Source organism: Leiobunum rupestre, chromosome 1, assembly GCF_980474605.1.
Source record: "Leiobunum rupestre chromosome 1, qqLeiRupe1.1.hap1, whole genome shotgun sequence".
NCBI classification, from domain to species: Eukaryota; Metazoa; Arthropoda; class Arachnida; order Opiliones; family Sclerosomatidae; genus Leiobunum; species Leiobunum rupestre.
The window spans coordinates 57,338,443-57,439,861 of NC_143384.1; the positions used below are offsets into that span (position 1 = coordinate 57,338,443).

Here is a 101,419-nt window from a genome sequence, read left to right on the forward strand (position 1 = left end):
TGTGGCTCTTTAAGATATGTTAAAGGTGTAATTTTTCTTAAATTAACTCCCAAATCTAGTAGGGGGTATAAAATATGTATTTGGGGGTAGGAAAACTATGCCCTCAAATAGATAAAAAATTATTATAATATTTCAGAGGCATGTTATGTCCCCTAATGAAATATTTTGAAAACTTATACTATGTGAAATTTAGAAACTACAATGGAATATAGGATTATATAATATTTATAGGACTATTACAAATTTACATAACAAATTGTGCTCCCCACCAAAGCTGTTGCAATTACTTCTAGTTAACTGGTCAAAAAGCCTTCACACTGACAATGAAACACTATTTATATATATATTTATATTTTATGCAGCTTTAATCCTTATAATTTTTTTCAGCTTGAAACAGAGTTAAACCTAATTTTGGACTGTGAGAATTCAAGAGATTTGTTTATAATAAATTTTGACAAAATTTACCACATTCTCGAAGAACAAATTTATGAAGTAAGCTACATTATTTGGTTATATCCTTTTCGGTAAAGATATTGGTAACACAAATGGTCATTTATTTTCTAGGATGAAGAGGAAGAAGTTGACGATTTTCGTCAAATTTTACACTTCATAAAATTTTTGAAAACTCAACTGAAAAAAGGTGGAAAACCAACAAACGTGGTAATCACTTTAAGAATAGCAAGACAAATTTTTCAATAATAAACATTGTAGAGGTAAGATTTTATGAACTTGAAAAATTTACGTGTCTATTTACTGGTTCAGTAAGAACGTATTTTGATGAAACCAGTAGCGTAGCTGATGGTCCGCAGGGCCCGCGGTGCGGGGGGGGCCTCGAGCTTCGGGTGGGGCCCCCACTAACCATAAAAAATTTAAAAGGGGGCCTCATAGAGATTTTTGCTGGGGGGCCTCTGAGTTCTCAGCTACGCCACTGGATGAAACCATTGTTTTTAGGAAGAGCCACCAGTATCAATAATCAAAGTGGAAAACATTTCAAAGGTTTACATTGTGTATAAAGACTTCGAAATGGAATGTAAATTACATTGAAAAATTGTGTATTCAACTTGCACATTTGATTTGAGTTACCCAGGTGTCTTTGGCCAAGTATTAGGATTTTTACAGGAATATTGCTTACGAGATTTGTCACCAAAAGCATCATTTTTAAAATCATTTAGTTATTTGAAATTTGTTGATGAAAATTCAATTGAGTATAAGATTAATAATGTTTAGACAAAAACTATTCAAAATGATAATAAATTGAACAATAAAATTTTCAGTCAAATAATTTTATTTTATTATTTTCAGTGTAAAAATGCAAATATCAAATATTGAAAACGTCATTGGTTCTTGCTAAACGGTTGAATTTCAAATGTTGAGAAGCTAAACATTTTAAATTTCAAATGTTGAAAAGCTAAACGTATTAATCTAAGCATTTTAAATTTCAAATGTTGAGAAGCTAAACGTATTAATCTAAGCATTTTAAATTTCAAATGTTGAATAGCTAAACGTATAAATCTAAGCATTTTAAATTTCAAATGTTGAAAAGCTAAATGTTTCATGCTAAACGTTTCTTTTTAAACATGTTAAACCTCTAAACATTTGGCAAACAACACATTTAAGGCCTAAACAGATAAACAACTAAACATGTTCGCTACTTAAACGTTTAAGGGCTAAACATGTTCAGGTTCTCTACGTGTTCAAAACTCCGTTGCATTTTCGTGTTTAGGAAAATGTTTACATTCTAAACATAGTTTTTTCTGTGTAACACTTTATCATTAAACTTTAAAACGGCTCCTAATTCTTCGAGTAGATCACAACCAATAATACAGTCGTTGACTAATCCATCCGCAATATTAACAGCCCAACGTTGCTTAACTGATCCGAATTCCTTTTCTACTTCCGTTACACCAAAAGCACGAATGACTAATTGAATACATTAAAGGTTGGTTGCCTTATAATTTCCCTTGTCAAAGGCAACAAGATCACGAGCCAAAGACGATCGAATGATACTAATAGACGATCCGCTGTCGACGAGGGCATTCAATTGAACTCCATTTATTTTTAAAGCAAAATAATAGGTCACAACATCTTGTTCTTTTATTTGACTTGTTTTGTTTCTACAATTAGTTTGGACAATTCCATTTTGGCCCAAATATTTATTTGTCCGGCGTTGAAATTGACGGTTGTCTTTACAGTGTCGATTCTCGTCGGCTTGACGTTTATAAAAATCTCGTTGAAGATGATCTTTTCCCCCACAATATTAGCAAGTTCGCTTCGAGTCAGTATACTGATACTGAGGTATTGAAAATCGTTTACCGGCTCTGTAGTTTGTATCGTTATAAAATGTAGCTTTCTTATACTTAAAATGTTTCAATAAAATTAAAGGTGAAAAAACTCTTGACGCCCTAGTATTATATATATCATAGCTTTTTGAATTTATGAAAACCAAATATAAAACTTGCCTTACTAAAAGACTTTTTAAACGCAAATATAACCATCATTCATGATTTTCTTTGGCATATTTTCCGTCATAGTCCATGAGCCAGACCAACTTTCAATTACCACATCGAGTGGCTAAATTCCAATATTATTTTCATAAACAGGGGTACTTGAGATTTAGGAAAATAGGTGGTGTGGGGTTCTATCGTCCAGCTAGCCAAGATGGCGCGCGTTCAAAATGGCGGCCTTAGAGATTCTGAAAGAGGTCATATCTCCGTTTCTATTTGTCGGACTTCGATGTGCAATACATCGAACGAAAACTATTTAGAAGTTCTACAATTCGTGTTCTATGAAAGATTGTGATATATGGTGCCATCTAACGCCTAAAATTAAAAATGTGATTTTCGTTTTTTTAAAAATCGTTTATTTAACGATCAGGCTTTGGTTCAGCATTTCGACTTCTTGTTCGCTTCCCTTTCGACAAACCGTACAAAATCCTCTCCACGCTACCCTCATGAGGGCTTCGAACGTAAGTTTGTGTAAATGAACAGCTAAATCACGAAATCCGGCGTCGCCAAACATTTTGCCGATGCTTGACATAAAGTTGCACATGATATGAAAGTTTCCCATCTTTAAATAAATTAAAGAAAGCATTTCTTTATTAGCCCATGCTATTTCGGTGGTTTTCGCGTATAAAGCCTGGTCAAACACAACAGCAATGCTACTTAAATTTAATAAAGTTTTAATATAGAAGGAATTGCGCAATATTTCCTGAACAGTGGCCATTTCGGTTGCTGGAGCCATAGACAATAAACAGAAGGACTAGATGGTGTAGCTTACGTAGTGCATTTCTCTACGCCGCGCTTTTGCGGGGGGGGGGGGCCGCACACCAAACTTCTGCAGCTCACTTCCGTTTTTGGATAACGTTTTGCTGCTCATCGTCTGCTTGCTTATCGCGCCATAATCATAGCGAGGCTTAATCATTTGATTGATTATTGTCTATAACTTAATGGTTAAGTCGAAGAAAATTAGATTTCATAAAGTATGTAACAAATATTTGTAAATATTAAACAGTATTTCAGTGATATGTACAATTGATCGTACTTTTTATTTCTTGAGTTATTAATTACCATTGCATACTGATACTAAAGGATAAACTATAGCTGGGTTCGAGACCTGGGCCTCCTTTTGTTTCTTGTAAGTTATAATGAAAAATGTATTTTATCATACTGGTTTAGTTAAGGTTTTAATTATCATCTTATTTGATCTTAGGCAATGGTTTATTCGCCTATAAATTGTGTATATGGGTCGTGTTCATCGAGGAAAAATGTCAGAACTAAAGCTGTTCCTGGAGCTCCTGGAGTATTTTTTATAAAATTTCCGTCACCAATCACTCAAAGTGAAAAGTGTTCACGCTGGGTGAGTGCTTGTGGTCGCACTGATTTTTCCAAAAATGATGTGAAAAGATCGACGTACATTTGTTCAAGACATTTTGAAGAATTTTCTGGACCAACACAATTAAATCCTGACCCGATTCAAAATAACTCGCCTCCAAATATAAGAGTAAGTTGATTTAAAAGAGATGATTCTTGCGTTTTTAACCTAATGGGGCTTAATTCATTTTCATTTGTATTATTTTTTCTCTTAGGAGTTGTTGCGGTCTTTTCCAAGCTTTTACTTTTGGGTTCAGTTGTTTCCAGAGCTTTATTTTCTTTTAGTTTTATGCGAAGAGCCTTTTTGGCCCGTATGCTTGACTTGGTTATATGCTGGAACAGCTCAGTTATGTCTTTTGTTAGACATTTCCCTCTCGTATTTAGGAAAGTGTCTAGCATATGCTTAAGCCATTTGTCAGATTCTTCTCCCATATGAAGATTTCCCCATTCTTTTGATTTACCAGCATCTTCTAAAGCTTCTTGAGTGGCATTCTCTTTTATTTTTTGATTTCTAATCAATTCATAATTGATACAATAGTGTTTATCTGGAAGTTGTTTAATTTTAATTAACAACTAATAAAATTCATCTGAGATGTTAATTAAACCACCGCGGGATAACTTCTTGATCCACGATTCGGTCTCATCTGGTGTTAGGTTGCCTTCTTTTGTTAGTTTTGCAATGGTCGATTAGGGACATTTCTTTCTTATTAGGCTCCGAACTACAAACCCACCAACGTATCTTAATACGTCATTGTTAACTACTGGTTTTCTTGGGAATTCTGGAACCTCATTTTCATTGCAATCAGAATTGGCTTTTTTGGTCACATCCTTTAGTTTCTTCAGTACTTGATTAATTCCAATTTGGAACATTGCCATTAGACGTCCGAAAAATATTTGGAGAATACTTTGAACTACTGTCTTTCGAACAGGAGTTGCCAGAACCATAAATTTTACCGAAGATTCAAAGAGCGCTGATATTTCATCTTGTCTCCTTTCTGCCAAGAGTATTTTATTGACGGTATTAGAGTATTCCGCTTGGCTTGGGTACTTTTCCAGGTTTGAGGATATGACAAGTTTAAAAAGGTGTTCCATAGCAGTCTTGCGTAGAGCCCCATTGTGAGGTGAATTTAAATCAATAATTAATTCTTTGACTGTCACTCGATGGATTATGAAGTCGTTACTACCGTCTCCCATTTTAGTCAGTGTAAACATCAAAGTATTTTCAACGATTTCTTTAAAAAAAGGATCATTGATATTGACTAGTTGTTAAGTCTAAAACATGTGGCATAGGCTTAGGAGTGAAACTACGTATTTGGTAATTACCTTTTATTTCTATTTCTTTAAACTTGGCCAGGCCATCTTCGTCGTTGGAAAATACATGGTTCGAATGTGTGTTTACAATAAAACTTCCCAATTGGCTGCAGTTGGTTAAATTTAAACATGTTTTTGTTCTATCTATAAGAGCCATGGGGCTATTTTGCGGTTGCGGCATGCACGAATATCAAAGAGCAGACCGTTTATTGTCAAATATTGGCTTCGAAACTTAAACAATTTTTAAGCCAATCATCGCAAGTATTCAAGCGGAAGTCGGCTGCAGAAGTTTGCCCCCCCCCCCGCGAAATCGCGGCATAGGGAACTCCCACCTTCTAGTCCTTCTGTTTATTGTCTATGCTGGAGCGCTAAAAATACGAAGATATCCAATTGTGTTAGTGGTGACTACAATGCTATTTCTTATCAAGATATTGAAACCTGTCCAAGAGCTAATTTGTTGACCAATTGCCTCAATATTTCGCACCATAACCCACATCAGATCTTTAACTAGAGCTTGTAGAGCAACTTCCTTCGTGGTAAAACTGATATCTAGGGGTTGAATTGGTGATGGGCCTGTTCTCTTAACCACAAAGTACGAATCAAGTGGAGAACTAGTATTTTCGATAGTTATCTTTTTGTCTTTTCTATTAAGTTGAGACAAAGACCTTTGTGGAGTACATGAATCTGATACTGGTTGGACAAAAATTCCGTTTACGTGATGCGACGTTCCGGAACCGCTAAGAAACTCCTCTTGTCTATCTAAGTTGTCAAACGCCAAAACAGTAGGAACGTTAGGGTAAACCCCATTTGGGAGAGGAACACTTTCGGACATTTCAAGCTTTTCAATACATAGTGCAGTAACAATTTCTTCTAACTTGGTATAAGAACAGCAATGCCCTAGTGAGTTTAACGATTTGATAAGTTCAACCTTGCCGGTCAGTGTTTTGACAACCCACGATAGCAAAATGTGCTTCGGAGTAAACACTTTACCCATTGCTACGGCGTAAACATTATCTTGCGCAATCGACCAGGATAGTCTGTTTACTCGATCAGTTGATTTTACGTTACTCCCACAAAGCAAATCTTTTAAAAATTTCGTTAGAGTTTGGGGCAATTCTAAGTAGTCAGAGTTCATTTTTTCGGGCTGGGGTGGCCAGTATAGGTTCGGAATGGATGATTTGATTTCATTACGCAAAGATAAAGCTGTCTTTTCAAAATGCGTCTCTGACATTTCGGATTGTATTCTCCTCACGTACTTTGGTTTACAAAATGCACCAAAAGGGTTTCTTAAGATAAAATATCCTGCCTTACAAAGACTTTACGATTAACCGTAAAAAATGCAAAGAGTAACCAAACTCGGCTTCGATTTTTCTTAGTAAATGAGTTTTCGTAGAATTTAACACTTGTTTTTTGGAACTTCATTTGTTTCCATAAAAAATACCGTTTTCGCGGTAATGTCTATAAAAGAACTCACCAGTTCATGTGCAAATAGTTCAGGACGAAGGCTGTAATACAGTTGGGTTAGAGATATTTGTTCAGCATCTTGATAATCATCTAACTGCTTTAATTCCTCCGTCTTTTCCAAAACTTTAGTCTTCTTCGTGTATTGTCTGTAGCAGGTTTTATGATAATGCGCTTCTGCAGCGACAATATCTCTGGAAGTAGTTGCTAATATTCTTTCATCGCATCTTCCGATGGCAATTTACCGTACAATTTTATCTGATCTTAGCTACACAGATTGCACTAATGCTTGTCGAGTATTTTCGCCTTTTAAATACTTGTTTATTTTTTAACAAAATATGTAATTTTTTCCAAGAACCGTAGTACCTGAGGAATCTTGCCGCAAAGAACGTCTTGGATTTATGTTCGATGAAGTACAGTCTGTTACAAAAGTCTTCGACAAATCGAGTTTTTGCATTTATCTTAAATTTTCTCGAAACGTGTAAACGATAGAAAAATGAAACCATAAGCAATTTTTAATACTTTTTTATTTCCTTTCACGTGAAGTTGTCGTATTTTGCGAAGGCGATAATTGTTACGGCGGAAACGCCAGTTGTCGTTTTTGACAACTTGTAAAATAATGGAGTTACGCCCCTTAAACCGGCATTTTCGGATTCAGGGTAGTAAATTCATATTTAGAAAGTGTCACTGTCATTGCTCTACCACCAACGGTTGAGGAGATATAGCCGGTTGCAATTTTCGATTATATTTATATATAAAGCAGTTGTTAAAAATACTTTAAAATGTATCTTGATGAATGTTTCAGGAAAAAGACTCAAGTGATAATTTTAAGTAGAAGGAAAGTGAGGGCGAGACTCCGATCCCAGGATCGAGGATCGAGGATCCAGGATTTAAGGGGTGAAATGGGGGTAAAATCGTCGAAAAGTCAATGTATTTAGGGTATTTCTCGCGACGATTTGTTTTCCCGTATATCAACATATTGTGTCCAGGCCAACTTGTTCATTTATCTACGCTTATCTCGAAAGATACTTGAACGTATATCTTATCAAGTTTTATCGTACGGAATAAGTTGAAATGATGTAAAAATTGATAACCTAGAAGACGCGTGCGCAGATTACCCCGGGGGACGCGGTTAATTTGAATTTAAGAGTGTTTTGACGTCATGGAATATTCGTTGTTAAAGTAGAATGGAAATATTTTTAAACTTCATTTTAATATCATTGTAGTATGCTTGACACTTGAACCAATCTCACGAGTATTTCTTAAAACGTATATCTCGATCGCGTTTTATCGTACGAAATAAGTAGAAATTATGTAAGTTGTATGATACTTGATAACCTAGGCAGGAAGATAGCGCGCGCGTGCGTGGATTACCTGGGAGGCGTGGATTACCTGGGAGGCGCGGATTGCCCGGGCGCGCGGTTAATTTGAATTTAAAACATGGATTCCCTCTCCGAAATAATTCATGTACCCAAAATTGGACCGCAAGTTTTTTTCTTTTAGGGGAATCTCTATGGGAGTTTAACATTACAATAAAGCTAATAGGTCCAGTTTGGGGTACTTTTGGTCCGAAATGGGGTACATAGGGCCGAAAATGGTGACTTTGGTCGTTTTAAGGGTACTTTTGTTCTATTTTGGTCCATTTTTTTAAACTCTAAAGGAATTTAACTTTAAAGGGTATCTTAGATTATTGTTTTTAATTTTATTCAAGTTGAAAACGTATTAAGAGTCCTTCAAAGTACTATAAAAGGATTTTATTTACGAACTTAATTCATATTTTCTTCAAACTTTCAATTCGCTTTTATTACTATTTAAATACGGTAAAATATAATTCTTATACACAAATATAGTCAGAAAGATACTATAAAACACTAAAATTAAAATTAAATTAAATTTGTGTGGATAAGATTTGTAAATATCATTTTGAAACTAATAACTTTCACGCTTTATTTAAGTCAAGCCAATAAAAACAATTACCTATATTTTAAATACGGTAAAATATAAATACATTTCCGATATGTAAATAGGTAGAATAACACTATTAAAAGTTCCTTTTTCTTCTTTTAATACGACAACACACAACTCTGATACGCAAATATATAAAGAAAAAAAAATTACTCTACGTTCGATACGTTAAAATACATTTCCGATACACAAATATAGATAAAGAAATACTATAAAATGTAAAAAGGTAGAAAAATACTACACATTAACCATTATGAATTTAAGCTTACAACATCCTTCACGTATAGAGCATAACATATATGTTCAGAGTTAACTTGTTTCCTCGTTGTCTTTATCGCATGTGTTTTAAATAGCGTATGGAATAAGTTAAGAATGTACTGAAATGGTGTATGTTTAAACCTCGTAGAATAAAGAGTAAAACATATGTTCAGAGTCGGCTTGATTACTAAAGCGAATAACACAGAGACGTTTCCGGTGTAGTCACGTAGGAAGAAAAATACTACAACACTCTCTATACTCTACATTCAACACGTTAAAATATACTTCCGAAATGCCAATATAGGTAGTAAAATACTACAAAATCTCTATACTTTACCTTCAATACGTTAAATTACATTCCAATATGTAAATATAGGAGGAAAAATACTACAAAAGCCTCTTTTCTTGGCGTTCAATATGTTAAAATAGATTTCTGAAATGCAAATGTAGGTAGTAAATACTACAAAATCTCTATACTCTACCTTCAATACGTTAAATTACATACCAATATGTAAATATAGGTAGTAAATACTACAAAAGCCTCTTTTCTTGGCGTTCAATATGTTAAAATAGATTTCTGAAATGCAAATATAGGTAGTAAATACTACAAAAGCCTCTTTTCTTGGCGTTCAATATGTTAAAATAGATTTCTGAAATGCAAATATAGGTAGTAATTACTACAATTTAAAAAACGTTGGTAAAAAGAATATCATTTTAACTTATTTAATTATGTTTTTTACCCAACCAAGCATTTATTTGAATAAAAGTGGTATTTATTTAAATAACCAATAGTTAAATAAAAATTGTTAAATGTTTAAATAATCGAAAGTGAACAAGCCTATTTTTTAAATAAAACAAACAGACTTTAGAGTTGATAAGATTTGTAAATATCATTTGAAACTAATAATTTTCACGCTTTATTTAAGTCAAGCAATTACATTTGTAAATATTGTAAATATTTTTAGGTAATAAAGAAATTAAGAAATGTTTTAATTAAAATATCTTTCATTTTCTACTACATTTTTAAAAATGAAAGAAGTTTAACAATATAATTATTCTAATATAATTTCAAAATCAGGTATTATTTAAAGTACAAATGCATAATTTAGTGAAGCAATTCTTATTTAAATACTTTTATTTAATTAATTTGTGTATCTGAAATGTATTTATTGAAAAATAAGTGGGTTTTACTATTTATCACGGTTTTATATATATATATATATATATATATATATATATATATATTGGAATTGTTACAAAAGGTTCTTTTAAACGTAACTTAGTACTTTAATTTATTTTGGAAGTTCAAAACGTATTAAGAGCCCTTCAGAGTACTATAAAAGGATTTCATTTACAAACTAAATTAATATTTTCTTCAAACTTTCAATTCGTTATAATTCGAATTTAAATGAAAACATCATGGATTATAGGTGCGTAATCTACTATTAGACCGAACGGATTAAAAAATACTTAAAGTAAGTGGTTTTACTGATAAACTAAAGGAATTTAACTTTAAAGGTATCTTAGATTATTGTTTTTAATATTATTCAAATTCAAAACGTATAAAGAGTCCTTCAAAGTAATTTAAAAGAATTTTATTTACGAACTAAATCCATATTTTAGAAGTTAGTTTGTATGAAATACTTACTAATACCTGAAAAATGGACTTTAGAGTTGATAAGATTTGTAAATATCATTTGAAACTAATAATTTTCACGCTTTATTTAAGTCAAGCAATTACATTTTTAAAAATGAAAGAAGTTAAACAATATAAAAATTTGTAAATATTGTAAATATTTTTAGGTAATAAAGAAATTAAGAAATGTTTTAATTTAAATATCTTTCATTTTCTACTACATTTTTAAAAATGAAAGAAGTTTAACAATATAATTATTCTTATATAATTTCAAAATCAGGTATTATTTAAAGTACAAATGCATAATTTAGTGAAGCAATTCTTATTTAAATACTTTTATTTAATTAATTTGTGTATCTGAAATGTATTAATTGAAAAATAAGTGGGTTTTACTATTTATCACGGTTTTTTATATATATACATATATATTGGAATTGTTACAAAAGGTTCTTTTAAACGTAACTTAGTACATTAATTTATTTTGGAAGTTCAAAACGTATTAAGAGCCCTTCAGAGTACTATAAAAGGATTTCATTTACAAACTAAATTAATATTTTCTTCAAACTTTCAATTCGTTATAATTTGAATTTAAATGAAAACATCATGGATTATAGGTGCGTAATCTACTATTAGACCGAACTAATTAAAAAAAATTCTTAAAGTAAGTGGTTTTACTGATAAACTCTAAAGGAATTTTGGAATTTTCTAGAATAGCAAAGTAAAACTAAAACGTAAACCAAGTTTAAAACGAAACTAAAAACTGGGAGAAAGGTTGAAGTAAGTAATTTTTTTTGATTTTTCGTTTTTTAATTTTTGAGTTCCCTATATTATTATAAACTAAATTAAATATAATTTATGAAAATTTGTGATAAAAGATCTGCTCCTTCGTGTTTTACATATATTTAAAAACTCGAGATTTTAATGAATTGTTTTCAAAGCATGAAAAATATAGCAGATCCTTTGATTTTAATTGTAGTTAGTAGTTACTTAAAAAAAGTCGCTAGCTGACTTGGAGCTGGTGTAGTTAAATTTTAAAAATGTGTATTTTAAATTTTGTTTGTAAAAGTTTTTTTTTGAAAAAGTTTAGTATTATAGTTTAAATTTATTAAATAAAATAAAATATAAATTATACATTTGGTTTAGTATTTTACTATTGCAAGTAAAATTAATAGTAATTTCAATTACTTTTTTAGTTTTTTTTGACAAATATGCAAACTATTTAGTTATTTCAAAAACAAATACGTCGAATTATTTGGTATTCGAAATACTATTGGTTAGTTTTTATATCTTTAATTTTATTTTTCAGAACAATTTCTCTTTGTCTAGCTTCTTCTAACTTTAATTTAGATGGCCTCAAAGCCAAGTATTTAACAAATTTTGTAACCAAGTAGATGGAGCTTTAAACAATTTTTCTGTCATGTAGTCAAGGAAATGTTCAAATATACGTGTATTTGGTGCCCCGAGCCTCCGTCGACGTCTGAAATGTGAAATGGGGCACCGACGGGGCTGGCGCGGACGCTGGGGCACGGGCGCCACCCGCGTCTCAATGTCTGACTATCATCTCGCAGTTCCATACTGGGCTATTTGACCATCAAAATGACCAAATACACGTATATTTGAACATTTCCTTGACTACATGACAGAAAAATTGTTTAAAGCTCCATCTACTTGGTTACAAAATTTGTTAAATACTTGGCTTTAAGGCCATCTAAATTAAAGTTAGAAGAAGCTAGACAAAGAGAAATTGTTCTGAAAAATAAAATTAAAGATATAAAAACTAACCAATAGTATTTCGAATACCAAATAATTCGACGTATTTGTTTTTGAAATAACTAAATAGTTTGCATATTTGTCAAAAAAAACTAAAAAAGTAATTGAAATTACTATTAATTTTACTTGCAATAGTAAAATACTAAACCAAATGTATAATTTATATTTTATTTTATTTAATAAATTTAAACTATAATACTAAACTTTTTCAAAAAAACCTTTTACAAACAAAATTTAAAATACACATTTTTAAAATTTAACTACACCAGCTCCAAGTCAGCTAGCGACTTTTTTTAAGTAACTACTAACTACAATTAAAATCAAAGGATCTGCTATTTTTTTCATGCTTTGAAAACAATTCATTAAAATCTCGAGTTTTTAAATATATGTAAAACACGAAGGAGCAGATCTTTTATCACAAATTTTCATAAATTATATTTAATTTAGTTTATAATAATATAGGGAACTCAAAAATTAAAAAACGAAAAATCAAAAAAAATTACTTACTTCAACCTTTCTCCCAGTTATTAGTTTCGTTTTAAACTTGGTTTACGTTTTAGTTTTACTTTGCTATTCTAGAAAATTCCAAAATTCCTTTAGAGTTTATCAGTAAAACCACTTACTTTAAGTATTTTTTTAATTAGTTCGATCTAATAGTAGATTACGCACCTATAATCCATGATGTTTTCATTTAAATTCAAATTATAACGAATTGAAAGTTTGAAGAAAATATTAATTTAGTTTGTAAATGAAATCCTTTTATAGTACTCTGAAGGGCTCTTAATACGTTTTGAACTTCCAAAATAAATTAATGTACTAAGTTACGTTTAAAAGAACCTTTTGTAACAATTCCAATATATATGTATATATATAAAAAACCGTGATAAATAGTAAAACCCACTTATTTTTCAATTAATACATTTCAGATACACAAATTAATTAAATAAAAGTATTTAAATAAGAATTGCTTCACTAAATTATGCATTTGTACTTTAAATAATACCTGATTTTGAAATTATATTAGAATAATTATATTGTTAAACTTCTTTCATTTTTAAAAATGTAGTAGAAAATGAAAGATATTTAAATTAAAACATTTCTTAATTTCTTTATTACCTAAAAATATTTACAATATTTACAAATTTTTATATTGTTTAACTTCTTTCATTTTTAAAAATGTAATTGCTTGACTTAAATAAAGCGTGAAAATTATTAGTTTCAAATGATATTTACAAATCTTATCAACTCTAAAGTCCATTTTTCAGGTATTAGTAAGTATTTCATACAAACTAACTTCTAAAATATGGATTTAGTTCGTAAATAAAATTCTTTTAAATTACTTTGAAGGACTCTTTATACGTTTTGAATTTGAATAATATTAAAAACAATAATCTAAGATACCTTTAAAGTTAAATTCCTTTAGTTTATCAGTAAAACCACTTACTTTAAGTATTTTTTAATCCGTTCGGTCTAATAGTAGATTACGCACCTATAATCCATGATGTTTTCATTTAAATTCGAATTATAACGAATTGAAAGTTTGAAGAAAATATTAATTTAGTTTGTAAATGAAATCCTTTTATAGTACTCTGAAGGGCTCTTAATACGTTTTGAACTTCCAAAATAAATTAATGTACTAAGTTACGTTTAAAAGAACCTTTTGTAACAATTCCAATATATATATATATATATATATATATATATATATATAAAACCGTGATAAATAGTAAAACCCACTTATTTTTCAATAAATACATTTCAGATACACAAATTAATTAAATAAAAGTATTTAAATAAGAATTGCTTCACTAAATTATGCATTTGTACTTTAAATAATACCTGATTTTGAAATTATATTCGAATAATTATATTGTTAAACTTCTTTCATTTTTAAAAATGTAGTAGAAAATGAAAGATATTTTAATTAAAACATTTCTTAATTTCTTTATTACCTAAAAATATTTACAATATTTACAAATGTAATTGCTTGACTTAAATAAAGCGTGAAAATTATTAGTTTCAAATGATATTTACAAATCTTATCAACTCTAAAGTCTGTTTGTTTTATTTAAAAAATAGGCTTGTTCACTTTCGATTATTTAAACATTTAACAATTTTTATTTAACTATTGGTTATTTAAATAAATACCACTTTTATTCAAATAAATGCTTGGTTGGGTAAAAAACACAATTAAATAAGTTAAAATGATATTCTTTTTACCAACGTTTTTTAAATTGTAGTAATTACTACCTATATTTGCATTTCAGAAATCTATTTTAACATATTGAACGCCAAGAAAAGAGGCTTTTGTAGTATTTACTACCTATATTTGCATTTCAGAAATCTATTTTAACATATTGAACGCCAAGAAAAGAGGCTTTTGTAGTATTTACTACCTATATTTACATATTGGTATGTAATTTAACGTATTGAAGGTAGAGTATAGAGATTTTGTAGTATTTACTACCTACATTTGCATTTCAGAAATCTATTTTAACATATTGAACGCCAAGAAAAGAGGCTTTTGTAGTATTTTTCCTCCTATATTTACATATTGGAATGTAATTTAATGTATTGAAGGTAAAGTATAGAGATTTTGTAGTATTTTACTACCTATATTGGCATTTCGGAAGTATATTTTAACGTGTTGAATGTAGAGTATAGAGAGTGTTGTAGTATTTTTCTTCCTACGTGACTACACCGGAAACGTCTCTGTGTTATTCGCTTTAGTAATCAAGCCGACTCTGAACATATGTTTTACTCTTTATTCTACAAGGTTTAAACATACACCATTTCAGTACATTCTTAACTTATTCCATACGCTATTTAAAACACATGCGATAAAGATAACGAGGAAACAAGTTAACTCTGAACATATATGTTATGCTCTATACGTGAAGGATGTTGTAAGCTTAAATTCATAATGGTTAATGTGTAGTATTTTTCTACCTTTTTACATTTTATAGTATTTCTTTATCTATATTTGTGTATCGGAAATGTATTTTAACGTATCGAACGTAGAGTAATTTTTTTTTCTTTATATATTTGCGTATCAGAGTTGTGTGTTGTCGTATTAAAAGAAGAAAAAGGAACTTTTAATAGTGTTATTCTACCTATTTACATATCGGAAATGTATTTATATTTTACCGTATTTAAAATATAGGTAATTGTTTTTATTGGCTTGACTTAAATAAAGCGTGAAAGTTATTAGTTTCAAAATGATATTTACAAATCTTATCCACACAAATTTAATTTAATTTTAATTTTAGTGTTTTATAGTATCTTTCTGACTATATTTGTGTATAAGAATTATATTTTACCGTATTTAAATAGTAATAAAAGCGAATTGAAAGTTTGAAGAAAATATGAATTAAGTTCGTAAATAAAATCCTTTTATAGTACTTTGAAGGACTCTTAATACGTTTTCAACTTGAATAAAATTAAAAACAATAATCTAAGATACCCTTTAAAGTTAAATTCCTTTAGAGTTTAACAGTAAAACCACTTTAAGTATTTTTTCAATCCTTATACCTATATTTACATATTGGAATTGTTACAAAAGGTTCTTTTAAACGTAACTTAGTACACTAATTAAGTATTTTTAATTTACCGTAATTAAAATATAGGTAAGTGGTTTTTATCTTATTTTATACCTACGGAAGCGATAAATAAATTAAAGCAATAAATTTTTGGAGTTTGGAGATGGGTGGGAAAAAAAAAAATAAGGCTCTTCGTTTTTCCAACTGCTTTTCTGATGTACCCAAAAATGGACCAAAATAGAACAAAAGTACCCTTAAAACGACCAAAGTCACCATTTTCGGCCCTATGTACCCCATTTCGGACCAAAAGTACCCCAAACTGGACCTATTAGCTTTATTGTAATGTTAAACTCCCATAGAGATTCCCCTAAAAGAAAAAAACTTGCGGTCCAATTTTGGGTACATGAATTATTTCGGAGAGGGAATCCATGTTTTAAATTCAAATTAACCGCGCGCCCGGGCAATCCGCGCCTCCCAGGTAATCCACGCCTCCCAGGTAATCCACGCACGCGCGCGCTATCTTCCTGCCTAGGTTATCAAGTATCATACAACTTACATAATTTCTACTTATTTCGTACGATAAAACGCGATCGAGATATACGTTTTAAGAAATACTCGTGAGATTGGTTCAAGTGTCAAGCATACTACAATGATATTAAAATGAAGTTTAAAAATATTCCCATTCTACTTTAACAACGAATATTCCATGACGTCAAAACACTCTTAAATTCAAATTAACCGCGTCCCCCGGGGTAATCTGCGCACGCGTCGCCTAGGTTATCAATTTTTACATCATTTCAACTTATTCCGTACGATAAAACTTGATAAGATATACGTTCAAGTATCTTTCGAGATAAGCGTAGATAAATGAACAAGTTGGCCTGGACACAATATGTTGATATACGGGAAAACAAATCGTCGCGAGAAATACCCTAAATACATTGACTTTTCGACGATTTTACCCCCATTTCACCCCTTAAATCCTGGATCCTCGAATCGGAGTCTCGCCCTCACTTTCCTTCTACTATTTTAATTGATTCATATGAGGACACATACATTATAGAGATTTCTTTAATTCGTTTTAATAAGAAAAAAAGCTAAATCTAAAACCCCCAATTATTAACCATTTGATTATGGCTATTGATACTGAAGAGAGTTTTGACCGAATGAAACAGATTTATAGATTTTCTATTTAGTTCTTGCTTTGCAGATCCGCATGTTTAGCTAGTTCAGAAAACCACGACTTTTTATCTCTTTTAAGATCATGAGGAGCGCCAAATTCTACGATTTTCCCTTGAGACAGAACCAACACCCTGAAAATAAATTTATATTTTATTCAAAGTTTAAAATTTAAATGGAGTACATTATATGTTCTTAAAGTCGGTTTGGCTGCTTTAAACCTCCGGTCTTTTCTTACTCCTTTTAAAATATAGAATGTAGGGGTTTTGTTTTTTGAAAAGAAATATTTTGTCACAACTCTAGCCCCAACAGAGTAAAAAACGAATATTTTTAAATATAAAAACTGCCGTTATTTCAAATATATATAATTTTTTTTTCAAGATAGCAAGATTAAACTGGAAAATAAATTTCTTGAAAGTCAAATATTATTACATTACTATCCTCTGATTTGGTTTTGGAATTTTATTTGATATTGACTTACGATTTCCAGAGGGAAAGGGTGAAATTATATCACTTCGAAAATATCATGTAACATCCAGACATATTGTATATATTACTAATTTATTTTTAGTTGAATTATTATTAATGAAAATAACCTAAACGTATTTGGTTTCAAATTCTTATTGATGTCTTTTGTAGTTCATGTGATTAATATGTTTTAATGAGTAATTTTCCAGGTTATACAATATTAAACTTAAAACTTTTTATTAAATTTCATAAATTATGAAGATACTTCAACTTGGGAAAAGCAACGTTATTTTTTCTCTACAAAATCCCAAAATAAAACTAAGATTTCGACTGATTGATTCATTTAACAACCCGTTTAACTATACACACAAAATGAAACAATGTTATGCTTAGTATCTGGAATAACTTAAAAAGAAAATCAGCCTTTTGGGGTTAGTAGCGAGCATTTAGCTATCGATTGCTTGGGGTAGCATTTCATGAACGGCTTGCCACCACCCTCCTACGCATTGTAACCCGCCCCCTTGTTACTTGATCACACACACGCAACATTGCTTATGTGGTCGAAGGTGGTGTCTTGGGTACTATAGCTCTATTTCTAAAAAAAAAAAAAAAAACATTGTTTCGTCTTTTCCGGTGGGAAGTAAGCCCCCTCCAAAAAGATTCAGTTTGCAAAGTCATATTTTATTTTTTTAAGAATGTTTCCAAGAAAATTGATTAAAGCTGGAAATTACGAAAATACTGAATGCGCGTTGCCTTGTGGATTGACGTTTCCCACTGCCCAAAGCGGTGGTAGTGCAGGTTTTGGAAATACCGATTTTTTTTACGAGTATTCGAAAGAAAGGCTAGGGCAGTGCTTTTCCTGTAGCCGCTTGACCACGAGGTGCACTCCACAAAACCATAAAATCATTTCGCCGTACTTCAACGAGTATGAAGTTTTTGTTAGCCCAGCCACCTGGTTTAAAAGCATTAAACGATACTAAATTACTTTGTGCTATAGTGCTGCCTGGTGTAGTAACAAAGCTGATTATGATTATCATTATTAGTTGGGGTATTGTTGTAATCCATCTAATTCATGGGCGTTTCTACCGCATTCACCATAAATTAACAACCGTTTTAGCAGCTCCTGGTTGTTAGGCAAAATAGCAAAAAATATATCCACATGCAGCCGTATCGCGATATGTTAATTTCCGATTTTCAGGCGGAGAGGGCACTCGTTGTTATTATCCGTTATTTGTTGGTAGTTGTGGGGCCTCGCTCCCTATCCCCGTTCGTTCGTAGGAGATACAGCGAAATCCCTTATGCTGATCCAATTTGCCATGCAGCACTATGTCTTAGTCATTTTTGCGATTATACTACTGGAAATGAAGTTCCTGTTTTTGCTTTTAGGATCTTGAAAGAACATATTAATAAGTCGATTGCGTGTATTTTTACCTGTCGTAATCCATGATACTGTTTATTCTATGCGCAATTGTGATAATTGTGCAAGATTTGAATTGTTCCCGAATTGTGGCTTGAATGAGCTCGTCCGTTTCCATGTCCACAGAAGCCGTTGCTTCATCCATCACCAAAATCTTCGTCTTCCGTATAAGCGCTCTTGCCAAACAGACCAGTTGGCGCTGGCCAACGCTACACAAATAGATGAAGGCCCTTATTAATAAATAAATTTCGTTGTTCCCAATCATAGAAGTTATCATTATTTTATGACTTTATGCGTCTTGTGACAAATGATTTCACTAAATTAGGAACAAAGAGTTTATCAAGATTTATACATGCGTAATATGAAGTTTCAAACGAATGTTTAACATCATGGACTAAAGACGAATATAGAGTAAGCAACATCAGCTAAGCTTTAGAGCGAAATTATAATTTTGTAATTTTCTTTGATGTATAATTATATAAGTTAATGATTGTTGGGTAAAAACTCTGTTCTCTGTATTTGAAATAAAATTCTTCTATATTAGTAGAATTTAAAATAATATATTTTTTTGTACAATAATTATAACTATAATAGAAATATTAATACTAACAAGGGAAGGTCTTGGACTGTAAGTCGGGGATCCGAGAAAAGTTATGGCAACCTTTAGACCATGCCCCAGGAAGGTATCAGCCGGGCGGATTTTTGAGCAGAGTCAAATGGTCAAGTTTAATGACCTTTCGGAAATTCCTTATGAGATTTTTTATGCTAATTTCATGGGCACCAAAGACCCTATGCAAAATTTTAAATTTTTACTTTGTGATTCTCATGTCAAACATGCGTAAAAGCTTCAGTTTGCTATGGAAGTGGTCAATATGGAACTCCTTTTGGTGTAACTTGACGTAATCCAATGTTTTTAGGGGCGTTAGGTAAACTGACCATTTTTGTTTATTATGGAGACTCCCATAGCAAAATGACCATTTTGGATCATATTGTACACTCCCATCGCAATCTGACCAATTTGTGACATATTAATCACTCCCATCGCCAACTGACCATTTTGAACCATATTGATCACTCCCATAGCAAACTGTCCAATTTGTACGATCTTGACCACTCCCATCACAAACTGACCACTGTTGACCATATTGACCACTCCCATCGCCAACTGACAATTTTTAACCATATTGACTACTCCTAAATCAAAATGGCCATTTTGGACCATTTTACCAATTTCAACTTTGAATGACCACTTTTACGCGTGTTTGACATGGGCATCACAAACGTAAAAATTTCAAAATGTTGCCAAGGGAGGACCCTTTGGTGCTCATGAAATAATCATATAAAATCCCATAATGAATTTCCGGCTCGACCAAGGTCAAAATTTTTAAAAGTCATAAAACTTGACCATTTGCCTCTGCTCAAAAATCCGCCAGGCTGATTCCTTCCTGCGGCATGGTCTAACGGTTGTCATATCTTTTTGTCGGATCTCCGACTTACAGTCCAAGACTTTCCCTTGTAAGATCGCAAATACCAACATTTCTTAGCCAGTTCGTTGTGGTTGCCAGTACGATACAAAACATTAAAAAAATTAAATAGATAAACATAATAAAACTAACGAAATCCCTAAAAATATTTAAATTAATTTTACAAATTGTTCCAGGTTCGGGAACTTTTAAAGAAAATTGAGTTTTAAGAAGCCAAACTTCTAGTCAACTTATAGTATGCAGCGTGGGTCTGCCAGGGATTTAAGGTCAAATAATCACCTAGACTAAAAGTCTCCGCCGTAGAATACGATTAAATATGAATAAATCTGTTCGAAAAGACTTCTGATAAGAACTGGTCATACTTTGCTAGGTGAGTTACAACGCAGTAAAATCCTCTATTATTAGAGGATTCCAAACTGTAGACCAATAACGAAATCGGAATTCACTCGATTTATTAAATCTAATAAAATCTGACCTAAAATTCTGTCCACCTTCCATCATTTCGTGATTTAACCCATTTTCGTACGTCTTCACGAGAGTTTTTAAATGAGCTAATTCCAGAGCCGTCCAAAGTTCGTCGTCATTGTATAAGTTGAAAGGATCCAAGTTGAATCTCAGGGTCCCGGAGTAGAGAACTGGGTCCTGAGGAATGATGGTCATTCTGGATCTCAAGTCGTGTAGACCCAGTTTGCTGATATCTTGTCCGTCGATTATGATTTCTCCGTTTGCTGGCTCGATCATACGAAAGAGAGCCAATGTCAAAGAAGATTTGCCAGAACCTGTTCTTCCTACCACACCAACCTATTTATTTCAATTTAAATTACATTTTAATATATGCAAAATGATTTTTATACCATCTTTGTATTTTTATAACAAAGACAACAAGAAAGTAAAAAACGAAAATGTTAATTTATATAACAAAAACCAATCCTATATATTTAAATGTTTTTTGGGTTATCTTTCATTTAATATTTACATTGGCCAAAGTTTTACTCGGTGATAATTGACAAATTCTTAAAAAGAGCCGAAGACAGTTATTTTTAATCAAAATTGACATGCCATGTTTTAAGAAGGTTAGAGGAAAATGTACAGTGTGTGTTACAACAAAATTGAATTCCAACTTGTAAGCGGTTTTGTAGAGTATTTATGAATCTTGTCATCTCAATTCTTAATATTTTTAAAACTACATAATTTCTTACTTTTTCCATTGGATTGACAACAAAAGATATGTTATTTAAAACCAGGTCCAATCCTTCACGGTAACGAGTTGAATAATTCCGAAATATTATTTTACCTTTATCAGGCCATTGTTTAGGTAAATGCACTTTCGGTTTTGTCCAATCTGCCTGTTTGGGGAAAACGTTCGTGAAATGATAATTGCTTTAATAAACTTTGAAACGATTGAGCACAAGACTAATTATTCGTTTATTATTAAACTTTTGGTATTTACTTTTTGCTTTCAAACATACGCAACTTCCCTTCAAAACCACGCGCATTTTAAACATGCATCGCATTTAAAGCAATGGATACTGATGATTCATTAAAATGTGCCACTTATTTTTGGGTTTATGAAGTACGGAATTTTTCCCAGGTTTTTCAATTCCTTTTAATAGAACTAATTTTGCAAGTAAAACCAATTCGAAATAGAATACGCTTAAAAGGTCTCGCAATAAATGTAAAAAGAAATGGAGTGCTCATTACTTAAATATTTCGTACACTGTCAAAGAGATGGGTTACCTTATCTTAAGATGAATCATTTTGTACCTTTTTAATTTTAGAGACATATTCCGTGGATTTAGTTTAACCAGCATAATTGCCCCTTTTCTCGATTAAAGTCGATTAAGCTATTGTAGACGATGACTACCTTTCGACAATTCAAACTTATCTAGAATAATATTTTTTCCAAATGAAATGCATCTTATCTATAATTAATTTTATTTCCATATAATTAATACAAAGTTACCACAATAAGCACTTCCATAAATGCCAATCTCTTTTTATTTCCTCCCCTACGCGCATGCGTGAGTAGCTGAATAAAAAGTCACGTGTTTATGTTAGTTTTATTTGTAAGGCTAAAGTTGATAGCGCTCGCGAATTTGGTTTCTTTCAGAAGGCGCGAGCGAAATTGAACGAGCCTTCTATATTCAAATATTAAGGAGCACGCGCTTTAAAATAAAACGCTTTTACAAGTATGTCGTGGCTCTCGGTATTACTTCTTCTAGGCAAATCGCTGAACAGTTTATATTTAAGCGTCTATTGCTATTTTAATTTAGTTGGCTGATTTATTTAGATAACACTTATCATTGTGAAAAGCCCTAGTCTGAATTTAGCGTCGCTACTTCCCCAGTCCTCATTGGGTTTTGTTTCCCGTTCTATTCATTAACTAGAATCTAATTTCGTTACGGGGCTATGTCGTCAGTTAGTTTGGTTTCGGGCTCTAGACAGACTATATAAATATGTAAGGGACACTGAAAAAAGTAAGGGTTGTAAAGGGCCCTAGGCAGCATATATTTCTATTATGGAGCTAAAATATAAACCAAACTCCTCATACGTTCTAGACAACATCTAACTCGCAACGTTGCAGGTGTCTTAGCCATCATGAAGTTTAGTTATCGATTCTGGTTCGTCACGTGAGGATAAAAAATTTGGGGCTGAATAAAAGTGCGAATCTTTCGATTTTTTCACCGTACGGGCACCAATTAAGCTTTGCCCTGAAGAAAAGTATCTTTTTTGAAGAGTGAATTAATTAATATTAAAAAATTCACTCTCATAGAAAGTCGTGTAGCATTCGTTTTAGTATACGAGCACAATAGAACTAAATAAACTTGGATTATTATTTAACAATAAAGGGCATTGTGTCGATAAATTATAAATATAGCTCACTTCAGGATTTAAATTTAAATATTCAAATATCCTCTCCAGACTCACAAAAGAAGCCTCAACAAATGTAAATTGACATAACATCAAAGACACTACAGGTGTAATCTGCAAAAAATTGAAAATTTAAAGATTAATTAACGATTACAAAAACATTTTGAGCTTTACTTTCATAGTCATTGGAAAATTAAATTATCGATATCAAACTCAAAAACAGATAATTATAATTGTGATATTTAATATTAACCGTAATATTTCATTATAATTGTGATATTTCAATTTATCGTGATAATTCAAAACATCAACATTGTGATATTTAATTATAAGTGATATTTAATTAAAATGGTGATATTTAATTAAAATTGTGATATATATTTATTATCTAGATATATATTAATCGTGATATATAAATGTAATCGAAATATTTCATTATAATCGAGCTATTTAATTAAAATCTTTCTATTTATTACTTCCCCGCGTTAATCTTAAAATTAACACGAACAAAACTAGAATTAGTGAGGCCTTTTCTGTTTCTACAATAAAATGTAGACTTAATGCAATAAGACGTGCTTAAGCGCAAAATAAGAAAAATAAAGAAAAATATATATTTTGGGAAATAGAAAATTTCTCTTTAAATATGAATTGGAAAAACTCCTACTCACAATTACTGAATAAAACATAGTAAAATACGTTATCGGTATAACGAAAAGTCGAAGTCAGGACTTATCAGGATTATTTTTAAATTAGGCTTAATATTAATATTTTATTATAATCGTGATATTTATTTATAATAGTGATAATTAATTTAAAATCGTTACTTTTAATAATTATCGTTATATCAAGAATGTATTTATTTATACTCAGGGAGAATGAATATGTCGAGATTATGTTTAGCGTTTCTCCAATTTCACCCGTTGGGGCCCCCGGTATGCTCCCCCACTTTAATAAAATCAAATAATACTGCAATCTCATTGGTTCTTAAAAATTACGTTTTTCGACGCGTTTAAAGCTGCTGCGAGGTCGCAAAAAATAAGACCACCTTTCCCCCCCCCCCCCTTAGCGTGACGGGGTTAGGGCCTCAACGTGTCCGTCGATAGTCCAGGGCCGGACTTAGAAATCCTGGGCCCATAGGCAGATAAGGAGTCTGGGCCCCCTTTTCACGCGCTGCATTTAATCTTATCCCTGGAACCTAGGAGCAACAAAAACACAAGGAGAAAGCAGCTAGCCTTTAAACACGCTAACGAAGGGTTGTGTACGAATTTCATTGGACGAGTGTCACGAGCCTTTATGCTGAAGACCATTTCCGAATTTTCCCCTTCCGACGGCAGCAGGCGCTAAAGCATCTAACCATTGAAAAATGTACAAAAGAAAATCCACGACAAACGTCGACTAAATATGCGATAATTATGCAACATTGCGATTTAAGGCTGCGTCCGTAAACTGCCAAGCAGAATTTTTGGTAATTTTAAAACAAAATCTTCTAGCTAGGAATTTCTCCAATAAAAATTACGATTGATATTATAGATTTATGCCTTCGAATACAGTAATTACGGTCACTGGAGGGCCACTTCCAAGGATGGGCCCCTAGGCCACGGCCTAGGTTGGCCTAGGCGGAAATACGGCACTGCGATAGTCTCGACATATTCATTATCCCTGAGTATAAATAAATACATTCTTGGTTATATTTAATGATAAAAAATATGTGGATTTATAATCATCTTGTTTATTTAATTTTAATCTTGATTTTCCAATATAATTATGATATAGAATTACAATCGTGATATTCCATTATAATCGTGTTATTTCAATTAGCATTTTTTGGTTTTTTTAAAGAAATTTTATAGGGCAAGTATAAATTTATTAGAACATCTATTTCACAACTACCTACCAAAAAATTAGACAAATGGCTACAAAACACTATGTGAAAAAACGTTTATGAACGTTATAATAAAAAAGTATGTTTATTGAATAAATGGCTTCCAAAATAAATTGAATTATGCAGAAAATGTGTAATTTTTCAAATAATCCCGTCGAGAGTTTGTTAGAACTAGACAAGGGCACCTGCAAACCAAATCGAACCTGAAAGATGAAAAACCAAAACTCGAGTGGGCTTATCAATGGCTGCGCTTTGTTTGTTTTCTATTAATGAAAATATTTTGTAGGGTGGAGCTTATTTGTTTTGTGAAATCTTACTCTTTAATTTTGTTATATTGTATAAAAACAAAGCTTTCGGAAATAAGATAAATTTATAAATTAGATTACCTGGGCCTAGCGTGGTGCCTAACTGATTATTAATTTTATTATTAACTTATTTGCAAAATTTTATTTTAAAGATACATGGAATTTTCATTGTGCCTCTTCGAAAGTTAGTTCAATTTATCCCAAATTTCTTATGAATTATGTTTTCATAATTTATAACCAATTTAAACAGTATGACTTCAGTATTTATGAAATAAATTATTGTATGTTATAAAATACGTCTAATTTTTTTGGGATTTTGCTAACATATTGATTGACTTCACATTTCACTGTGGCTCAGACAATTAAAAACAAATCAACTCTATATCAAATATCTAAGTTTCTACCCAACCCGAAATTAAAAATTCCCTTAGAAACCCCAAATACCTAGATTAAAAACAAATCAACTCTATATCAAATATCTAAGTTTCTACCAAACCCGAAGTACAAATTTCCCTTAGAAACCCCAAATACCTAGATTTGTATTACACCCCATAACTCGTTGAGCACTGTTACTTAAATTACAACAACTGTTGTATTATTGCCGAATAAAACGGGCATCGTCACAACCAAAAAGCGATTACTTGATGGAGACTGGTCCAACAAATATATGGCAATTTACAAAATGTTAAAATATCCAGCAAGTTTCAGGAAATCTTGGCCTTGTCAAAAATATTTTACACAATTCAAGCAAATAATAAATGTCGAACATCCTATCCTGTTCTGCCCAAATATTACATTGAAAATATTGCTTAAAATAAAAATCATTTTTCATATTTCTTAACTTACTATAATTATTTTTCACGTGAAGAGCAATGTATCTGTAATTGGTATGTCTGAACCAGACTTGGAATTAGCGGGAGTCTTGGGGCCAATGGCTCTTAATAAAAATCAGTGGGCTCTTAAAATAAATCATTCGAACGGGGGTTGCGGGCCACCGGGGCTCTCAATTTAATTTAAAAATATTTATTAAACATTTTACGGAAATTTCTGGAACATGATTTATACGCCGTTTTTGAAACTGTTATCCTACCCTATACGAGAGCGGGATCTAGCGTTACAAATTATTATGTGTGATATTATAATTTACTTGCTTGGTTTAGTTAATAAATGTTATGTAAGTAACGTAAATAATTTTTATTTTCCTATTTTCCCTACCTAATTTTAATTTTCCCCCCAATCCCCCCCCCCCCCCCCCCCCCCGCTTGGGCCAGTGGCTCTCAATAAAAAAAACTTAAGATCACTATTTCCAAGTCTGGTCTGAACTAAAGATTTTTTGCGTAGGTGTTATAGGGTCCATTCAAAAACCATTTTACGATGGTAAGCTCGAGTAAAGTCCTTAAATTTATTTTATTTACTTAGGCATTTTCTATGTGGGCCATGTTCATAAAAGTTATCAATGCTTTTCCATTTATTTAATTAAATAAATTTTCTGGAATGGTTTTACTTAGGTGATAATTAAATAACACAAACCGTGTTCACGTTGGTTAAAATATATCCAACTATTCCAGGTGAGAGGAATTCTTTTGACAGTATGGCGAATAGAGAAGAAATGCATAACAGCACAGTTAGTATCAAATTTACTAGGAAGGACATCCATCTGAAAATAAATTTATTGTAGTTTTGGACTCGTTATTAGACAGATTTTTCCAGTTCTCAGATATCTGAATTGGATACTTGTGGAAAAGTCAAGGTAGATTTTTTTGTACGATCGACTTAACCATTATCGAGATATAATTAAAATTAAAGGGGGGTTAAATTAACGTCAGCCCAAATAATTTCGTTATTCAACTAGGATGCCATATCATAGCCACTACATGTCAATGCGAAGAAATACGACAGATACCATTTTGATTCCGAAAATATAGTTAATGAGAAAATTAATAGAGAAAGTGGGGGCTAATTTAACAGTAACCCCCTCCTATTAATTCATAATTTTAATTAACCTTAATACAAAGAGACGTCAATGCGAATTAACGCGACACTATATATAACGAATGCGACAAATTAGGTTATGAGATAATAGACAAACGAAAAAAGGGGGGCTAATTTAATGGCAGCCCCCGAAATATAAAAAAATAAGTTATGAAAAAAAATTAAATTGCGTCGTTAACGTGGACCAATGCGAAGCCATTTTTCCAAATGCGACATCAATAAAAATAGTTCTTCGTAACCAGATTGGAATGTGACCAGTAATAGATAAAATTAAATGGGGGCTAATTTAATGGAACCACCCAAATTTTAAATAAATAATTTGTAAAAAAAATAAATTACGTCGTTAACGCTGACCAATGAGACAATCATTTCTTCAAATTCGACATCAATAGAAATAGTTCTTCCTAACCAGATTGTTATGTGACTAATAATAGATAAAAAAAGAGGGATAGTTTAATGGCAGCCCACAAAATATAATAAAGAAGTAAAAAAATTGCATTACGTCCTTAACGCCAACCAATGCGATAATCATTTTTCCAAATGCGACATCAATAGAAATAGTTCTTCCTAACCAGATTGGAATATGACCAATAATGGATAAAAAAGGGGGCTAGTTTAATGGCAGCCCCCAAAATATAATAAAAAAGTTTAAAAAAATAATTTGCAAGTTTAACTCTAATTAACGCGACAATCGCTTTTTCAAATGCGACATCAATAGAAAGAGTATTTCCTAATCAGATTTTTTTATCAGATTTAGATAAAAAACCAATCTAAGGAGACGGCAATCAAATTAATGCAACACTATTTTACACGAATTCAACAAATTAGGTAAAGTAAAAAGCTAATTTATTGGTAGCCTCAGAATATTAAAAATTGAAAACAAATTTATGTTTTTAACAGGGACCAATGCGACAACACCTTTATTAATTGCGACTACTAAATGCACTCTATTTGTGTTTTAGAAGCGATAGTTTCATTCAAGAAAACTGATAGTACCGACTGCGTATGATGACGAATCATCTCTATTCGAAAGCGACATCTGGGTGACTTCTTGCGACATCATTTTAATGAATGTGACCTTATTTTAAGTGAATGCGACATCATTATAAGTGAATGCGACATCAATATAAAAATGTAACATCAATATAAATGAATGTAACATCAATATAAATAAATGCGACATCAATATAAATGATTGCGACATCAATATAAATGAATGCGACCTCATTTTAAATGAATGCGACATTAATATAAATAAATGGGACCTAATTTTAAATAAATGCGACCTTATTTTAAATTAATGCGACATCATTTTATTTGGACACCATAAAATGAATGTAACATTAATATAAATGAATGCGACATCAATATAAATGAATGCGACATTAATATCAATGAATGTGACATCAATATAAATGAATGCGACCTCATTTTAAATGAATGCGACAACATTTAAATAAATATATTACTTTAAATGAATGCGGTATTATCGTTTAAATTGATGTTGCATTCGTTTATATAGATGTCGCATTTATTTATATTGATATCGCATTAATTTATATTGATGTCGCATTCATTTTATGGTTTCGCATAAAAATTGTCGTATTAATTTAAAATAGGGTCGCAATCATTTAAAATTAGGTCGAATTCATTTATATTGATGTCGCAATCATTTATATTGATGTTACATTTTTATATTGAGCTTGCATTCACTTAAAATGATGTCGCATTCACTTAAAATAAGGTCACATTCTTTAAACTGATGTCGCAAGCAGTCACCCAGGTGTTGCTTTCGAATAGAGATGATTCGTAATCATACGCAATCGGTACTATCATTTTTCTTGAATAAAACTATCGCTTCTAAAACACAAATGGAGTGCATTTAGTAGTTAGTTTCACAGGTATTAAATATTGTCGCAATTATTAAAGGTGTTGTCGCATTGTTCCGCGTTAAAAACATAATTTAATTTTTTTTTTCATTTTTAACATTCTGAGGCTACAAATAAATTAGCTTTTTACTTTACCTAATTTGTTGAATTGGTGTAAAATAGGGGTGCATTAATTGATTGCCTTCTCCCGTCTCCTTAGACTGTTTTTTTTTTCTAAATCTGATAAAAAAATTCTGGTTAGGAAATACTCTTTCTATTGATGTCGCATTTGAAAAAACGATTGTCGCGTTAATTAGCGTTAAACTCACAAATTATTTTTTTAAACTTTTTTATTATATTTTGGGGGCTGCCAATAAATTAGCCCCCTTTTTTATCTATTATTGGTCACATAACAATCTGGTGAGGAAGAACTATTTCTATTGATGTCGCTTTTGAAGAAATGATTGTCGCATTGGTCCGCGTTAACGACGTAATTTATTTTTTATTACAAATTATATATATATAAAATTTGGGTTCTGCTATTAAATTAGCCCCCATTACGGTTAACGGTAATAGTTAGTGTAGGGAGCTGTTGGCTCAATCTCGTGGCATGCAGGGCTTGCCACCACCCTCCTACGCATTGTAACCCGGCCACCTGAATTAAGGGCTTCAAAAGTCGCATGACGACTTAGGCCTAAGGTGGTGCCTTGGGTATTAGCTTAGCTGATTATTATTATTATTATTATATTATCTATTACGGGTCACATTCCTATCTGTTTACGAAGATCTATTTTTATTGATGTCGCATTTGGAAAAATGATTGTCGCATTGGTCCGCGTTAACGACTTAATTATTTATATAACTTTTTTTTATATTTCGGGGGGGGCTGCCATTAAATTAGCCCCCTTTTTTCATTTGTCTATTATCTCATAAACTAATTTGTCGCATTCGTTAAAAATAGTTTCGCATTAATTCGCATTGACGTCTCTTTATATTAAGGTTAATTAAAATCATGAAATAATATGGGGGGGGGTTACTCTTAAGTTAGCCCCCCCCCCACTTTCTCTATTAATTTTCTCATAAATAATTTTTCCGCAATCAAAATTATATCTGTCGTATTTCTTCGCATTGACATGTAGTGCCTATGATATTGTGTCCTGGTTGAATAACGAAATTATGGGGGCTGAAGTTAATTTAGCCCCCTTTTAATTTTAATTATATCTCGATAATGGTTAAGTCGCATCTCTTTATCTTGCTGTCGCATTTTGTCGCATTGTGGGTGCCTAAAATTGATAGAGAAATTTTCTGGGAAATCAAAAAAGGGGGGCCAACTTAATCGACCCGTTGAGTTAGTGTAGATATGACTATCAATAATAAATATTTTCGGAACCAGTTACAACAGAAATTGAAACCCAAAGTCTTTAAACTAGCATGAGCGACTTCGATGGGCATTACGCAAAAAACGAAATTTCAATAATATACCACTAAATATTCAAATTATTCAAAGCACTAACACTTGTCAGTAGGGTTGCAGTGTAGAACCGAAGAAAGCAGAATTGAACCGAAATTCCTGGTTCGGTTCAGTTGCGGTTCCAATAAATTGCTACATGTATCTTGAAGAACCGTAACTTGAACCGAACCAAACTGAACCAGACCGCGGCAACCCTAGCACCAAGAATATTTTTATTAATGAAACCGTAAAGAGGTGTAAAGTTATATATAATTATAGAAATAAAATAAATACAAGCAATTGTACACTAGACGTGATAACACTGTTTAATTGAAATATATGAAAGTTTCTAACCTCACACTCACTACCCAGGAATAAAATTTAGCTTCGTTGTCATCAATAAGTGAAAATGCTTTTTCTGTGAATATGTCTGTAGCTTTCAGAGATCTGATGACGCTGGCACCGGCCAAAGTATCAGAAAAATGGGTGAACAGAGGAGAGTTTGAGTTGACGAATAAGTTCTTCAACTGTCGATGAGCTTTCGAGTAATACACCTAAAAGCGTTAAGTTTCCCAAAAGATTAGTTTAACAACCAAATATATTTTAAGATAAGAATACTTTTGACAAGTTTCATATAAAACCCAATTAATTTGTCTTTGCAATATCGAATTTATATTCTTAAAAATTCAAAGATTCATCAATAATAAAAAGCTAGGATAATACCCTAGGCCCAAGTCATCTAGCGACTTTTAATATCTTGATCCCCGGTTGCCGGGAGGGTGGGAGAAACACCTAAAAATTAGCCTTGTGTAACTTTTAGATAATTTTGCTTTTTGAAATGTATAGTCGATAGAAATTTTATCCCAAATATAATTTAGTTGAAATATATTCTTTATACGTGATGTTTAACCGCATAAAAATCATCTAGAATAGCACCAAAATAGCCATTTTTGTTTCATGCTTTCAATTAAAAAAACTATATGGTTTTAGTTCAGTCGACGATATCGAATTGTAAAACTTGGTTTTCGTTTAACAACACGGGCTGCGTGAGCTCGAGTTTTAAGTCGTAACTTCCCTTGGTTTGGACTTAACTAAAATATTTTAATTTCCTTTATCCCTTTGGAAATTTTACGTATTCTTCAGTTCAATGACGAAGTTCTGGCCATATGCTATACTAATTCTTGTGTTTCGTAACCGAAGGGTAAATGATCTTTGGAGAGGGTCAGAAAACGAATTAGACTCAATTATCTCTTAAAATCTTTTCAGAGGAGGCCCATCAAGCTGGTTTCAAAAACCGAGTTTATTTTACACATATATCTCATAAGATAAAATTACCTTTGGTTAACTTTTCTAGGCCTTGTTTAAAAAGTACAAATCTAAAGAAAAATATTCTGACTATATGTATGTATAAAATTGGGGTTTAAAAGAAATTAAATCAGTTATTTGGCCATTCGATTTAAAGGTTTGTCATCCTTAATATCAATCGTATACATGTATAAGAGTTTATTTAAGAAGTCCACAATAAAACATTTTGAATTAAAAAATAATTGTAATTGACCAAATAATAAAAATATTTTCAAATTATTTTCCTAGCTAACTCCGAAACGGAACAATAATCCTAATTTCATAATCTAAAAACCAATGATACTTGACAAAAGACAACCGTAGGCTTTTCTCGCCGATTTGATTTAAACTTAAGGATTTAGTAGACCTTAATATGTAATCCCCTGCATTTGAGTAACTTGGAACTTTTATATTAAATTCAGTAAACTGGTTACAGTTTATTAAATCAGTTAGAGCGAAAAAGTGCGGTAAATTAAATTAATTTGGGTTAACGTCGGATAGTTAGGGTAACTGGAAAATAATTAAAATTCGGTTAACTTAAGACAATTTCTAGTAAATAAAGGAAATTTCGAAACTAAGTCGAGTAGACTGGGAAAGGATAAATAATTAGGAACATGCTAATTTATTTGGTAATATTGGAAAAGTGAAAACAATAATCCGGTTCTTTTACTCGTAAATTTAACACGATTTTACTTAACACCACTTGAAACCATTTTGATAATCGGAGGATTTACAAAAAAATTAATTAATTAAAATTAAAAACTTAAATAGCTTTTAGGGATACCGTAATCTCGATTTTATACTCCACTGATCAGTTTAAAGTAACTCATAAAATTTAAACAAAGGGGAGCAAGACCTTGTGCCTCCATTTTCTCGAGGATGATTAACGTTTCCCAGTCTCAGGAGGAAGTCTCAAAACAGCTATGGTGTGTTTCCTGTTTAAAACTAAAGGCCGTTCCAGTGAAAAACAGTTTAGGTTTTAAACGTTTTAGTAAATAGATCCCAATTCACCGGATAAAAATATTCAAAGAAGTCAACCTTATTTCCTTTTACTTACTCTTACTTAAAATTACTAAAATTAAATAAATTTGCCCAAATAAAACAATTCATTTCTAACAAATATATTGCATTAGCCTAATTTAAATCCATTTTCCTATTAACCTTAATAAACTAGAAACGATTTCAAATTAATGACATTTTAATTTAAACTTAACCTTATTAAACACACGTTAACTAAATTTACCCAACTTCTTCACCAACGCAAAACATAACACTAACTAGATTACTGAAATTTCAAATTCGCAGCTACTGAAATGAATTGCACTAACCTATAATACATTTGAAGTAATGAAATTTGCTTACCTATAACTAATATCGCTTTTTCTACAAACCTTAATTTTCTCGAATTTATTTCAATTGATTCTTATTTATTTTAAATCGTTCGTATTTCCTCAAATTAAGATTAATTCCTTTGCACCCATGCAACATTTTTTAACATATTATAAGGTATTTTAATCGGGTATAATCCATGTATTCATATTTGCCTGAATCTAGTTGGTTTCGTTATTCTGAACTCTGGCCATTTTAGTCGCCAAAATTTTCAATTTTGTCAGAAATACCTAAGTTTACCTAAGCTTACTTGATCCTAAAGCATTTTACACGCATTTACCTTAATTAATTCGTTCCAAATAGAACGAAACCGGTCTACCGTTGGAATTTCTGGCTATTTTATTTAGTTTTTATGTAGTTTATTACTCGAAGATCTATTTGATCCGAGATTCGCGTTTTTTGTTTGCTCAAAGACCTATTGGTACGAGTTATTAGTGAGTTTTTTAATTTCTTCAAATTTGTTTAGGATTTAGCTATATTATCCCTTTTAATTATCGACTAATCTACTATTTCGCGTATTTTATCATCCTTCTCACAGTCCATAGGTGGTTTCTTCTAACTTAATTTATTGTTTGCGTTTGGCAATTAACATTAAAGAAACGTTATCAAAAATTCAGTCTTTGGTCAGGAGATGTCGTTACGTTGTTCAAACTGTCCTTTTACTTACTCAGAAGTAACACTGATGTTGATTCTACGTGAGTTCTTTCCCAAGAGCCTTTGAGCAAAACTAGGTAGACATCCTATATTACAGTCAAAATCAACTATTATTAATATTAACCGTGAATTTAGTAAACGCAACCTGATTATAAACAGAGATGTGGTTTAAAATTTTTACTATTATACGGAGTGGTTAGCACTTTTGCCTCGCCTAGTTTGTGGCACTGGGTGAAAACTCGGAACCACTTCAACTGCGTTGAGTTTGCAAGTTCTCTCCCTACTGGTTTAATAGGTTTTCCCCCGAGCTCTTCGGTTTCCCCTTCCATAAAAACTTGTTGAGGTTAAAGGTAATAGTGAGTGCAGGGAGCTGTTGGCTCACGTGGCGTGAATGGCTTGCCACCACCCTCCCACGCATTGTATCCCCTGAATTTATGGCTTTAAAAGTCAAATGGCGACTTAAGCCTAATGTGGTGGCTTGGGTATTAGCCTAGCTGATTATTTTTAATATTACTGATACTTTTTTTAATATGGTGAAGGTTACGGGTCAAATGAATTGTACTACTTAGAATAAAATTGGTTCTTACTTTAATAAATATGAATGGCACTAAGCAAAACCCTATTGCCAACGCAAAGAATGGAATTTCAACTATTACAGCTATTAATAAAGATACCGTCTGATATGCAAATGTGAAACTCATCAGCAAAGAAAAGTTCATTCCTTGATCGGTTTCCTGGATGTCAGTTGTAAAGCGATTGAGTATACGTCCAACTGGAGTTGTGTCAAAGAAGGCTAACGGTGATTTCAAAACCGACTCTAGTAGTTTTTGATTCATTTTAACCGCGGCGTTTAGTATAAAAAACAGTAAAAAGATTCCAGATACTAGGGAAATACTAATATGCGCCAGATTAATTGCTCCGAATATTGAGAGTCTTTCAATTTTTGACATAGTGGCATTGCTCTGATCCGCAAATGATGACTGAATATCTGAAGTCCAAAGAACCAACCAGTAATTTGAAACCACAGATAAAGCATAAGCGCCAGAAAAGCCAAATAAAATGGCCAAACAGCTCTTTAAACCAATAAGGTTGACATATTGCCTTCCAACTGAAACAATTCCCTGGAAAACAAATGGAAAAAATAAATAGTTTATCCTTAAAACGTTGAGATAACGTCGATATTTTCGTGTTTTTAACAAAGGACACATTTGGCATATTTGATGAAAATAAAAAACAGTTCTGCACAGTTCAAAACTTTACTTACTACGTACGTTTTCACAGATCACGCGTGTGAGACCAAACGTTCTAAGATTTGTTAATTACGATTTAACTTTGCAATGGTGGTCTTACTTTCATCTAATTTCTGAATATGCAAAATCTTCTACATATTAATTTATCTTATAATATAATATACTTTTAAATGTTGTTAAACATTAATATTAATACAAAATGCAAGTAAAGGAAAGGTTGAATTATCTTAGAAACTAATTTTAAACTGTAAGAGATTCCATAACAAATAAATGACATTTTCAAATATCCACTTAGATTTTGTTACCGTTGAGACCAAAACACAAAGTAAATTTTGCCTCAATATCACTACGTAAGGTTAATTTGCAAAGCAACCAGCTTGGTTCCTCAAACATCAATCGTTTTCATTATGCAAGATGTGCATACGCTAGTTTCAACGCTTAAGTCAAAACTCCAAAATCAATAATAGATATTCTTGCATAACGTCGAACTTATTTCACGCCAAATCTTGTGTTAGTATACTATAAGTTTCACTGCGGATATCGATTTTAATATCATTGAGAGTTAACTTGATATCACTACTTGATATTTCAAAACGTAATTTTCGATTGAAATGGAGTGACATTTCTAAAAATCATAGACAAGTGCCCCCAGAAAGCGTTTCTTAATTTATGTTTAAGCCAAAAAGTTTATGTGAATTCCTTTGGCTCCATTATCACGCTCACTAATAGCAAATAAAAAACGACAACATCTTTCATTGCTACTTACGAGCATGGAAATATTTCCAACTAGAATTTAGCGTGCATGCCAATAGTCAGTTATAGAAATTAAATTAGCAGTGAATTAATAATTTCCTGCTGCCTAACATGATTTCCCGTGAAATTAACAAAAAAAAAACACTTTTTCTTCACCGCTTTTAGTGACGTTCCTATGACTTTACGACCACTTATCACTCGTAAAGGCATAACTTGATAATATTTTCTTTGGTAGCCATTTTAAACTCTTGCGTTTTCTTTCCCACAACTCTTATTCCGAAATTAAAAAAAAATGCTTATAAAATATTAAACTGCCAAATTATTTTGTTAACTAGCTGCTTTGGAATAAACTGCCATTTAATTTTTTTTAAATCTAGCTTACCTACTGCTTATATCATGTATTTTTTTAATTCATAGCCGTTCTTTTATCTTTGCAGAAGTGAAAGATAGACGAAATAATCTGCACAATAAGCAGACTATCAAGTTTATGGTTTTAAAAGAGGCTAAACGATTAGCTTCCAGCAAATAAACAGGGTGTTGCGAATTTGGTGGTAGGACAGAGCGTCCACGGGTTCTACGCGTTATTTTAAGACGAAAATGTTCTGTGGCGTTTTTTCGATTTAGACCACCGTTTCGAAGTTAAGAAACGATGGATGTATAAATATCTATTTATATAAGTCTAAAAGTTTGTCCTTTTATTTATTTATTTATTTATTTATTTGTATCTCATGTTCCTAAAAACTCAAGAACGGTTAGCTCTAGAGCTTTGAAATTTTAACTCAATGTTCAGGGCCTGATTTCCAACTAAACACGCCTAATTCCAAATACCTGAAATGGTAATTAATCTAATGAAATTTAACTCATAATTCAATTAAATTTTATTTTATTCGACTTTGGACTTCCACCCCTTTGCTCCCCTTATCTCCTCTTTTGAGTTCCTTGCGCCCATCCCGACCTTTAAACTTTTTTAACGGTTCCCAGGTAGCAAACACACGTGCTGATTTGGTTGATATTCCGTAAATTTAGTTGATAACACGTGTTTGCAATAACTAACACGTGATTACCACGTTGACTTCGAGTATTCTAAAACACGAAAACCAATTCGTGTAGTTCTATACGTTGCGGACACGTGATTATAAAGTGTAAGAACACACGTACCACTTGTGGTGTATCTCAACACGTTGCGACCACTTGATTATTAAGTGAACAACACACGACATCTATTTAGTGTTCCTTTACACGTGGTTTGTAGGTGTTCATTGGGTGAACAACACACGACACCTATTTAGTGTTATCTTACGCGTCCGTTGCACGTGTTTATTTAAACTGAATTAACACAAAGTTTATTATTTTTGAACAGCGACTATAAAATCAATCGCACAAAATTTAGTGATTTAAATTAATTTAAAAATATTGGGATTTTATATGCGCGCTCCATTTGAAATAATGTACTTATTTCAGCGTTGTCACGCGTCCAATAATTATAGAAAAAAATCTATAATTCGACACTAAAGTTTCGGTGTCTTAAAATTTTTACGGTTTTTGTTTTCGATTTTTCGATATTTATGACTTATAATTGGATATATCTTACTTAAAGCGTTTACCGTCCACGAATAACCCGACTCGCAGCCACCAAAATAATGCGAATATAGGTCTAGAAACTCGGACCACATAGGCCACCGACTTCATTATTTCTCGAGTATTTCTCATTTTTTACCATTTTAGTGTGTGTTTTTTTTTCAATGTGCCCTAGACATATTCGACTGGAATTTAGCCTTTGGGTTTATAATTTGATTTTGGCTATCTGGCAACCCTGACTTTTCTAGTAACTTCCGAACCTCGTGGTCCGTAGTCTAGATTATCTTTGTCCGTGGAAGGGTTAATATTTATCTCTTATTGTTTTGCCATTTTAGAATATCTTCTTTTTCATTCTCTTTGTTTAACTTTTATTAGTAAATTATTGTGACTATTTTCTTATTCGTAAAGTTAAAAAAATACATTTCCTTTAAAGGTAAGTTTGCACTAAAATATTTATGCATTTATTAGCATTTACATCATTTTCGTACTTTTAGGCCTTTTCTTGGAAAGGATTGCTTTGACCTTTGTTGCTTGTGGTTACACTTGATAGGTAAATTTTTAAAATATTTATTTTTATTTAATTTTTGATGTCTTGAGTATTTCTGAAAATTATTGAAATAGCTAATATTTCATGCCAGTTTGTCGGGTTTACCTTAGAATTGTTATAGAAATATAAATCATTTTTCCCACATTAAGTTAATTTAATTTCAATTACATACAAAATTGGGTCTTTCTTATGCGGCACTATCAGTTATTCATGTTTTTTGGGAACAATAGTGGCTCCTTATGTCAGAACTGATATAGTCGAGTAAATATAAATAATTTTTTCCACAGTTTAAGTTAATTTCAATATCAATTACATATAAAATTGGGTCTTTCTTATGCTGCACTTTCAGTTATTCATGTTTTTTTGGGAACAATAGTGGCTCCTTATGTAAGAACTGATGTAGTCGAGTAAATATAAATCATTTTTCCCACATTTTAAGTTAATTTCAATTCAATTACATATAAAATTGGGTCTTTCTTATGCGGCACTATCAGTTATTCATGTTTTTTGGGAACATAGTGGCTCCTTATGTCAGAACTGATGTAGTCGAGTAAATATAAATCATTTTTCCCATAGTGTAAGTTAATTTCAATATCAATTACATATAAAATTGGGTCTTTCTTATGCTGCACTTTCAGTTATTCATGTTTTTTTGGGAACAATAGTGGCTCCTTATGTCAGAACTGATGTAGTCGAGTAAATATAAATCATTTTTCCCACATTTTAAGTTAATTTCAATTCAATTACATATAAAATTGGGTCTTTCTTATGCTGCACTTTCAGTTATTCATGTTTTTTTGGGAACAATAGTGGCTCCTTATGTAAGAACTGATGTAGTCGAGTAAATATAAATCATTTTTCCCACATTTTAAGTTAATTTCAATTCAATTACATATAAAATTGGGTCTTTCTTATGCGGCACTATCAGTTATTCATGTTTTTTGGGAACATAGTGGCTCCTTATGTCAGAACTGATGTAGTCGAGTAAATATAAATCATTTTTCCCACATTTTAAGTTAATTTAATTTCAATTACATATAAAATTGGGTCTTTCTTATGCTGCACTTTCAGTTATTCATGTTTTTTTGGGAACAATAGTGGCTCCTTATGTAAGAACTGATGTAGTCGAGTAAATATAAATCATTTTTCCCACATTTTAAGTTAATTTCAATTCAATTACATATAAAATTGGGTCTTTCTTATGCGGCACTATCAGTTATTCATGTTTTTTGGGAACATAGTGGCTCCTTATGTCAGAACTGATGTAGTCGAGTAAATATAAATCATTTTTCCCATAGTGTAAGTTAATTTCAATATCAATTACATATAAAATTGGGTCTTTCTTATGCTGCACTTTCAGTTATTCATGTTTTTTTGGGAACAATAGTGGCTCCTTATGTCAGAACTGATGTAGTCGAGTAAATATAAATCATTTTTCCCACATTTTAAGTTAATTTCAATTCAATTACATATAAAATTGGGTCTTTCTTATGCTGCACTTTCAGTTATTCATGTTTTTTTGGGAACAATAGTGGCTCCTTATGTAAGAACTGATGTAGTCGAGTAAATATAAATCATTTTTCCCACATTTTAAGTTAATTTCAATTCAATTACATATAAAATTGGGTCTTTCTTATGCGGCACTATCAGTTATTCATGTTTTTTGGGAACAATAGTGGCTCCTTATGTCAGAACTGATATAGTCGAGTAAATATAAATAATTTTTTCCACAGTTTAAGTTAATTTCAATATCAATTACATATAAAATTGGGTCTTTCTTATGCTGCACTTTCAGTTATTCATGTTTTTTTGGGAACAATAGTGGCTCCTTATGTAAGAACTGATGTAGTCGAGTAAATATAAATCATTTTTCCCACATTTTAAGTTAATTTCAATTCAATTACATATAAAATTGGGTCTTTCTTATGCGGCACTATCAGTTATTCATGTTTTTTGGGAACATAGTGGCTCCTTATGTCAGAACTGATGTAGTCGAGTAAATATAAATCATTTTTCCCATAGTGTAAGTTAATTTCAATATCAATTACATATAAAATTGGGTCTTTCTTATGCTGCACTTTCAGTTATTCATGTTTTTTTGGGAACAATAGTGGCTCCTTATGTCAGAACTGATGTAGTCGAGTAAATATAAATCATTTTTCCCACATTTTAAGTTAATTTCAATTCAATTACATATAAAATTGGGTCTTTCTTATGCTGCACTTTCAGTTATTCATGTTTTTTTGGGAACAATAGTGGCTCCTTATGTAAGAACTGATGTAGTCGAGTAAATATAAATCATTTTTCCCACATTTTAAGTTAATTTAATTTCAATTACATATAAAATTGGGTCTTTCTTATGCTGCACTTTCAGTTATTCATGTTTTTTTGGGAACAATAGTGGCTCCTTATGTAAGAACTGATGTAGTCGAGTAAATATAAATCATTTTTCCCACATTTTAAGTTAATTTCAATTCAATTACATATAAAATTGGGTCTTTCTTATGCGGCACTATCAGTTATTCATGTTTTTTGGGAACATAGTGGCTCCTTATGTCAGAACTGATGTAGTCGAGTAAATATAAATCATTTTTCCCATAGTGTAAGTTAATTTCAATATCAATTACATATAAAATTGGGTCTTTCTTATGCTGCACTTTCAGTTATTCATGTTTTTTTGGGAACAATAGTGGCTCCTTATGTCAGAACTGATGTAGTCGAGTAAATATAAATCATTTTTCCCACATTTTAAGTTAATTTCAATTCAATTACATATAAAATTGGGTCTTTCTTATGCTGCACTTTCAGTTATTCATGTTTTTTGGGAACATAGTGGCTCCTTATGTCAGAACTGATGTAGTCGAGTAAATATAAATCATTTTTCCCACATTTTAAGTTAATTTAATTTCAATTACATATAAAATTGGGTCTTTCTTATGCTGCACTTTCAGTTATTCATGTTTTTTTGGGAACAATAGTGGCTCCTTATGTAAGAACTGATGTAGTCGAGTAAATATAAATCATTTTTCCCACATTTTAAGTTAATTTCAATTCAATTACATATAAAATTGGGTCTTTCTTATGCGGCACTATCAGTTATTCATGTTTTTTGGGAACATAGTGGCTCCTTATGTCAGAACTGATGTAGTCGAGTAAATATAAATCATTTTTCCCATAGTGTAAGTTAATTTCAATATCAATTACATATAAAATTGGGTCTTTCTTATGCTGCACTTTCAGTTATTCATGTTTTTTTGGGAACAATAGTGGCTCCTTATGTCAGAACTGATGTAGTCGAGTAAATATAAATCATTTTTCCCACATTTTAAGTTAATTTCAATTCAATTACATATAAAATTGGGTCTTTCTTATGCTGCACTTTCAGTTATTCATGTTTTTTTGGGAACAATAGTGGCTCCTTATGTAAGAACTGATGTAGTCGAGTAAATATAAATCATTTTTCCCACATTTTAAGTTAATTTCAATTCAATTACATATAAAATTGGGTCTTTCTTATGCGGCACTATCAGTTATTCATGTTTTTTGGGAACATAGTGGCTCCTTATGTCAGAACTGATGTAGTCGAGTAAATATAAATCATTTTTCCCATAGTGTAAGTTAATTTCAATATCAATTACATATAAAATTGGGTCTTTCTTATGCTGCACTTTCAGTTATTCATGTTTTATGGGAACAATAGTGGCTCCTTATGTAAGAACTGATGTAGTCGAGTAAATATAAATCATTTTTCCCACATTTTAAGTTAATTTCAATTCAATTACATATAAAATTGGGTCTTTCTTATGCGGCACTATCAGTTATTCATGTTTTTTGGGAACATAGTGGCTCCTTATGTCAGAACTGATGTAGTCGAGTAAATATAAATCATTTTTCCCACATTTTAAGTTAATTTAATTTCAATTACATATAAAATTGGGTCTTTCTTATGCGGCACTTTCAGTTATTCATGTTTTATGGGAACAATAGTGGCTCCTTATGTAAGAACTGATGTAGTCGAGTAAATATAAATCATTTTTCCCACAGTGTAAGTTAATTTCAATTCAAATACATCAAAAATTGGGTCTTTCTTATGCGGTACTTTATAGTAAATATTATGTACCAAATAGGTTTTGACTACTCTGTATTTTGGAGCCATCAGTTTTCGTTATGTATAAAATTTCAAAAAGAACGAAGAGAAGAAATATTTCTAATGCTGTTCAAGAACATTTACTTGATACACACAGAAATGTGGCTTATGATGAAAAGGAAGTTGCTGTTTTGAACTTTGAAAAAGATGTGGATAGACAATACATTGATCCAGATGATAATGATTTAATTAAAGATAGTCACTACATTGATCTCGTCGATAATGATTTAATTCAAGAAGATGGAGAAATTGAAACTTCTTCATTTACGGACTCAGCGAACAGTGGAGATGATGTTAAAGATAATTTTGAATATTTTTCTAATGGAAGTGAAAGTCAGTGGAGTTCTACCTCGTGTGGCGAAGCAGAAAATGATGAAAAGTTACAAAGCTATTTAAGAGAATGGGTCTTAACCTTCGGAATTAGTCACGCAGCTTTAAATGGGCTTTTGAAAATATTAAAGCCATTTCATAGTACACTTCCTTTGGATTCAAGGACTATTCTGGATATAAATAGTCAAAAAGCTCTTATTCTTGATAATCTTCAAAATGGGGTTTACTACCATATAGGTCTAGCAGAGGGTTTACAAAGAAAACTTAAATCAGGATTAGAAAACAATACGAAATCATTGACTCTTATCTTTAATATAGATGGGATACCAATTTTCAAAAGTTCAAATGGCCAGTTTTGGCCTATCTTATGCCGCTGTTTAGATACTAAAGATAAATATCCTTTCGTAGTAGGGTTGTTTTATGGCAATGGCAAGCCAAAGCCTTTAGAAAACTATTTAAATAAGTTCGTTTCTGAAATGCAGAAACTGTATACTGATGGACTAGTGTTCAACGAAGTTATGTTTAATTTAAATTCCGTTCTTTTTGTTTGCGACGCTCCTGCGAAGGCATATTTAAAATGCATTAAAAATCACAATGGATATCATGGTTGCGATTATTGCGAACAAAAAGGTTCATATATGGACAAAGTAATATTTAATGAAATGAACGCTGTTTTAAGAACAGATGAACGATTTAGAAACCAATCTCAAATACAACATCATAGTCCGGAAGGCAGATCTCCCTTATTACAGTTACCAATTGACATGATAGCAGCTTTTCCAATTGATTATATGCATTTAGTCTGTTTGGGATGCACTCGTCGGATATTAGTCAGCTTAATGAAACCGAAATCAAAAGTGAAACAGAAGTCAATTATTATTGAACAACTGTCAGCCAAGCTTTTAAAAGTCTCTAAGCATACTCCTGTTGAATTTTCACGGAAACCTCGAAGTTTATCAGAAATTGATCGATGGAAAGCCACGGAGTTTAGACAGTTCATATTGTACACAGGATTTTTTATATTTCGAGGCATATTACCAGATAACCTAGTGGACCATTTTCAGTTATTGCACACGGCAATTTACATACTCTGTGGACATAATCCAGAAACAGAGCAAATAAACTACTCAGAGGAACTTCTCCGATCATTTGTCTCTTATGCAAAAAACATATATGGTAAAGGAATATATGTTTATAATATCCATAACCTAATTCATTTGGCTGGACATGCACGAATTTATGGAAGTTTAGAAAACTTTTCAGCTTTTGCTTTTGAATCGTATCTTGGACAACTGAAAAAACTTGTCCGTAGCCCCACTAAACCTCTGCAACAAGTTGTTAATCGACTAACTGAAATAAACAAAATAGATTCAACTGCTGAACTAAATACTAATATAAATAATATGGTAGTAAAATATGAACACAATAATGGACCACAATTACCAAACTGTGAAGGAGCCCAATTTAAGAAACTAATATTTAAGGGTTTCACTTTCACAAGTCATATTGGAGATAACTGTTGTAGTTTCCAAGATGGAAAGATACTAGAGATACACAACATTATTAAGAAAAATACAATTATATATATAATTGGAAAATACTATAAAACCACCACAGATGCATACAAATATCCGTTTTCTTCTTCAAAATTGGGAATAAAAAAAGTGTCGAATCTATCATCGCTAAAATCATGGCCTGCTTCACAAATATTTAAAAAATGTTACTTTATGACTGACACCATAACTTCAGGGATTGCAGTTCCACTACTTCATATTAACTAAGAGTGGAGGTTAGTAAATCACTTGCTACTGCTAATGTGATAATAATTAAACGGAATTTTTTATTTGAGTAATTCACGATATCTGATAACTAAAGATTTAACTTCCCTTTAATTTGGAATTTTGCTTGCTATGCTTTCTTGTCTTTGATAATTTCTAAGATTTTGCTGTTGCTAATTAATTTGAAAGTTGTAAATTTTTAAGTTTTACCTAATTGCTTTTACTATTTTTAGGACTGGTTATTTAGAAAATGTTTATGGTTGTGGAGTTTGTTGAAAAAACGTCCAGTGGTGATATCGAAAATTTAACTTCCCTTTAATTTGGAATTTTGCTTGCTATGCTTTCTTGTCTTTGATAATTTTTAAAATTTTGCTGTTGCTAATTAATTTGAAAGTTGTAAATTTTGAAGTTTTACCTAATTGCTTTTACTATTTTTAGGACTGGTTATTTAGAAAATGTTTATGGTTGTGGAGTTTGTTGAAAAAACGTCCAGTGGTGATATCGAATGCGGTATTATCAACAAAAAATGGCTTGATGCAAGTCGAAAAAAGTGTTTCTGGCCTCCATATCGCTCTGCAGATAGACAAGTGAAAGCTATTCTCAATTCTGAAAGCCCGACTGATAAGTGGAACAAGTTTGGCGTTAGCAGAGTTTTTTATTCAACCGGTATGATATATCAATATGTTTTCGAATTGGAATTAAAATAAAATAATTTTTTAATGTTTTATACTAGATGATTATAAAACTGCCGAGAAAAAAGCCCAACAAAGCGAGACAATTTCTGATGTAGCTACGGACTGTGGAGATTCTGAAACGAATATTGGTATCTCAAATAAAAGGAAAAGGAAGAGTGGAGCTATTCACTCAATTTCTAAAGAAAAAAGCAATTTTTTCAATGTTAGCAGTGATGATGAAGGTACAATTTTTTTTAATTTATTTATAGTATATAGTTAATTGTATTTTTATTTGCTTTTACAATACATTAGCAAATCAACGACAGCAATTGAAAGATTTACATCTGCCAAGCATCGGAAGTTTTCCATCTAGCAATAACAACTCAACATTACCTCTTTCTGCCTCAAGTGTGTACACAATTTTTTTTAAATATATCAATTGAAATTTAATTTTGCTATTTCTTATTTCAGTGGAGTTTGAATCGACTATAAATCAATCAGTTACAGATTTAAATCTTCAGGCTGAAAATAGTAGTAATCTCAATGGTCATAAGGTCATTGGCAAACAGTCAAAAGGCACGCCATCAAAGATAGCTGTTTCAAAGAATCATCTAAATGGAGACGATGTTTGCCCCGCTAATAGTTCAGTTGAAATGAATTGCACTCAACAATCAACAATTTTCCCATCTCCAAAAGAGTCCCGTAACGTGACGACGGCCAGTTTTAGTGGATATAAATCTACAATCAACTGTAAGTAAAAGCTCTATCATGTTTATCGCATTATATAACCAAATTAAAATGAAAAAAAATATTTCAGGTGAACCAAGTCTTCTTGATATCGTTCGAAGCATACAATCCTTCCAAGAAAAACTTATGCGAGAAGTTCAAGAAATTAAAACTCAAACTATGGCAAATGCAAGAATGCTCAATAAGCTTGTAGTTGAAAATGATCCAAAACATTCTAAGCTGGACGTTGATAATCTTAATTTACCTGTAGATTGTCAGTCTTCCATGGATAACTTGGAAGAGTTTCTTATGGATAAGAAAAACCAAATTATATTGGTTAGTACCTTTAATTGAACTTTTCAAGTAAAGCAAATGTATATAAAATTATTGTTTTTGTAGATTTCATTTCTAGGAGGGTTAGGCGGAAAAAACTTAGGAGATGGCACAAGGAGAATTTTATCAACCATATTGAGTGACAAATTAGCCCAAAATTACAATTGGGCAGGACACGGAAAGATGTCGTTTAAGTCCTTAATGACGAAAGATATGATTATAAGCAAGTGCTTACACTCATTTGAATTTTAAAAACCATTCATTAAAACATAACATATTTAAGGTGCTGTAAGAGTAAACAACTGCTTCAGGAAAGCACAGGAATCGGAAATTGAAGAAATAATAAAAGAATGGTTAAAACATGCTTATACACGAATAACCAAAAAAGGAAAGGCCAAAGGAAAAACCAATAAAGAAAGCAGTACGGTTGACCATAACAAAGATAATTCAACTAGCAACATTTAAATGAGCAACTAATCACATAAATATAATTTGTATGTTTATTTTCAATACAAATTTGTTAAAACCGAATAAAATTTTCCAAACGAATTGAGATTTAGTTGTTTAATTGCTCCTATTTTATCAAAGTAGTTTCGAATACACGTAATTTTTGGGGGTTTGGTAAGTGTAGGAATGATGTTCGGATACGTGCTATATTGGTATTTATACACGTGTATATTTGGTGGTGTATCACGTGTATATTTGGTTTTGTATCACGTGTAATAGGGGTGGAATTAACGGGCATTTATTGTTTATACCTAGGTAAAAGAAACGTGGTTAGAGACGTTACTATTTTGTAGTTGAACACGTGTTTTCTTTGTTTTCAAACACGTGAAAGAAACGTGGTCAGGATGTGTGTGGAAACGTAATGCACGCGGCCAAAGTTTACGTGCCAAACACGTTAACTGTCTACGTTAATTGTTCGTCTTTTAAACTCGTTGTAAACACGTGTTTTTGCTACCTGGGTTTAGTGTGAAATTTGTAGAAAGTGAGTTAGTGTGAAAGAAAGGGACGTTTAGTTGGGATTTTTAAGTAGTTCAGGACTTTTTGCTACGCGTGGTGCGTTTTTGCTACAGCGTTTACCTTAAGGTACAAATCAGATCTAATTCATTAAAACTAAGACCACGGGCGAAGCCTGGTATTAAAGCTAGTTAAAAATAAAAATACTATATGCTTAAGCAAATAAACAAAATGATATTTTTGTCGACGAAAGTGAATTTCTGAGAATATAAAATGGATAGTTAATTTCCGATTAAACATTTCCCATTTAAATTATAAATACAATGTTTTCTTCCTTCATATATTGTCGTGAAATCGTGTAAAAATAATATATACAGTCAAAGGCTTAGTTTAGAAGAATCTTTTTACATTTGACGCATTTTAGCGAGATCTCACCGGGAGAACAATTCTCACGAAGAACTCTTCTCAAGATATGAATTCCTTGTCAGAATTTTGACGCACCCAATACCTTAACGTTAATGAGCCGCTTTGGCACGCGGTGGAATAAACAAATCGTTCTCGGCGAACGTATCGTTTTAAGGATGAAATTCACGCGCTCACTACAAAATCAATTTGTTGGGACGTGAACGAGCTATTTTTTCGTTATCATGGTGAATATCTGATAGGCCTAGAAACCTTCATGGAATTAGATTTGATAATTTAGCTAGGTTTAGTAAAGCCAATTTTCATTTGTTTTCGAAAATGTTACGTCATTATTACGGCAGTGTACACAAATAACGAATACACTGATATGTTGTTAGCGTTAGGTTTTAGCAAAGGAAACTACGAAGAGGCATCGCGACGATACGCCCAGATTTATCCAAACCGGCGTCATCCAGATTATCGAGTTAAAGTGAGAGTTCAACAAAGGTTACGCGAGACAGGAAGCGTTACTATCCTAAATGTGAACCGAGGACGACAACAATGAAGAACAGTAGTGGAGGAAGAACAGGTTTTGGATATGGTGGCTGATGAACGAGGGTAGAATACTCAACATTTCCCATACTGACGTTTGGCACACCCTTCACGATGACTCGCAGAATCCGTACCATTACCAAAGGGTTCAACATTTAGGAGCGGACGATTTCCCAAAAAGGCGCGTGTAGTGCGAATGGCTGCTGGAGCAACACCAGTAGGAAGAATCTTTTCATAGACGAATTCTGTGGTCTAGCGAGGCACAATTTACTAGGATAGGTATCCTGAACCTGCGCAACCTCCACCATTGGGCACATGTTATCAGAAACACGTTTTTCCGAAATGAGTGGAGAGTAAACGTTCGGGCCGGCATGGTTGGCGATACCATTATATCGGACCGTTCTTCCTTCCGCTTCAACTCAACTCCTCGCGTTATTTAAACTTCTGCGTAACGAAGTTGAAGATGTTTTGGACGAAATGCCGTTGTTCGATCGCGCGAGGCTTTGGTTTCAGCACGATGGTGCGCCACCACATTTTGGACGCCAAGTTCAAGATTACCTAAACGAGCCTATCGGCGAGCGATGAATTGGACGAGCTTGACCTACGCCATGGCCGGCAAAATCGCCATGTCTCACTCCGTTGGATTTCTACTTTTGGGGCCGCTTAAAAGACTTGGTATACGCAACGGAAGTTCCAAACGAAGAAACAATACGCGCTAGAATTACTGACGCATTCAACGTTATCAGGGAAAATGCCGAAGCATTTCGTTCTGTCGATTCAATTAACCGATGATCGCAATTAAGCCGAGAGCACGAGGGAGGACATTTCCAACAATACCTTTAGGTTTTACATTATTTTAGATTTTTCTGATTGGTTGTGACCATGAAAACTCAAGATCCGCCAAAACATGCGTAACAACTCGAACGTCGAAGCAAAGCGTTTTAAGTATCAGTTTCGTTTAAAATGTATATCACCTAAGGGAACGTTTAAGGTTATTCAATATTAATTTTAAATTTTCTGCTATTTTGATACCAATAAAAAAACCGTTTTATTTTTTTCTATTTCACTGGCAGACTGTTTGCTTTACGAAGTTCAACTGGAAGATTGGGTAACCTATAGCTGTGCATTTAATTATATTAAATTCGTTTTGATAGTGTCAGATAGCAAGTAATTTAATTTTACTAAAATTTCTTTAACTATTATTTTTGAGTTTTAAGTAATGTAACGTTATAACTATCAAATCTAATGCCATATTAAATAGAAGCAGGTACACGCCCAATAATATTTTGTGAGTTCGCAAAATTTTATTGACGCGTGTACTACCTGCCAAACATATCAGTGTGCTCGTTATTTGTTAACACTTCCATAGTAATGATTGCTAAAACTCGCGTTGGATTGTATTTCAAATACTGGTATTTCAAATATAATTTTAAATACTATTTCAATATTTTGTATTTTATTTTAAATACCTTTTCAGTATTTTGTAATTTATTTTAAAAACTTTTTCAGTATTTTGTAATTTATTTTAAATACTTTTAAAGAAATGTATTTTTTCTTGTATTTTGAACAAATAATTTATCCATCAAATAGTCTCCATACAACTAAATTGTCCACGTCGTGCGACAAAACCCCATGAAGCCGCACAGGGCCGGATTAAGGGGGGCAGAGGGGGAAATTGGCCAGAGCCCCACGCAAATAGGGGCGCCGAATATGATACTTGAAATAGAGGAGTGTTAAGGGGGAGAGGTGCAAATGATGATAACTTTTAAATCGTTTTGAAGGCTCGATGGCAAATTGAATGGGCGCTCATGTGTCAGAGTTTATAGCCCAATGGACCGGTAAGATCAAAACCACACCATCGGAGGCCTATCATCAGAATACCCTACGACAGCGTCCACAGTCCGAACAGGTGACAAAACAAGCATGGGTAGCAGAACCACACTACTGATGGTCACACCGTCGACGCAAGCCACTCAACCCAGCAGAAGGTAAAACAAATGGGACGACCAGCCCGCCACTTCGCACACAGCAGTGGGATTAAGAGCGGATGCTCTGCCACCACCCACCTACGAAGGTGGAGAGCCAAGCCCTTTGGAGAGAACTCCTAAAGGGAACAACGGGCACACAGCAGCCCGCATAACCCGGCACAGCTGGCACCGGATATCCCGGTGGGACTCCAAAAGGCCGGAAGATGGGGTCGCCGGGCCCTCATACGGAGGCCCACCGCCCCACAGCAGGCTACTCAATACGCCGAGGCGGCCTTTTTGCCCGGACCCTCTCCGTTAGCCCGAGCCGAAGCTCAGTTACCAGCCCACACCTGACCGAAGTTGGAGGGGGAGATAGGACCATTTGAACGGAGCTAACATCTCCCAGTGCGCCACCACCCGTGATGGGTTGCAAGAGCCAGACCCCGACACCCCTGTTAAGCCACCAGTTATTGCATACTTTAACCCCTTGCGGGCCGAATGGGCGCTCAGGTAGATATTGCCCCCTGGCGCACTTCGGCTTAATGTGGACCCAAAGCCGAAAGCGGAAGAATTACGCGTAAGTCATATTCTACGCCACAAACTTGTGAAACATTCCGCTTATCGCCGGTGGTGTCGTTGAAGCATATTTTGATAAATTAGATTAACCTGTTCACTATATCCCTTTTAAGTACTAAAGCATTTTTTCAGCCCTTCAACAAATTAAAGTATTTTGAGTATTTAGTATATTAAAATCCTAAATTTATGTTTATTTATTTTTAAAACTATACGCTATGAGTATTTAAAAAGTATTTTATTTTAAGAACTTTATCCTAGGAGTATTTAGTATTTTATTTTTAATACTTTATCGTAGGAGTATTTAGTATTTTATTTTAAATACCGAGAGTAAAGAATTTTACCCAACACTGGCTAAAACGTAATCTTGTCGAAAACAAACGGAAATCGGCTTTACTAAACCCAACTAAATTATCAAATCTAATTTCAAGGTAACAAAAAAGAGCAAGCGCTTGAAAATTAAACCTTGAATTAATAGGATTAATTTGGATTCCATTTTTTCTAAAACAAACATTTCACGACGTGGCTATAAATAAACTCATGTTGTTTTTTACACATAATCTTAAGGATTTGTGTGTGTTAGTCTCAAGTATAGCCGATGCCGATGCCGCCGTGTCGCGCATATCTCTTCAACGGTTAGAAGAGTCAATGGTATTTCCTATTATACCATTCATAAAGTTTTCAAATTGGAGCCCTAGAAGTTGGGCATTTGCCCAATTTACTATTTTCGGTGGTTTCGCTTTATGTTGTAGATATTTTATTTAAAATTAGGTCCGATAACCTTTAAAAAATATAATTGGATAGGTAAATATTAAATTTAAGTATAGTTTTCCGGGTAATTTACGGGACCCCAATTTTCGTGTGTTTATACTTTAACCTAAAAATCTACATAACGTCCCTTAATTTAAGTCCGACTTTCATGAAAGTTATATTTTTGAATAGCTGTGGTTTCCATATAACCTAGAATTGCCATAACGTTGGTAAATTTTAATTCTAAGTAAGGTTTTTTGGTCAGCGTATACGTACCCCCTCAACTTCCAACATTGGAAATACGCGTGGTTATTGAGACTATACGCGAATTTATCTCTGACATTTTTCAAGGCCGTTCTTATATGACCCAAAGTAACAAATAAGTGTGACACTTATCGGAGCAGTACGCCATGCTTGCCACGTATGACCTGAAGTAACAAATAAGTGTGTCTTTTATCGGAGACCGTTCTAATATGACCAAAAGTATAAAATAAATGTGACACTTATCGGAGTAATACGCTATACTAACCACGTATGACCTGAAGTAACAAATAAGTGTGACACTTATCGGAGTAATACGCTATGCTTACAACTTATGACCTGTAGTAGCAAATAAGTGTGACACTTATCGGAGCAGTACGCCATGCTTGCAACGTATGACCAGAAGTACCAAATAAGTGTGATCAGAAGTAAAAAATTAGAAAGACACTGCTCGAAGGAATCTTCGATGCTTTCAAAGTAGGACTAGAAGTAACAAATAAGTGTAAATACAATTATGTGTGACCGTGGATATATATTGGTTGCGATACCGGCGTTGCAGGTTACTGTGAATAGCTCAAACAAACTTAACACATTAGAAGGATTGTGTGTATTCTGGCCGTCGTACGCCTTGTTCATTCTTAAAATAAATGAACTCTTCATCACAAAAGATTTTTATTTTTTCCGCGTGCTGTTTCTTATGAATGAAATTGCTTATTTAAATTAATTAAGTATTAAAAGTTAGTTTAATTTAAGGGGTCGTCCATACATCAATCGTTTCGTAACTTCGAAACGGTGGCTTAATCGAACAAATGCCATAGAACATTTTCGTCTTAAAATAACGCGTAGAACCCGCAGACGCTCGGTCCTTCCACCAATTTTGCAACATCCTTTATTTTAACTAACTAATTGATTTGTCATCATAAAAAAAGTATTCTGCTCAAATGTTTCACGATTATTTAAATGTAGCAGAAAATTTATGTAGTGAGAGAAGTAAAATGTTTAAGAAATAAATGATGGGTGCATAATGTTAACCAAATACTTACCCTTTTTATTTGATTATTTTTTGCCTCTGAAATTATCTTTTTTCCAACGATATCATCACAATTTTTTTCCAAATTTTCTTCCCTGAATTTACAAGTTAATATTATTTTTTTTAAATCAGGTAAATATTACGTAAAAATAATGTATTTCAGATTAAATGCCGAGTTGATTTCAGCGTGTTGCGGTCTACGGATCAATGTTCTTGATAACATTTCTTTATCACCCTAACAGCTACCATGTTTTTATTGTTTTTTTTTTTTCAGAACAATGGCGACTTATTAGCCATTACATATGCACACAAATCTTAAAAATGACGCTGTTAGAAAAACTGAACAATTATCTGCAAAATTAATTGCAAAATTAAGATTGTGAGACCACAGAAACTATGAATCTAATATGGAATTTTTGGATTACAAAATTATCTAGAGATTATCAAAATATTATAACAGTTGTGATACTTAACCATTATTGGACTGTTTTAAAAGATACGAAACACAATACAAAAAATCCTTTCACAACTCTGTTCTCTTTCGAATTGTAGAGTAACAACTGGGAAACCCTCAGGATTTTTTCAGGATGCTGTAACCTTTGCATCATGTAAGTTATAAGGTAAAAATGGTTAGGCCAAAAACTTTGAAAATTAGGTGTGGGATCTCATTCTTTGACTAGCGTAACTTAGTTCAACATATGAAAATGAACATTTGCATCAAACAAATATAATTGTTTATACCATTTTTGTAGTAGAATTTTCAAAGTTTAGAAATATCAGGGATAAATGTTTTAGAATTGAAACACCTCAAACAACGTCATTGTTGTCTTAGTTCTTTTATCATTAAAACAATTTACAGAAAAAAATTCAGTCGCTATCGTTTGTTGGTAGTTGTTAAGGGCGGAATATAAAGTATTTTGCAAAGAGCAGCCGGCTGACATCTGACCTTACTTTTGCCCTTTAGAGGCCAAAATCTTTGAAAATATTTAATCAAAAATTTTAATATTAATTTAATTTTAATAATTTATCTCTTAAATTATACTGTTACGAAAAAATTCAAATATTCCGTCCGAATTTTTTTACTTTTTAAAAAGCGCTTGAGTTGAGCAGTTAACATTTATGCAGGTAAATTGGTTAAGAAATGACAGTAAATGAAAATTACTTCTGGGTTGAAGATTTATAAATGGTATCAGTTCAAAGACGGTCATATGCTGGCAACTTGAGAGTTACTCAATCAGAAATTTTCGATGGCAAGATTTATTTCAATAAGCTTGCCTTTTTGACAAAAAGATGATAAATTCCATCCATTTTTAAGTTTGAAATTGAGTTAAGAATTTAAAGTCGGCCCAACAACATGTAAGAGTCAGGTGAAAGGTCCATTGGACATATAAGATCGGTCAACCGAATAATTCGCCCTAGGACCTTATTTGTTGAGGGGACGAGGTCGACGATCATTTTCTTAGGTTTTTTCTGAATAAGAAAATGTAGCAGAAGGCCTACTTTTAAGGGATTTGCGGGAAAACGTTCAAGATTTCAGTAGTCTTATAACTAGATAATAGATTATTCGACTTACCTTTTTGAAGTATATTTCGTTTTGGCAGCTTTCGATTTTTCTTTCTGAACTACCCCTTTGTTTTTAATTTCTTCTTTGTTTAACTCATTTAAGAGATCTTTGAACGGACCCTCTTTATCGAGCAATTCTTCGTATGTCCCTTTGCCTTCAATTATACCATTATCCATCACGTAAACAACATCGAAATGCGGAAGAAGAGACAGATTGTGGGTTATCACTATTCTCGTCTAAAACAAGTAATAAAAATTAAAATATTTCTTGGAAGTTTAATCACTCATGTTATCATTGATAAATTCATCATAATGAAATTTTACACAACAAGTTGTCGTTTTACACAGGTGCTGATAATCTTAGTCATTATCCAAAATAATGCTTAGTTTCGGAAGTGGGTATTCTGAAAATACCCCTATCTTCGGAGGTCATCGACTCGGCATTATTCTTAGCTATTCCTAATTTCTTAAGCTAGGGCTAATTTGATGAAAATATCAATTGTTAAAGTTGCTTTTCACTTGACAAAACCACGAGAGTCGACTCTGCTATGATAAATAAGTTTTTAAGAGCTTACAAAGTTTAATCACTAAGGAATTTTAGCTTCAGAATGACGTATTTTTTTCCTCAGGTGTATCAGGGATTGAAACATATTCAGTGTGTGAAAGGTGTCTTCAATAAGAGCCTTAACGTTAAAAAACCAGAAAGATTAGTAGCTTACTTTATTTTTAAGTAGTCCATTAGGTCCAATCACCCTCTCGAATAAATGGTGTTGGTGTCTACCGAACCCAAAGGATCGTCCAACAAGTAGATGTCTCGATCCAAGTAAATGGCTCTGGCTAAGCTCACACGTTGCTTTTGGCCCCCACTAAGGTTAATTCCCTACAAATATATTTAAAGATTAACAAAAATTTCAAACGATTTCTGTAGAGTTAAGCTGTTTGATTTTGAAAATTAATATTATACCGATATCACCAAAGTGAACATACTTTAAATCAAAGATAATATGCCGATATTCTAATAATTTATAATTTTTTTTATTAATTTTGAGAAGCTACAATTGATTTTAAATTGACGTATTATTTCAAAAGTCAATACAAAATTAGCATTTATTTTTTTCTGCACTTTTTTTTAATGATTTGGCGGTCGCTGTGAATCAAAAGGTAATACATTGAACTTAAGATTCCTTTTTGTTTCAAATCCTGTAATGATTCAAATTCGCTTATTTCATCTACGATATTAGCGAATAATTTATTGATATCAGTGGCGTATATTGAAAGTTAAATTACGCACTTATTTAACAAAATGAAAATTATTTATGCAAGTAATTGGCCAGGTGATTTAAACGTAAAATTTTGGCCAAAAAACTTTATCCGGAAATTAAACCATGAAATAAAAAATTTGTAGGCCTAACATTGTAATATTTCAACAAATATGTGTGGTCTTTTGACAGATATAGTTTATATATTATAAATAAAATTAACTGCCATCTGTCGAGTAAACGCCGTATAATATAATGCCGCACACAATCACATATATATATATATATATATATATATATATATAAATTGTTTATGTGGTACGGTCCTATTCAATAGCCTTGGTCAAAATTATATTACAAAGAGATTGTCAGATTTGATGTAACGTAATTTAAACTTATACCAAATTTGATTCTTTTTAACTCTAAAGAACTCAGAAACTTCAAAAACTAACTTAGAACTTTGAGAGTTACTATAATTATAATGACAATTAATTTCATGTTAAATTAAAAAATTAATTAAATCACTCAATGCAATGTTGAAAAGAATTGTTAACACAAATGGAATGAAATTACTTTTTCGCCAATTTCAGTTTCGTCGAAAGCTGGTAGAATGTTGATGTCTTCCTCCAAAGCGCACGCCTCAATAATTGTCTCGTACTTTTCTCGGTCCATCTCGCGGTGAAACAAAATGTTGTCCTTCAAAGATGCATTCTGAATCCAAGCTTGTTGAGGACAATAAGCCACAGTTCCCTACGGTATCGATATTCAACCAATACATATACAATGGGAAGTGACACACAGTAAAATAACAAATTTTCACTATTTTAAACCATATCTGTACCATATTATAAATGAATAAAGTACCAAGGAACTCTACGGGATGAGTTAAAGGGGAAATTCGACGGTTGAACTGAATTAAAATGCCCGTGGATTTACCAATTAACTGGTTCCGTTCGCGAGCTCCACGCAAAGTGATTTAACTTAAATATATCAAAAACTAAAGCCTTCGTCATTTGGTTTTACTCGAGTTAAACTCTATTTTAAATTGAAAAGTTTTAAATGGTAAATGAAACACCAGGCATTACGTGGCACACAAAGACGGCTAATCGTGCATTTCATAGCTACATGTTACAACATAATAAATACCTCAGAACCTTCGTTATTAACATGATTTTTGATTTTACTACAACGCTAACGGATTTTCCAGATGTTTGTTGAAAGGTTGCGTTTTACCCAAGGAATTCTTTTAATCGACTAGGCTCACTTCATAGGGGATAGAATAAATCACCACCAAAACCACATTTGAGACTTATTACACCAATACCCTCACGCTACCCACCAATCTTATTTTAACCCGCTTTTCCAGCCAACGAAAACGAAACGTTGGAATGTTGCGTTAGTTACGGGTCGAACCTATAGCATGGATATTCCGTTCAAATAACATGAGGCCACTTTGTGGCACACTCAAGCAGCTATAGTCTAAAGCCGAAAAATAACTTATCGCGATGTAATTGTGCCGTTGATAGTGGCAGGCAAAACAGAAAGGAATAGTGATTAAATAAAATAATTCTGAATAAAATCGAATGAGATTGCGGTGAAAGTGTATGACATTTTGTCAGGGAATGACCATCAAGTAACAAATAATCGGATTTTGAATCTTACGTTAACTGTGATCTCTCCGCGGCATTTTTCCGTTTCGCCAAGAACAGACGACAACAGAGAGGATTTCCCAGATCCGACTTTTCCTACAACAGCAGCCAAAATTCCTTTTTCAAATTCCAGACTTATTCCATGGACAACGGGCTCGTACGAAGAATCCCAAGTGAAATATCCATCAATGAATTCGATTGCTTAAAAAAAACAGTAAATAGCGCATAATCAAAGCTATTAATTAAAACCCATTTACCCTGTTTCACACTAACAAAGGGAAAATTTGTTACGAAAATACGCTTTTAAATAATAGGCACATCACTTTATCTCCTAGAATTCGGCTAAATCGAACATGTTAACTAATAATCATGATTTTGAAACTAAATCCATTTCGAAATAGAGCTGTTTTCTTTTAAATGATCTGAAAAACTTGTAAGAAGTTAAGTTAAGGTGAAGGAGTAATTTTAATTCATCAGCAACAATTTCAGCTTCTTTATATACAAGTATAAAAAATATGAATTTAACTTATTTTTCGATAAAGCGTGAAAAATTAAATCCCTGTGTGACTAAGACGGTATTTTAATGGGAGTATTATTTCTGGTTTAATAATATTTTTGTATAAAACCATATTATCATTAACTTTCTTCTACCGAATCGCATCACGAAACAGTCCTTGTTTTGGATGAAGAACTCGATACTTTGTACTTGGGACTATCCTACTCTATTTTTGGAGAGTTACTCGCAAAGTCAAACCAGGACCTAACGAAATGCATCCCAGACTAATTAAAGAAACAGATGCCACACTTTTTGCGCCCCTTCTGATTATCTACAACCAAAACATTTTGCAGTGAATTATGACAAATATTTGGAAAACGGCCATTTTCATACCCTTGAGATTAAATCTAACGCCTACCAAGTAGACGAATTAAATCGAGACGTTAAGCCTAACTTGCACAAGACGCAGATTTATACATTTTGTATGTTGGTATCGGTTTTTTTCGTTGTTAACCACTTTCTGACTTCAAATTATTGTATATTTTCAATAGGGTAAACTCTTTGCTTTTTCTGATCTTATTAGTAATTATTTATATGTACGACTTGAATTACTTTAATCAACAAATTTACTAGCTTAGACAAACCTCACTTCTAAAATTTCAATTTTTGGCATCTAAGTTTTAACAACTAAGCTGAAGGTAGTAACAACGTTTGTAACATTACATATTATCTCACTATTTTCTGTAACCATGCTAGAATCTCTTAATATAAAAACAATTATAAATGGAAAGATAACAATTCTGGTACCAGTGGTCTTTTTATGTTTTGAATGGCCAGTTTGAACGTAGGATTTAATTTCATTGCCGTTAAGAACTCTGTTAATCCGTTTGAATGACACCCTCAACTAAAAAGGAAAGCCAATAAATTAATATTTTAAACATAATAAAAAGTACTCAAGAATGAGGTTTACCATTGAAAGTTCATTGAACAAATTTGGCAAATATATAGAATTTGCAGTGATGGCGGAAAATATTTGCAAAGCTGTAAAGGCAATTGAAGGTGACAAGACATTATCATCATCCAACAAAACGAACATCGTGAAAGATAGAAACGTTCCCTGCAAAATATGTTGTTTACAATTAGAGAAAAATATAACTTTGTAAATAGCTTTATCGTTTTCATTCAAAGTTACTGAGGTACCTCCATATACATTTATTATCGAATTTTTAGCTAAATCTCTCGATAAAAATAAGACTATTATACAAAATAAAAGCCCACCCGGGGTTATTTTACAAGCATGCTAGCTGTTTTCAATATTAACACAAGCAATAATTCATAAAGCTCACATGATTAAATCATATTGCTTATTGTTTTGGTTAAGAAATTAGGAACCGATGAACTCATTGATTTCTGATAATACGGATTCACATCATGAAGTATAATAAAAATTAACTTTGACCTTTATGTTTTCCCAACATTGTGTTATTATCGATATAATTTTGAAACCTTATACATGTTTGTATTTAGGGAGAGATTCATACAACTTTAGGGTAGTGTGTTCAAGGAGATTTAATTCATTCTTATTTCAATGCATCTATAGCTAAAATAAAAACACATGAATTTGTTAGGTCAATTAAAATTTTTAATCACTATTTATTTTTTATTAAGTAGGCTTTTGACATTATGATAAGTATCAAACACTAACATCAAATAATTGTTTTTAAGTTTTGAGTCAAAGAGGTTCTTGAAAGCGAGTAATGATTTGGATATAGGCTTTACGTTAAAGGTCCAATTGCTCAGTTCTGATTGGCGCAGTTCCCAATAGCGCATATGCAATTGCACAGTTTCCCATATCCGCAGTTTTCCCTTTGCACGTTGTCCATTTGCGCTGTTTTCTGTTTGCGCAGTTTACTCATTTGCGCGGATTTATCATTTGCGTGGATTGGTTAAATTGCGCAGTTCTCATTTGCGCAGTTCCCATTAGCGCATATGCAATTGCGTGGTTTTCCATTTTAAGTTTATTTTATTCAATAGACAATGGTTTTTACTATGTCCACTAGGAGGGGTTATAGAATCACCGCGTGTGTGTGTCTGTCCTGCGACCACGTTCACATTTTCCGTTCAAAGCTTGATCATTTAGTACGTAGTTGCTAGGACTCTTTGCGTTCGCAGTTGCTACATGTAGGAATTATGGAACGAAGTCAAAGGGTTGGCAAAACCACCGTGCGACGGTGAGCGTTAGCGGATTAATTTGCGGTTGTGTTTGGTTTGGATATTGTTTTTGGTAAACGCTCACCGTCGTAACAGTTTTAACTCAGTTTGATTGGATATTTCGTTATTGTAATGTTTATGTGTAGGGTGTCAATGTTGAGTTTGTGTTATGACGGTTGTTCGTTTCCCTTTTTTACTTTAGGACAAATTCTCATTAATTACTCTACAGTTCTGACACACTTTTGGGTCGTATGTTACTTTTGATGTTATCAATGTCGTTTTCTTCACTCGTTATTTGTTATCAGTAGGTTTTTTTTCTGGATACGCTTTTTTGTAATATAGTAAGAATTTGTGTTTCAGGCAAAGGAAGGGTCTTATGTTATTTTACTGATCGTGATAACGTTGTTTTTTGTCTATTTTTCTGTATCATAGGTTTGTTCCTGTTTCATATTATTCTTTGTTTTTAACCTCCCCCCCCCCCCCGCGAAGTCGTCCAGTGTTAGAGGAGGTTTTAAAGTGTATGCATCGTGTTCTAAAATTTATCTGGTTGCATTCTAGTAACGTCGAAAATTTTAATTTGTTAATGGTAATTTGTTGTACTTTTTGATATAATTACATTTTCTATTGCTTAGTGTCTAAAATATTTGAAGTAGTTTGTGGCTTGATTGCGTTATATTTTTCTTCCGGTTCTTTTTGCATTGAAGCCTGATAGATTAAGTAAGTTTATATTTTATTATTCGTTATTTTTGCTCTGAAGCCTGATAGATTGGGTTATTATTATATATCTTCCATGGTATATTTTTGCTTTGAAGACTGATCGATTGAGTTATTACTATATATTTGTTTATGGGTTATTTTTGCTTTGAAGGATGATCGATTGAGTTAGTTTATATTTTTGCTATAATTGATTTTTTTTAAATCTAAAAATATACTCACATAACTCTGACTCGAAAATATTTTCATAAGTAAATTTTGTTATAACAATTTTGTATTTTTAAGAGAAATAAAAATTATTAAATTCTTATAAGGAATTTTTAGTTAAAGATTTAAATAGAATTTTCCATAGTAAATCACGTACACGGTATCCTGTTATTACAATAAGAGGTTATGGTTAAAAAACGCCTTTAGCCTGTGCTACTGTTTCTACTTAGTAACAATAATAGGTTCAATTTTTAAATTTACGGCCCACTTTCTTATTTTTCTAAAAATAAAATTTATCGCCGTTGTAACATTGTTGATTAAGCGTAGTTATATTGTTGTAAGCCGAATAAATCCACTCCGAGGAGAGGCAATATTACGGTCTTGACCGACTTGTTTGGGTCCGTTAACGACGAAAACTATACACCCGTGTTAATCGAGTCTATTTCACGTTGTTGTGTTCCAAAAGGAGCTGCTCTGTTCCGTAGTTGATACGGCAGCCAATAAACATGTTAACCTTTCATGATTAGTATCTGAAGACTTATATCATGGCAGAAGGTAAAGCTCCATGATGTGTTAAAAAAGCGTTGTTTATTGTGGGAGCATTTCAAAATTGAAGGAAGATTGGTTATTGGTAACATTTTTTCGGTTTCAACCGAAGTCGGTATGATTTTACTACTATGAGTGCCCCCCCCCCCCTAGATGGCGTTTTTGTTTCTCAATTTCCTGTAAAATGAAAATTCAGGGTACAAACGGGTACTTGACGAGAGTACCAATATTTTAGACTTGATTTTGTTAATATTTATATTATTAGTACCTCAATAATTTGGTTTTTGGCGTTTTGAGCACGTAGAGCACGTGATGCACGTGCAATTGTTTGATCATTTGCTAGATTTTAGGCCAAAGTAGACGAATATTGGGAGATATCGTTGGTCTCATTGGTTTTTGACCTACAAAATCAATTTCGACTATGGTGCCTTATCGTTCTGCGGCTTGTTCTGCGGGAATTAACAATCGCTGGGCAAAATGCAACATTAACTCATCCAAGGACAGTAAATTTGTGGCACAATACTTATTAGAGTATTGTTACTTGTCCATGTTTGGCAATAACCAAGATTGCAAATGGCTGCCACTTAGAGATATTTTCGCCAATAACATAAAATATTTGATGATAAATATTTTTCTCAAATATGATATAAGTTTATTATTTTAAAATGATGTTTTCTATTGTTCCCCTTATTGGCGGCGCCTCCCCAACCCAACCTAACCTAACCTAACCAGCTAAAATCTCCCCAATAGTAAACTGATATAAGCTTAACTTGGTGAAATAATCTTTAACAAAACGGCTGTGGACGCGTTCTGCAACGTGACAGATACTACATTTACCGCTGAGAAGAACAGCCGTCGAAGCACTCGAGAGCGTAACAGATCCAACATGTCCTCTTGGCCTAGAGGCCCAGAGACGGTGCATAGTTTCGTGGGATAATGTGTTATATATAAAAGAGAACAAGCCGCAGAACGATAAAGCACCATAGTTGAAATCGATTTTTTAGGTCAAAAACCTATGAAACCTACGATATATCCCAATATTCGTCTACTTTGGTCTAAAATCTAAAAAATGCTTTAAAAACACATGAAAAATCCGTTTAAATTTTAAACACTCTATAATATAATAAAAAAACTCATTAGTTTTGTCTACATATATAATTGTATCTTCGTGTACCCTACGGAATATCAAAATGTATTAATATGACCAAATTGCGCCCTCTACTGGTGTTAACACTCATAGTAAAATCTTACCCCGAAGTCAGTGAAGCAAATATATCAGACCGATAATCATTATATACACTGGAGACGTATTTCATAAGCGTTCATATTTACCAAACCATTTTTCTAATTTCCCGCACAACGTCGTTGGCAATGCTAACCTACCTTCTACTGCTTGTATGTTTTGTTTTATTTCAATATACATACATTACTAACTTCGCTGCTACTTTATGTCTGTTGAACAATTGAACTAAAATCCATTGTAAAAGATAGCTCGTTAATTTTGGTTTTTTTGTCACGTCTCTTACGTTTTTTCTATCGAAATTTTATCGCCCGCTCTAATGGTTGACCAGAAGACTACGAGCTCACACCCACAAATCCCTAGTTAATTTTATCATAGAAATAGACACTTCTGATCAAGGTTGTTGTCTAGCTTCGTTTTAGTCCTTAACTAGCTTTTGATATTTCACATAATAAAAACAATTGGTAATGGGCCAACTGCGCAGTTCCCATTTGAGCAATTCCCATAACCGAATATGCAATTTCGCAGTTTTCCATTTGCGCAGTTTTCATTCGCGCAGTATCTCATTTCCGCATTTTGCCATTAATGCGTTTTGCATTTGCGCATATTTCATATGCGCAGTTTTCCACTTGCGCAGATAGCAATTTAATTTTAGTGCCTGCCACAAAAATACACCTTTAAATGGCACTGTGTGTTTCTTAGCGGGCAAAAAAGGTTATTTAAGTGGTAAAAGTGCTTGGTTAGGTTAGGTTAGGTTAGAATAATTTTGGTTGGGTTAATATCGGGTTGGACAATATTTGATGCGTAAGGCTTGGTACTGTCCTCTAGGTGGCGTTATAGACGGCCCATCACTTTTTATAGAATGGGGTTGGGGTGGCACCGTGCGCCCCCAGCACTTGAGTGCGCAGCGCCGTTAGGCCCCAATACTTAGAATACGTAAACTTGAAACTATGGACATAGTACTGGCTAAAGCACAAGCTATAGTTGTGTAACTAGTCAGTAAATGGCTATTTCACTACGATCTTTACATTAGAGCTGAGAAGTTACGAGTCGCCGTTTGACTGGCGATATATTTTCTAGTGACTAATTCAACTCAAGATATTTCAACTAAGCAAAACATGAAAAAAATTTATATTTACAGCACCACCGGTTATTAAACATAGACCAGCAGTGCAGCTGGATGGTTAACAAGGTAATGTTAAAAATTATCTGCCAGAAATAACCCTTTTGTCAAGGAAAAAAGGCTTCATAATGAATATTTTAATCATGAAATTCCTCGCAAATGGCAAATCCGCGCTATTGATTCATTCAAGCGTGTTTTCTTGGCGCGGGCTTTATCCCATTCGAACAAAATGTTTAAGGTAGAATTTATCCGAGCCCAGTCTAACTCTGACTCCCAATGAAAACCAAAGCGCTCCTGGAATTCAACATCGCTCGTACGATCCAATTCTATTGGAAAGTGAGATTTCATCAATGCGGGGCAAACTATCACGAGGTGAAACACATCTTGTACCGACGACGCGCACAATGAGCACTCGGGTTCAGCTCCTAAAATATCAGTGTGGAAAGAGCGCCCGTTTTGGCCTAGAAGAAAAGATAACTTTTTCGGTCGATATTATAAATCGGCTCTCGATCTGGCTTAGGTTTCATCGAGAATGTCTCTAAACTCGAGTACGATTTAAAGGCGTACTTCCAATTCTTTGTTGAGCGTTCTGTCACGGAATAAACAACATTTTCGCGCGAAACGCGGAACTGTACGTTCCGTCCCAATAGGTTAATAATAATCAATAATAATAATCAGCTAGGCTAATACCCAAGGCAGCACCATAGGCCTAAGTCATCAAGCGACTTTTAAAGCCATTAATTCAGGTGGCAGGGTTACAATGCGTAGGAGGGGGTGGCGAAGATATACCGCAAGAGCAAAGGCGGAAAAGAACACCCCTCCCTCAAGCCTAAGGCACTTCTAATGAATTCGGTCGACGAAATGCTAAACCTCTATCGACACTGGAAGTCGTCGTAGAGGATTTTGATGTGCTGAACAAATGGTTTGGTGATTCCAAACTGGATCATGGTTTCCCACAGTTTTTCACGGAAGTCCTTCTCAAATAAAAGGTAGCCAGATAAAGGGGGCGATTTTCCAGGCGCGCAATCTCGATCATTTGAATCAATATGTAGATATTATTGATCTTGACGAAAGCCATTTTGTAATTCACCGACGATGGTGTTTTCAGCGACGAACCTTTTGAGTCTCGTCTTTAGAATTGACACGTATAATTAGGTCACAGAAAAATATTATTGTAAATTTTGCAGTAATCTGCGGTCAGCATAGATGCCAGCAGAATGCTGTTAATTTCACAACCAACTCTATGACTGTTTTCTTTATTGTCATGCTTCCTGTTAAATTTAATGGACACTGCTGTTTAAAAATACAGCAAGATAAAGTTATATTTACAGAGTATTGCTGTTTATTTAACCTTCATTCCAGACATATTTAATACGGTAAAATCCCAGTGTTTGCCGTAATTCTAGTTATCAAACGTATTTAGTACAGAACCTATTCACAACCTTAAAATTTCATCAAACATTTTACGGATCAAACCATTATCACATTGGTTCAAGCCTAATTAAAAATTTTCAAATATTTTATTAATCAATTCTTGATAGAAATATTTATAATAACAAAAACTTTGACAAAATAATTTCAAATTTCAATAGAAACTCTTAATCGAAATATCAGAAATGATTACAGCTCTAGTTAATCATGTTTAGCTCGAGCCTTGGTAGTTTAGAGCTATAGGGAAAACCAAAGGAAAGTGAACTTTTAACTTGGTTTCAAATTATTAAGCACACGATGAACAAGGGTTGTAATTAATATAGCATTTTGCGTGGGGTGCTACTTATACAAAAGAATATATCAAAATATTTCTATCGGATATTATTATATTTAAAACTAAAATGAATCTTGTGCGATTTTAAAAAATGTTTTGAAAGCTAAATAATAATTAGTTGTTTTATATACTAGCGCTTGCGTTTATAACAGAAAAAAACAGCAACGTGTGGTAAATTTTACGCATTTTTGAAGTAAAACGTCAACCAGGGTTTCATATTCTTAAAGGAAAAGTTTGGTTCCAAGTTTTCTAGCGCTAAAACTATAATTTACACTCTTAAGCAGAAAATACTAGTTAAGAAATTTTTTAACAAACCTTAATAATTAGTTATAAATTAATTTAAATTCATTAACGCTGAAACTATAGAGCTTACTCTCTCTTGCTCTATCCGAATAGAGATAAAAGCAGGCTTACCGTTGTACATGCTGTATTTTCAACGTGATTCTCTCTTTGTGGTCACATGACTCACAGACTCCTCAATCGTGGGCGGGAGATTGTTTTAGACTGGCCAATAAAAATACTAGATTATAAATCGTCTGCTGTGTTTCTTACGCCTAGGACTAACAGTCTCTCTCTAATTTTTTGCAATTATATTTCATAAATCTTAAATGCTTCGTGTAAATCCCTATGAAGTGGAACCGGAATATACAGAAGAAGAACTCAGGGAAATAGAAAAACAATGAAGAAATGTGATAGTTGGTAATGCCCAAATTCAAATCAATTTAGAGGAAATCAAAAAACTGCACTTGCGGGAAATGTCCCTGAATGGGTTGGCCTAAGAGATATTTATGTAAGGAGAGGGTTCATCTGTGGCAAACAAATTGAGAAGGTTATTGACTACTAAAATGAATCTGATGGAGCTGAACCAGCTCAGTGTGTAACTAATGACATTGATTATAAGTTAATGTGCCAATAAAAGCGTGCTTTGAGAGCCTCATATAGGAGCTATTTGCACGCTCGTCAAAGACAATTACCTGAAAATTTTACAAACAGGTAGGTAATTTTATATTCAAATTTACATGTTACTTTAACTAATTATATTTTATATTATAGAACAAATCGTTATACAGCTTATCGAACGTATACACATCTCATTTTTCAGAAGCTATAGAGAGGTATTCGCAACGCTGTCCCACTTTGCACAATTCTTGCCATACGAAAGAACTTTCCTGAAGATGATGTAAATACATATACAAGCTACGAAGCTGGAGTGGAAATAGAGAGATTAAGGGCTATTTAATAAGTTGTATATGCTACCAATATGTTTACGATATAATGATGATGATTTATAAGATATTCTGATTCTGAATATCTTTTTAATCACTAATAGTTTGTGATAGAAATGTTGTGATAGTAGCGAGTTATTGGGTTATTTACTATCACAACATTTCTATCACAAACTAAACATGCTACGCTAGCCAACAGCTCCCTACATTTATCTATTACCGTTAACCTCGACAAGTTTTTATGGAAAGGGAAACCGAAGAACTCGTGGGAAACCCCTTTAACCAGTGGTGAGAGAACTTGCAAACTCTACGAAGAAGGAGAAGTTCCGAGTTTTCACCCAGTGCCACAAACTGGGATCGAAAAAGGCTCCTCTTCCTTCTAAGCTAACCACTCCGCCACCCCACCTTAGAAGCAAGTTATTGGGTTATTTACTATCACAACATTTCTCTAAGTCTCTTATATGATTTTCGATCAAGCAAAGTTATTACTTTTCATTAAATCAGTTACTTCGTTTCACGGCATTCTAAGCCTACCTCACCCTTTGATATTTAAACATTCTTATTTAAGATTTTGATCATTATTGTTTTTCTAGCACCCCGTCGTTTCTTCCTATATTTGCACCCACTTCCGTATCATCATTGAGTTCAAAAATCATGGCCGAGCAGAAAGGGGGCAGGCGATTCCAATGGGGCCCGGCACAAATATGATCCTAAAAGAACAATTTAATTGTTTTCGAAAAACTCAAAAAATAATAAATCTTGGAGCCGCTGGGCTGGGGCGTTTCTTCTTAAGAAACTAAGCAATGGGTCACGGGCAATGGGGGGCGGGCAAAGGGTTGAAAGAAACTGGTCACGGGCAATAGGAAGTGGGCAACGGGTCGCGGGCAATAGGAAGTGGGCAACGGGTCGCGGGCAATGGGAAGTGGACAAAGCTTCATTGCTTGAGTTTCCGATATCTAATAAAATTATTTATTACGGTGCGACCTCAATTTAAGCTAACGTTCTATCTCTTAAAGGATTTATTTGGTTTTAAAATATTAATGTTTTACAAATATGATATCTGTTTATTTATATCTAACCGTTAACCGATCGCCAAGTCCTTATATTTACTCAAAATCCGATTTTAAAACAACAACTTGAAATTCATTAACTGCAGTGTAATATAATAATTAAAACAATTATTAAATATTTGGTTAAGAAATTGTGGCTTTAAAAATTCCGGTTTATAAATGTTAAAGTACTAAATAATAAGGGAATTACTAGTTTTTAAATATATATTTCAAAGAATTATCTCTCAAAACATTACCTTTTCTATATCAAAAGAATAAATAAACGATAAAAATTACGGTTTTAGCGGTGAATCATAGTTAACCGTTTATTTTAATGTTAATTTTAAAGGTTTGCCGGACCCTAGTTGAAAGGTTCATCTTTAGAATTAGAACATTCATCGGTGTAGAGAACATTATGTTCTGAACATGGCTCGTAAATTGGGGATCGTCGTTCACCGCATTGAGCAGCAAGTTGAAGAAGCCGTAACGTCTTTCAAAATCTTCATAAATCCGCCTTTAGTGAAGCGTAGCTCTGTATGGATGTTACCTATATTAGCGTGAAATTTTCCAAATACGGTTTTGATTGCAAGATAAATCGTTACTCGCGATCACTCAGCTTCTTTAAGGATATGCAAGAACAGTGTTATCAAAGCCAAATTTAGTCTGGTCCCATCCACGAATCCTAGGTTCTACATTATCAAACTGTTGAAAGTGACTGACAGCTCGATTTACCGTATTTAGACCTTCGGTTTGGATGTCGCACTTGAAAAAACTCAAACACTCAAATTGGATTTCGGCCACCTTGTTCAAAGTAAAGGGCAAAAGATTCGGTACACTCCGTTCTTGAATAACGAACCATAATTCGAAAGATTGACGATATCGATGACGTTAAATAAAAAAAGGCTTTCATTTAAATAAGAAAATTTACGTGAACTTTAAAGCATTTATGTCTAATTATATGTTTCAAAATTATTTTTCCAGGTTTTTAAAGGCTTAAAATATTTCACCACAAAAATAGTGATTGAAATTTTAGATGAGTAAGCTATGCTTCCGTAAAAAGCGCGCGACTATCGCATTTCAGGATCAAATAAGTTTAATTTCGCTTTAAATAAAAAATAAAGGAAATAACGCCAATTAAGTTAACTTAATCGCTTGATGAGCTTTTTAATGAACCAATACGAAGTATGTAAGTTACTATCACAATTAATAAAAATAAGTCTAAGTAGGGTTAACGGCACTAAATCAATAGGTGTTCGTCTCCAGACATCACTTAAGAATTTAATTTACCATGTTACGGCTTATGTATAGCGTACGTATATAAGATGACTTGCAAACAAAAGCTACTCCAACATGAATTCAAAACCAACAAATCTATCTGATGCGAAGGTAAAGCTTGATTTATAAGCCTTTCAATGTAGTGGTAATGGCCAAGGTTGTTGTGCGAAAAAACGAAAGTCGAGCGTATTGCTAAGCATCGCGTCTAAATACCCGTCAACGAAAAATATACAACTAATACTGTGTACTACCGCGACTGGACGTATAATCGACCTTGAACATATATACTATATATATTATATATAATATATGTAATATATATATGTAATATATGTAATATAAATAATATAAATAATATGCATAATATGTATAATATGTATAATATGCATAATATGTATAATATATATTATTAATTTAAATATATATATTTATATATCATTTATAATATATATTTTTTCGTCAGATAAATTTGTAAATCAATTTACGAAAAGGTGAAGAAAATTGCCATAAATTTTCAAACATTTATGAAATAAAATTAAATAAACATTATACAAAATTTTCCCAAATATATATATCTGCATCATAAATATAATAAATATCAGATAACTTATAGGTCCCAACTTATCCCGCTCTCTTAAATCTGCCTTCATATTTTTAACGATTACTTATAGTTTAGGGATGTGTGAGCTGGCGTGCAATGAAGGGCTTGGCACTACCCTCCTACGCATTGAAGGGCTTGGCACTACCCTCCTACGCATTGAAGGCAATAAAAGTCACTAGATGACTTCAGCCTAAGATGGGGCCTTATGTACAAGCCTAGCTGAATAGTGTTATCTGTAGGTCAATATCTACTTACCAAATAGGGAGTAATAAAAATAACGCGTAGACTTATAGCTTCTAAAACGGCTGCTTTCCTCATAAGTTTCACTTCTTGATCCCTGAGCTCATCAACTTTTGCCTGAAACGACTTCTCCCAAGCGTACATCTTCAGAACACGAACTCCGTTCAAAATCTCACTTATCAGTTTTATTCGCTTGTCTTTTAAATTTATCACATGGAGCTAAATATAGTATAAGAAAGATTATTAATATTTTTATTCATAACGTTTTTTCAGACGTTCTAATAATTTACTTATTTCATATCTGCTTATATTTTGCCCTATTAAATACAACTTATTGGAACTCACTTTTCTCACAAAAGTAAACTTAGTCTTACAGACGTATCGCAGTTGGTAATGCACGAAATAATTGTATACATTTGGCCAAAATAACAAAATATTTGGTTAACTAAGGTAGATTGACGAAAATATCATACACTGATCTGGTTATTGTAGTAAAATTCAAAGCACATATGATTACTTGGTATTCTTTGGACATTTTCGCTAGAAGTTGAAGGAATGGCACAGATAAAACGAATATAATTATCCCAACAAAGGCTGAAACTCCCAATAATGTCCACAGAAGATAGGAAGCGATTACAATTGTAACGGGATAACAGATTATTAGATGGTAAGAAAAAGCCAAAACCCGAAATCGTCCTGAGTCGACTGACATGCAGTTTAGGATGGTGCCGCTGGCAAATTCACCTCGACTTTTATGAGACAGTCTCAAACACTAGAAACCAAAAATAATTAACACATTTAAAAATGAATTGAACGTTATTGAAATTATCCCAAAATCTAGTGATTAGTTTCCTTACGAAACACAGTTAATTTTTCTGTAGGCGTACAGACATTTAAAGTAAAGTGAAACTGTTGGCCCATTTTTAAAAACTTGCGTTGATTAATATCCCATTCAAATGGGATTTTAACTTTGCAAGGTTTTTAGTTGCTTAGAGTAATTGACTAGGGTCCTTTATAAAAAAAATTATTATCGTTTTCTGACAAACAATTGTAAGAGCTTAATAAATTTAGCTTTGTCTTACCAATATGATATGTAATGTTCCAAAAATGTATCGACTTTTTTATCAATGGGTTTTATGCAACTTACTATTTTCCGAAATGTTGACTGATACGCTTATATTTAAAATAATTGAATTACTTTCTTCACACTAAAATCAATCAATTACCTTATATTGAGTCTCATTGGTTAGCCAAAGAAGATTCAATCTAGGTGATATTGAAATCGGAACCGACTACAGTTTTATTTTGTCACCTTTCAAAACAACAATGCAGAACTTGAGAGCAAATAGGAATTAGGGATAGTGATTACAACTACCGCAGGACATACATAAAAGTGGTGGATGGAATGGAACTAAATATAAATAGAATTGAGACTCTGGGCTTTGTGTGCCATTGGACGTTCAATCAGGTTGAATAAAAGCCGTACTATTTCTCCATTTTTATAGATATGAAGCATAGTTTCTGCGCAACCGACTTTGCTTTTTAATTTCTGCTAAGTTTTCTTATTTTTATGGAATGAACAGGTCTTACTTTTTTGCTTCACATTTTATCACTTAAATATCCAATTGGGTCGCGGTAAATATGGCCTGCTATATATACTCAACAATTATCGCTATCTTGTTGTAATCGGCTCGATTTTGTTTCACCTCAAGTAATTGAAATACCGCCAATATGCCAGGCGAAACCATATTTCATAAAATTAGCAAAGCCGAAGATAAAGCGGAAAAGTTAAGAAGTGTAAACGAAATCCACTTAACGTTTCTAGTTTTTGCTTAGGCTAATCGATCGTCTCCCCTATTAATCGACCATGAAATCGAAGCTTAGGAAAATTAATCTATTACATCGCCAGTTGGTTGATTGAGACTCAAATTTCAACGCTGTTGGAGACCTGTCCCACGTTGCGCGACATTTTTGGTTTGATCTAAAATAGCCTTATTATGAAATGAAAAGAAAACTTTGGTTTTATATTTTAACAAATTTCCAAAACAAGGTCTGAGAGAGCCAGACAGTTGAGGATCTCAGCTTCGGAGAGTTTCTTGGGAAATGCATCTTTCTTTTCTGATTCCCACACTGGCTCCCGTGGATAGGTGTTCTTGGTTACAAATGGCATGTTTTGCTTACCTTTTTATATAGAGCACTGACAGTTGAGGATCGTAATCTGGATGCTATTGTATAAGCAAGTTTATATCTATATTCGGATATTGCATTTCTTATGAAAGATATAATAGTGAGAAGAATGACGAAAAGTATCCCATGCCACATTGGTGAATCAGATGAGGCGAATTCAATGAGCCATCTAGAACGTAAAACAGTCCTATTATTTTCTTAACATTTGCTATAAAAATATTTCGCGTCAAAACGTTTATAGCCCATTAAAAAAATACCACAACAAACAACATTGTATGAGGTAGTTTGTGTTCATCATATTTGTTTCACAGTTAGGGCAAAGAAAAACATTTTGTTTCATCTCGATATTCATAACAAATTGAAGATTTAATATTTTTTCATGAAATAACATTTTTCGAAATTGTTTTAAAAACAATTGAATACCCAAATCAGTGTGACAAAGTAAATATTCCATTTTAATATCGTTTGTTTTTAATACATGTAAAAAATAAGTGAACCTAATCGGCCAGCAACTGGAAATTATAACAGTAATGTATGATGACGGAAGGATTAGGTAGGTTTGCGGTATTATAACAGCATATACAATCACAACTTATCTTACCTACGAGTCTCGCAATAGTGAACAGTAATGGTGGCGAACAAGTGGTTACTTTGTAATTTATTTTATTTTTCTTTATATAAAACAATTTTCACTGTTTATGGTAGAGTTTCTTAAATCACGCATTTTTCGCTCCGTATCCAGCCTATTCGGTTAGGTTCTGACCCTAATAGATTTCACGTTTTAAGGGTTGTTTATTAAATTTCTTCAATTTGGATTAGAGTTAAAAATAAAAGATATTTTCAAATTAGCCAAAACCAAATTCAGGTAAACAGTGTTTAAAGAACTTCAATATTGCAGTTTTTCTATTTCACTATTGCCTTCAGAATGCAACAGAACCAATTCCTCTTATGTTGGCTTATTTTTAATTGATTTAATAAAATAATATAAAGATAGGGTAAATTTGATCCCATTTTTGGTTTATGGCATTATGTTCCGCGGTCCAATGCACGTAATTATGAATTTATTACTTTGGAAGTGTGATTATATTATATATGCCATTCAAATTATTTCAATGATTATATTAGGATCACGAAAAGGTTTCTCTGGCAAGGATAGTAAGAATAATGGGTATTGAAAAGGTACTTTACGTTGCTGCTAAGGGATTGTCAAAATAGCTTAGAATTTTCTCAATTGAACTTTTTCAGTTAATCTCATATTTAAATTATTTTGTTTTTTAAATGTTTAAACCTGAAATTGGATTTTAAAGAAAAATTAATTCTAAATACTAGAAATCCTACTTTCAGCCCAATGCAATTAATAATGAAATTGTTACATGGCGATTGAATTTTTATGAAACTAATAAAATGTATGGGCTGTAGAGCTTGGTATATATATCCGTACTTAAAAGAAACGCCAGAGCATTAAAGTAACATAATAAAATGCATTGAAATGCTGAAATATATAATGATAGTAAATTTATAAAATAAAATATAATGCAATTTAATATAACAAAAACCTACTTGATAATTAATGGTAAGATGAAAGTAAGAATATCAGCGCATATTTGTACAAAAGCAATAAATAACAACGATGGCCCAAACGCCTTCAATAGAGCGCTTTCTATGTTCGAAATTGATGCATAATTTTTTAGTTCTTCTCTTTCATCTGCACTGTTAATAAAAACATTATCAGTCAAGCGTTGCTATTCTATGAAATCTTCTACTTTAGAAACCACGCTCCGATTTTCAAACAGTTGTTAGGATACGAGTGCTTAACTGTGGCAGAGTTAAACCCTAACCTTGTACGTTGTTTCAATTCACCTGTAAAGCTGTGAAAAAGGACTCCGGGTTGTTGCAATTGCAGATTTTGAAATATATTATTACGTTTCAATTTATTTATGCATTTGGCCCAAGTCATCAAGCGACTTATAATGCCTTTAACCCTGCAACCTGAATTAATGGCCTTAAAAATAGCTGGATGACTTAGGCCTAAGGTGGTCGAGTGGTAATTCGTAGGAGGGTGGTGGCCTGCCCTTTATGCCACGCGATCCAACAGCTCCCTACACTAACTATTAGACGAGCCGTTTCACACCCTGTCGTTTTAACTGAGTCTGAGCTGAGCTTGTACAATATTTTTCCGTAAATTGAGTCAGAGACGAGCCCTTAAACGTGTGGGTAAAAATTGTGCCCGAGGCCAACTCGGGCCGTGCAGCTATGACTATTACCGTTAACCTCTTCAAGTTTTATGCAAAGGGGAAATCGAAGAACTCGGGAGAAACCCCTTAAGTCAGCGGGGAGAGAACTTTCAAACTCATTGCGGAAAGAGTGGTTAAGATTTTTCACCCAGTGCCACAAGCTGGGATCAAACCCGGTTCCTCTTGCTACGAGGTGAAAACGCTCACAACTCCGCCACCCTCCTTCGGATTAAAATCATGAAAAATGTAAAGTTTCTATATCCACGAGGAATTGTTACATTGTAAACATCAACTTCATGATTAAACAAGAAAAATAAACTTTTTAAACGTCATGCACTTAACTAGAATTGAGTGAAACTTCTAGAAATTCCTATTTTCAATGCAAACTGTTACGCCAATACAATGAATAGTTCGGTCGTCATCTATTAAAAAATGGAAGTCGGACAAAAATAATGGGCTTCTATCGAAATAAAATTAATTTTAAGCTATTTCGGGTGAAAAATAAAAACATTTCGTCTCATTCTTTTTGTCCGACTTCGGCTGAGAGTGACGTCGACCAAATGAGTTCCCGGGTTACCCTTTTCAGATTTCATACAATCGCTTCACGCTAAGAGCTTTTGCTTGTTGTATTTTCTCAACGAGTATGTTTCATGGTGTTTTGTAAAGAAACGAATACTAAGTCTATTTTAATATCTGACCCTTCAAAGCCGTAACATTAACAAGAATAAACACGGTTTTTTCAGTTCGTAGAACTGGTTTTTCTATAATATATGTCCCTTTTTCAGAAAGCAATATAATAATTAAATTAAACGAAGTTATTTTTATAATTTAGTTGCGAATAAAACGTATACATGTTAAAGCCCTTTCTATTACACCGAAGGTTATTAAAGTTAAACCAATAACGTTAAGTAAAGGAAAAATTTTATTATTAAAGTGTAAACAATAACGTGTAGTAAAGGGAAAATAACGTTAAACTAAAACTAATCACGTACGACGTGGCCTGAAACGAATTTTACCCAGGCTTCCCGACCTTCCTCCCTTTTCATTCTATGGAGGTTCCCTCCCCCCCATCCCCCCCCCCGTTTTCTGTCCCCTTCTAAGCGATACGCCAAACCGTCGATTTTTACGGGAGACATTAATAATATTCGAATTATTTTAAATAGATCTTAAAAGAAATTGATTTGAAAAAATTCAACGGTTATATTGTGTAAATTGGCGCGTGCTTGCTCGGAAGGGATAATCTTATTGGCTAAGACAAATGCGGATAAATATTGCTAAGCCCACGTGATTCTATTTTATTATCAGAATAAATAATTACACGTGCTACGAAAAAATGGGCGATATCATCGAGATTCACGCGTTTTTAATTTAAAAACCCTTCCTTTTGACGGTTTTTATTTTGGAGCGAATAATTTCTTTTAGCGTCTATTCATGATTCTGCACTTGAAAAATAAACCTTATTTATTTGAAACATATAAAAGGCACATGTTTGCGACGTCAGGAACTCTGTGGAGGTTTTAGATTTCGCCTTGGATAAATAGTTTAGAGAGATATATATATATAACAATTTTTTTTATCATTTTCTGATTTTCTGTTCGAAATTTCGGGTTTACGGTTCCAGCATAGACCAAAGCCATGCGATCCGGAACAAGTTGTGTTGTAGAAGGCCAGAGTAGGGGTAAGAATAAACAGTAAACCTATCGGTTTACTTTATATAATAAACAAGGAATAATTTTTCGATTAAAAAATGGAAAATGACAAAATGTAGTTGCTCTTACTTTTTAGTTCCTTTGGAAATTATTGAATAATTGAACATATATTTCTCCACTTCCAAATTTGTATTCTTAACGTTTAGATTTTGTTTCAATCTGGGTATGTCGGAGCTTTTTATTTCTCTTCTATATCCGATATGTATTAACCTAAATGGAGGATGAAAATTTACTGATAAAATTTTTCCCAAAGAGGCAATTTCTCCTTATTTTCAAAATGGAAAAATTCCGATAAATGTGCGAAAAAATATTTTTCGTGAATTTCGCCGAATTAAGTTAATTATTTTATTACGCGCAGTGTCGGATTCTGTTCCTTTGCGGGACTAGGCGCAATTTTGTCATAAGGCGTTTGTATATGAAATTGGTGTTTATATTTTTATTGCTTTGTAATTTTTAGGTCCCCCAGAGGCCATGGGGACCGAGGCGAGCACCAAGTGCACCAATTGGATAGTCCGCCACTGATGGCATGGTATCATAAAGCTTTAAGTACTAGTTTCATAGATTTAATCATTACCAAGTTAAGAAATACATTTGGTTATTCAATCCTTATTAAGAATCAAGATTATATCTGAAGATATGTCATTTTATATAACAATTTAAAGTGCAACACTAGCGATAATTTTAAAATTTGACCTGGTGTATTAGCGTTAAACAACTTTTAATAAGTCTTTTCTTGCTTCTCAAAATGTATAGAACTCTATCTAAATGGTCACTAGCAGTAGTCATCTCAAGCTCCTAACAGAAGTTTTAAGCTGGATGTTGCTACTAGAAAGCCTACTAATTCATTGCTAACCCAAAAACGGTACACGTACTTGCTCATCCATGAAAAAGAAAACTGCGAAATTAATGAAGCGTGCTCTTCGGGAGATTCAGTCTGTTCCAAATAAATGAATAATTTTGATGACCGTGCTTAATTTAAATCATTAATAAATAGATACAAAACACTGCTAATAGTGAATAGAGCTAAAAAGAAGGGTTGCTTGTAACCGCTGTTTCTCCAATGAAATATTAGGCATTCCTTACGGAAATTAATTAAAGAGGATTCTTTGTTGCAATTTTGGACTATGAAGGTTGGCCTACATTGGAAGGCTTGTTTTTAGCATACTGTTCAACAAAAAAATAAAATCTACTCAGGATTGTAAAAACAAACCTTAGTGGCAGAGGCTTTTGATGGGAGCGATAAACTGTGGTCATTAAATAAAACCAACAATAATCTGCATTAAAATCGATGCGCAAACAACAATAGAGAAAACTACAGCTTCCATAACTGGAGTGTATAGATCTTGGTTCAAGGTGGTTAGAAAGCAACTGCAGCGGCACGATGTAACCTTGCTCGGAAATAAAAAAAGAAGCTAAGGAATGCCCATAAGGGGCTTAAATGAGCTTTAATTATCAAGATCAGAGAGGAAATTTCAAGGGTCAGATCTGTACATCGCTTTAATGAGTGGCAACTAGCGTCTGTTCTTGCAACGTATTTTTAAAAATATAACTTTTTTTTTACTGTAGAATTCCCAAAACGTATTTATTTTCCCCCGTACCAGGCTTCTCTTTTAAAAAGGACTATTTATATAAATGGGATATGTGATGCATATTTTAAAATCATAACAAAATATTTTTTTATATATGAAGTTTTTGTTAACGCTCATATTATTAAGGCGAATTCTTAATCGGGCATCAGATAACATTGTGATCACGTTCCACAAAGTCCAAAAGACAACAAGTAGAGATTTTCAATAAGATAAACGCCATTATTTAATACGTATTTGGAGTAAAACGAGTGCAGGAATTGATAAGTGGAAACCAACACAAAATAAATCTATAACGAAGTTTATTTAAACGTACCTCATCGGGAAGAAATTCGGTGTTCGACGTTTTTTCGTATGTAGGTTTTGCATCTAACCATGAAGACATGAAAAGTAGCAATACTTCTAAAGAAAATTCGGCAATTAATAAAGAAAATGTAATAACATTTTCTATATGCCCCTGAAAATGAAACCAAATTCTATATTAGCTAAGAAAGAAATTTACTTGGAAATTCATATTATTTAATAATAAATAAATAAATAATAATTTTAATTAACATTTAATGAAATAAAGTTTTATTAGAAATTTAAATATATTTAAAACGCCGCTTTTTGGAAAATATTATCAGATGGCAATAGTTTAAGTTTAATGAAGTGTACCCGAAGTGTACCCAAAAATATTAAATTCGAAGAAATTGGTTGTTGGAAATGAAGAAGGTTCCATATTAAATATTAAGTTATAAACAAGGTGTTTAAGTTTGATCGCCCAAGGCATTTGGCTCAAAAACTATATTATCTACAATTGAGACAATTTCAGTATGTACACTATCGGAGAAGGTCGTTGCTATTTCAAAATTTCAACAAAATCGCGACATTGTGCATGGTTTTTGGAGCGCTAGGTGGTAGATGAAAACTGTCAAGAAAAAGTTGAGAGAATACTCGAAAACCTTAAATCTAATTGGTTTGGTTAGAATAGGCCAATTTGTCACTGCAAATGTTATCTGGTGCAAGTCTTTTTTACTAGTGACTGGCGTCTTGTAAACTTCCTTCTTCACGAATCCCCACCGGAAAAAGTCCGGCGGTGTCAAATCAGGGGACCTAGGAGGCCATCAGACTCGACCATTCTTTCCAATCCAACGCCCAGGGAACCCGGTGTTTAGGAATTGTACCACACCTCTTTGCCGGTGAGGATGCACACCGTCATGCTGGAACCAAATTTGTGGCATGTCGATCAAAGGTCCATGTTCCAATGCCTTGGCAACTTCTTTCTGTAGGAAGGCCAATAGTTCTCCCCAGTAAGCCAATTCGGTAGAAAAAATGGTCCAAGAACTCCATCTCCTTGTAGACCAGCCCAGAATTTGAAGCGAAATGAAACCTGATTGTGGTGAGGTAATCCCCAGTGCGGTTTTCCTTCGCTCCAAATGTGGTTGTTCTGTCTGTTAAACGGGCGTTTCTCGAGAATGAGCGCTCATCGCACACGAGGAGCAAACGGAAGAAGTTTTCATTTGCATCGGTACAGAACCAGGTGTAAAAGTCCAATCTAAGTCGCCTACCTCCATCGTGATGTGCTTGCTGGAGCGTGGCACGGCATGGATGAAAGTTATGGTGGTCAAGGACATTCCAGACGTAATACGTTAAAAAGTTAAAATAGTAGCACGTTATTCTTAGGCTACAAAGAAGGCAATGACTGTGTCTTCTATATTAATATAATGATCTCCCCGTTCGTGGAATAAGGGATTCAGGTTTCCATCATCTTCAAAGTCACGAACAGCACGGAGAGAAGTGTGGTGATCTGGTCGACTGTCAGGATAAAACATTTGAAAAAATAACTGACTAACTAGACGTGCGTTTTGATGATATCACCGTAGTATAACTCTACGGTCTTGGACTGCTATTTACAGCTATAATGAGGAATACTCAAATACTGAAGTACGTTGAGATAATGATTTTAATATCGGGGTCTCCACACTTTAAATAATTAAAAGAAAACCTAAATGTAAATGAAGTGCAAATGCCAAAAAAACTTTTATAAATTCAGTTGGCATAAATTAGAAATTTTAGTAGACATCTTACAACTTCCTTTTAAAATTGTTTTTTACACTTTCGGAAGTGGTTTTATTTCTCTCAAAATTAATTACCGTTAATAAAATTAGTTTCAAAAACTTTCATTTTTAGCAGTCACACAAGCATTACAATTTAGATAGGTTTACTACCAACTTGTAATTTTTCATGACCTAATACCTCAGTGAAGAATTGAAATATTTCGACGAAACCAATTTCATGCATGGTTTTCGAGTATGCTCTACAACTTGTTCTATGACAGTTTTCGTCTACCAACTAGCGTTAAAAAATTAAAATTCAAAAACCGTGAAAAATTTCACGATTTTGCTGACATTCACTGATAACAAAAACCTTCCCTGATATTGTACATACTGAAAATTTCACATTTCTAGGTTATATAGTTTTTGAGAAAAATTCCTGGGGCGATCAGATTTAAACACCCTGTATAATTAATTGATTCTGCATAAAACCTTTCTGAGACATAAACTAGAAACGCCATTGTTATCTCTAAAGTATAAATGGGCTGTTTCAGTATTTCAGAATTAGGTAATAATAATAGTAATAATAATCAGCTAAGCTACTACCTGATGAAACAGACCGGCCTAAGTCAACTAATGACTTGTGAAGTCAATTACCGGTGGCCGGGTTAAATTTCGTAGAAGGGTGGTAGGAAGCCCCCTTCATTATGAAATGCATTTTACCATGTTAATTCTCTATTGCAGTTTGCCGAATTAAAATGAGCAGTTTTAAAGAGTTCTGAGACTTAACCTAAAAAGCTAACATTTTGCCAAAAAAATCGAAGCCCACAATTGCTTTGAAGCAGTCAGGCTAATACCTTTGGCACCACCCATGGAGCTTCTTTCAAAGCATATATCTCAGGTCGCTTGGATAAATACGTAGGTGGCATTCTGCTATTGCTAAGTGAGCCAACAGCTCCCTACACTCACTATTACCGTTAACCTCATTTTTTTTATGAAAACAGCTAAGCCGAAGAGAGAAAGGTAGAAAACATCTCTAATACGCAAATAGAACCTTACAAACTCAAAGAAGAAGGTGTGGTTTCCATTTTCACCCAGTGCCACAAGCTGGTATCGAACCCAGATTCTCTTGCAGTGAGCCGAGAGTACTAACCACTTCGCCACCTTTCTTTAAGCTATAGGTCGTCCGATATTGGACGCCATATAAGAAGCCAACGAGGTAAAGCCAAATATAGTTACCGCCTCATCGCACGTTTAAACGCACTGGCTTTGAATATGGGTAGTAAAATTAAGAGGTTCTTTCAGAAGGACCGATGGCGGGTTACGATATTGGAAAACCGGGGCTTTTTCTTATGATTCGGCTAAACTGCTTAATTTGTCCACAACTTAGTGGTGTAAACCGGTTTCCTCTAAAGTTATTTTTGTTTAGTTAAAAATGTACCTTAATTGAAATGTTCCCTTAACTACGTCCTGTGGCTTTTAGTTTAATTAAATATTTTAGTATCTGTTTCCTATAAATTGGCTACCAAATCCATTTCCTTAATGGTCTAAACGAGCTTTTTCTTTGTTAGTGTCTTATCTTTAAAACATTGGAGAACCTTTAAAGGATAAGTAGATTTTGTCGATGTTTTTAATTTCCTTGTGTTCTTTGTTGATTCGAAATTCCATTGCAATTATTCCTTGCTGTTATCAAAACTTGAAATCTTTGGTTCGAAAAAGGTGCATAACTAAAGTAACTTTTTATCTCAAAATTTTGCTAACCACGTAACAGCTCAGGTTTAAGCAGCCTGTTAACAAAACATTGCAATATTGTTACATTAATATTCACGATATATAACTGTGTACAAGTGATTAAGATTAATTCCTTTAAATGAAAAATGTTTTAAATATTAAAATATTTTGTTTGTTTTACTGCAAAAACGGTTTAAAGGTGCCACGGCTATACGCATGTTGTTGTGATAATAATGAGAATGTAAATTTTTGTTAAAAATAATAAATTAGCCATACCTCATTTAACGTTAAGAAACTGATTGATCTAATTGAAATTATTCCGCTCAATGTTGAGAGACACCAATATACCAATAAAATTCCTGATCGTCGAATGCCACGCGCACGCTCCAATAATATGAGAGAAAACGCTAAACTCTATAACGAAAAGAAAGTATAAAAGTCATACAATTCAAGATAATAAAAAGATACATATTATTTGAAATTGAATTGCTGAGCAGTTTTTAAAAAGTTTAAATGCTCATACACCATCTGTATGAACTTAAGGGTAAAATACGAACTTGGAAACAAGTCTACTACCGGATGACTCTAACTTAAATTTTTAACGGTCAAAGATGAATTACATTTCTTTGATGAAAACCGTTTACCTAACGATTATTTAATATTATTTCAATAAGTATTATTGCAAAACTGATATAAACTAGGTATTTTCCGTTGGATGATAGGAACTAAAGAAACAGGAAATATCGAAATTTTATTTAGACTATATTTTATCCTACTCTACTGAACCATTGTTTTCTCTCGTAATTCGATCATAATTGCATTGAGTTAGACTTAAAATTATGCTTATTCATAAGAAAAATAACTTACTTCTGTCAAAAGTTTGATTAAAGTAGGAAGACTATAAATCAGGAAAGGTTGTTTCTGGTAAACGTGGTAGGCTATTTTCAGAACATGGACGACTAAAAGTGCAACATTTGCAATCTACATTTAAATAAAAAACAAAATTACCAGAAAGTCGTACAACGATTCCTCATTAAGTATAAATGTATGGTTAATGTGTCTAAAAAACTTCTTACTCACCTTATGAGTCATCAGGGCGAAAATTTTGTCGAAAAGCATTTCGGCTAAGGTACCGCGCATAATCTCAATTTCTTTCCAAACAAAAGAAGTTGGGTTTTTTGACGTTTACTATATATCCATGCCAACGGTGGTTCTAATAGTTAATGATAGAAAGACCACTTCGTATGGGGCTGAATGTAGTCTGCCGTTGAATACATCGATAGCCAAATATTAACATTTCATGTGGCATTGAGCTAATTACTGCTGGGTTAGCCTTATATTATAATAACGGACCAATAGCATGTTCCATTTGATTGATTTATGAATGGTCGACAAGGGGTCCTTTTGATCGACACTGTGGTTTCATTTTATCTACACGATTTCAAAGAGGACCATTTGATCGTCAAAGTGACAGCATTTTTTTAATAAGGGGGAAAAGGTCATAAGTTTTAGGTTTAAGGGTGCGAGTTTCAGCCAATCAATGTTCATTTTGAAATAAAGGCTGCTCAATATCGGTTTGTCGTCTATCCGAGTAGGTAAGGTCAGATAAGGTTGGGTGGGGTGGGGTTTCGTCGGGATTGGTTTGTTTTACGATTTAATTAAAAAATAAAAAACCTTTCAGAAAATTAAAAAGTGATTTGTCAATTATTTGGGCTTCCAATATTGACATTTCGATCATGTGGAAACTGCTTTTCGTTTGCCAATCAGATGCACGTTAATAAAAAGGAACCTTTATCGATCGCTTAAAATTCGATCAAATGGACCAAATCCAGACCAATCTGGTTAAACGATGTAATACGGAATAGGTTTTAAAGTAATGTGAAGACAATCAAATGAGATGTAAACCTAAATAATTTCTCGGATAATTTTCATATACAACCAATGAATACCAAACTTTAAAATTAATGTTCTTAACAGCGAAAGTTCGCATTAATTTCCGCTTTTCTAATATTTGGTTGTCATAAGGACCTCATTTTGTAGTTCAGTGAGTAAAATCGTTCTTAAGCCGGTTAAAAGTGATTCTTTTAAATGGCTATTCGACTTTGAACGCCCTATGTCAACTAAATGATAAGGCTGGCAATTAAATATGTTTCCAGTAGTCAAAGGGGACCTTGGTTAATTTGTTTGAGGGGAGGTTAATACGAACTAGGGCCCAACCCCTAAAAGTCATAAGGACGGCACTGGAATTCACCCTCAAACAATTTGCACTTGATATTTTTATTTGGCTTTCATGGCTGCGGGCGCCATTAAAACTACGATTTAAAGTAGATTGATGTAAAATTACGTCAACACTTACTAATATACCTCTTTGCTATTGAAATAACCTAAAAAGATTGAAAACTTTATGCATTATACTAAATATGTCAGTCTTTATCATGGAAAGTTAAGTTAAAAGGAACCACCTATGGACTGCATTGTAAAGGATGATAAAAATAGCGAATACGTAAATTAGTCCATTATTAAAAGGGATAATAAAGCTAAGCCCTGAACAAATTTGAAGAAAATTAAAAACTTATTAATAGCTTGTACCGATAGGTCTTCGAGCAATCAAAAAGACGCGAAACTCGGAAAAATAGATCTTCGAGTGAAGACCTATCAGTAAGAGCTATTAGTAAGTTTTTAATTATCTTCAAATTTGTTTAGGGTTAAGCTTTATTATCCCTTTTCATAATAGACTAATCTACTTATTAGCTAATTTTATCATGGAAAGGCTGATCGTTTGAAATTGCTATGAATTCTTATTACCAATGCGCGAGACCAAATTATTTTATCATAGTACCCTAGTTTATTATCGCATTTTCTCTTGTTTAAAGCGCAAAAGCGGATGCAGATTGTTTCAAATTTCCAAACGGTTTTTACCAGTCCTCTGCACCACCCTCAAATTGAACTAAATAATGAGATGTAAAACACTTAACATAAATCAGTACCTCCACGTCAACAATTCACTTGCTTAGCCTTTTCCTTCTGTAAAGGAGTTCCAAAACGCTTAGGAAAAACGTGCAACTTACGATTTTTGTGATATTAAGAAAAGTCCATGGAATATGAGTTCTTTTCGATCGCCTGAACGTTTGAATTTCCAGGAGAAGGAAAATCCACAGAAATGCGCAAGGAACCCAAACCAGAACGGTGTGTTGGAAACATGGAGTGAAATCTGGATTTGAAGTGTACCAAGTCAAATTTGAATCCTGAAAAAATTAATGCACATTACTTTTCCGTCCAGTTTGAAGTAGATGAAGCCGCATAGTACTCTAAGTAACGTTACGGTCCTACGTTGGAACTATTTTGTTTGGATATTACATATTGCGTTGTCACTCTATTCATCAGTAAAATTACTGTAATGGTGATAAAGGCGAACAAGAAAAGTGCATGCTATTCAAAAATAACTACAGACTCAATAAATAATCATCTTTTCTAAATTTCGTTATTTTTCGTTTTAAGCGCGTTAACAATTTTCAACAGGCATTCATTCACTTTAAGTAACAGCTTACGGAGAACTGACACTATATAAATAGGAAAATTTTTAAAAGGCTATTAGCATTACAAAAATTGCCAAGGCAGCAAAGAAAGTATCATACTTATTTATTTATGTTATTTATGCTAGTACCATTATAGATAATTTCCCTTAAAATACAGTCTCTTCTCCAGCCCATATAATAATTTTAATAAGTCCATTAAGCTTCTGGCTCGTTCAACTCTTCGTTATGTCATGCAGTGGCGTAGGCAATGGGGTTCGGTGTTCCACCCTTCTCCTTGCGCGTAAAGTTTTGCCTGAATTTAAATTTTGATTCCTTCTAACCCTGTGAGCCTTTACGTAGGCTGACCACCTTCTTGTCGAATTTCTGACTTCGTCGTAAGTGAAATGACTTAATTAATCAGTTGTCATGCTTAAAGGTATCCCGATAAAAAAGTAATAATCTCAAAATATTTATATTCGAAAATAATAATAATCTCATAATCATCTTCGTTTATCAGGGTTATAACATTGAATTATGCCTCTATCAATGTAACAATAATGAATATGGTCTGTAGCAGTGAAATCCTAGTAAATCTCGTTCGTAGCACTGTAATCCTACTGAATCTCGTATCTAGAAGTAATATTATTCTAGTTTACCTCGTTTGTAGCAGTGTAATGCTACTAAATTTCGTATGTAGTAAAGTAGTCCTTATGAAACTTGTCTGTAGCAGTGTCAGTCTATAGAATTGGTTTTCTAGCAGGGAAATTCCGTTGAATCTAGACTTAGAATAGAACAGGACGAAATGTACATTTGGTGCCCTGGCCCATTAGGTACAGTGTCTGGGCCCTACATAGAAGCTTTTAGGGCCTAAAGACTTCGAACGCGTTAAATTATTGGAGGAACGACATTTTAATTTAAGAAATATTGGTAAAAAAATCTGATACCAAAGATATAATATTTACTCAAAAACGTAGGAACAGGACACCAGCAGTTTGAACAAAAATTTGTTAGAATCGAATAAAACTAAAATTTAAACATTGTAATTAGATAATCAACAAGACATTATAGAAAATATCGCTTAGTATCCCAATTTCAAATAACTATAAATGTGTTCAACCACAGCAAACTCCAGTTGGATAAAAACAAACAAATTGTTTCTAATTAAATTGTTTCCAAATTTAGTTTAAAAGATATTTTTAAATGAAATTCTGTTCAAGCCTGGTGAAGATCAATTATTGTCACACCTAAAAAACTACAATACCACCTTTTTTTGTAAAATATTAAATTAATTATCTTGATGGTGTTAGCTAGCCTACATAATTAACTAATAACTTTAGATATACATTTTATGGTTACGTCTTTACTTTTATTTTAACGATTATTGTGGCTTTTACTTTAATTTTCCTCTGTTGATTTTTCTCAAAACTTAGCCCAAATTAATTATATTACCAGGTTATAATGAATTAAGGTTCGATAAAAAATCAGAAGCAAATTGACTTGTGTCGGATTGTGATTTATAACACTTCAATCGGCCATGTCTGGACTACATAAATCTTTTTCCAACTGGAACCAAAAGCGATTGAATCATTTATTTTTAATATGTAATTTTATTATATCTTTTTTTAATAAAACTATATTTAAATCCAAACGTTGGATATACTGTTTTAATGTTTATGGAATTACAATATACCATAGTCAAATTTATTCCATTTTGATACAATTTTGTTTAACGGAACTTTATACAAGAAATGATAACTGTTTGAACCATATTAGGAAAGGGGATCCAGTTAGGGGGTAGAAAACGAAAGCTAAGCGAAAATGGATTATTAAAACAATCGGAATAAAACTAATTTTTCTGGCTTTACCAATCTGTAGCTAGCACGCACTTCGCGAAAACGATAATAATTTTCCATGATGGGTCGTAGCAATGAGTTTCTTTGTGGCACCTGAGAAACAGATACGAAAATTTAAACGCAATGGGCACTTGTGGAACATTTTGGAGTTCGAAACCTAGAGGGTACATGTAGCTCCTCTTCAAAATTCAAGCAAAAATATTACAAAATTTTGAGTTTTATTGCGACAAATATTATGCACAACAATGAATATCCCTCTCCTCTATAGGTCTATGATATTTTTTGCAAAAATGGAAGGGGTTCGTTGTACAGAGGTCATAAAATTGTTCAATAAAGTTTCTTAAAATGTACAATGATAGATATGAACACGTACAAAATCCTTTTTTTTAAATGCCTTATATATAGATTATTGTTTCCTCCGCAGTATAAAGGCAGACACAATAATAATTACTTCACAATTCAGAAAGATCCATAGAACAGTTATTTTGGAAAACAGAGTGTCATACAAAAAATGTTCATTGCACTTTTTTATGAACAACACTGGGCTCGCGTTTCACCGAAGGAACAATACTTATTCGTACAGAAGTGTACTCATGAGAGATATACCAGTTTATTAAAAACGCCACATATTGCCGATTAAACTAGATTTGATTAGACAATTTCCAAAACTAGCGCTTATATCATCCAATTATTGTCATTCAAAGAAAATAGTAATTGGCTGTTTTTGCAGTTATAGTTAAGACGAATGCGGTTGCAAATGGTTTTTTAAAGAATACGACATAATAAATTAATATTGGGTTTAAACTTACTATTTTAGTACCTAAGAGACGATTCCCCATAGAAGAGACTCATGGACAATGTACAGATTTCAGCAAAAAATCCCAGAGTGTTAAATATGGTACTTCGTTCGAAAAAAGAAAATGTTTCTTTTTGAGAGGTTTGTGTGCAATCATGTGCCACATGTTTGCGCACTTTGTTTTCTTCGACAACTACATGTAGTATTTGTCAATTCTAATTTTTTTATCCCTCATGGCATCAAGCCTGTTTCTATTGTCATCCTTTCAATAACACAAGGAATAAAAAAATAAATTTAAAGTCTGAATTGATAAACGTGAATTCGATTTTGTATAAGCATTTTGATTTAAGTTTGGTCTCGCATTTTTGAAAATACTCACGAAGTTTGACTTAAACTTCATTATTCGTTCACAGCGCCGTTATTTACGTCATATCACCTACACAAGTTTCCATGAAAGAATAAAACCTTCGTAGAAAACTAACGAGTGATAATGTAACACATGACAGTATGTTACGCTGGCCCCACTTTACCGATTGGTGTTAAACCAAATATCAAAGGGTGTCATTTCTTCAGAAACAAGGTTTTGGCGCCACTTTAGGGGCCGCTTCTGCAACAGTATCATCTCTTGTATTGAGACAAGTTTATAAATACATTAACATGGAACACTTATTATTGAGATGAAAATTGTGCTGACTTCGAAGAGTTAATTTCACTAAAGAAATAACTACACGGGGAAATAATTGACTATTATTGGGCGATTTACGTAGGGTTCCAATTTTCGACTTCTACACTACCTTCAAAACAATATTAATTTTTAACTACAAGCTATTTACTTTTAGTTATATGATAATTTACCTTATTAATATGTAATTTTTCAAAAAAATAGTCTGTTATACCCAAAAAATAAATTATCTGATATTTAATATTGTGCTAAAGAAAAATATTTTATCACTCAGGGACTCGTCAATAGCTTTCTTTAAAGCGCCAGATTGGCAAGGTAATTGTTCAATAGATTCGAAGTATCTTCGTTTGATTTCTATCACGCACTTCTATAAATATAGTGTACTTAAAGGGATCCATCACTCACAACAGGGGGAGGCATAGGGGTAACATAAAATCCAGAGTTGCAGTGTGCTTCAAAACCAGTTTTTTTGTGACCCCAATGCCTTCCCCTGTTGTGAGTGAGGGATCCCTTTAAGGAAATCAGTATTTTTACTGGAGCAAGAATCCTTAAACAACACCGCAATGTTTATGTCGACGAAAGTTAAATGTGTTTTGGATTACCATTGCATGAAAAACAGATAAAATGGTAGATGTAACACCATTTATCGATACGGCGTATGCGTTTAAACACACCGTATAGCTTGATTAATCTAAAAAACCAACGTTTGGAAACGTATAAAACAAAAATGGCTGAAAAACCTTAGAAATAACCAAAAATAAAACTACACAAAATACGCTAGATAACATTTTAAAAGAAGTGGAAACCTAGAAGGGAATGTCTAGCCTCCGTCAACACTTTACTCGTGGCGAGACAGTATTGAGCGTAGTCAAATTCTTTTCCCATCTGGCTTCGATGTACATAAAAATTATACAAAAACAGTTTGATATTTTTCAGTCATTCTAGGAGAATTCATGTGTCAGTTTATTTCACATTATAGTGCAGGTGAAGTTGTAATTCCGCTTGCATGCTCTGTAAAAAGCGATTTGACTCTGGATTATTATTTTAGGGTTATCAACAAAAAATAAAACCAATGTTTCCACTCTGGCAAGTCGGTATTAAGCGGGGGGGGGTGAAAGTTCCCCCCCTCTATAAATGGTTTTTATTTTTTTACGAAGCAACTAATTGTCACAAAATTGTGAACTAAATTTTATTAGATTCCTTATTGTAGCACGCGCTTACCTGATGGTTTCGGAGATGTTCAGTGCCGTAGCTGAAGGGGGGTGCGCATTAATGTCTACCCCCTCTTTTTTAAAAACGCATACATTCCGATGGGAACAGAAAGGTTTTAATTTTATAATTAAATACTATTCATGTTCTGTTTAATTAGCTTACGAGGCTTTGAAAAATGTCCCCCACTAATCTCTAAGTCAAGTTGTAACGTCACTATAAGATTTTGAAATTACCCCCTCCTCCACTTGACAGGCGCTTGTGCGTCCTTAGTTGAGAAACGTGCCGGTATGGGCGCTAGTAGAGTGAACACTAATTTTAACGCGTCTCAGCTTCAACTGTCGCGCGCGAAAAAATGTCGAAAATGACAGCCGGTAAAAATAGAACGTTTAAACAGGGTTTAATTTGCCAAAAAACTAATAAAACTGGTCTGCAATTTGCGAAAGAAGATTCAATAGCTAAAATTATAGACTATGCTAATTCTTATAATAAATATGGAAGTTATAAGTTTAAAGCGCTAACTGATAGAATTCGTCAGAGTGATCTCAATCGGGATACAGCTGCTATTATATATCATAGACAATGTTACCAATCTTTAACTTGTCGATCGAAACTTGAGCGAGCTAAGAAGAAACACGAAAAAGAAAAACAAGATATCACTAATATTTGTCGAAAAGGTGATATTAAATGCCTACTCTTCCGCTTCTTATTTTAGAAATATACCTAATTAAAATTAATGTAGGGAAAAGACGACACGAAATTTCATCTTCAAACTCAAACGACCAAGATCTTTCGACAAAGAGCGTTGTATTTTTTGCCAACAAGAAAAAAATTAACCTATTCACGAAGTTGCAACACCCACTATGGGGGCTCAATTAAAAGATATAGCTTTAAAAACTAAAGACGACAAAGTTAGAACTTATCTTAGTGGTCTTGTATTTACAGAAGATCCCCTAGCCGCGGTAGCCTATGGCATGAAATATCATCTTTAACTTTCGTAAAAAGACAAACTTACAATGAATGCCAATTAGGAGATCTAGAAAATGATAAGTTCAAGAGAATAGTTGCGGACCATGCAATAATTGACACACTGTCTAGAGAACTTTACTCTGACAGTAATGCCATTTTGAACATGAATGATATTCAAATTACTTATAAAAATATTCTCGAAGAAAATGGCATCGACGTTGTTGAAAACCGTAATTATAAACGCCACTTGAAAAATCTCACTCTGACAGTAATGCCATTTTGAACATGAATGATATTCTAATTACTTATAAAAATATTCTCGAAGAAAATGGCATCGACGTTGTTGAAAACCGTAACTATAAACGCCACTTGAAAAATATCATACTTGAAAGAATTACCGACGTGCAATTCAAGAAGTCCGATGTGGTTAATCAACCTGAAACAGAACTTTAACGGAAGCAGCGAGAATTCTGAGAAATGAAGGGTTAAAATTGCTGAAATGGAAGTTTGAAGGCGACTTTACGAATTATCAAGAAGCGAAGCTAATTACGCAGTTCTGCAAAGAAGAAGTAGAAGAAGTATGTAGGCCTACTCTACAGCCCTAAGAAACAGGAGTCGCTTGAACTCCTGTGTTGGCAACTTTATTCTTCGCGTGGTTTGCAAGGTGAAAATCTCCCTCCTACAAGGGGCGCAATAAAACCACACATATTGAGAGCACATTACCTGTGTTTTGTTTGGAAAGGATCTAAAGAAAACCACCCTAAGACACCACTCCCAGTCCCAGAAAACTCGGGATGGAAAATAAAAAAAGACAACCCGGGTAAATATGAAGCTATAACCAACTTCGAATTACCAGCACCAGAAGCCATTTTAGAATTGATTAAATGTGGGTGCAAAAGTGGCTGCAAAGGCAATTGTTCTTGTCGGAGAAATGACTTATTTTGTACAGACGCCTGTTTTTGTTTAGATAATGGCAATAATATTCCTATACTGAATTTAGACATGTCCGACGATGATGAAGATGGAGAATACTTCCTTTTTTCATTAGATTAAAGAAATACTGTATTTATATTTCAAAATTAATTTTGTAATATTAAGTAGTCAATAAGTTCAAGTACCTGATATTAAATTTATTTCTACGTATTTGTTTCGACGCAAGTGTGGTAATTTAACAAAATAATTGCATTACATAAATCAGTATTATTAAGGGGAAAGAGTTCTGTTTCCATTGTCTACTTTTTCGCTATTTCAAGCTGAACTCTTTTATTTTTGTGTTTTTACTTATAAAATTCATATTTACGTGTAGTACAGCCTCTGGTTTAGTGCTTAAAATAAGTCTGACAATTTTAAATTTTAAAGTAATTTAGTTATTGCGTTCTAGTTCGAACCCCCGGAGCTAAACAAGTTGAGCAAGCGCGCAAACTACCCTTTAGTTAGGACCTTATATCTCGTTAACTATTAATATTAGAATTAAAACAAATATTTTAAGCACTAGAGGTAGGTTCAGCCTATTAATAGAAATTTAATTCGTTTGTGTAATTGTTAATACCAAAACCTACAGCTTGAACGAAAAATAGGTTTTTACGATACTCTTCCCCCTTAAGATAGAAAAACCAAGTAAAAGTCATATGCCTAATGATAAATTACGGGATTACACTTTGGTGGGGGTAATTTCAAAATCTTATAGTGACGTTACTACTTGACTTAGAGATTAGTGGGGGACATTTTTCAAAGCCTCGTAAGCTAATTAAACAGAATATGAATAGTATTTAATTATAAAATTAAAACCTTTCTGTTCCCATCGGAATGTATGCGTTTTTAAAAAAGAGGGGGTAGACATTAATGCGCACCCCCCTTCAGCTACGGAACTGAACATCTCCGAAACCATCAGGTAAGCGCGTGCTACAATAAGGAATCTAATAAAATTTAGTTCACAATTTTGTGACAATTAGTTGCTTCGTAAAAAAATAAAAACCATTTATAGAGGGGGGGAACTTTCACCCCCTCCCCCCCGCTTAATACCGACTTGCCAGAGTGGGAACATTGGTTTTATTTTTTGTTGATAACCCTAAAATAATAATCCAGAGTCAAATCGCTTTTTACAGAGCATGCAAGCGGAATTACAACTTCACCTGCACTATAATGTGAAATAAACTGACACATGAATTCTCCTAGAATGACTGAAAAATATCAAACTGTTTTTGTATAATTTTTATGTACATCGAAGCCAGATGGGAAAAGAATTTGACTACGCTCAATACTGTCTCGCCACGAGTAAAGTGTTGACGGAGGCTAGACATTCCCTTCTAGGTTTCCACTTCTTTTAAAATGTTATCTAGCGTATTTTGTGTAGTTTTATTTTTGGTTATTTCTAAGGTTTTTCAGCCATTTTTGTTTTATACGTTTCCAAACGTTGGATTTTTAGATTAATCAAGCTATACGGTGTGTTTAAACGCATACGCCGTATCGATAAATGGTGTTACATCTACCATTTTATCTGTTTTTCATGCAATGGTAATCCAAAACACATTTAACTTTCGTCGACATAAACATTGCGGTGTTGTTTAAGGATTCTTGCTCCAGTAAAAATACTGATTTCCTTAAAGGGATCCCTCACTCACAACAGGGGAAGGCATTGGGGTCACAAAAAAACTGGTTTTGAAGCACACTGCAACTCTGGATTTTATGTTACCCCTATGCCTCCCCCTGTTGTGAGTGATGGATCCCTTTAAGTACACTATATTTATAGAAGTGCGTGATAGAAATCAAACGAAGATACTTCGAATCTATTGAACAATTACCTTGCCAATCTGGCGCTTTAAAGAAAGCTATTGACGAGTCCCTGAGTGATAAAATATTTTTCTTTAGCACAATATTAAATATCAGATAATTTATTTTTTGGGTATAACAGACTATTTTTTTGAAAAATTACATATTAATAAGGTAAATTATCATATAACTAAAAGTAAATAGCTTGTAGTTAAAAATTAATATTGTTTTGAAGGTAGTGTAGAAGTCGAAAATTGGAACCCTACGTAAATCGCCCAATAATAGTCAATTATTTCCCCGTGTAGTTATTTCTTTAGTGAAATTAATTCTTCGAAGTCAGCACAATTTTCATCTCAATAATAAGTGTTCCATGTTAATGTATTTATAAACTTGTCTCAATACAAGCGATGATACTGTTGCAGAAGCGGCCCCTAAAGTAGCGCCAAAACCTTGTTTCTGAAGAAATGACACCCTTTGATATTTGGTTTAACACCAATCGGTAAAGTGGGGCCAGCGTAACATACTGTCATGTGTTACATTATCACTCGTTAGTTTTCTACGAAGGTTTTATTCTTTCATGGAAACTTGTGTAGGTGATATGACGTAAATAACGGCGCTGTGAACGAATAATGAAGTTTAAGTCAAACTTCGTGAGTATTTTCAAAAATGCGAGACCAAACTTAAATCAAAATGCTTATACAAAATCGAATTCACGTTTATCAATTCAGACTTTAAATTTATTTTTTTATTCCTTGTGTTATTGAAAGGATGACAATAGAAACAGGCTTGATGCCATGAGGGATAAAAAAATTAGAATTGACAAATACTACATGTAGTTGTCGAAGAAAACAAAGTGCGCAAACATGTGGCACATGATTGCACACAAACCTCTCAAAAAGAAACATTTTCTTTTTTCGAACGAAGTACCATATTTAACACTCTGGTATTTTTTGCTGAAATCTGTACATTGTCCATGAGTCTCTTCTATGGGGAATCGTCTCTTAGGTACTAAAATAGTAAGTTTAAACCCAATATTAATTTATTATGTCGTATTCTTTAAAAAACCATTTGCAACCGCATTCGTCTTAACTATAAGTGAAAAAACAGCCAATTACTATTTTCTTTGAATGACAATAATTGGATGATATAAGCGCTAGTTTTGGAAATTGTCTAATCAAATCTAGTTTAATCGGCAATATGTGGCGTTTTTAATAAACTGGTATATCTCTCATGAGTACACTTCTGTACGAATAAGTATTGTTCCTTCGGTGAAACGCGAGCCCAGTGTTGTTCATAAAAAAAGTGCAATGAACATTTTTTGTATGACACTCTGTTTTCCAAAATAACTGTTCTATGGATCTTTCTGAATTGTGAAGTAATTATTATTGTGTCTGCATTTATACTGCGGAGGAAACAATAATCTATATATAAGGCATTTAAAAAAAGGATTTTGTACGTGTTCATATCTATCATTGTACATTTTAAGAAACTTTATTGAACAATTTTATGACCTCTGTACAACGAACCCCTTCCATTTTTGCACAAAATATCATAGACCTATAGAGGAGAGGGATATTCATTGTTGTGCATAATATTTGGCGAAATAAAACTAAAAATTTTGTAATATTTTTGCTTGAATTTTGAAGAGGAGCTACATGTACCCTCTAGGTTTCGAACTCCAAAATGTTCCACAACTGCCCCTTGCGTTTAAATTTTCGTATCTGTTTCTCAGGTGCCACAAAGAAAAACCAAGTAAAAGTCATATGCCTAATGATAAATTACGGGATTACACTTTGGTGGGGGTAATTTCAAAATCTTATAGTGACGTTACTACTTGACTTAGAGATTAGTGGGGGACATTTTTCAAAGCCTCGTAAACTAATTAAACAGAATATGAATAGTATTTAATTATAAAATTAAGACCTTTCTGTTCCCATCGGAATGTATGCGTTTTTAAAAAAGAGGGGGTAGACATTAATGCGCACCCCCCTTCAGCTACGGCACTGAACATCTCCGAAACCATCAGGTAAGCGCGTGCTACAATAAGGAATCTAATAAAATTTAGTTCACAATTTTGTGACAATTAGTTGCTTCGTAAAAAAATAAAAACCATTTATAGAGGGGGGGAACTTTCACCCCCCCCCCCGCTTAATACCGACTTGCCAGAGTGGGAACATTGGTTTTATTTTTTGTTGATAACCCTAAAATAATAATCCAGAGTCACATCGCTTTTTACAGAGCATGCAAGAGGAATTATATTTTTCGATAACATCGCCTGCACTATTAATAGTTAAACAAATTTTGAATTTGGACCCTCCCGAAACAATGTTTTTACATAAATCACAGTCACTCAGGCCAAATTGAACAAAACTTTGAGCGCGGTTGTGGTTCTTTAATGTCTGTCCCTTCTTAGCTTAATATTTACAAGAATAAACACGGTTTTTCAGTTTCGAGAACTGTTTTTGAATAAGATATGCCACTGTATAGTTACGATTAGTCAGTGTTGTCCACTCGAATTGCACTCACGTCGTCAGTTACGTTCACGAATTCTTAATTGCATGTTAATTAGTTCTAAATGATCGTCATTTGAATATTATTCAATAACGTATTTAATAATTGGTGTTATAACTGTAAATGGAATAAGATAAACTATGTTATTAACATGGAAATCAATTCGTAGTGCGCCCGATTAAAGAATGTCCAACTATTCTACAATTGTGTGTCAAATAAAATAGCGGCTCAACCATTTTAAATGTTATCAGCAAAAATGTGTTATATTATAAGGGTATAAAACCAAGATATATGTTTTGTAACAAGAAGTAAATTTATCATGTTTCACCCCAAAACGAATCATATCTCGGCTGTAAAGTACGTAAATTAAGAACGATATGTTGAAAGCGTAATATATCATATGGAAGATAATTTATTAAGCGATAGAAGTAACGAAAATGATGACTAAATAGTTATTTTAAACCTCGATATAAATACAGATTATTATTCCTCGTTTATATTTTCTTTGATTTTAAATAAACGCAGTTCTAACACTTCCACAGTGACCGAGGTTTAATACTTTAAAACGATAAACGCCCCCTAGAAGCAACTGATTATATTGCTCTTCTATAATGTATTGGGTTTTAAATGTTCTAAGCTAAAACACTTAAGCCGAAAATCGCGAAATTTCCAGCGTACGTTGGAAATGTGCCAAACGTCGACCTCTCAATTATCTCCCTCGTCATTGCCCCCGCTGTCTTCCCCCCAACGGCCTTCCCGAGACGAGCATAGAGCTCTACGATGTTGAAAATACCTAGCCCATTTTCAATTAATGATTTACCAATTAAAATCTATGTGAATTAATTTAAAACCTTTCAAAAAAATTTAAACTTCAGGAATCCAGTGGTGGTCTCAGATTTTGTCTGCGACGACTGGTTTTCTTACTGAAAGCGTTTCAAATTCATGTTATCCGGGTCCCCTTCCAATTTACGGATTTAAACCTCGACAATTAACAAAGCCACCAGATGTGGTACAGTTTGCGCCCGTTAATGTATACACTAACCAAGGCGAAACTCAGGGGCAAGAATACACTGTAAAATGCTATCGCTTTTTTCAAAATGTTGGTCTTCACGGAAATTTTATTTTCCGTGCTAGGGTGCTTCTCACTTAAAAATTTGCCGAAATTAAGTATTACTTTAATGAATAAATTCGTTAACTACCCGTACGAATCAAATTTTGATAATTAAATTTTGTAAATAATGAGACATATTTACTGATTTCAAAGGATCTCTGAAAGATTCATTGTAATATATGATGAATCTCATACCATTAAAAGCAACTTCGTGTGATCAGCTTCATCTTAAATTATTGCGTTGGCAGAGCATTGTCTTTATTTAGATTTAAGAGACCAAGGTTGCGCAAATTTACGAAACCCGCGAATTTTGAAGGTGGAGATACCATTTTCTAGGTTGAGATTGTAGATATTTTTTAAAGGTAACCTTTTATTAGATCGAAATACCTCAATTGGGCAATCCTATAATAAACCGTTTAACTCTCTTAACCTTTTCCATAATATACCTTATTGTTTTAAAGATATTTGATTTTTTTTACTTCTTCGCATTTTAAATATTATAACGGTAGTTGTTGTCTGTTCTTCCAAACTTAATCAGCTCTTGGTTAATATATCGTTAAGTTTTCTCTTTTATATTGACACTAATTAAGGTGGTTAGTATCTGAGACATTTCAAATAAGAAAAATACCTTATCAGTACCACGTACCACCTAAACGCTTAAAGATTAATATCGGTTTTTGGGGCAAAATAACATACATTATATTGAAATGAGGCGGAACTTACCCAGAAAACTGTTTCGCACAAACCATAGAAACCGTTATCTTCTGCCATTGCAAGAAACTAGGTTCAAATATTTCCAGACATTTGAAAACTATATATCAACGACGCAGTTGCTGCAATATAAAGAGAAATATTAGAGAGTGAGCTAGAAATGACGATTTATCGAATGATCTTTGTTTATAATTGTAAGATGATAGAGTTATATTTATACGTTTACACATTTACTACGCCAATGTATCTCCTTATATCCGCTGGGTCGTAAAATTGAGACTGCATTTTCAATGTTATATTTTATACAATGGCGAATATTTAAGTTTTTATAGACAGAGAGGATTTTGATTGTTTCTTTGATTGCTTATGAAATAACGCTAATGCTCAAGACCATTTTATCCCGAAGGTCACCTTTGCATGAAAGACCACCAATTGTTTACAGCATCCGCTATATTTTATGCTGACGATATTTATTTCAAGTAAACCACGAAATATTAAACCAAGTTGTTTTTACTAACCGTTAAACAAAGAAGAGGTAATTTTCACTGCTAAAGCGTCACTGCACGTTTTACGCGTAAAAGAGAACGGCTAGAGTGTCGTTCTTATTTTCCGAACCTTATGGAGCTTCATAGTCGATAACACTTGTGCCACTTCAAAAAATTATGACAAATGGCAGAAGTACGTACATGTAGTAGTAGTATTTTGTTCAATGACTCAGATATATTGTAAAAGTAACGAATATGCATTTTTTCCAAAGAAACAGTCTAACGCTCATTGCAGCCATTGCTGGCAAAATTGAGTGGATTAATTGACTTCATATTTTACCATTCCCTAAGATCCCCATTGTGCCTAGGGAAGTGATGACTTCATAGGCCTAGGGGTCCCGCTTGCCCATTTTCTTTGCACCGAAGTCTGCTTAAAGCGATAGCTGCTGATGTCTTTCCCCCATTGAATTTCCAAAGTATTTCTACCTTAAAATGAAGGTCATATGTGGCCATAACTTTATCTTTCCTTAACCCCGCGAATAATTGTTATTTCTTTGACTTTTCTGAATATGGTTTGCCAGTGGATTGAAAAATGTATTCCACATGTATAGAAAAGTGTCGCGAATATTGAAGGTGTACCGAGGGTACTGTGTTCCCCAAATGCCTTGAAATTCCTAAACTGGCATTCAGACTCGTTCTAAGAGAATGTCCACGTATGTGTCCCAGGTGTAAGGGGTGTGACCCCTTCACTAACTGGGTAATGGAAAAAAGTGACGCTTCGTTGATGGACAGGAGGCTCGAACTAAACTAAGCTGAAACTAAACTTCCACTCGGAGCTGAATGGTAACTACGATCGGGTCAAATGACATAACCTTTGTCCTAAGAAGCTTAATCCCAGTTGTGGTTGGTCTCCTAATTAACTCATAAAAGCTAACAGGCTGAGTCAGTCGATCCGAGCGTGCCTCGGCCTAAGCTGTTGTGCGGGCAGGTAACGCTGGTGCCTGAGCGAGTGATACATCTGTGGCCAACAAGAACTCCAATGAGAGCGCTATCACAGTGAAAAGAATGCAAGGGGACTGGTGACTAGGTATACAAACGTTGTCTTTTAATGTTAATATTGTGGGAATTGATGAATGGGAAATTGGTCATTTCTTACGGCGCTAGCGAAGAGCGACTTCCTTCAACAGCAGCCGCTTACAACTCAAGCGAAGAGCGACTTCGTTCAACAGTAGCCGCTTACAACTCGAGCGAAGAGCGACTTCGTTCAACAGCAGCCGCTTACGGCGCGAGCGAAGAGCAACTTCGTTCGCCACTAGCCGCTTACGGCGCTAGCGAAGAGCGACTTCCTTCAACAGCAGCCGCTTACAACTCGAGTGAAGAGCGACTTCGTTCAACAGCAGCCGCTTACGGCGCGAGCGAAGAGCAACTTCGTTCGCCACTAGCCGCTTACGGCGCTAGCGAAGAGCGACTTCCTTCAACAGCAGCCGCTTACAACTCGAGTGAAGAGCGACTTCGTTCAACAGCAGCCGCTTACGGCGCTAGCGAAGAGAAACTTCGTTCGCCACTAGCCGCTTACGGCGCTAGCGAAGAGCGACTTCCTTCAACAGCAGCCGCTTACAACTCGAGTGAAGAGCGACTTCGTTCAACAGTAGCCGCTTACAACTCGAGTGAAGAGCGACTTCGTTCAACAGCAGCCGCTTACGGCGCGAGCGAAGAGCGACTTCGTTCGCCACTAGCCGCTTACGGCGCGAGCGAAGAGCAACTTCGTTCGCCACTAGCCGCTTACGGCGCTAGCGAAGAGCAACTTCGTTCGCCACTAGCCGCTTACGGCGCTAGCGAAGAGCGACTTCCTTCAACAGCAGCCGCTTACAACTCGAGTGAAGAGCGACTTCGTTCAACAGCAGCCGCTTACGGCGCGAGCGAAGAGCAATTTCGTTCGCCACTAGCCGCTTACGGCACTAGCGAAGAGCAACTTCGTTCGCCACTAGCCGCTTACGGCGCTAGTGAAGAGCGACTTCGTTCGCCACTAGCCACTTACGGCGCGAGTGAAGAGTAACTTTATTCACCGGCAGCCGCTTACGGCGTGAGAGAAGAGCGACTTCGTTCACCAGCAGGCGCTTACGGCACTAGCGAAGAGCCGATTCGTTCACCGGCAGGCGCTTACGCTTGGAGCGAAGAGTGGCTTTGTTCCTTGCAGGGGCTTAGGGCGTGAGCGAAGAACTTTATTCACTGACGTCGCCATGAACAAGTTATCACTAAAATAAACCGTTCAAACTCCTTGCACTGAAAACCTGAGTATAATAGAAACAATCTGTCAAAGGCTGCGAAACATTCCTACTTTCAACCGTAATATATAATAACGTCCAATAGCGGCACTAGCGTATTTGTAGATGGAAAGTGACCCCAAATTTCTACCAAGCGGCCCAAGGGATAAAAAATAGCAAACACATTTTCGGTTACTTTTATATTCCTTTAAGTTTTATTTATATTTCTAAAATTAGGGTTTTGGATGCCCAGTGATTGCACCAGAATATTCTTGAAAATCCTGGTGCAGTCACTGGTAGAAGGTGTTCCCTTTTTAGACAATTATGTTTCGAAGAGGGTGTTATTAAATCGATTTGTTGACCTAAAATAAAACCAAAAAGTAGGTTAAACAGGCGCCGATATTGTGGTTATAATGTAATGCCCCTAAGAATGAGTAGATCAAAACAGTGGCGTTGCAGTATATATCTATTTGCCATTTGATACATACTGATAATATCTCGTGTCACTGTCCCAATAGGTTTCGAACGAATTAAAAATTTGTTACTGAGGTTGCGGTACAAGAAAATCCACAAATGCTCTCTCAGATAACGTTTCCACACTTCTTCCCAAACCTCAATAAAGTAAAATGAAAAGGGCCCCTGGCCCTGCGCTATCGCTACCCAACTGCGAGGTTGGTAGAATTCAACAATTTGCTTTAAAACTTTAAATATCGTACTACTAGATTATTTGAAACGTAATTAAGTCGTAATTCGGTCGAAAAATTACGGAAAGGAACACCGGTGTTCCTTTCGCATTTATTATTTAACAAAAGTGAAATATTGTAAATTAATTAATGTGGTATGTTTTAGATTTTGCATTGCCTTTGAAATTTAGCTAAGCGCATTGTTTGACCATTTTGCTTCCTCGCTCGCCAAGAAACTAGCTCGACTCGTTGCTCGCTCCCCAAGAAACTAACTCGACTCATTTCTCGCTAGATATGGCAAAGGGTCGGCTCGTGACTTAGTTCGTTTTATGATAATTAACGAGCGAGCTCTAGCACTCGGCTCGATAAGTTTTCGCTCGATTCTTCTTCTTAGCTCGATTCGGTTCGATTCACTTCGAGGGTGTCGAGTTGTGAGCCCTCGGCTCGTTGACCTCTCTAGGTACGATATTTCATTATTAATTTATTAAATA

At 33.5% G+C, this 101,419-nt stretch overlaps 5 protein-coding genes across 5 annotated transcripts; 2 read left to right on the forward strand and 3 right to left on the reverse strand.

Annotated features, from left to right (window-relative positions):
• Positions 1 to 16,698: 16,698 nt before the first annotated feature.
• On the reverse strand, positions 16,699 to 23,297 carry LOC149963352 (ATP-binding cassette sub-family C member 1-like). The gene is made up of 5 exons (XM_090180468.1): positions 23,241 to 23,297; positions 21,557 to 21,703; positions 20,833 to 21,158; positions 18,888 to 19,082; positions 16,699 to 17,122 (listed from the first exon to the last, which is right to left on the reverse strand). Exons 2-5 carry the CDS (start codon positions 21,563 to 21,565, stop codon positions 17,002 to 17,004), a joined length of 651 nt encoding a protein of 216 aa, XP_090036594.1. The 5' UTR covers positions 21,566 to 21,703; positions 23,241 to 23,297; the 3' UTR covers positions 16,699 to 17,001.
• Positions 23,298 to 26,930: 3,633 nt separating this feature from the next.
• On the reverse strand, positions 26,931 to 35,048 carry LOC149963353 (ATP-binding cassette sub-family C member 3-like). The gene is made up of 3 exons (XM_090166379.1): positions 34,700 to 35,048; positions 31,080 to 31,279; positions 26,931 to 27,072 (listed from the first exon to the last, which is right to left on the reverse strand). Exons 1-3 carry the CDS (start codon positions 34,946 to 34,948, stop codon positions 26,931 to 26,933), a joined length of 591 nt encoding a protein of 196 aa, XP_090022505.1. The 5' UTR covers positions 34,949 to 35,048.
• A 7,201-nt stretch (positions 35,049 to 42,249) lies between these two features.
• On the forward strand, positions 42,250 to 44,810 carry LOC149963354 (uncharacterized). The gene is made up of 3 exons (XM_090180466.1): positions 42,250 to 42,285; positions 42,368 to 44,506; positions 44,729 to 44,810. Exon 2 carries the CDS (start codon positions 42,408 to 42,410, stop codon positions 44,496 to 44,498), a length of 2,091 nt encoding a protein of 696 aa, XP_090036592.1. The 5' UTR covers positions 42,250 to 42,285; positions 42,368 to 42,407; the 3' UTR covers positions 44,499 to 44,506; positions 44,729 to 44,810.
• Positions 44,811 to 44,928: 118 nt separating this feature from the next.
• Positions 44,929 to 46,775, forward strand: LOC149963355 (uncharacterized). Its single transcript, XM_090180467.1, has 7 exons — positions 44,929 to 45,161; positions 45,229 to 45,411; positions 45,482 to 45,577; positions 45,641 to 45,919; positions 45,987 to 46,231; positions 46,295 to 46,451; positions 46,512 to 46,775. The coding sequence occupies exons 1-7, from the start codon at positions 44,951 to 44,953 to the stop codon at positions 46,691 to 46,693; spliced, it is 1,353 nt and encodes a 450-aa protein (XP_090036593.1). The 5' UTR covers positions 44,929 to 44,950; the 3' UTR covers positions 46,694 to 46,775.
• Positions 46,776 to 52,737: 5,962 nt separating this feature from the next.
• Positions 52,738 to 82,510, reverse strand: LOC149963356 (ATP-binding cassette sub-family C member 1-like). The gene is made up of 17 exons (XM_090166393.1): positions 82,451 to 82,510; positions 82,238 to 82,351; positions 78,770 to 79,036; positions 77,920 to 78,060; positions 76,890 to 76,951; positions 76,087 to 76,227; positions 73,635 to 73,784; positions 72,069 to 72,243; positions 70,405 to 70,659; positions 69,903 to 70,106; positions 58,661 to 58,807; positions 58,498 to 58,594; positions 57,208 to 57,395; positions 56,119 to 56,295; positions 55,006 to 55,166; positions 54,297 to 54,523; positions 52,738 to 52,818 (listed from the first exon to the last, which is right to left on the reverse strand). The coding sequence occupies exons 1-15, from the start codon at positions 82,508 to 82,510 to the stop codon at positions 55,035 to 55,037; spliced, it is 2,310 nt and encodes a 769-aa protein (XP_090022519.1). The 3' UTR covers positions 52,738 to 52,818; positions 54,297 to 54,523; positions 55,006 to 55,034.
• Positions 82,511 to 101,419: the final 18,909 nt, after the last annotated feature.

Coding starts and splice junctions, on each gene's coding strand:
- LOC149963352 (XM_090180468.1), bottom strand. Junction 19,083..20,832: donor GAAGGTGGACAGAATTTTAG/GTCAGATTTTAT, acceptor CTATTTGTGTAG/CGTTGGCCAGCGCCAACTGG. Junction 17,123..18,887: donor AGTATCATGGATTACGACAG/GTAAAAATACAC, acceptor ATTTATTTTCAG/GGTGTTGGTTCTGTCTCAAG.
- LOC149963353 (XM_090166379.1), bottom strand. CDS start 34,948: ATGAATCAAAAACTACTAGAGTCGGTTTTGAAATCACCGTTAGCCTTC. Junction 31,280..34,699: donor TGCCATTCATATTTATTAAA/GTAAGAACCAAT, acceptor TAACGCTTTTAG/GTGTATTACTCGAAAGCTCA. Junction 27,073..31,079: donor TCCTGGGTAGTGAGTGTGAG/GTTAGAAACTTT, acceptor ATTTATTTTCAG/ATGGATGTCCTTCCTAGTAA.
- LOC149963354 (XM_090180466.1), top strand. CDS start 42,408: ATGTATAAAATTTCAAAAAGAACGAAGAGAAGAAATATTTCTAATGCT.
- LOC149963355 (XM_090180467.1), top strand. CDS start 44,951: ATGTTTATGGTTGTGGAGTTTGTTGAAAAAACGTCCAGTGGTGATATC. Junction 45,412..45,481: donor TGTTAGCAGTGATGATGAAG/GTACAATTTTTT, acceptor ACAATACATTAG/CAAATCAACGACAGCAATTG. Junction 46,232..46,294: donor AGAAAAACCAAATTATATTG/GTTAGTACCTTT, acceptor TTGTTTTTGTAG/ATTTCATTTCTAGGAGGGTT.
- LOC149963356 (XM_090166393.1), bottom strand. CDS start 82,510: ATGCGCGGTACCTTAGCCGAAATGCTTTTCGACAAAATTTTCGCCCTG. Junction 78,061..78,769: donor CTCACCGGCAAAGAGGTGTG/GTACAATTCCTA, acceptor TTTCATTTTCAG/GGGCATATAGAAAATGTTAT. Junction 58,595..58,660: donor TGTTCAATGAACTTTCAATG/GTAAACCTCATT, acceptor TTTCCTTTTTAG/TTGAGGGTGTCATTCAAACG.